At 44.3% G+C, this 144179-nt stretch overlaps 2 protein-coding genes across 3 annotated transcripts; one reads left to right on the forward strand and one right to left on the reverse strand.

Annotated features, from left to right (window-relative positions):
* Nucleotides 1-20129: 20129 nt before the first annotated feature.
* NCALD (neurocalcin delta) lies at nucleotides 20130-32311 on the forward strand (the record flags this gene model as incomplete). Of its 2 annotated transcripts, XM_082326834.1 has the most annotated exons (4): nucleotides 20130-20507; nucleotides 27451-27556; nucleotides 27852-27971; nucleotides 32193-32311. In XM_082326834.1, 3 exons carry the CDS (start codon nucleotides 20130-20132, stop codon nucleotides 27947-27949), a joined length of 582 nt encoding a protein of 193 aa, XP_082182960.1. In that variant the 3' UTR covers nucleotides 27950-27971; nucleotides 32193-32311. The 2 variants fall into 2 exon arrangements, with proteins under 2 accessions (XP_082182960.1, XP_082182959.1); XM_082326833.1 differs by lacking the exon at nucleotides 32193-32311 and having other exon boundaries at nucleotides 27852-27991.
* Nucleotides 32312-45765: 13454 nt separating this feature from the next.
* On the reverse strand, nucleotides 45766-99918 carry GRHL2 (grainyhead like transcription factor 2; the record flags this gene model as incomplete). The annotated part of the gene is made up of 16 exons (XM_082315801.1): nucleotides 45766-45880; nucleotides 47122-47186; nucleotides 53340-53425; nucleotides 59740-59834; nucleotides 60874-60905; nucleotides 63111-63250; nucleotides 63338-63425; nucleotides 69005-69163; nucleotides 78166-78260; nucleotides 83781-83892; nucleotides 86386-86542; nucleotides 90508-90560; nucleotides 94044-94428; nucleotides 96006-96073; nucleotides 99105-99294; nucleotides 99914-99918. The coding sequence occupies 16 exons, from the start codon at nucleotides 99916-99918 to the stop codon at nucleotides 45766-45768; spliced, it is 1845 nt and encodes a 614-aa protein (XP_082171927.1).
* Nucleotides 99919-144179: the final 44261 nt, after the last annotated feature.

Below are 144179 nucleotides of genomic sequence, written 5' to 3' on the forward strand. Positions count from 1 at the left end.
AACCAGGGCAAAGGACAGTGCTGTCTTTCCCTCAAAAGCAGAGCGCAGGCTATGGAGGGAAATCCAGCATGGGATTCTCACTGAAACCCCAAATGGAAACAGAGATGCCAAAAGAGGGAGTTTAGGTCAGGGTCAATGGCTGTAGAAAGTCCCACAGTGAGAGATGTGGTCAGCGTATAGCAGCTTCTCACAATCCCTGCTGCTATGTAATGCTTACAGCATCTCCACCGCGCAGCTGCCTCTGGGCAGGCAGAGCAATAGCTGACTGTCGATGGACGTGCCTCTCAGCCACGGTGGGGAGCAGGCTGGCTGCCCAACAGTCCCTTCTCCTTTGACCATGCGAAGGTTGGCTGTCATGTTTTTGCCTTTATTTTTGGCTATGCAATTATTTTTCTAAGTCGCAATCCATTTTGTTGCTGTAAAAGCTGCTTTTGTCTATGCAGTCTGTGTAACTAAATGAGTCCCCTCTCATTATTTCGTGCCTACAGTGCACTATCCACTACCCAAAACTCTGATTTTCCTACACTTTTTCCCATTCACCTGTTTCTCAGAGGTAGTGTCATTCCCCTGGTGGCACAGAGTCCAGCTGATAGAGGGCTTGAGCTTTGGGCTTTAGGAAATGATTCTTTCTACAACAGTAGTATAATGCTACGGCCTTATCCTAAATAACTTGGTGAAAGCTTCATACCATGCTACCTAGGCTGGCTGAGTTGGTGTAGGACAGAAATAATCTGTTACCTACATAGAGCAGAAACATCATCTCCCTGGAGCAGGAGAGGAAGTAGGAGAGGGTCCGTTCAGTGGGCAGCACGTTTTTAGGCAATCCCTTACTTAACGCACATTTTTAGTTTGCAGTCATGGAAGAGAAGCAAGTGCCCAGCTTCCAACATCTGTTTCACATTCCGTGCGTGTCTGATCACATCTCTGACGGCAGCAGCTCAACAGACCTGCAGCGCCAAGGTCACGCGGAGGTGCGGTCAGTTCTGTGCAAAGCAGCTCTGACGGCTGACCTCAGACCTGTCCCGTCTAGCAGATCTGAAGGGCCCGTTTGGTTCTCTCCTCAAGGCATTCACAGTTCAGCCTGGCATTCTGCCTCTGCAGCCTGCTCCCCGCTCTGGTTTGTACTAACCTCTCTGGTAACGTAATCAGGGCGTCTCTTGTTTTCTCCTCTTGAAAGTGTGTCCGTCTTTCTATATTATTTAATCTAATGTGATATATATACACATATGCACACACATATATATACATATATACAGTGTATATATATAATTCATACATGTACATATACATATATTACATGAAAAGATAAAGGTGAATTTTCAAAGTCAAGTAGTTGGAAAAGTTGAAATTTGGGTGATCTGTGCTTTCATCTCTCAACTCTTCTAGCTTGCACCTATTTTCATATAATTAGAGCATATATATTAATGCAGTGAGATGTACCTTTCCCTTATGCTTCATTTTTGTGACACTTCTTGGAAACTAGTTGCAGAAGTTCAAGAGTGGGATCTCTGTGAGTGGGGAAGATCGCTTTGGAGAGGGGGAATTTACTTATGATTCAAAAGCTGTGCACTCCTGAGCCTTTTATTCAGTGTTTCCTCAAATGTAGAGAAAGTCTTTACTTGCAAATTGCTGGAACCTCCCCTGTATTGTACTACAAGTCTTCCCCCACCGAATAGTTTGAGTGTTTCTGTGTGTGAGTGTACAAGGGGACTTACACACATTACTGTCCCATCAAGGGCAACTTTGCCCATGTACTTGAGCATGGGTCTGTGAATATCTCAAGAAATATCTGGAGAGCTTCCTATTTCGAACAATCCGATCTATATGTCTTTCTCAGAAATAATAAGATGCATCCAGACATCCTTGTTCCATGGTGATTACAGTGCACCTTTCAGTAGGGTCACAGTGTGTTTCTAGAAGATCATCTCACTGAGGAGCCATAGTTTCCTCTGTGAATGAGATATTCTAGAGACTTTTCAGTCAAATTTTAATTAAATATGCTTTTGTTATCAGCTAGTCTTGTAAATGAAGGGGTTTGGAATATACAAGAGCTGCAGAACTCCCAGATGAAAAATGTGATTTCCCAAGTGCTCATTCAATAGAGACAAGAGTGGTAATCTGCTGAGATAGACTTCTAGAGAAAAAAATCAACAGAATAATGCTTTTTTGTTTGAGACTACTTTCAAAGTTGCATGTTTTAAGAAACAACATACTGTTGAGTTCAGTGATGATATTTTTGTCCCTCTTTGCATCAATTATTTGCTTTGCTTAAATTTATGTTTTAGATCTGGCAACAGTATTGGAAAAAACAGTCTGTGTTTTGTGTATAATGTGTGTATATGTAATACAGTAAGATTATACAAATTTAAACAAACTGTTCATTCACCTCTGTGACCATTATTAAGTTGGTAATTCAGCAGATACATATAGAATGACTCAGAAATGAGAGACAGAGTTATCCTCGCTAGGTATTGTATCAAACCCCTGTTGAATGCGGGATTTTTTGTCCTCCAAAATGTAACTTCTTTCATCTTTTCTCCAGTCCAGCTACTACATACAGAGCATCTCATGCATATTCTGAAGAACAAATAATTTAATAATAAGCCTGAGCTGCCTCATCTTTCCTGAGCATCCTTGTATACTTTGGGCACGCTTAAAGCTGTGCCTAAAATGACGGGTATTTATTTAATAAATGTGAAACTGGATTCTAGATGAAATGTGTATAACACTAGGATGTTCATGCTCATGATTCCAAGGGGAGCTGGACAGCCCATGCTCTGCTCAGTGTAAGGCCCCACGCGCTGCCTGGTGCCGAGGGCGTTGGAGGTATGTCCTCGAGTTGTTACTACGTTTTTAGCCTAGGCAGTCTAGTTCTGCCTTCTACCTTGGGGCAGAAGGAAAAAAATGCCGTGCATGTGTGCATAGATGAACAACTCGAAGCTCTTAGCTGATAAGATTTTGGCAAAACTGAGCATCTGCTTGGCTGTGAGGTGTCTGTGTTTAGACCTGTTATAGCATTCAGGAGTTGCCTTCTCTATTTCTTCATTCTTTATTGTCACCCATCAAGAACTAGACAAGTGAATACATGTGTGCATGGATATACCTGCCCATATAGTGTGAAACAGGTGTTGTCACCATGATGGTTTAAGAGTGTAAGAGATTTGTAAGAGAAAGAATATTTTTATTAGATTACTTTACATAGTGTGAAAAAGCAGAATGCACCTTTGATGTATACTGGTGAGTGTTACAGGCTGGAATCTACATGGAGAAATCTTTGAAGAATTACAGCCTGGGCTCGAATGAGGTCACACCTGGAAATAATTTTTTTCCTGAGGTCTCCCACTTGGTTTCAAGTGCCCTCCAACCTCACCCAGTTCATCAGCAGAAGTCAATTATCCCAAGAACCAAGAAGCATCAGGTGAAATCAGGCCTTGCCAAAGCCCCCCAGGGTCTTCAAAATCAGTGGGTTCCAGACATGTTTGTCACCAGATATGATGCAGATCTTCTAATGCATCATCTGCCTCCTTTAAAATGAAGAAGATGAGACTGCATAAGGTCTGCAAGTCAGAATGAGCTCACACAGACAACTGAGAAGTAGAGAGACGTATAATCATGATTAGGAAAATGTTCTTTTGTAAAATGGCCACTCTAATGCTGGCCTCACAGTCCTGTTCCTGAAGAGAAGGCCTATATAAAATCTTTAAAATGAGGCTCAGGTGTCCAATACAGACCATCATCTCAGGTTTGGCACAGTTTGTGGCCCACTGCAATACACCTCTCACTACACTTTTGCTAATCTGCTGCTTTTCAGGTGCTAACTGCCTGTCATCCGCTCCACAGAGGTTAATGACCACCTCCCCCTCCACTAATATCCGTCTCTGCTTCAAATGTCCTAATTACCCTTTTCTGTCATGTTTCTAGTGCATTAGCAATGATTAATTTACAGGCAACCTGTTTCTCTCCTGTGTTTAGCTTGGGGCTCACTGCTTTGTCTGACCCGCCAAGGTACCTGTGAGAGTCCATTTATTCTTACCTCATCAGGTAGTCAAATAAAAGATTTGTGAAGACCTTTATTCACAAATACAGCTTTGTAGCAGTGTTTTTTAACTGTTCTCATGCAGTTCTGCAGTACTTATTCTTTTCTATGCATTTCATGTGTAAAAGGGGTGAAGACACACAAGCTACATGCTGTTGAGGACTACCTGCTGGTACCCTGCTAAGGTGCAGCATGGAGGAGCGCTAATGTAGACTTCCAGTCAGAAAGCAAACCCACTGTTGGATTTCCAGATGCATATCTAAGCAGTGGGTGGAGAAGGGTACACAAAAATTGTCAGAAAGACCTTTTCTTTTCCTGCATGAGCAACAGGGAAAATCTAAGTGATGAGACTTGCATTATTTCACAGTAGCTGCTCAACTTTCAGCTTTGTGCTTGAGGTGGCTACAACTGTTGTGCCAGGACTCCAGCAGACCACGTCACTGCCAGCGTGGATCCTCACCTCTTGGCAAATACAGGGTTTTTTACCACTTGCTAGCCACATACAAAACTTCATTATGGCTGAGCCAGCATCATGGGGCATGGAGTCTCCTCCATGCACTCACATTCCTGGTCCCCGGTAGTCCCTGTTAGAGGCCCTAGTATGTCCATGTCCTTCACTCCTTTGGAAGAATATATAGATACATGGGCAAGAAGACTGCTCCCAGGTCTCTGTGAGATAAATCAGGATGTATTCAGGGACTGGGAATTGGAGGCTCACCATAGGATGCCCCCCACCCACATAGCACTGATGCACACTTGTTTCTGTACACATAAAACTCAGAGCACAGATATCCCATCACTGAAGTGAAATACACGTAGTTGAACTTTGACCTCTACTGCTTTGACTACAGCAGAAAACAAGGGTCTAAAAATAAGGAAATGTTTGCCTCTTGGAAATTTTCTAAACAATTAATCTAAGAATTATTGATGTTTCTAATTTTGTCAGCACAGGGAGGACCATCAGTCACGCTCAGAAATGCCAACTCTTTGCTGATAACTCATAAAGTGGAATGGCTTTTTAATGAAGTTGCCAGAAGAAAGGTTTGCTGCCAAAATCAAGGAGATTGCTCTATTCCACTCCTACTCCTTCATCAAGGAAACTTCCAAGAAAATTCTGGCTTTCTCCCAAAGTTGCTGTGTGGGGGTTTTCTTTTTTTTTTTTTTTGAGTGCCTGAAAACCAACTCCAAAGCCAACTTTACTGCCAACCTTTTAAAAATCAGAGGAATGACAAGATATGGTGATAGGAGGTTTCACAAATTAGTATGAGATCACTGAAACCAGTTCCCATCTGATCACAAATGAATGAACGACGTGTGGGTTTGAACTGTGTTCATGATATGATGATAGCTGTATCTTTCATTTAGATTGAGATCAAATGAATCTTACCAAATGCTGGGTGGTAAACTGTTGATAAGTGACTGTTTTATCATCCTGTGGAGACTAATGTGAAAACATCCTTATTTTAATTTAACTGAGTGATAGATTTTAGAGCACCTTGCAATGAAGTATATATTGTTTCTTCACGAATGGCTCCCTTTCCTAGAACATTCATTAAAAAAACAGTAAGTCTCCTGGGGAACGTCCTCCTTTTAATAAAGAAAAAGCAAGTAGAAAATCAGTTTTATATATATAGTTGCATGGTTATCAGTTTCTTAATCGTTCTTGGAGGATTCCTTTGGCAATTCACAAGAGGATCCCTGTGTTGCTCACTGATTTAAGTGACTTTCCAGTGAAGTCATTAGAACATTAAGACATGAGACATGTTTGGTGGAACAGGATGTACTTTTATTATTGAATAAGTGATTTGTATGGTGATTTTATATGGCACTTTACAAACAGTGGGCTGATTCTTCAGTGTTCATCCTGTTTCTAAGCAGTGGAGCTTCACTGGTTTTCATAACATTGGTAGCAGAGGAGAGAATTAGGAAATATTTGATGCATTAAGTGAGAGGAAGTGTGGAGTGTCCAGGAGTGGGTTGGGACTGAACTTATTGGTCAAGATGATGTGGAAGAGAGAATTGTCAGCTAAAGATATTTTAAGGACATCTTAGAAGCTATATGTAGCAAGCAGTGAGAGGGAGACAGTTAAAGTACAAGGCCTTTATTTTTATAAGGCATGATACTGAGAATGCAAGAGGTTAAGGTTACTGTAGAAAGAACGGGGCATATGGAGCATACAGAGCAAGAAAAGAAACTGGAACAAATAATGCCAGAGATAGAGATCTCTATCGGTCTGATTATGATTACAGAAAAGCATATGTCACTGAATGGATCTGAAGTATTGGCCATCATGTAGCTGGTGAATCTTCCATTAGCCACAGGCAAAAAATTCTGATTAGAGTCAGCATCTCGCACACTCACATACGTTTCCACTCCTTTCCATGTCTGAAAAGTATTGTTTCCCAGCAAAAGGAAGCAGAGCATCAAAATCTGAAATTCTAATCAGATGTTGGTGATGATGCTGTTCAGAGTTCAGAAACCGCTCTTAATAACAGCAGCACTGGTACTCTACCATTAAGGTAAAAGCAGCAAGGCAAAAGTATGGTGGATGAAATGGTAATAATTTGCTAGGAACTAGATATGGAATGAATAAGTCTTTCCTAGCTATTTCTTTTGGATGATTTAATTAGAGAAAGTGACACAGAGATTAATCCATAGATGGTCTCCTTCCAAGGTTTCCAAACCCTGCTGCTTTGGTCATAATGTATTTCATTGTTAGGATACTATTTCAACATAATGTATGGTATAGGAAATGCCACTTCTTGGAAACGCTAATAGTAGGAACAGAAATACAGAGGAAATAATAGAGAAAAATTTAAGAGAAATTATATGACATGGACTTTTTCAAAGATAACAGACAAAGTAAGAAAGATGGTGTTTGTCCAAGGGAGCTAAGAAATAGTAGTGAAAAGTAAGAGATAAGGGGAAAAAAGAAATAAAACATCAAAGAAAGAATAAAGTTTTATACAATAACACAATAAATAAAAGTCCTAGGAAGTGAAAAATGCAGAGAGGAACTAAAAGTCACGTACAAGAAATTTCAGAGAAGCTGACATCTGGAGAACAGCAAAGAGGCAAAAGTAAACTGGCCTAAAAATGTAATAGGATCAGTGTTTCTATTTATTTACAGTCACTAGGAAGTGGTGAAAAGTGGCATTTTATTCAATGTTGGATAAAATCTGGTTTTCCTAAAGTTAAACTTTGGAAAGAAGTTTTCTGATTCTGCCACTTCTACTTTTCTACAACAATAATACAAATTGTTTGTTGTTCACATGAGAAAAAGCTAGTTTGTTTGTCTGAAAACCGTTATCTGATGAACTTTGTTTACTTCCTCAGAGGATGTTAATAGTGAAGGCAGAAATGCTGTTAACCCGTTAATTTGTGAAGGAGTTCATTTTAGTTGAATTTATAGAAAATTTTCAGTGATGGCAGAAAAGTTTTCAAACCGATAATTCAGATTTTTCAGTCTAGATTCAGTCCTAGTTTTTATACAGTATTCCTCACTGCAGTTTATGTAATGCTATGAACATGTAAATAATTTTTGCTGACTTCTTGCAATTTATTTTTTTTTACTACAGTTTGTATTATGACTATACGATAGATGCCATTACAACATGTTTCTATGAGTGGCTACTACCTACACTTAATATTGAGAAATGCTAGGGTTTTGCATATTGATAACAAGTAATAGTAAGAACATAAAGATTATACAAGCATTTGTTTATATGTGTGTGTGAGAGCTGGACAGAGAAGCACAGCAAATTATTTTTGCACTTAATTTGTAAAATGTTTTTCTATGCCTCTTAAGGGAGTTTGCTTACCGACCTTTATCATGTTGTTCAAACTCTCAAATTCATTCCAGTTGAGTAATTTCTAAAATCAGGCAGCACACTGTGTTATGCATGAAACGGCAGTCGGGTAAGACACGGGTCTGTGTTTTTCACGGTGGGCTGTCAGGACTGGATGTCATTCTGACTTTCAAAGCGAATACAAACCAAAATCTTCTTCCAGTAACCTTATAGATCATATCCAAGCTAAGTTTCCCATCAGGTTAGAACATAAATGGTGCTCAGAGGGAACAGAGAGCAGTTATCTCCACATTAAATGCCCGTTGTACACCCCAAGATCCAGCCGTCCCAGGCCAGTAGAGTGGAGAGAAACAGGTACCCTGAGGTGGCTTGAGTAATCATCAAATTGTTATGAAAAAGAGGAGATGCTGTCATCACCAAAGGTAACTGCATTCTTGTCCACAGGGAACTTTTCAGGGTGCACAGCAAAGTGCCTGAACTGGGGTCCATGGCTGAGCTTAGCAAGCAGACTGGATTGCTGGACCAGCTTGGGGGCCATTATGTCGTTTTCCTGTACCTTCTCTGCAGCATGAAGAATGTATCTGTGAAGACAGAGAAAAGCTTTTAGCAAAAATAACAAAGACATTGTCTTAAACAAGAATTAAAATCTTATTTTATTTTGTTGGTGCTGAAGTCCTTCATGTCACTATGACTTCTCAAATAGAATTCAAATTATGACTCATCTGGGTGAAGTTATTTTTTGAAAACAAATAGATTTATCTTCCTATTAATGTTTAAAAATAGGCATTTATCATGGAACAAATATTTTATTTAAATTATCAATTTAAAACCTTTGTAAACTGAAAGTAGCTTTCTGCACTGTAATTTGGGAATTGTGAGTTCCCTTCAGATGTAGGGGCTGTAGGCTGTGCCATATGTCACTGGGAGGATGTTTTCTCATACATTCGCAGGAAAATCTTGGGTTTGAATGATGAATTCTGTGAATTTGGCAAGACAGCATGAAGAATAAAATAAAAGTGGCTAGCCTCAAACTTCCCTAGACAACTAGGAGCAAGAAACTTGCCATATGTCATTGCCTTCCATAAGCAATGTTGAACAGTAGAATATCACCCTGTTCTGCAGCATTACATGCTGCCCTAAGTCATTAATACAAAGCAGATGGCTTTGTTGTTGATTAGAGCTGGTTAGAATCTGAAATTCCCATTCCAAAGGAAATTTTGACATTTATATTTATTTTCACTGCAAATTGGAACAAAACATCAAAATTTCCTGGTGGGATGGACGTTAAAAATGATCTGGAAACACCGAGTTATTTCACTTCATTGGCAATGAATTGTTTTCTCAATAATGTCAAAACCACTGTAATGCTAAAATTAACATCTAATATAAATGCCAAAACAAATTTAATAAAAAGGTAAAGTCAAGCTGAAACTTTTTGCTTTACTAAAAGGAAAAGATAAAGTTGAAATTATCAATTCTGACATTTTCCCAGAATTTGTTTTCCTGAATGTGACACATTTCCACAAAACATTTTGATTTCAGCTAAGCTGCATTATCTGATGGAAACGGGTTCTGCTGAAAAAATGTTCACCCAGTGCTGTTCTTCCAGGGCCAGTAATTCACAGCCTCATCTTGCAAGTTCAAGGATGTAAAAATTCTGAAAAAGAAGACATGCACAAAGAGTAAATTAACACTTTATCTGCAGTTCAGAAACTTCTTTGAAAACTGCTTTAAAAAATTCCTACAACTCCCACAAAATTCCTTTAGTCATCCGTATCACCTCTTATATTAGGTCCCTTGTGTTCAGGCACGCTTGACAGTGCTAGGTGCTGGACAAATCATCCCTGGCGTGGATCTTCATATTTATGAACTTGTAAACTCTGACATTATCTTAGTGCATCTTGTTTCCATCTCCTTAGCAAGATTCTGGTCCTGGCTGCCAGAACCTCCCACTCCCGCTCTCTTGTTGCCGACTTTTCCAGAGAAAGTTCCACTAAATTTCTTCAATATGGAACAAAAACTCACAGTTACTCTCCAGGTAGGAACCTCCGCCATCATTCCTTTCCCCATCATAAGAACATCTTTAAAAATATATAGTTTGCCAGTTAATGGCTCCATTTTTTCCAATATCATGCTTTCATTTTATCTGTCAACACCAAGTCTCTGCTGTGGGATAGAAGACCATCTGTTAACAGTTTTTTTAAGGGTAGAGTAAGCACAAATGTCACTCTTTGGGAGTCACATGCTGTTTATTTACGAAGATAAAAAAATCAAGATCATGAATTCACATCAGCTTCTTATGTTACTTCTTATGTTACTTGTGCAACAGTAGCTTTCTGCTTTAGTTTCCACTACCTTCCACCAAGCTATTGCATATACGGTTACATAAAAGGACCAAACGAGATGTAGGACAGATTAGAAACCCGATAAAGTTGCTGCTAGATGAGTTTGATGACTGGTGCACTTGGGTGCATTGGGGAAGATTATGTTACTACTGGTGAGTGCTGTACACAAAGGAGAGAAGCACTTCAGAAGAGAGGAGAATGAACGGCATTTGAGGTAGCTGGAGATGTATCAGGATAAAGACAAATTGCAGTGACGCAGACAGGTAGGAAGGCTGGCTTTTCTAAAGCACTCAGGCCCTCATTAGGTACCAAAATAAGTGGTGTGGTTTTCTGGGAGATCTCAGTTTACTGGGTGCAGCTGCTTTTTGAGAAGCTGCCTATTACATGTGTGCCCAAATGGAAGATGTGTTTCTTTTGAGAAGCCCAAGTTTAATTGTGGGTGCTGAGCACTTGAAAAATGTGACCTTGAGCATTTTAGGAAACGTGGTACAGGAAGGGATTGTTAAACAGAGAAACGTTAGGCTGCCGAGTTTCTCTCATAATAGGAGACAAAGTAACTGCAGAAAATGTCATTTGGATCTTGATATATGGTCTCCTTTTGAAAGGACGCCACTAGATAAAGTCACCTCCAGCTGGAACAGGCTGAGAGATTTTGCCAGCTCCCCTGCTGTTAGCTTAACACCTATGTTTATAAATACTGCAAATGTCCTGTGCTTAGTGAAACAGTTGAATGCAGTAAAATCTGGAAAAGCAGCCTCCTGAGGGTGGATGTCCTAACGTACTGTGTTAGCAAAGTCTCTCTTGCCCTTTATCATACAAAATTAGGCAAAGGCAAACATACTTTTACAAAAATACAATTTCCGTAGAATCTGAAGAAATCAAATATGTAAATATATATCTAATTCCCAAAAGAGTCATCTGAAGTCTGCCAAGACAAAGAGTTAGTTAAAGACCTTAGATGGTTCTACCCAGCATTAATGAGCAAATCACTGTTTTTTTCTTACAAAGCCTATGGTAAACTGTTGTTCCTCAACTCTTCACAAATGAATGATTATGAACCAAAAGAGTGTGTGAATACTGGCATGACTTTTATTGTTGTGAGCTCTTAAAGAATGAGGAAGAAATGAAATGAAATCGTGAGACCCTTTGGGAGCCTGGGAAGAGGGCTTAACCAAATCTGTGTGAGCTTCCCCCCTCCTGTCTGGTTTCTGTTTTCTTTTTTATTTCCTTATTTCTCACTAAGCAGGGAAAATTTTATTTTCAAACTGTTCTGGGTGGGTGAAGCCTTTGCTGGTCAGCCCTGGGGAATGGCTGACCAACACTTACAGCATTATTTCTCACCCTGCTTGTGGGGCGGTGGTCCTCTGCATCACCTCCCAAAGCACTCGGGACAAAGCCCAGGTTGCTGAGCAAGGCTGGAGGTCCAGACTCGCCTCCATGTGCACAGGGGAGCACAGGGCCCCCATTTACACCCACTTACACCTTGGAGGGTCACTGCAGGATTTGGGAACATTGGTTGCTTTATGTGTAATTCCAGTAGTCCCTTTTCCAGCCATCTTCACTGCCTGTCTACCCCTACGTGGAGGCAGAGGTTATACCTTAATTGACCAGAAAATCTTCCTGAAGATGCTTATGTGCACTCTGTCTGAAATGGCAGAGATTTTGTTCTAAGGTGAGTGACCTCCACCTCCCCTGTGTAACAGCCGCGCTCTCAATGCAGCAGCAAGTAGCTGATCACCAGTAGCTTAAGAACAGACCTGGTAATGCCCCACCGCAATCAAAATCTGGTGGCGGAGGTGGAGCAAACGGAGTCCATTACATAAGCAAATACAGAGACACTCCTCTTCGATGGACAGAGGTACACCACGTTTCAGTTAGGAGCAGTTTCACAGACAAGCGCTGAGTCCTAAATGCAAGGCTTTAAGGTGGAAAGAGTGACCGACTGTGAATGCGAGAGGAGTCACTGCACAATATGCCATGTTGAGCAAATCTGCATCATGTGCTCTTTTCCCCCAACTCCCAATATTAGAAATACTCACGCCTAGTTGTTTTTCCCGTATCACGCACTCAGCCTTACAGGAAGCGCTTTGGAAACAGAGACCTTCTCTGGAGGCCCCAATGATGCTGAAGCTGATGCAGAGGTGAGGGGGTGTGAGGGCATCATCCCTTTTTCTGCTCGAGGCCGAAACACCGCTTACAGGTCTCAAAACAATTCCAGCCAAGACCGTGGGCATTGCTGAGAGTAACGTGATAAGCACTAGGCTTACCTAGTTAACCCACTGATGCTGAAGACCCTGGTAGTAATGTACTAGCATTTATTGACAGCGGCACTGCCTTTCTGCTGCTTCTCCCTCCTCCACGCCCATGCCAGCCCTCATTGCTAAAATGCGCAAAGGAATTATGATAAAGAGAAACAGGAGACAACGTGGAGCAGCTGTAACGTTTCTCTGCCAGAGTAAATCTGAAGGGATAAGAGTCTGGGCTTTTGATGTTCGATATCCATAAGCGTCTCCAAGTTTGAAACACATGAACTCTGTGCAGCTGCTCCTGTTTGGACTGCCCACCTCAAGTAAAGCACAGAGCTACAAAGGTTTTGCTTTTAGTTCTTGTCTTGAGTTTCTCCTGGGGGCTGTAGCAGGAAGGCACGGAACAAGTTCTGTCAAAGGAGCACTTAGGGACACCTTTCGTAGGGGAAAGATCCCCAGTAAGGGGGCTGGAGGAGCAGGAAGGTGACACAAAACAAAACCGTAACTTGCAGCAGTGAAAACATCAGGATCCTGGAATCAGAGTAAAAGCCTAATACAAAATGAGTGAAATTTATTGTGACAGACACGTTATGAAGTACCAATGGGTAACTGGGCAGCACATGTCCCCTGTTCCTTCTGTTGACAAACAAAGCATAAATACTGAATGATGATCCCATCCACACCTTTTCCTCTGATTTTTTTCCCCTTCATTTCTGCATTATTCTTCCTTCCTGTTCTTCAGTGTCTGCTATACTTTTAACCAGAAGTTTTACTCTGTAGTATGTGTTTCAGGCCTTGAGTACTTGTTACACCGCACTGCAAATCTGTTTACTGCTGTTCCTTGTGAATATTCATAAGAGAGTGTCAGATTTTTTTAATGAATCTTGCTCATGAATTTTATCCACTTTTTTGCTGTTTGCCAATATAAGCAGATAAATTGAGGATGGCAAGGCTCAGAATTTTACTCTGCATGTATTTATTTTTTTGCTAAGTCCCTCTGTGATTTTTAATAAGTTTGGTTTTCTTTCAAAAATATGTTCCAAGGCACTGTTTTTAAAAAAAATTAACCAAAAGCCTTTCTTGGCAAGCATTGTCACACTGGTTACTCAAATGAACGTGTGAAAACAAACTAGAAACGGCCAGAAGGAAACAAAGTGACTGCTTCCAAGAGCCTGCAGGGTAGCTTTCTGTAGAACCAAGAAGAAAAATCTCCTGGCCAGGTAGCACTTGCACTTCATGGCGAGAGGCTAAAACCTGAGAAGCTATTCTTTCCAGTGCTGCTGCTGCTCTAACAAAAGGCACGATGTCCCACGAGTGGGATCCTGAACTGGCACTGAAATTTCCAACTGGAAGGTGAAGAGCAGCGCTGGAAGTGGCTCTGAGGTCGTGAACATCAGAAGGGCAAAATGAGAGCAGTGCGAAAGAAGAGCGCTCTGCCCTACCTGCTCATTGGGAGCTCAGTGAATGATTACAGAGTTTCCCGGTGCAGTGGCACGGCAGAGATCACCGAACACACGCTCCTGCCTTGCTCACCTGAGTCCCACTGGAGAGCTACAAGATGACAAATAGTGCGTTGCCCACATTTACTGTCGGGTTTGCATTCATGATCAGGCCATGGCAAAGTTGATGTTCCAGCCACAGGGAAACAGTATACACAGATGGCAAGAAAATGTGTCATTTGACAGAGCTGCTGCTTTGAACCATTTCATTACATAGCTTGTACAGCAGTTAGCAGTATTACAGCCTGAAGGGATAACTGACCTTAGGAAGGAAACTTGGCTTTTATACCAGAAAGTGTTCACCAAGGCCTTGACTTTTGTAAATGCACATATCTTCCCCCATTCTGCAAGGGCGCGGACAAAGAGGAACCAGAGATGCATCTGGAAACGTGTGTACATTGGATCACAAATTACAGCAGGATTTTCAGAGACTGACACGTGCTGTAACTGGTGAACTGGCTTTTGGTATCTGAAGCTTTACCAAGCAATGACAGCAGCTGGCAGAGAAGGAAGACAGTAGCTCTTACTGTGAAGAGTGTTGAGAACAGGGCAAAATTTTGGCCTGGAAGCTCTGGGGACACATTCCCAGCCAAGTCCCATGCTCTGAGTTGCACTGTAGTCTCCCCCTGGCATCCCCCCTAATTGCAGGGTAAGGCGATGCCGTGCTGCAAGGTTCGGTCAACCAGAGGTTTGGTCAACCAGAACAGAGCAGCACCCCTTCTTTGGACTTGTGACAGAGCAGAGTTGCACAGTGATGGGCAGAAATGTAACTGGAAGGAGTGGCAGAAAGTGATGGCAGGAGAATTTAGCTTGCGAGAGCCCTAAATGTTGTACCGTGGAGGCTGATATGTAGTGACAGCTGATGACTATTGGTGAGTAAGACATGAAAGAAGGTGAGATCCCGGCCACATCCAGATGTGTAGACAGCTTGAGAGATAGATGATGTATATGAGTCCACTTGTCACATGTCCAGGTTTTTGGAACTGTCAGCAGTTACTCTGGAGGAAAAACAGCAGCGGTGACGGTGAGTGGAGAACCACAGGGGCTGCAGAAAGCACTCCTACCGCAGACAAGCCATTAAGCATTGCCACAGGGGACTGACTCATCCCAGAGCACTGCTTTCTCCTGGCTGGCAGGTAGCAGCGCTGGCTCCTGTTGTCCCGCTCAGCCTTTGGCTCATTCCAGCAGTCGTCAGGAGCTTCTTCAGCTGCTCGGCAGAGATTGAAGTCCCACAATTGCTATTCTCGGGGAAATTCTCAAATTGTGTGACAGAAATTTTAAAGAAAGCGTTGCCCCTATAAGCGGGTTATTTCTTGGAAACAGGTCAGACCATGTGTGTAAGAAACAAGAAACAGCACTTCCTGAAGACAAACAATAATGAGGTGGTTCATCCCTGTTTTCTGTAATATTACAGAGCCATATTACTAGTCAAGTAAGCTGGTACTGGTATATACATCATCCAGCTGTCTCTCAGCTATGCTGGAGAAGTGTCCTGCTCCCTTCAGTGGTGTGTTACCAAAACTTTCTCCATCCATGCCCCAGAATTACCTCTGTGTGCATCCTGTGGCTTTAGGACTGTATGAACCAACCGTGTAAAAGGCTTCCTGCGTTGTCCAGTGTTATGTCTCTGCAACTGAAAGACTGTTCCCTAAAGTGCATGATTTGTTATCTAGTGGTTTCTAATTTTAAATTGTGGAATAGCACTGAAATCACAAAATGGAGCTTTCGTTGCTTCTTTCTGAAAGTCTTCTGCCTTCATTTTTACACAGTTGGTCTCTGTAGCCAAGCCTATGGTGTGATTTGTCTTGCTATCCCCACTGGAAATATATCAGGCAGGACTTGCCTTCAGACTGATTCTTTACACCTTTCAGGTGCTTTGTACCCTGTTAGCTATGAAGTACCCAATATTCTAAATTCTCCATTTTTAGAACAACGCTTTCCCCTGGACAAGTGCCCCTTTCTCATTTTACTTTTTCTCAGTAGTGGCTTTTTTCCAGGTTTAAGCCTAAATCAAAATTAAGATGTCTTGCTGTCTTTGGTGGACTGAGCTCAACCAAAAAAAAAAAAAAAAAAAAAAGGTTGTCTTTATATGAAGATTGTCAAGTTTGAAGAGCAAGAGCATTGAGCATTGTTAGAAATGTGTTGCTAGCACTTGCTGATTATAGCAAACCCCCAACAGAAGAAATAAATTTGATTTCTTTTAAGGAAATATGTTTAGATGTTAGCATTGCATTCACACAGCAAAGGGTCGGCTGCATGCTCTTGGCTGCTGCAGCTTCCCAGCTCCCAGAAGCGAGGCTGTTGCTTCAGCAGGCAGTATGTTTGCCTTACCCCGAGGTTTCAGATGGAGGCAACAACTGTATGTGAGCAGCAGCAAACTGCTGACAAGAGACATGTGATAGAGTAAGTGTTCATTGCCTTTCTGTCCAGTCAGCTCTCCCTGTTTGAGGAGAAGTCTATAACAGCATTGATGTCCTGTCTGCACACAATATACTGCACTGCAGGGAAAGTCAGTTGCTGTGGTGCCAGTCACCACTTCACTTATTTATTCTCTTAGATGCTGAATTGTCACAGCCTGTTGTCTGTCAAAAAGCTTTGTCCTCAATCTCGTCTTAAAAACTCCGCACCTAGACCTGATTAGAGCAAGCTCAAAGTATTTACTTTATGGAGCAACGCCTATGACATTTCCTACAATAATCAGTGAACAGAGATTCTTTCCATAGCAACCACACAGCAGTGATGCTTTCCTTTCCGATCTTCTGTAGTTGTTGGCTGAAATGGTATCAACCCTTCAAGCCACAAACACATCACAACCTTTTACCAAACAATATTGCCTCCAGAATTAAGACCTTAATATTTTTGTATGTCACGTTGTTCCATATAGGAAGTCATTCATATATATTATGTCTAACACCATTGTATCAAAGGAAGGAAATGTAGAAATGCAATTAAACATAATCATTAAACACTTTTAATTGGTCTTTGTTTTGCATACCTGCAACATCCATTTCTCAGTGTTGTCAATATTTTACTTTGCCACTGCGATTGCCGTTCACTATTTACTTGCTCTATTTTTAGCATTTAATCATTTATTAGAAATTTGAAAGATCTACAGAGGTCATAAAGTGTGAAAAAATGCCTAAAATCAGAGCCAATTTTATTTAATTCTGTGCGTTTATTGCTGTCATTGTTAGCTGACATTCTCCTAGCTCGCTGTACTCTACCCATAATCTAATCTATCCTGAAGAGGCAGGCAGCAGTGTATGAAGTGATTATAAGGATCTTCAAGTGTCTTCAAGGATTTTCTGTACTTGGACTGCAAAAGCATTTTGATCTGTTGTTGATAGAACAGGCACGATAAATCCCATCGTTACGGTTCCAGAACACCACCTATTAATGAGGAACAATCTGGAGGGCAAAGAACATGATACAAATTCACCACAAGTGGACTCAGAAATAATCCTACCAGTTTTGACTGCGGTGCCTGGCATCACAAGGGCTGTGGATTTCAGCCCCTTACTGCAAGTCACATATGGTTAGCTCTCCCTCTGTGCCTGGAGAACACAGATTTTTCTGATTGTGATGTTTTGCTCCTACCAATGCAACACAGCGCGTTCTGCTATTCTGTATTTTTTATTATGTGGTAAAAATATGTTGCACATGCAGCCATGTTCAGCTATGAAGGCATAATTTTTTGGACTGAAACACATTCTTATTAGCTACCTCTTGAAGGTCACTGCCTGCATGTTACCTCACTATTTTATTTTTCAAAAGACTCTGGACTGGAAGTGTGCAAGCTGAGTTTTGCATTTTCAAATGCTTGAGGTATTAAAAAGCAGCAAGAGATTATATGGCTAATGCCAGCTCACTCCTACCGCAGCTGGCTTGCACATTACTCAGAGACCTTCCCTTTCTACTCTGATGGTCTGAAAAGTGTGCAGCCCCTGGGGCTGCAGAATAGCCGACCGGGGGTGTGGGTAGCTGCTACCTGCTTTGGGGATTTTACTGGTTTGTTTTTTATTAAACTGGTGCGGCTCTAAAGTAAGCCTGGCCACTTCACTTGTCCAGTTGCTTTTCCATCCTGCTGACAGCCCCTGCTCGTGTTGTTTTGCCTGACGTAAACCCGTCTGGCTGCTCTAATGTAATCCGTTCACTCAGCTAATTCCCAGGTTGTTTATTATGGACCCCGTCCAACACCCACTGAAGGCAACGCAACCTTCAGCTGCCTCGGCAGCTGTTGGACTGGGCCTATAAAACAGGGACTTTTTTTCTATTTTCAGGGTATTAAGAGCTTGGATTACTTAAAAACTGTACAGTATGTTTTGATCAGGATGAAAGGAGGAAAGGCAATAGAAAAAATTACCTTTGAGGTGGCGTCTTCCACTTTCCAAGTGTTTTGGAGACACTTTGGAGGAAAAGACATCTTTTGGATCAAGGTAGCAACCCAGGCCCCTGAAATGGTCAGGAGGTGGAGAGGTTCCCATCGGGCAGGACTCCTCACCCCTTTCAGCCTCCTCTCTGTGAACAGGGGAGCCTATTCTCCACCAGCTGTGTAGGCAAGGAGTTTAGACTAGACATCTAGTTGCCAGACAGCCATCAGTGGATCCTGTGGAGACACAGATAGATCTAGAATGGGTCCCACCATTTTACCCTTGAGAAAGAAAGCTTTTTGGTCATTCTGGTCCAAGAATACAGGAGATTAAGGTGTCAGTCCTCTAGCTGCCTTGAGGAGTTCAAATTCACTGTGGGGAGAAGGGAAGATTTTCACCACAGGAAACAATTAGCATCAACCCAGGGGAGCCTCAATTTCTTCTTCCCAGTGCCAAATAGAAGACACAGTAGATTAGCTTCAAATGGTGGTACATTTCTCAATAGCTGCTTCTGACATGTAACAATACTGTATTATTCTTAATTTTTTAAAAGTATTACCTTGATCTAGAAAGACTTTTTCTTGAATGCTCATTAGCCACTCCAGACATGGTTCATAAATCATCTTTGTGGCCCAGAGACTCCGTTCTGACAGCAGCGTGGGAGTCCTGTATAAATTATTTTGCAATTCTACTTAAGTTATCCATACATCAGATTTTAGTTGTGACTGTCATTCGCATGACAAATTCTCAGGCAGGTTTCTGTCGATAGAGGATAGCTTCCCACAATTCAGGTATAATGCTAAGCTTCCAGTAAAACTGATGATGTTGCTGTTTGGAGCCAACACACTCAGGCTCCAAAACTTAAAACCCAAAGGGCATCAGTCGTTAGTAAATCTGCTGCACAATGTGATATGTAGCAACTTGCCTTAAATAAAATATAATTAAGGTGATTAAACAGAAGCTGTATCCAATAATATTTCTTAATGGTTAATTTAAGGGAAACAAATTTCCAATTTTGTTGTCTGAGTGCTTTTTTTTCTCCTCCTTTTTTTTTTAAAAGAGGTTTTTTTCAAAGAGCTGTGACCACCCAGATTATGATTACTTAGTAATAGATCCAGTTTCTGGCTACAAGGAGAATTAAAAAACACAGTAATAGTTTGGAGTGGGGGAATCCACCATTGATAAAATCTTTTCAGATTTTATCTGCATTCTGAACTAAAATGGGAATTGGTCCACGCCAAACAAGAGAGGCAACTTCTGGGTTGCTCTGTTTGATTCTGGCTATAAAGATATATCTGGAAAGGCTTTGGAGCTCCTGGTTTCAGCGTACACTGCCAATGCACCTTGATCCCATTTTTGAACACAGCCCTGTGTAGCAACCTGGTTTCCACCAGAGGTACAAAAAAATGTACCGCATTCAGGTCAGGTCCTTGGGACAGTTGGGTGGCTGGGATGGAGGGTGTGCTGCAACACACAGCTACCGGTCAGCTACACCTTGCAACATCCATTGCTTGCCTCATGATTTCAAAGGCAAAGTAGGATGGCAGTAAATTCAGGATAGTTACAGTTCTCCAGACTGTGAAAAGACAATGTAATCAACATGCAGATTAGGCTTGTTAATTTTTTCAGAGTATACTTGTAGTAGTGCACACTGCCCAAAGTTTCAGTTGATTCCCGGGAGTGACCTATCATCAGAACACTCAAAATCCAGCACACTGTCCTTCTACAGCCCCCAAGCTAATAGTTATTAAGTAATAATAATAGTAATAGTAATAATTCATATGTGTTTGTTTTTCCTCTGCAGTTAATATTTTGACACCAATATGGGAAAGCAAAACAGCAAACTACGCCCTGAAGTCATGCAAGATTTACTAGAAAGTACAGACTTTACAGAACATGAGATCCAGGAGTGGTACAAAGGCTTCTTGAGAGACTGTCCAAGTGGACATTTATCTATGGAGGAGTTTAAAAAAATATATGGGAACTTTTTCCCTTATGGGGACGCTTCTAAGTTTGCGGAACATGTATTCCGCACTTTTGACGCCAATGGAGATGGAACAATAGATTTCAGAGAATTCATCATAGCCTTGAGTGTAACGTCAAGAGGTAAACTGGAGCAAAAGCTGAAGTGGGCATTCAGCATGTATGACCTCGACGGGAACGGCTACATCAGTAAGTCAGAGATGCTGGAAATCGTGCAGGTATGTGCTGCTCAGAGGCACCCCTTGGCCTCCCTCCTTCCAAGCAAATTGTGAAGCAATGTTGCAATGAGACACTGAATTAAAAACTCTGGCAGCATTTGAGGGTTTATGTTCTTGGTTCTCTGTATAACTGTTTGAATACAAAATGTTATTTCATTTGGCAAAGAGCGTGTCACAATTCAAACTGCAGCATTTGATATCCATTGCAAATTCTTCCTGAGCAACACGCTGCGTGGGAAGTTCTCCTTTGGGAGTTCTGTTGGGCAGAAGCACAGCAGCTAACTTCCTGATAAATGTGATTCTGTCCTCTGGGAAATCACTGTCAATTGATTACAATTAATTACAGTTGGACCAAGTAGGTATCTTAGATCAACCAGGTAGTGTACTTTTAAGGAAGGCAGGCTCCCTCCACAGTAAGAAACAAATCTACTTTGAAATCACGTTGTTATGGAGAACCAGCTCACATATTTTAAAAGATGTCTGTCTGCCTAATTCCAGCAAGGTCGCATACTTAATATCATACTAGCTGTCTTCATATGAAGTTGCCAGTATAGATAAACCTTGTCTGGGTAGACGCTGATTCCATACGCAGCTACTTTGGATGCATTTTCTTGTGGTGTTAGTAGGAGTCCCACCTCACTCGGGCTTCCTCTAACATGTTTTCACCCTTGAGGCACATCACTCTACGAAAGCTTTGAAACATTTTTGATATGGTAGTATATTTACACAGCTTGAGCCTGTATAATACAGCACTGTTTAAAAAAAAAAAAAAAAAAAAAAAAAGCCTGTTATCAAGATCTTTTCTTTCCCTGGAAATTTTGAAATGCTGTGTACTATTCAGATTTATATTTGTGCTGGAAATCAAGGGAAAGGAATGCAGACAAATTACAGGCTGTGATGGCAAACTGCATGTACGGAGTCTGCCTCAGCCTAACGCGTGGTGCCCTTGTCTTTCTACCAGGGCTCTTCTCATGTCCTCCGAGCAGTAACGAACACCAGAACTTGCACTGCTTCAGCAAGACCAGATAGAAAGCCCAGCTGCAAACGTAGGGTGTTTGTGGTGTTTTTCATTTGTTCTGTTTTGTGTTCCTGAGTCTGAGTTAAAGAGCAGGATTGCATTCAGACGCGGAGACCTCCCTGTCTCCGTGCCATGACAAACCCCATGGAATATTTGCATTAGAAGATACTCTGTTCCTTACACATCTTCCTCTCCCCCGGGTAGGGCAAACAGGCCATCATTTATTGTTTTCCTAGCTGTATTTCTCCTCATGAGAAAACAAAGAGAATCCCAAAAGAACTAACGAAGTACAAAGCCAACCCGAGCCAGTGCCTGCCCCTCAGGAGGAGGAGACGCCCCAGGGACCACAGGACCCCTTGCCTCTGTCCAGTAGCCCGGGAAGGCCTCAGTGCCGAACGGCAGCACAACCCCCCCAGACCAAAAGATTCACAAACATGGAGAACAATGACACAAATATGTTCATGTCAAATTTAATGAAAACATCAGTGGCTGGATTCTCTGTAGTGATCCAAGCAAGGACCAGCAAAACCAGCAGCTTTTTCCAGTCACCCCAGATCTGCTCACCAGCCTGATTAGAGGCAGAAATGCTCTGCCTCCCCTTCACAGTTGTGTTGGTACCAAATTGTGGCATTTTGTCCTTTATCACCACGACGCTATCATCAAATGAAACTGCAGCTTAGGGATCAGTGTAGGGCGACATTTTGTCAATTTGTACATCCAACCCAGAGCAACACTTTGACTGCATACAGCCCTCAGCCTGGCACTCCAGCCCTCCCACTGCACTTCTTGGGAGGTTTGGCTCTCTCCTCCTTTCAGATCGCACCTGAAACTCAACTGAGTGACGCTTTCTTTCATTTACTCTCACCCCACATTTTGAGGGACCACACAAAAATCGATTATGGAAGTAAACAGCCTAACAAGCCTGAGCGACAGTCATTTCTGCACCATAGCCCATCAGTGGTTTTACAGTCGGGAAAGCTGCCCTTTCTGTGATGGAGCTTCCCACGAGGCAATGTGTTTGTAGATCTCACCCTGTTCTCTTCTTCCAGGTTTTTATGGTCATAGTGATCTCCCTGTATTGCACTGGTCACCTGTAGCTCTGCTCGGGGGAGCAGGATTTGTTGCATAGTCTCTGCAAGCGTGTTCGGCTGATGTGTGAAACTGAAGCAGATGAGCACGTTTTCTTGCTTTATTGAGAGGTTCCTTTGATGTAGAGTGATTAGACTTACAAAAAAACAGCTCACAACTATCACTTTCATTTACAAAAGATGATTATTTTTTAATATGGAAAGACAGGATTCTGTAGCAAATGTCTTCCTGGGGGCCCTCAGCTGTCACAATCTTTCTGATAGCGAAAAACAGAACTCTGTTATATCTCTGATATATGTCTCAGAGGAACCTATTACAAGTCCCTTACCTAGCATATATTTGCATACTGATATAGCAGGATTTATTAGGTTTTCATCAGGATTTTTGCATGAGACAATACATCAAAATGAACACTAAAAGAAACACCATCAACCTAAAAGTCTTAGTTTCACAGAAAAATACCCTGTTACTGTGGGATTACTGTATCTTAAATAACATAGGGGCAAGGCATGCTTTTCTTCTTTTTCAGTCTGCTTCTCTTTGTGCTTTGAAAATCCTCTCTCTGTAGTGATTTTCGCTGTTATGCTGACGGTTACTTGCATTTCCTTTCTCATGCTCTGGCCTAATCTAACACCACTGCAGGCAAGGCGGGCATTGCGCTCTTGCTCAGCATTGCAAGAAGGTGCTTGCGGTGACGGTGGTAGAAGCAGCAGCGCTGGAACAGCAGAGCTACTGGTTAAGATGGCTCATGTCCCACAGAGGCCCTAGTAACTAGCCAGCTGCCAAGGAGATGAATGGGAATGGTCCATAACAGCTTTTTGAAGCCTGTTTTCTCTGCAAAGCAACGGGCTGGAGGGCAAAGCACCTGCATTCCTTTAAGCTCCGTTTACCATAGTGCTGTTAACCACATACACATAGCCTATCGCAGGCTCACCACGCCTGCCCAAGAGCTTTCCCTAGACAAGCCTTCAAAAAGCCCTGCTTAGTGACAGACATGAGCCATCCTCATGGAGCTCGTGCACAGTTTGGAGGATCACAGAACTTGAACTTGGAGGATCACAGAACTTGAAGGAATTCAGTGGTGGGCTGATGATTGCAGAGCCTAATGGAAGGTCCAAGGGATACTGCTACACCTACCAGGCGCAGCACATCTGCAGAGTACTGTGGGAAGATGCTTCATAGCCTGCCCTCTTGACACACCTCGCCACAGATCCTCTCAGATTTTCCTGCTCTAGAAATACTTTTCATGTCTCCCATATATTTACCTATAATCTAAAAAGCCCAGTCCACTCAAAAATAGCTGCAAACCAGCTAGAAGATTTGTGTTTGTTCCCCTTGCTGAAATGGGATATATTTGGTGAGCCTCTCTTAAAATAAGAGTTCAAATAAGAGATGGAAACCTTGTTCTAAGGGTACATTTTTTCACCGTATGGAGTCATAAGGCATCTTAAGAATACTGAGCTGAGAGACAAGAATAACACTTTCAGTTTAATACAAACAGAGCACACACATTTCACTTGCTGGGCTAGCTTACAAATAAGCCAGGAAGAAACAGAAGCTGATAAGGGAAGAAGCAGAAGCTGATATGGCTCTCAGTAAAGACGGCGTCAAAAGTCCTCATGAGATTGAGAGGAAAGCAATTTTTTCAGGTCAATTACTCACTTCATGAGACTTTTAGCTGTCAAAATTTATTTCAACAGAGTAAAAAGTATTGACTGAAAATTTGCGCTGTCATTGCTGCCATCACCGTCAGGAGCTCTTTGATACTTTGCCAAGTACAGCAGGGAAGTGCAGCCCCAACCAAGGTTTCTGGCCCGAGTGCAGCCAGAGACTGGGAGCAAAACCTGTGCAAATGGGCAAAGGGGTGAGATTTGCCCTAAATCACCCATCACCGCTCATCCACATGCAGGTGGAAAATCAAAGGGGAGACCTCAGGAGGGAACCGGCCAGTTCAGATGAAGCTGGGGCCTGTGCTCCCTCCAGTGATGCACACAGGGCTCTGGAGGCACAAGTTCTTGGTGGCACTCAGGGGTGCCAGGGAGCTGTAAGGAGCCCTCCTGACAGAAGTCCACCTGAGAAAGCTGCCCTGACCCAGGTGGCTGCTGGTAGATAACCACCTCCAAACCTTCTCCTGCTGAAGGCCACCGACAGCTTTCAGCCCAAGCGCTGCGAGGCCGAGGAGTCGTACTCCATGTGGAGTGGAGCCCCTGCAGCCTTTCGGTCCCAGGTTACGGGCCAGGGTTAGCACAGCCCAGCTCCACGTAATTATCGCATGAAACCGGCTTCCTTTGAAAGCTTGCTCTTTCAAACATGCAATAAAGAGCTCTGTGTAGCAGCGCTGAATTAATATGGGACAAGTCTCAAGATTCTTAATCAGCTTTAGCTGGCTTTTACTTTGGGAAATCTTCCCACTGAACTTCTGAGTAAGGACATAAGAATTTGTCCAGAGTAACCATTTTCAGCATGAAAGGAACGCTTACTATGTTATTCCCATCTGGCTTTCCTAGAATATCTCATCTGTTATTCCCTTCACATGCCTCTGTGAAAAGGACCCTGTAGGATGAAGTCATCTTGAAGTGCCTTTTTTTTTGTCCTAAAAATCTGCATATTCTTACTATGGTTACTTTGATCAGAGTAAACACGCCTGCACTCCCGGTCCGGGGCATTCCTCCCACACTTTCAATACAGATTCTCTGCTTTGCCGTCCTCTCACCCAGAGTGAGGGAATGACCCCTCCACCTCTCTTCCTACCCCAGACAAAAGCCAGACAGCTTAAGATGCTTAAACAGTGGCAGATTTATAAGCCTCATCTCTGCTCTGACCTCTGAGAGTCTTGCATGCTGATGAGGATGAGGAAGGTGTAAATTCTTACTGTCCACCCTCTCCTCTCCTTTTTTTTCTCCCCCTATTCCCTCTTTCCCCCAGCTCCCTCATCCCTATATTCATGTGCTTGCATGTTCATCCCTTCTTATGTTCTCCTGGTTATCAGATGATCATGTTTGTGTGGACAGCATCCCTGCCTGTACTGAGGCTCTGCCCAATACTCTGGCACCCAAATTCATTTGGGAGCCTTTGGGCATTCCTGCAGTGCAAATCATGGTGACGATGATGATGATTAAAAGGGTACCCACCACTTTTCCAATCAGCCAGCAGCTGTTCATGTTGAAATGTTCTCCTCTGTTCCCCTGCCAGGGTCCATAGCCAGCATTACAGACTTACCGGAGGGCAGACGGGGAAATCCACGGCCACGGTGTTGGTGACATAACTGAGGGAGCAGATGTTTGACTGCACAGGGCATAAGCGATGGCTAATTAATTAAACAGAAAAATGCCTTTCTCAGGGTGTAACTCTTTAAGTTATTTGAAGTCCAGGAGATGTGAAAGGTGAGCTGCCAACAGAGGAGAAGTCAGCAAGATGGCCGAGGAAGTGGGTGCTCCCTAGTCTGAGTGTAAAATGTCTGTGCTGCTTAGCGGCATCCTCCAGCTGGTGAATCTGTGCTGTCACGTTCCTGGAGCCATCCCCTGGGGACCCTGGGCCAGAGGATGGGAGCGTGCTAGGCAGAGTGCCTTCATGAATGGGAAAAGGGGAAAGAGGAGATGCAGTGAGCGATCTTGGGCTTGCGCCAAGGACCCCCCCTCCCAGAGCAGGAGGAAGCAGAGAACAAATAGCTAAAGCAATCATGTCTGCACTAAGTTATCAACTGACCGCTGCGGACACTGTGTTGTGGAGGAAACAAGAATTTGAATCTGTGGAAGAAAGCAATCCACACCTACAGACCAGGGCTGCAGGGCAAAGTGACTGCCCAGTGCAGTGCCCATCAGCCAGAGGCCAACGAGCTGCCACCGGGAGCAGAAGGAGCTGGTCAGACCAGGGCAACGCTGCCTCGGGCTGGGATGTGCTGCCTCTCCAAATGGGAGGCCGGGAGGCTCCCCTGCGGCCATCGCCCTGCAGCCCTCTGGCTGCTGCTGTTCTCCCAGCTCTGCAAAGATATCTAACACACAAAACACTTGTTTACTGGTACTGCATGCTTGCATTTGCAGGCAACGTTTGGATAAGCAGTTCAGAGACAACTACTCATCCTTATTTTAAAACTACCATTACCTCTCTTTTAGGTGTGGCTAATACCATATGTGACTAGTGGATCTGTCTGTGCAGAGAATAGCTATGGGTGGCACCAATGCCGTGTGGGACCAGAACATCTGCTCTCTGTGGAACAAATTGTGAATGGGGTTTTTTAGCTGTGTATGTGCACCAGTCCCCAAGGAAAAGGCCACCTCCTTGCTGGTCAGGTCTTCATTATCTGTGAGACACGGCAAATGCAGGGAGCGAGTGACTGCCCTCCCTGCGGGAAGGATGCTGACCAAGGCGGGAGAGAAAGAAGATGCGGGGGGAGCAAAGGCGGGATGAGGGGACAGGGGTGGTGAGGACGGAGACTGGGTGGCTGAAGCACGGAGACACACCACAGCGTGGGACAAGACCTTGGTGGTCTTACCATTCCCCCAGGCACAGGGAGCTGCCAGTGCCTAATGTGCTGTACAAGTGATCGATTCATCCAAAGACTGTTTTAATAAGGAAAAAATGTAACCTCGGTCCAAACCCAGATTGTGTTCGACCGTGACTAAATAAGGAAACACAGTATTTCATAAATGAGTGTCCCACTGAAGAGGGCGGCTGCATGTACTGGTGCCACCCAACTCCCTTCAGAATCCAGAAAGCAGGTCCCAGACGATGTTCCCGGGATATTTTCTGCCTATTTCTGTCACCAGGCGATAACCATACCTCTGCATTAAGATAATGTATTTCTTACCAGCTCTTTGCTCCTGTCATATCACACAGGCAATCTATAAGATGGTTTCTTCTGTAATGAAGATGCCGGAAGATGAGTCAACACCAGAGAAGAGGACAGAGAAGATCTTCCGCCAGATGGACACCAACCGTGATGGTAGGCACCCTCCAGATGCTGGGGCGGCCGCCTCTGCCCCCGTGCTGGGTGGCTAGGGTGTCCTGCCCACACAGGACGATCCCTCAAACCCACCACTCCTCCTTCAGCCGCCCAGGCAAAGCGACCACCATCCACAGCCAGCGGGGTGCCGGCAGGCAGGGCTTTGCCTTGTGGGATCACTTTTCCAGGGATTTTCCATGGGGTCCCCCAGCTGCCTTCCACCATGCTTGTCCAGAGGCTTGGCTGGTGTTCTGCGACCCACCACGTGCTCTAAGCAAACGTGTTTCTTTTCTAGGAAAGCTCTCTCTGGAAGAGTTCATCCGAGGCGCCAAGAGCGATCCATCCATAGTCCGTCTCCTGCAGTGTGACCCCAGCAGCGCCGGGCAGTTCTGAACCCATTCTTTGGATGAATTATGTATCTGCTTTTTTTTTTTTCCTTGCCAAACAACATTCATGGTAGTGTTGCCTCTGTATGGCCAATTATGCCTTCTTTTGTGGCATCTTATAGCTTCTTTTGTTGTGGATTAATTATAAGAATGCTGAATTGCTCTTAACAATGTGTCCAGAGCACGAGCAGTACTGTTTTAAACAGATATTGTGGTGTTATCATTGTTTTAAAGATTTCATTTTGTTTTTTGTTTTAATGTGTCTGTTTTGGAAAGTACGCATTGAGAAGGAGGAAACCAGCAACAAAACCCTTGGCAGCAAGACACACTGACAGATTTTTAGATTGCTGCTTTAGTAGCTGAGTATTCACCTGCAGGACCTGAAAGTGTAGTAGAGGTTGAACCAAAGGGGTTGCGATGGGTGGGGTAGGATTCACCTGGAACCTCCTCTCCTGTCCAGGAGGCACCAGTTAAGGTCAAAGACAGGATCGAGAAGAAGTACAAAAGTGCAAAGTGGGTGCAGGGTGTGTCGTCCGCACCCCTGCTCCTACGCCTCATTGTTTCAATGCTGTGAACATTTTCCAGGTTGTGAAGGAGACGGGGAAAAAACTAAGATGGACAGTTTTTCCTAGGTTTACAGTGTTTGATTTCACATGGCTTTATCTGAAAATTCAGCAATTTGCAATCCTGATCCCCAAATCCACAACTGACGATACCTCTTGCTGTTTGGGATCAGCAAAGGCAGACACAGATACGGAAAACTGGGTCTTGACAATGAATTTAAGGGAGATACACATGTTGAATGTGAAATTTTCAGGTTAGTAATAAAGCAGTTTCTACTAAGGAGAGTGGGCATTCATGTGAGGAACTCACGGGCACGCAGCTCCAGCTGAGGCACGTCTGCTGTTCTGAATGCTCTTGCGTAGTGTGAAGGTTTGAGGGTGTTTTTGTCTCTCTCCACGTAGCTAACAGAGTTTCTGGGCCTGCCCTTAGGGGGAGGCTGTCATCAAAACTTGTTTTAAACATAAAATTGTAGCATTTATATTTCACTTATTTTAGTAAAGTTCGAAAAATCTGTACTGAAATGAGGAAATGGTACGCTTTATGGTATATTTATATATATAAAAATTAAAACAAAAAAAAGATCAGCTCTTGAGAGAAATGTTGAATGTTTATCTTTTCGCCTAGATGCAGGAGTTCTGAAATTTGCTGCTGCAAAACTTTATCCTTTGGTCAAAGTTGCTGTATGCAAAGCTAGTACACATACGTGGGATTTCTTAGGGACTTTACAAGCGCTGCCGCAACGGAAAAGCTTTAGTGACAGGAGGCATTATGCTGACTAAATTGGCATTAATCTGTCATTAGCTAAAGTCTGCTCTGTGATCCTGTTGCAGAGGGTACCCATGTAGGCAGTGCGCAGCGTTGGGAATTCGTGAGCTCGTTAGAGTAACCTTTGCCTGACAGGCAAGGTTGGCGTTTTGTCAAGTGACCTTGTAGACGCTAATCCCCAGTAGCCTTAATTTAAAATAAACTAAGTAAAATAAGTCTGCTTTGCAGATGATGATTAGCTAAGGACTAATTAGAAGTCATGAACAAGCAGCCGAGTATGAAAAATTTTTTGTTGAACACTAGCTAGCATGTACAATAACTGAGCGAAAAAATCCTAGACTTAATTTTTCCACACCATTTGCTTTGCCAGGTGTGAAGTGCAGAGCATATTAAAATAAAATAAAAATAAATGGAAAATAACATCGCTAATCAGTTGTACTAAAATTATTATGAGTGGCTAATTACACTTGATAAATATCTTCAGGCACACACCTTTGTCTCAAATCATCACAGAAATCCAGTTGATGATATATTCCCATTATATTAATCAAAATATCAAGCAGAAGTGTGTGGGAAAATGAGAAAGCAAAAGAGGCCCAGCCACGGACACAAACAGATTTCAATGCCTAGCACTTTTAGCTGTTACAAGCATCACTGGCAAATTTTGCACCAGTTCTTCCAGCTGATGGAAATGTTCCCTATCTCTTTCTCCCTAACCTTAGCTAGGGATCTGACCCTTCAAAGGAGATCTTTGCCTGCCTTCTTCAAGGTAATTTTCTGCTTTACCTGGAGAGGTTCTGGCCCTCTCTCCTGTATCCATCACCTCATGCAAAGCCATGTTCCCTCCTGAGCGCTCTGAGGGTTGTTTTTCGGCAGGACAAGCCTGGCCAGGCTGCTGGGGATTGCTGCAGGAAGGTCAGTGGACGTGCACTCATCAACACCCCCCCGTCAGAGGGGAACGACCAGCCCCGCTGCCCCAGCCGCTGCCGGGGGGCTCCGTCACCACCACTGCCCGGGCAGGACTGGGTGACGCTAGAGGAACCCTGCTGAACCTCTAACCTCCCGGCTCAGGGCAGGCACCCAGACCCAAAGCGGCCCAGACCTACAGAAGCTGGCATTTACTGAAGGTGAACCTGGATACCTTCTACAGTTCCATCTTCATAATATTGTGACAGCAGTTGCATGTGACTGAAACTTTTAAAACATTGCCTTTTATTTAAGCAGCTGCATACCATCTCTTTTTAGTTTTGTAAGATATTTCTGGCCCAGAACCTAATCTCTCAGTTTGTTTTTGCTCAGTAGTTTTGGGGCTTTGGGGCCAGGCTTGTTTCACGTGTTAATACTGTACAACACGTGTTTGAAAACAGAACCTGATAGGATCCCAGGCCAGCAGAGATTTAATTCTTCCCACAGCTCACAAAATCTGGAAGAGTAAGAATTAACCTACAGCTGCAGAGGACGTAGCTGGAGATAAGACTATTGTATAAACATTTACAGAGTGAACTAAGGTTATTCTTTTACCTGACTAGCACTGATGATTGTTATTGTTTTAAATTATTAACTATCCCTTTCTTTCTCTGCCTCTGCATGTACTTTAAAAGTGATCCGTAGCTGGAGTTGTGATAGGAGCATCCGCAGACCTCAGATCAGCAGGACAGCAGTGGTGTGCTGTGCCTCAGATTGGAATTTTCTGCTTTGCTGCCATTCGCATTTGCCATCATAACTACCTTCATGAACCTTTTGAAGACAAAATGACCTATCCTGTATAACATAGCACAGCAAGTCAGACACTTTCAAGCTATCAATTAGCAATATTTCCATACAGGAAGGGTGGCAGACAGCATATACTACTTCACATCACCTCTTAATTTTGTAGATGCATTCTCCAGTATTAGTTGCATGTGAAAGAGGTAACCTTCACTCACGTGTTGTCCAAATGAATTAACGAGTAAATCCTGCATGTAAACTGAATCCGTGGAAAATGCCAGTCCCATTTATCCGACATTCCCAGTCAGCTTGTCAAACTCTAGGCCAGAAGACGTGAAGTGAGGACTATGGCTTGTGTGATCTGCAGCAGCCTGTCTTTGGTTTAGGGTGCTTTGGGAAGGGAAAAGGGAACACAACCCTTGTACAACCAGCATGCATGTGTTTTTGTGAGCACTTACAGTTTGAGAGGGACTGAAGAAAGATCAATGTTTCAACATTATTTGAAGCCCTGTGAGTTCACAGCAGTGGATGTTCCTGAGGTACACGGAGCTATGCTGTTCCTCTTGCTGTTCTTAGGAGCTTGTAGGCTTTTCATCTTATTATTGAAGCATTTTGTCCTTTGTTGTTCTCTGTTATAAAGCATGACCTCCACATTTTCTAGACACTGATGCTTAAAACAGTAAGCCTGAAGTGTGTAACTTCTGTAGCTGGATGAGGTCTATGTGCTGAAGTTATTGCACACCAGCACAAGAAATGGTCACACATGAGCAAGTCCCCATGGTTTAATAACTGTCCCTGGGGGCTGAGGCCCAGGACTTTACAGCGTGTGCTCTCTTCACTGATGGCAAATGTGCAGTAATGCGGCTTAGCTTAATTTTCTTTCGCTGTAGACCAGGCTAAGTCACATTACTTTGCATTTGCTGCAGGCTGCAAGCGCATGCATGGGCAGAAACCTCGGCTCAGCTGACTCATGGAAACTTGGTGAACTGTGGTAACTTGATGTTGAGCCCTAATCCGCAGACTAAGCTGAGATGAGAAAGTAGCCATGGCTGTACGTCTCTCAGTGAGAGACATGTGAACCGGGGAACACGGTGACAACTGGCAGGTCCCTGGGGACACGTGGCAGTAGGGAGGGAATCTCCTGCCTCAGAACGAATGCCCTCAGCTCAGCTGTCTCCCTTCTTTTAAAACTCTCTCTTTTTTTTTTTTTTTAGCAACGCTGGTGAAGATGCAACATGATAGCAATATAGCACGGTCAGGATAAAGGAGGCATCCTTCAAAAGAGTTGCCTTTTGAAGCCTAGCGTACAAGCGCCAAGGGAAACAAGCGGAGGGGAGGGCTGGACAAGACCTCCTGAACACCCGCTGCGCCAGCACCTCCTTCTGTCTTTCTCATGGTGCTCCCTCGCTTTCCTGGCGAGGTGGTCCTTGGGCTCGGGAGTTAGGTGTCAGGTAACTGGTGCAAGACCAGTGGAGAAGAATATTTCACCTGCCCTTTGCACAAGCATGTGGATGCATTCTTTGCTCTGTGTCTTACTGGGTGGGATCTCACGGAGGAGTCAAAGTGGGGGAAGTCGGTTTCCTTGGTATCGTGGGCAGGACTTGTGCTTAGAAATGCAGAGAAACTTGGCAAGCGTCAGACAGCCGAGCAACGCTCAGAGCTGCATGTGGAGTTTTCCATTGACTGTGCAGTAGGCAGATAAGATACAAAGCAGTGATATGTCAGACTCGTGGTGTGATGTGCTCTGAGATAGGGCTAGACCAGAAATGGCACCTTCTAGCTGAGCAGCTCTGTCTGTTGCGTATTCAGTTAGAGAGGCTGACAAAATACACTTTTAAATACCTTCAGCAGCTGCAGGAGTAGAATAACTCTGCTCTTTCTTGCGTATAAGCAGCAGAGCTGTTCGCCGTGCCCCAGTTAGGAGTCGAACAAACAGCTCCCAGGAGGAGCATAAGGCATTTCCTAAGTGAAACTGAGGGCAAAACGCTGCCTGCAGGAGCTTTCTTCCCTGCCGCGGTAGACAAGAAGGGAAAGCTCCGTTTGACTCCCAAAGCCCAGGTGCCATTTTGCAGGCTGGGCAAGGTGAGAAGAACAGCTGCGTTTTAAGCACATGGAGGGAAAAAGCAGCAGGGTTTGTAAATTGGCGTGGAAAGCAGTGACACTAGAAATAAGGACCATCGTTGAGGGGCTGCAGAAGCTGTTAGGTGCCTCTGGCATTGAGAGAGGTAGAACGATCGGTCAGATGCAAAGTCAGTCTCCTTGTCCCTCGCAGAAACCGTCCCTGGCTACCTTGAGTGTCTCAGTTAGCAGCACCCTTTATTCCAGCCTGGCTTTTGCTGCTGTTGCTTCCAAATCATCCATACTGAGAAGTTGTTTCAGGGGTGGGGATTTTCACAGGATATAAAGCCTTTCAGATATACTCTCCACATCTCAACAAGTAACAGCTGGAAAGGCCAGATGTTAGGGGCTTCTTGCAATATACAGATTTGATTTCCTTATTGCTCCCACAGGTCGTAAGTGTTATTTTAATATGTTTAGTTGGGATTAAGCTATAATGTGTAAAATGCTGACTAATGCACAACAAACAAGGCTAAAAAGAGCTTGGGTTGTAGTGAACAATGTGAAAAGACTAGAGAAACGAAAAACTGTAAGAGACATCACTGCCTTTAGATGAGGGTCTGAATTCGCAAGGTGAAACCCCCTTAGCAATAGTCAGCACAGAATGGCTCCTCTGTGCCAGCCCAGTCCGCGGGACCTCCTGGGCTGCTTCGTCCCCACGTCACCGTGTGCTGAGGCTGGGGACCCTGGGTGCTGCCACAGAGATGGTCATCGGAGCTGAGCCTGCTGTCTGCTTCCCAGAGCTCGAAGCACACAACAGCCACCCTCTCTATAGTGTTCACTTACTGTGCAGCTGAGACATGTCTTAGATCTTCCCCTCTTGCCCTGACCTTATACCAAAGATGTTCTCGCCTTCCCAGGGCAGGTGCTCAGGGTGTCCAGCTCTCTGAGGTTTTGCGCCCACCTCCCGGCTGCCATCCCTACCCTCTGTGTGAATGAATAACTAACACCAGCCCTTGACATCTGGAGGAGCCAGGATTGATGCACGTAGATGGAACAGCTTCTGATTTGGTTCCCAGCCTGTGTGTACCTTGCCACTATTTATTTCCTATTATTAAGTAATGGCAGTATTAAACATTTCAAGAACACACTGAACCTCTAGAACAATGTGGTTTTCATTACCATGCATGTTTTTGTCGATGCACTGCAGACTGAACCTGACCGGTGCTTGCTCTCCGCTCCCCTGGTTTATTCCACAGAGACCTTCTTCCAGGCAGGAGCAGCATCTTCCTATGCGTCACCATGCGGCGTGCGGTGCCCCAATGCTGCCTGGAGTGCTCAGATGCAGTGGACCAAGAGATAATTTTGGCGCAGTAATGTCAGGCAGAAACTCTTCCTGCCATCTGTCAAAAACACGTGTCGAGGGTGCGACCTCTGGTTTTCTCCTCCCTGGGGACAGGGGTTTCAGCGGTATTCAGGGTTGCCCTCACGTTGCCCCACCGAACGGGATGATGGTGATTAGTAAACCCACCTGAGAAAATCCTCTTAAATTCTAAGCTTCGTTTGTGCTGTTAATGGGCTGCGCTCAGAGGGAAGATTAATGGGTCCTATGCGGTTGTTTGGGGGAGAACTCGCAATTCCTTGCCAGCACCACCTTTTTATTTCCTGTCATTACCTTATTCCCATTTCCAGGGCAACCAACTAGTTTTATTAGTATCTGGCAGAAAAAGAAAAAAACAAAACCAGAGTTTCAATCTGATAAGGGTCTAAGGAAGCTTACTAAAGACATTGTGCTCCATGTTAGTCATATCAATGCTCTACAAGATCATGTTTCTTTGGTATTTTGTGTTTAATTTCTTTACTCGTGTTTTAGTTGTGTTTGTGATTTATTTATTTATTTTGGATCCTCTTAGATTCAGCCCTGCTGGTTGTTTAGCTCATATGCTAGCAAAAGTCCCAATGATCCCAAGAGCAGAGCTGCCTGAGCAATTACTAGCGAGGCGGGCTCACTGTGCCTAGTAAAAATGAAGTGCTTAATTACGTTAGGGATTATTTTTGTCCACACATTTGCTGCAAGGACACAGATTGAGCTGCATTTCAATATGCTTATCTCTTCCACTTGCTCACTTCAATTCCGTCTGAGCAGTCTCGTAGTTAATATTTGTATATTCAGTTCTATTTCGCTCTTGAACCCGAGGTGACCAATATTGGTCTCTTCTGACAGAAGTACTTGATACCTTGTGATTTTTAAATATTGCTGAGTGAATGGCGTGATGGATGCAAAAGTAAATAGTTATACATTTGTTTGTGTAAATTTGGGCAGATATGACTGATGCTGTAGAGACTAATAAATTGAGATAAACCATGGCCAAAAGCTGAATGGATCCAAGTGCCCAGTTCCCATTTAAGTCCATGACCATTCCACAAGGGAGAGCTTTCTCATCTCTGTTCCCTCAGGCTGTTTCTACATTGCAGCGTAGAGTAGAGGTACCAAATCTAACTTTAAATAAGCTACCACGGGCAGACTAACTGCAGCAGCATGGAGTTCAGCATATCCTGTGTCTTGGCAAAATTAGATACCTCTCTAGATGAATGCTTTGTAAGCAAACCTATATATCCTAAGGAAGACTTTTACAACTCAGAAAGGAGGGACAACTATGAATTAAATTCATTTGGTCTGCATAGTTTTCTTATGGCTGTCTAGAATAGCTAATGTCCTGCGTGTAGTTGCCTATAGCTATTGTGTTGTGTTATTTTTTCCCCCTGATTCTGTTGTAAGCTCATCTGGTGATATTCTGAGTCTCCAGCCAGTTCTCAGCCAGGCAAAGCCCATGGAAAGGACATCTAGAGGTGAGCTGCCTTCAGCAAGACTGAGGGCAGCTCTCGGGATTTGTCCCTGTGCTGTTGCATGCTTTGGGAGCATGTACCCGCAGAGCAACGCGTTAAACCTACCCGGTAAAACGGAAATAGATGATCAGGCTGTCGGAGGAGATGGAGAATTTGGCGGAGGGTTGTGTATGTGTTTTATGCCCCCCAGCACGCACACCGCTCCCCCTGCTATTAACTTCCAGCTAGGACCTTTCTTGAACTCTTAGTGTTGGAGTAAAGTTTTCTTATGCTGATAATGTATTTGTATTATGCAATGTACTGAGAAAAAAAACAGATTATCTCTCTACGACTGTCCTCTCCTCTCGAGAAGCTGTTCTCTTCTGTACATATGATATGCAGAATGTATGGGAGTCTTGCATTTTTAAGACTGTACTAATTAATGTGTGATACTATTGTGTTTTCGTAGTGGCATCTTTGATGTAAGATGTAAAAACTATTTAAAATATTTTTTTTTTGTTATTGTTCAGCTTTTAGAGATAGCACCAAGGACTGCATGTTCAGTAGAATCAGCCTTTTTCAAGGCCCGTCATAGCTGCACGCAGGCACCGGTGGTTCACCCGGAGCATAGTACCTGCATTCTCGTTTTAATAGGGGTCAGTTTTGAGCGGAAACTTAATTCTTCCTGAAAAGTCTAGTTTTCTGTCTTTCCCTCTCTCAGACTCAAGCTTCCCGCTCCCATGCTGTGTGCCGGTCCCGGCCCCAGGAGGAGACCCGGGGGGGTCCCGCTTGCAGCACCCCGCTGGCCCCAGCGTCAGGCTTCCTCACCCCTTTGCTCACCCATGTGCGTGCTCGATGTTCCCTGGGACTGCTGGCTATACCAGGACAAAAACCATGGGGTCACATTTTAAGACCACTTGTGCAAGTGATTTTAAATTAATTAACTAAAATTTTGAGGAATTAAGCAATTAAGGAAAAGAAGAGCCTGAGCGGCAAGTTTGGGGTCAGAATCTTATTGGGGTGCTTAATACAGCAAGAACTTGGGGTCAGTCCCTAAAAGATGGGACCATTTGTGGGGGCATAGCTCTACATTTCTTGTCGGGTTTGGAGAGGGAAGACAGGCTCGGTTCCAGCCTTTTGGGCAGGGCTGATTTACTCAACGGATTGAGTCTGAGAGAGGTGCTTCTCCAGATCCTGTCCTGGGCCAAAAGACAAGACATGCTGCAGCTTAGGAGGTTTTTTTCTTTTAGTTTTTTTCTTTTTAATGGAGAAAGCAGTTCAAACTGCACCTGGCAAAATGACTGACTTCAAAAGCATGTTTTTCCTTGTTATATAGACACTCACAAAACAGCATTGTGTGGTTAAAAAGGCACGTTTGTGATAGTTTCTTTTTCAGTGCCAAAATATATAAGCAGTATTGTTTGAAGGGAAATAAGAATTTTTTTACTGTATTGTTATTACTGTTGAGCAAATATTGTTTTTAAATGTTAGATTTTGAAGACTTTTGTATTGTAAACTGTTTTGTGACATGGTGCTTTTTCATACTGGAATTACTGATTGCACCTAAATATGAATTATTTTGTTTTCTTACATAAATATGTAACCTTGAACAATCTTGATGAAAAACAATGTATGGTGGATACCGACGGTTCAAACAAATTCTCCTACTGAAGTCCCCTAAATGTTCTTTCCTACTAATAAATATTCTGCTGCAGCTAGCTATGATGTGCCATGTGCTGTTACTCCCTTCACACCGGAGCCTTGTAGCCCTACGTAGCCCCAAGCCTCATGTAGCCCCATGGTCTGGTGAGCAAACCTCGGAGAAGCCTTTGCCTGCTGTCCTCACAGCCCCCGGCCCGCTCACCGCCACGGGCAAAGGGGCAGCAGCCAGGCAAGCCAATTTGGAGGGCTTCGCAAGGGCTAAGGGCGCCCAAGTGCACGGCCGCTGTGCCGGCACGGCGCAGCCGGCTGGGCGCTCTGCTGCTAATACAGTTTTTCATCCAGCAGCTAAAGCCGGCAGCTGGGCATGGAGTGAGATGACACGGAGTGGTTTATAAAAGGCAAGGAAGGACAGCACAAGGCTGAGAGCCCTGGTCCTCTGGAGCTGGAAAGGCCAGCTTAGCTGGTTGATGGAAGCTTTCCCTGCCATAGAAAAATCCCTCTCCAGGTTTAGGGCATTTTTTTATCCCCAAGTGACTAGCACACCATCAAGGGGGCAGGATGTGGGGAGGGACTGTGGGTTGGTAGGGTGGTAGCCGTGGCTAGTCGCTCTGAGACGTGGCTTGGGGGGCAGCAGCAGAGCCCGTTGCAGCAGGGGCTCCTGCCAGCCTCAGCTGGGCTCTGGAGGGGCTGACTCGCGCTCCTGGTGCTCCTTAATCTCCTCAAACTTTTACCTGGGTTAAATTTGGAGCTAGGATTAGCACCAGGGTGCTAAAAGTAGTTTAAATCCCTCTGGAAGGTAACTGAAACCAATGCCTATTTCCTCTTGAGATTAAAAAAAACCCAGACTATTTGTGGAACTGCACATTAATATGGGCTTGAAACAGGCTGGAGCCTGGATGGAGCACCAGTTACACCGCCCAGGTACCCTGCGTGCTCAGCGCACCTTCAAACCGGCTTTATTACATGAGCTTCCAGTGTGCCAGAGCCCCTGTGACATACGTTCCTCTCACTCTCCCATTAGGGCTATAATACGATGTAGCATTAAGGCATAAAAAAGGCAGAAGTGTAAGGAGGTGTTTATTTCCATCGGGATGCTAAAATCCTCCACTTACCACCTCTGCTGGCCCGTGCATCTTGCTGTGTAAAGCCCAAGGCTTCTGTCCCAGGACAGGGATGCGGACGTGCTCCCAGCGCAGAGCCTGTCTTCAGGTGATGGCCACCACCAGGCACTCGAGCACACGTTGCACCTCGGCAGCCTGGGACCGTCCCTCCCACCGCGTCGGGAGGAAGGGACCTGAGACCCTGCGGCTCACTGGCTTGTGAGCCCTGGGTCTGGCCCCATCTAGAAAAGAGCACGCTCTGGAGTCAATCACTGGTTTTGGCAGCACGAATTGAGCTGAGAGCTTGGAGAGGTGCTGAAAAACACAGCTTTGCTGCCCCATTGAGTCCCCTAAAGATTCGGTCAAGAGCTGGAGGAGGGGTGTTTTGCTCCCCTCTCCTAGGAGAGGGTCAGTTTTATTGAAGACCTTGTCAGCCACCTTGCTAAACCCTCGCTCCGCCACGCCAGAAACGGCCCGGCCTTTGAGCACGCTGTGGGTGCAGCGGTTCCCGTCAGCTAACACACCTCTCACTCCTCCGTGGCCTCGCAGACAGAGCACTTCCAACCACTCAGCCCTTAAAGCATTCGCATTTTAAGAGCCACTCAGTAAAATGACTTCCTATAGAACATGATTAAACCTCTATTGCAGGCAGTGCCCAGGAAAGGCAATTACTTTAAAGAGCCCCATGGGAGCTGGTCCTGGCTCACCCCACGCTGCTTGTCCAGGCAAAGCCAAGAAACTCCCCAAAACCTGCCGGACTGAGGAGTCGCAGTGGCGGGGATGGCACATGGAGCTGTGAGCTTGTCTGTGGCGGCTACCAGCACCAGCAAACTGCAGCCAGTCCCACAGCTGCCATCATAGATGTATGTATCTCTATATGTACGGCATTACATATACATGGCTTTTGGTTTCTACCGTAGCTCAGGTGCTGACTGCAGACGGGCTGGTGGGGGAACACGGGCTGCACTGTTACCAGGGCAAAGAGCGTGTGGTGGGGGGGAAGGAGTCTCTGTGGTTTCGGGTGCATCTGGGAAGACCTCTTCTGCTCTTGGTCAGTCATATTCACCAAGCTACAGAGTGCTTAGTGCCTAGCTCTCCTGCTGTATCACAAACAAACAGCCAGCATACTTTTCAAAATGATTAGAAAATGCCAAGCATACAGGGAAAGCCTTTTCTTAAAACCTCTGGTGGCTGTGACAAGGCCTTTAGAGCTGGACACAAGTGGATGAGTTTTGCTTGGATGGGGATGGGGAAGGGCTGGAGGAAGCTGGGTTCTTGGAGCCAACACTCTGCTGGCCAGGAGAGTTCAGGTGAATTAACTTCTTTCCTCATTGCCCAGGTGTGGTCTCTGCCTGACACAAGAGAGATCTCGGGCTGGTTCTCACATGGCAGCTTGTCCCGCTCAGGACCTGCCCTTAACAGGAGCACTGAACTTCTCCACCCCGTGGTAAACCTCCCTTTGTCAAGGCAAATGCTTTCCCAAGCAATGTCCCACTTACTTAGATGTTCTCACCTCCTGGATTCTTGTTTGAAAAGACAAAGTCAACTGGTGGAGAATAAAATGGTTGATGCAAATGTTTTACTGCAAGACGCATGGCCAGGTTTGCTTCGGTGCTTTGGGCACACAGGGCACAGCAGGAGCAGATGCGGCTAAGGATCTCATCCCGGGTGCCCTGGACTCAGAGAGATGTCAGTGCCGGGGTCCCAGGACGCTCCAACGTGTCACAGAATCACGGAATGGTTGAGGTTGGAAGGGACCTTACTGAAGTGCAGGTAGACAATATCCACTGGTCTCCCGTCATCTACCAGGCCAGTCATTGAACCCGTGTTTTGGATCTTGTTTTCTCAGTAGAATGAATTTCTATTTTCTTCTTTTTGAAAAGTTTTCTGGGCTCAGAAGTAGGAACCCAATCTCCAGTATGCACCAGCAATACACACCACAGCAACAGAAATATTATTTCATACATAGGAATATTTATTTTTTCCTTCTTAAAAATGTACAAAAAATAAAATAACTGTATTTACAGTTTATCAAACCCCTCTCCCAGTTGCAACACTATTAAGTTACATGAGCTATTTTCTTAATATAAAAGCACACTATTTATACATAAAGTTTCCTTGTTTGCCAGAAAGAAGGCTTGTCACAAACTTTGGCACAAACATTCCTGTTTGTATCTTGTCTCAATTCATAGGAAATGGAAGAGCATATAAACATTTCATAAGCTTTACATTTTTAAAGTCCTAAGATACTCCTTTCCAGTTCCATATCAATCAATATACAGCATCTCTGACCGCTGGAGAGTTTAGTTTTTACTAATTGTTTGAATTAATTTACAACATTTAAACAATCCATAGACTGAAAGAGGAAAATATACAAGAAAGACACTTGATCTCTGAATTCCATTGACCAAAAACTTCACGAGAGAGGGCACACAGGAAAAAAAAAAGTTGTTTTCTTTGTAGTTTACATTTAGTGGTAAAAATCCTCCAAAATGTCTTGACGGGGATGTCACCATACATTAACAAAGCTTCACTGCAAGGTTGCGCTTTATTTTGGGGATATCAGCACCTGACTGTGTAGAAAGAAACTAAAATTTGAGATTTGGGGGTTTCATAATAAAACATCAAATGGACAGACATAGTGCCAAACCTGTAGCAGGAACCAAAATTAGAGCTTAGAAGACTATTCTCCTCTTGCGCGTCTCTATCAGAGTCTTTCAAAACACAACATCTACAGACACCACACTGCTCTAATTCATAGAATCACAGAATCGTCTAGGTTAGAAAAGACCTTTAAGATCATCAAGTCCAACCATTAACCTAGCACTGCCAAGTCCACCACTAAACCATGTCCTCAAGCACCACATCTACCCGTCTTTTAAATACTTCCAGGGATGGAGACTCAACCACTGCCCTGGGCAGCCTGTTCCAGTGCCTGACTGCCCTTTCCGTGAAGTTTTTCCTAATATCCAACCTAAACTTCCCCTGGTGCAGCTTGAGGCCGTTTCCTCTCATCCTATCACTTGTTACTGGGGACAAGAGACCGACCCCCACCTTGCTACAACCTCCTTTCAGGTAGCTGTAGAGAACAATAAGGCTTTGCTGAAGTCCAGGTAGACAACATCCACAGCCTTCCCCTCATCTGCTAAGCAGGTCATCGTGTCACAGAAGATCAGCTTAGTTAAGCAGGACCTGCCTTTCATAAATCCATGCTGACTGGGCCCGATTCCCTGGTTGTCCCACACGTGCCACGTGATGGCACTCAAGATGACCTGCTCCATAACCTTCCCTGGCACCGAGGTCAGGCTGACAGGCCTGTAGTTTCCTGGATCCTCCTTCCAGCCCTTCTTGTAGATGGGCATCACGTTTGCTAACCTCCAGTCAGCTGGGACCTCCCCAGTTAGCCAGGACTGCTGACAGATGATGGAAAGTGGCTTGGTGAGCACTTCTGCCAGCTCCCTCAGTACCCTTGGGTGGATCCCATCTGGCCCCATGGACTTGTGTGTGTCTACGTGAGTTGAGCAGCAAGCCACCCTTCAGGCTGCACTAGTTAAGATTCAAGACTGCTGTCTTGAAGATGGAAAGGAAATTAGAGTTTTGTTCCTTTACATAAACAACCACAGCAGTGCCACAGAGACAAAGAAGGCAAGGCAGATATTCCTGTCCCCTGCTGAACAGTAGCCAAATCTTACTTCCATTTAACTCATAATATTTGGAAGATCCAGTGTTAATCAATATTTTTCATTAAACAAAAGCAACATGTATATTTTAAACAATATACATTGAAGAACTTTTTGTACTCCTCAAGACCTTTTAATCAAGCAGGACAGGAGGCAGGCCACTGCTTCAGAAGTTTGCATTACTCGTACTAGCCCTTCCCCATCACTTTGATAGCCTGATTTTGACCAACAAGGTGAACTCTAAGAGCCTGTAGCTGGCCATGACCAGCACCCAAGGTTCAGTGCTCCTCCAGCAGCTGATGCTGTAACTACAACTGAAGGGGTGCAGGGTGATGTGCTCTTTGTAACGTCTTTCGTGCTTGCAATGCATCTGCATCTGGAGCAGAAAAACAAAGCCCTCAGACCCTTATCTGGCAGATGAAGTTAAGGGAGATCATCCTTGACTAGTTCTAGTTGTTGTTATAAAATAATCTTACCATCAGGGTAAATCCTACTATCTTCCTCAACCCTGCTACCTTCATTGAGACTGTAAGAAGGAACTAAAGGCGGGAGTATCAGCTCTCTTGTATCAGGAATTTGCATACTTTAAGATGTATTTAGAAAAGCTTTCAGTTAGTCTTGGAAGCAACTTTCCTTCCCTGGATAGTGCCTGACCAAAAGCTCCTAAAATGGCAATGGAAAGATAGCTCCTTAAGGCCCAGTATTTCCTGGAGCGTTGCACCTCTCACTGATCCTACACTGCTCCTTGGAGCGGGATGCTGCAGCATCCAACAGATCCCAGCTCATGTCCACCCATGTGTAAGACAAGAATGTCACATTAACCTGAGCGCTGGTGCTGCCAGCGTAGCCCTGTCCTTCTCTGTGAACCCCAAATTCTCACTGTCCTCTCTTACTGCAGCACATCCCAAGCCGGGCCAGCCCCAGGCGCCACAGGCGTTCCTTATAAGTAAGAAAGCTTGGATGGCAGGTTTGTTGGGGTCAGCACCATGGCGCAGAGTTGAGACTCCTGCATACATTTACTCCTACGCTTCTGCAGCTTCTGCCCAGACATCACGACCAACTGAGAGATCCCAGCTAATACCCTTAGGATCCCAAACACCATCACACAACAGAGAAATACAAGAACTAACACCACTGCTCACCAGTCCTGTGTGCTGGTCCCAGTTCCTAATGCCACCTGCCAAAACTGTCCTCTTTTTTTCTTTAGGAAAAAAGTATCTGGGCTAAGTCAGCATAGACTTTTTATCTGAGCCCGAGCCAAGTAGAAACAAACTGAACCACCACACATCGCCCGTACTCCCAGGCTGTCTGCTCTTAGCAGGGTAGCAAGAGCATCTTTGCTCGAGTACATCTTTTAAAAAGATAATGGAATTACTACAAAACGCTGCATCAGAAGAAGAAAGAGCACATGACAAAGAAAGAGGGACGGAGGGAGGGAGGAAGACAGAACAGACCCTTTGCTTTGCAGACATATGTGGATTCTGGGTATGTTAGCCCTGACGCTAATGGCCTGAACTTTTTATAGGTTCTGGTCCCACAGAAACTTTGACAGGTACCTAATATTTCTATTTGAAGTACAGATTTTAATGGGATGTTGTTGCTAATGAAGTAAAGAAAGTGTGCAAGAGCTTGCAGGACAATTCATGCACAAACATGACCCAGTCACGCTGGTCAGCTATTCCAGCTACTTTGCTTGAATGTAAATAGCTCCCCACAGCCCAAAACACTACAGAATGAGCCCTGTTTAACTAGGCAGTGTTTCTTTACACCATTAACCACCTAATAAAAACAGATTCTGTGACTAAATGAAAAAAAGATTTCAGAAGGAAAAAAAATAAAGAAACTCTAAAGGCTGCATGTAGGAAAGCACCCACATTTCTGTCTGTCGCATGGGATCTACATACAGTGCATAGAGAATAAAATGCTTGCAGCTGAAACTCACAGGATTGTATGCTGAAGGAGGAGCTCTCTACGAGAGCCAGAGGAGCTGGAAAGGAGAGAGAGAGGTGCTGGGTCTGGATGCGCTAGGGACATGCAGGCCTTGAACCCCTTTCCTGGTATGATTTTAGCCTGCAACTTTCTCTCTTCACAGAATTCATGAGACAGGGGTGGAATTTGATGGGATAACCTCATAGTTCAACTTCGGTTCGGATCCAGCCCTTGTGAGAGAGACCTATCTCCACACCTCAGTTGTGGGATACTCAGTCTCCACTGGTAAAATTGTTCCAGTTTCAATAAAATATTTACATCAAGTCCAGGTTTATACCTCACCCAGCTGTGCTAGGAATAAAAAAAAAAATCATTCAATGGAGATACAACAGCAAGTACCCTTAAGAAGAAGAGTCTGAAGTCCTGTTTCTTACAGTCTAGAGGAATCCTTTAATGAGCAGGCTGCTGCCGAAACCACCTTTACCTCCACAGGCTTGAGAAAAGCCCACTTTGAGAGCCTCCGCTTCATCAACAGAACAGGCAGAAGTCCCTTCTGTACCTCTAGGCACACCAGGCAGCAGACACGTGGTGCCTCTTAGATTTGGTGACAGCTGGATGGGACACTCAGGGATCTACAGCTGGGACCTGGGCACCTAAGGTGGGTCCCATTGTGCCAGAGCACTCCAGACCCTGTAGCATGGTTTGCTCCAATATTTCAGTATAAAACTGGGTGGGCAAGGGTGGAGCATATGAGTGCAGATGCAGTTATCAGCTTCTCAGTACACACTCCGTAACAGATTGCAGCAATCTAATCCTCTAGGAAAGATTCTGTTAAACCCTAAACCCAATACATACAAAAACATAGTGGCAGTAAACATGCCCACATACAGTAGTTAAAATATATTATTGCATATTATAAACATTATATACAAGGTTAAAATGGTTTCTTTACCATTTACTTACAAGTGACATTTGTAGCTGAATGCCTTACTTACAAGTCCTCATTGCTACGTGCTGAGAACTACCAGAGGTATTTGGCAAGACTATACACTATAGAGAGATATGGATCAGTCTGAGCAAATGAACTCTGTCAGCCACTTTCCCCATCTTTAGCACTGCACCAGTTTTTTAGCAATGACGGAGAGAACTACTGGTAAAGTGATTTACACCAGATTTCTGAAACTAGACCAGCATGGTTCCTTAACATGTTCTAGAATGAGCTTATCCACACTAAAGCATGGATTAAAATGCCGCATTTCACATTTGCAGTGGGTCATCTGGTTACAAATCTGGGGGCCGGTAACTGCTTGTACACTAGAGAGTGGGGAACAATAAATAAGGGACCAGGTTAACATGAGTGGCCTTGTGCTTGACAAACCCAAGTCTATATGCAGTGGGTGTGCATCTGCAGAATGGACAAAGCAGTCTTGTAACAGTTTCTCTGATCAATGTCTGTCAAGTTCCTGGGGAATCTTCTGCTTTCCAAGAAGGATGAAATGCTGTGGTTCCTTACAAAAAGGCTCTGCCTGAGGCTAGATCTCTGTCAGTGTGATCTTGAAGCCTTCAACCATGCTCTCCATGTGCAGGATGAACGTGTCCTCGTTGGAGTAGTGCTCAATAATGTTGTCATCCATGTTTACCAAGATACTGGTGACAAAGGCAAAAATCAATATTTTTATGTACCAGGACACTGAAAAGGAAAGCCATGCACTCCACCACGTGTGCTCGCTTCACTACAATGCAAAAACAGACTCCAGCACATGCCAGTACGGCGACAATAGTGGGAATCATCATCAAGATCTGCCCCATCTGTCCCTCATAGTCTTTGGATTAGAGGCTGCTCCTTGCCAAAGTAGTTAATGTAAGAGACTTGACAGTGCTGGGATGTTAACCCACTTAAGCTGCCTACCAGGTGAGCTGCACTGCAGGTCCCTGGCAGACCCAGCTAGCTGGTGTTTCCCATGCCTGGTGTTGGCTTCTCCAGGTACACCACCATGTTACTCCTCAGCCACGCCACGTGAGCTGCTGCATGTCTGTGGTGGGAGTCGCTAACACGGGGAAGCAGTGTAATTTGTCCTTTGCACACAGCTCACAGGCTTAGAACTCAGCTTGGATGTGAGAATATTGACAACTATTAGAAGTGTATATGAGTGTTTTCCTCACTCCTTACCGTCAAAGTGTTTCTTCCAACAAACATATCACTTGGAAACAGTGTTAGAAAGAAGCAAAACATGAGAAGTTTCACCTGTCTTCTCAAAAGCTGAAGAAATCCCCAGACAAAACAATGCCCTAAGCTAGAGTTACAGCTGAAAATAAATGACCAATTTAAAATTATAGCACTACAATATTGTGGTTATTTAGAAGTAAAAAGAGTTAAAGTGGAGACATTTAGAATTAGGGCAAGGAGTAGTAGCCTAGCTATTCTAAACTTACAGCTGTGATGCTCATGTCTAAATTTACTCAGCTGAAACCCCTGCAGCAAGCATTGCCTGCCTGCCTTTCAGATAGGGACAGTGGCCTACTTCTTCCTAACACTGCAGGGGAACTCCACACTGCATTCACAGCAAAGGCTGCACCTCTCCCATGCTGGCGCTCCACGATGTTATTAAGCATATAGTCTACAAAACAGACTTTATCCAAATACATTTTCCAAACACAAACTCTAGTTTCTTCACAGTAAGCCTATGAATACTGGTCAGACACAGACTGGAGATTCATCTTTCCTCCTCTGCCACCCCTTGCTGTCTCCACAGACATTAAGATTTCAAGCATATGGGCATGTCTCCTAAAAGTGTTTATACTGCCCAGCATCATGAGGCCCCAAGCATAGCTGAGATCTCTAAGTACTCCTAAAGGATCCTGCAATAGCCCCTAGTTAGTTTACTTACCCCTTTTTGCTCTTCTTATAAAGTTTTGCAATCTTTTCAACTGGCAGCCCATATTTCTCAGAGATCTGAAATCATAAAAATAAAAGAAATATCATTAGAGACTAATGAGAAATATGAAATTATCACCTCTCACTTTACATAAGGCACTAAAACACTATCTCTGCAAACTTTGATGGGATAGCTATACAGAAAAGTCACTCACAACCATATCATAGCTTCATTTAAGGATGATTTGGGGAGGAATAATCCTAAACATCTTGATCAAAAAAACACAACTGTTTCCATCCAAATACTTGGAGACTATAGTTCTCATAGGGTGTGACTCATCGAAACTGCCTCAGCATCTCCTACTGCTCTGCTCAAGGAGTCAACACTTTCCAGCTTCAGATTTTAGCAGGGAATTTCAATCTGATCAAGCTGTCTTTCTGTCATTTCTTATTCTGATTTTCTGGGCTCATGGAAGCAAAAGGCTTCTTCCACCAGGCAGAAGGCAGATGAGCAGCAACAAAACAGGAGCTGATGGACTGATGGATCAACAAAAAAAATGTGCACATTTCTATTTCTCAATGGCATTTCAAGGTTTGTTAAGCTAACAGGACCCTCCATGGTACTCCTTTTGTCTGAAAAGTATCTTCAAGGTACCTCTTATCGTGAGAGGGCTACAAACATGCTACACACAGGATTAGGAAGCTTCTGTATTGTTTGGGAGGTGACTCAGTCTAGTTACCAGGGTGGCAAAATGAGAATACTATTTGGCTCACAAAACATCACCTGAGTGTACAGATAACAAGACGAGATGCTGCAGAGAAGTGTGTTAACAAGGTAAAGGACTTCTAAAATAAAACTCTTGCCAGCTACTCAAATGATAAAACAGAAAATATAGGAGAACTTTTGAAGGAAGAGCTACTCAGCTGACAAATTACCAACACTAACAAGCACTTCACTGTGGTGCTTCAGCATTGCTTTACAGCAGTGTATTAGTAACTTTTTTGGATATCCATTCTGCAATGAGCCTGTGGTGTGCTCGGGGAGACGGTGTCCCTGAGCCCTCTGCCTGAGCCAGGTTTCCTTTCCAAATTATGACTCTTCTTTGAGGGAACAGGTCTCACAGCTCATACTTTAGAAGAGGATTGTCCCAAGAGGCAAAATAATTATGGAAAGTGATTTTTTGTCAGTGATTAATATTCTGTGGTACTCTACTGCCAACCAAAGTAAGTTTTCTACCCTTCCCAGGTGAAATGAAGTTGCAGCTAAATAGCTGACTATTTATCTTCTGCATTGGAGAACTGAAACGCACAATTAAAAATCCATTTAAAGACTGCCAAACATCAGTCACTGTAAAATCCTTTCTTTGTGGTTGCGTTCAGACTTCCGTTGAGAAAAAGCATTATTTTAGAGAGGTAAATTAAAGCAATTATCATGAAATACAAAATGGAAAGAAAGCAATGGATGAACTCAGCACCAAGGACAGATTCCAACAGCCACAGGTTGAACCCCAAGCCCAGCTCCCATACAGAGAGCCAGGATTCTCTAAGAGAGCATTAATTAGCCAACACTTGCCTACACCACCTATACTTGTATAATCGTCATCTTACTTAAGATAGAATTTTGTACAGCGTAACTCCGAGATTTTGAAGAACTAATAAAGCTTCTTTTACACTGCAAACAGTTTACTCTGACCACAGAGTACATCTGTGGCTAACAGGAAGAGGAGGATGTAAATAAGGAGTAACTGATAAGGTACACTAAACCCATCCACTCCCTAAGTTTTGCACCTAGCAGAGAACAAAATACAAATTAAATTGTGGGTTGTATTTGCTACTTCAGTTTTACTCGCACCAGAATGTTTCACTGCCTTTTCGGATATGGTGCTGGAAATGCTGATGGTAGTCCTCGTTCCATGTTCTTGCCTGCCTTGGGAGAGGCCTAATTCAGCATCAAGGCTGCGCAAGCTCATATGCTGTATGGTCACACTCTCCCTGCTGTGGGGAGCAGTCCACTTTGTACATTTATGAGAAGGGGGGCTTCACCCCATTTGTCTTATAGCTCACACAAGCATCCTCACTACTGGACTATAAAACCAATCTTTTTCACTCTGAGCTTTATGTAGCCTATGCCAAAGGGTCTGTATAGCCTACGGAAAAGCTATGTAACCACATGCACAGGGTGGAAATGCATCCTACCAAGAAGTTCCATAACAGCTTATCTGGAGCCAGTTCAAGCCTTTGCTCCAAACAGGGCAGAACAAGGGTGATTCGAATCCAGGGTTTGCCATAACCCTGTGTGGAATGTCCTAACCTAGTCCAGCTACTCTCCATCACCGATGGGACACGCTGCCCCACCTAGCCTTCGCTGAACACCTGTCCCAGCCTGTGCACATGAATCCAAGGGAGAATCCATGGGCAGGATCCCCAGTAGAAGGAATCACCTACCTCTGGCCAGAAGCACTGGTGTAGGTATCCACACCTTGACCCTCACTCACACTCTACCCCCGTCTACCACCATCTTTCCAAGCCTCCCTTCCTTCGATGCCCGTGGAGGGCAGCTGCCTGACCTGAGGCTGGTGACTCCTCTGGGGTACCCAGGTGCCACGCTGTGAGGGCAGATCTTGACTGTCCTAGAGAAGTTCTCAGTGGAACTTTCATGTTCTCCTTTTATTCTTTCTTACCCTCTAGCTTTGCTTACCATAAATAGAATGACATCAGATGAGCAATCTCGTGCTGAACTTTCGTATCTGTGGTTTTCTTGTACCCCTAAATTTAAGCTTTTATGTAAAGCAATAATAAAAATGGTTCCATTTCATCAGATTGTTGAAAAAATCCTTCATAACAGGCATCAGAGAAAAACTGCAACCTGAAACTGCAGAAAATGTCACAACTGTGCAAACATGAGGAAACAATGTATCTTCCTCTCTGGGTTGTTAACTCTGAAGCCTAGTGATATTGTAAAGGTCAGTACTTGAAGAGAGTTTTCACTGACTCCACGCAAATAAACAAGCAGAGACAAACATTCCTGTGCCAAGGAGGTTTAATAGCAGCTAATATACAGCATTCTGCACATTCCAGCATAAAACTTCCCTAGAATATTTGGGATACCTAACACTCACACATTCCAAATGTTGCTCAAAGTGGTTTGGGACTCTGGGACACCACTTCCAACATAAGCTATGAGAGGTAGGGCTGAGAAAGCCTTGCCCGTCACACTGCCTGCGACAGGTGTAGGATTTATATAACATGCAGGGATTAGTGAGCTTTGCAAAAGACTTCCAGCTGGCTGAATAAGCACATTTCTCAGGAACCCCTAAGGATTCAACCAATTATACCAAGCGGCAAGCTGTAGAAGCAAGGCTCAAAGTGGGGGTATGGGAGAGCCTCCCCCTCACAGGCTCAGAAAACAAGCCTCCAGTGCAAATGTGCTAAGTCCTGCTGCAGAATCTGAGAAAGCAGAGAGCTAGCATCTGCTAGGGCATCTCACTTAACACCCGCTTCTGAAACACGTTTGTTGCCAACTCAGGGGAAACACCGCTACTGCCAACTTCCATACAAAACAATGGGATTTCTCACCTGACTCCAAGCAGGCTACAATAAATTTTTAAAATATATCTTTATTTGGAGGAATGTTTTCCTTTATCATCTCCACTGTCCATTTTTCAACCATCTGAGCAGAGAATTCTTTCCTTCCCTTAGGATGCCTGAAACAGTGGGACAGCCTTCAGAGTGGCACTGAAATAACAGTCTGGGTGTCCCTTTGGGCTGCAGTCCCCTGGCATGGCAAGTTTGTCTGTAGCACATATCCGATGGCACAAGCCACCAGAAATGCTTTCTCTGCTGGAGTCAGGAAGACAGAAAGGGCGACATCTGGGCTTGTCGAGGCACGTAGGAAAACATCTTTGCCAACTTATTTCTGTGGAATGGTCCAGTCTGTTGCCCTACATTGGCTGGAAGGACACATACATACACAGGTATCTAACAAACTTTGGTCTAAGCAAGCTCTGTTGAGTTCAGCTGTTAGCTTTTAATTTTAGAAAGACTTTGGGAGATGCCTGAATTTCCCAATTTAGATTGCCTTCCACAACTTGAATGAACATGTGATTCTGATAATGTAAGACTGGGGTACCTACTGAGATCCACAGAGGTAACCTGACTTTGGATCAGGCTGAGAGCAGGATTTAGACCTGGTCAGTTGCCATATATTTGCGATGTTTTGTGATGGGCACTTGTTTCACTATTTTCTGTTGATCAAGACTGACTAATAAAGGACGAAAACATCTCAAAAACAAAACATTTGCATCACTTTCTGAGATGTACTGTATCTCTGAAACCTGAGACCTTTAGATATTTGCCAGAAGAAAGAAATCTGAGAAGGAATCTAATTGTTCACTTGGAATGGGGGTATATGAGAGAATAAAATAAACATAGTATCTAAGAAAACAATATCATTAATCATGGAAAATTAAGAGAAAGCCACAGACCAGGAATAGTGATTAACAAAAAGAAAAGTGAAATCCATAAACAGAGAAGGAGGGTATGATTCAGGATCATTGGTGCTGTCTTTCAGATCTGGGGCTCTATAACATTCAGAGCCTCAGTTTCTAAGTTCTTAGTACTGAGTTTAGAATTGAGCATTTAGGATGTGCACAATTACAAAATTACAGGATTTGCTGAAACAACTGTAGAGAGGAGTATTGAAGAATATGCAGTTTGACAGCTTTTTGGCATTGATTTATCCACAATACCCTACCAAAGAGAATTAAAATTTTCTGAATGTGTTCCTTCCAGTGAACTGGGACATTTTACAACAGATCAGATTTCTCTGGTGCCGAAAACATGCCACTGAGTCAGCAGCTGTGCTGACAGAGGTATGCAGAAACCTTTCCTGCTTCTGCACCAGCTTTGTTTTTATGTTACACAGTGACTGGAGAACAGGCATGGAGAGGCACAGACTACTGGAGATAAAATATTCATGCTAGCTTGAAGGGTTATAGAAGGATTATAATATACTTTTAACTTCCATACAAAGACAGATGAAATTGTGTTGCAGCTTATCATGAATCAGACTGCAGCCTCTTCAAGCGAAGCCTGGCTTTTATTATACACATGTGTTCTGCCTAACAACTGAGCTGCAGTCACAGCTAACAAACAGTATCAGCAAAAGCACAGTTAGGACATCCTTAGAATGCAGGTGACTCTCCTCAGAGATACCCTGATCTGAATAGGTGCTTTAAACAACTTCACTAACGCACAAATCTTTTTTTGCCTTCTGCTACTGGCCAAATATTGACTAAATAACTCAGTCTTTACTGCATTTGAAGTGTCTGGTACATGCAACGAGACACTGCGACAGTTTTATGAGAGTATGAATATACACACTTCTAGCACTCAGCTGAGCTCTCTAGGGACACTTTCATCCATTCCCATCTTCTCTCCTACATGTAACCAAGGCTGGAAATCAACTCAGCATCCCACCTGTCAATCTCACATTAGTCCCCTCACCAAAGCATTGAGACACGTGGTTGCTTCTTAACTATTCCCTCACCAAATTTCACACACCTACCAGCCATCAGCTCATATAAACAGAATTAAATGCGGAAATAGCCACTTATGACCACAGCTAACAGGTAACAAGCAAAAACTCAAGTCAAAGAAGCAGCAAAGAGGCAGGCTGGTAGGTAGGTCACTCCGGGAGTGAGGGCTAGAGAAGGAATTTTGAGACAGGAGGTATAATGACTAGTCTGCATTGGCTCAGCAACTGCCTCTTACAGGCTGGAACAGCAATTGCACAAAAGCCTTACGAAATTCATGCAGAAACAGTGCATCCTTGGGCCTCTTCTTTAAAAGATGGCTGTGAACACACCGATGGGCATTACAGGAGAAGATTCAACAGGCTCTGAATCATCAGTTCAGAAAGAAGCATTTCAGAAAATGGAGCCTGCACCCCTCTGCTTCCCTGACACTGGTTAATTACTGCCATTCCTCAAGGTTCAGGTCTCCAACAAATCAGCTCTGTGACACTATTTAATCCCAGTGACCTGCTGACAGCACTGAATTCAGAACATGCCAGCATTTCAGAGGCGTGCTCCAGAAAGCCTTTATGAAATCCTTTAAATGTATCTGAGAATAACTTCATCTTTATATGATGTTTTATCTCAATAATACATTGAAAGCCTCAAGATTTTCTTGCCAAGAAAGACAAACAATGTGAGGACATCGGATACTTACCGCTTCCATTAGCCCTTTTACTGTGGGTGATTTCAGCATCAAAGCATCAAACACCTCATCTGTCTCCTTCCTCACATACAAAAGCACTGAAACAGAAAAAAAGTCAAACTTGGAGCAGGTTCAGTCAATTGAAGAGATGAAACACCCCACACTGAGCAGAAAAACAAATATTAATCCATGACAGATAAAATGAAGTGCTGAAGATGGTTTTCACTTAAAAAAAATAAAGTACTCTCATATCATCAGTGATCTAAACACGGAAGACACATCATAGTTGCTTTGAAAACACAAAACCAAAATTCAGCAAATTTAATTTAACGTGATTAATCTAAATCTTCAAGAATTTAAACCTCCATTTACTGAAATAAGAGAAGCTAAAAAGCACTGGGGCCCTGTCCCTGGGTCACAGGACATAACACACAAGCTACGTCTTCCTCAACCTGTGTCTCGGCTTGCACCTCTCCGGGCTTCATCCAAAAGGCTGGGAAAGAACATTCAGAAAAGGCAAGTCTGCTCTGCCTTTAGCTGAGCCTTTGAGAGCAAAATCAACAAAAAGGAAAAGAAATACTTCTCTCTCACATTACCACGTGGATGACTGTAAATGGACCTGGCCAGCCTGAAAATACACACTGGAAAGAATGAGTCCAAAGTCATTTGAGACTTTACAAAGGAGACATTCAAAAGCACAGCTGGCAGGCAGGCATTTACCTGTGTGCCCACCCCTGCTCAGGTACCCAAATGCTGTTTGTACTCTTGAAAATCTCCTCTTCCTCCCTCAGATGTCCTGCTGGGTCTTACTGCTTCACAGGTACCGTGCCCTGCCCTCTCTAGCTCTTGTTCTCCCCTCTCCGAGTCGTACAGGTAAAAGGAGGAAACTTGCTGTTAAATGGCAAAAGCAAAGCAGACAGCTACAGAGCAAATAAACATAAACGCTAGAGAAGTGTTTTACGTGTAATCCCACATGACTCTGATAAAGCAGCAGGTTAAATAAGATGTTCCGCAATTTATTTTGTTCCCTAAATAAACTGCCTTTTCGAATAGCAGTGCTGCATGTTAGGAACAAATACACACGCACTGTCAGGCATTTTATGTCTGTGTGACAAACTACATTGGTAATCATCTTTTTTTTTTTTTTTTTGGTAGACAGAAAAAGGTATCTTTTGAAACTGCTAATCCTTGTGATCCCAAAGATATCTCCACCAGGTAACTCAATAGATGACTCACAGATGAACCAGAGATGATGGTATTTTTCAGACAGAAGCAATTGTTTGGAAGCTAATTCTCTGGTCAAGACTGTAGCAGGATGGACTCAGGCCCATTTGCAGAGAATTGTAGCGTCATGGTTTAACCTCAGCCAGCAACTAAGCACCGCACAGCCGCTCGCTCGCTCCCCTGCCCCCGGTGGGATGGGGGAGAGAACTGGAAGGATGAAAGTGAGAAAACTCGTGGGTTCAGATAAGAACAGTTTAATAGGTAAAGCAAAAGCTGCACATGCAAGCAAAGCAAAACAAGGAATTCATTCACTGCTTCCCATGGGCAGGCAGGTGTTCAGCCATCCCCAGGAAAGCAGGGCTCCATCACGCGTAACGGTTACTTGGGAAGACAAATGCCATCACTCTGAATGTGTCCCCTCCCCTCCTTCTTCCCCCAGCTTATATACTGAGCATGACGCCATACGGTATGGAGTAGCCCTTTGGCCAGTCTGGGTCAGCCCCCCTGGCTGTGCCCCCTCCCAGCTGCTTGTGCACCTGGCAGAGCATGGGAAGCTGAAAAGTCCTTGACCAGTGTAAGCACTACTCAGCAACAACCAAAACATCAGTGTGTTATCAACATTATTCTCATCCTAAATACAAAACACAGCACTATACCAGCTACTAGGAAGAAAATTAACTCTATCCCAGCTAAAAACAGGACATGTAGCTTCTTTGCCCAAGGTTTGAAATGACTGAAAAAAGATTTAAAACATGGGCAGATCAGTCCCCCATCTTGGTCTACAAACCAGACACGCAGGACAATGGTGGTTTTTTTTCAATTCAGAAGTATGAGCCACAAAACTGCTACCACAGGCACACAGAGCCACATCGTTTTCACCTACATCTTGGCAATTCTTTGGGACCTGCCTGAGAGTGCCCTTTTAAAGGACTTAGAAGCTGAGATAACTTCAGAACTGTCAGAATATAAGAGAACAAAAAAAAAATCCACATCAGTAGTTAAATTTTATTGGGTCTGATACATTTACCTGCATGAACAAGCACTCGCTCCAAGTGCTAATTTTACCTGTACTAACACTTTTATTAATTCAGTAATTCTTTTCTTGTGACTAGAGAGCTGTCCTGTAACTCACGGCTTTTCAAACATCTGGACTTCTGCCAGCCTTAATAATTACAAACGTATCTGAAAGGAGCAAAAAAATCACTCGGTCCAGTGTTAAAGTTGGGGACATTATACAATGCAAGTGCTGAGCTTTAAATCTGCTGTGCTTGGCGTGTCAGGCAACGTCATGCTGAATGAAGGATCCATTACAAGGATAAGGGGGAACTTGAATCACTATTATACACACAGAGAGCCAGGATTAGAAAACATATGGGGAATTGTTGGTTTTTTCTTTACCCCGACAGGTGCGAAAACCCCAGCTTTGATTCACTAGGGCACTTTTCTATAAATGACTTCTGGTGACGGTGATGCCTTAAGAAGTCCCTGTCTCATCCTTGCCCTTATGCTCTGTTACTCCAGCCCATCTCAATGAATTTTCCTGGATGGTGATCTCTCTCAAACAGCAGATGTGAGTGAAAAAAGGAGAAGGCCGGCTGGCCCACAGCAGGAGGCACAGCCAAGGCGTAGGTAATGGGGCTGCAAAGGCTCCACGGGCTCAGCAGCATTGCCACTGAATGCCAAGCCGCGACTGTGACGATGTGACACACTCGTACTTATGCCCTCTGATCCTACTGTCACCATGTTCATGGCATCTGGATGGGCTCACTTTAATAGTACACATTGCAATATTTTGGCCGGGAGGGGAATCTTGTACCAGGCAATGAGCTATTTTTGACTGAAAGTTAGGAGATAAATTCAAGTTTGTCTGACCTCTACACTACCTGGCTTCAGATCTTAACCTTCTTACCAGCACTAAAAAACACTGTAGACCCTAATGTTTTTTAGATGTTAAAAAGAACTGCAAAAGATGGAGATGATAAATTTATCTTTAGTTACTTAAGAAATAGCCCTGATTCGCAAAATTGCAGAGGGGCAACCAGCCTTTGCTGAAGGCAAGGGAGGTTGTTGCACCTGGGAGATTTTTGGAAGCCAGGCCACTGAACTGAGGATTTAAGTGTGAATGCAGAAGAACGATGTTAGATACCTCTTTTAGAAATGTTAACAGCTTGGCTCTGCATTGGCAAATCTGCCAAGGCAGAAGACAAGCAACAGACATGTGGCAAAAATCAAACTAAAGACATGACTTGTCTTGTAAGATTTGGGCCACTACGAAGGTCTGAGCCCAGGCATTACCGATGCTCCGACTGACACCCTATGAGCAACAGAATCATAGAATCGTTTAGGTTGGGAAAGACCTTTAAAATCATCAAGTCCAACCGTTAATCATCAAGTCCAACAATGACTACAGTCTTTGTAAAGTGGTCTCTGGATGGTGATGTGGCACATTTCAGTCAAGGGAACTAGGGCTGGTAGCTGGGACCTGGCTTGCCTTTCCCACATTTGGAGTTTTCACTAATTGCCCAGGCACAAATTCCCTCAGTGACAGAGCGAATGCTGTCCTCCACAGGGATGGTTCACAAAACCCCGACTGTTATGAATTCAAAGTATTTCAGAGTAGTTTAACACAACTTTCCTGAGAGACAAAAGCTAGACAAAAATATGACTTTCTTCAAGCTGAGAACTACAGGACTGGAAATCTCCCTGATCTGTAACACAGCTGCTGGATTTATAATTAACAGGAAACTCCCTATGAAATCTGAAAGGGAAAGTGATTTGAAAACTCCTACTGAGAACTCAAAACAGGAAAAGGCCATAAGTCTAGCCAAGTAACTAGCTGCGCTCCACACTTGGTACAGATTAACATACTTTACATTTCTGTGTTGGGCACTTGCACCTTGGAGGTCAAGGAGATGAAAGGATAATTCACAAAGTTGCAGCTACCTGTGTGAGAATATGAACCTCGTCTTACCGATGATTTGCAAACCCCTTCAGACCTGTTCTCTGGAAGGCTGCCCCTTAATACTTTTGCTTCCACCGGACGGTATTACAATTAAGCCCATCAGGCAGAGGTGAGGCCACACACTGTCACTTCAGTTCTTCAGCTGGGCTTGGACCCGTTGCTGGGTGTTACTTACCTGCACTGCTCTGACAATGAGCCACCCTGGGATTACATTGCTTGTAATGCATATTTTCACATAACAGGCCTGCTCTCTCTCAAACACTACACCAGTGCCCCATCTATGCCTGCTGTCTAGGGGTTATTGATTCTGCTGTACCAAATAAATCTGGGAGAAAAAAGGCTTCTAGTATGGCTAAGCCTGGGAAAAAAGGCAGGACATTTTAATACCCAGTGACTCCTGCGGCAAAGACAGTATTGTCAAATGGGCAGATTCAGCTGAGCTGTGCTCCATCAGCACAATCCCAGATGCAGGATTCCCGACGGCAGGAAGTTCACCAGAGCAACGCCACGCTGGGAGAGGCTTGGTCTCCAGCCAGCACAGTCCAAGTTGCAAGAAACACCGAACAGGAAGGGGATGTGAAGAGAGCATCCTCCAGCTTCTCTGGTTCCATGCTTCTCCTGGATTTAATTATTTAACATAGTTTTGCCACCAGTTGAAAAACATTTCTTTTCTTTCAAATCTTCCCCTTGAAATGGTTGCAAGTCCTGGACGATATTAAAACAACTTACCACAGCAAAGGACAGGAATAATCAAAGCAAACCAATACCTCCTTGCAGGCAACTCTCCAGGCTTCCACCTGGGAAACCCAGGTGAAACTGCAGGAAATGACAGTTCTTTATGTAGCCCTTGTGGCATTCCCCTTCTGCTTGAAGGAGCCCTGATAATGCAAATTTGGTGAAGGCCTTGAGTCAACCAGATGCAAATCTGTGGTCAGTGCTGTCCCCTTCTGCTTGAAGGAGCCCTGATAATGCGAATTTGGTGAAGGCCTTGAGTCAACCAGACGCAAGTCCGTGGTCAGTGCTGAACTCACATAATTAATTGAAGATTTAATTAAAAGAAGAATATGCTCACATTTATTCCAGGACAATACCGGTCTCCATCCTGTAATCTTGTATGCTTCCCATGGTTGAAGCACACCACCCTAACCAACAGAGAAACTTTGCAAATGCAGGCTCATGGGAAGTTGTTTCTATAAAGCTCAAATGAGTCTTACAAATGGTGCAACTAAGAACAACTGAGCTCACTTCTGTACCTTGTTGCTTTGTTGTCTCACAAACTGACGGGCGAACCTCAAAACATTTGCAAGTTTGAGTTATATAAGTTGGTCAAACTCCTGGAGCCTCCAATAAACTTACATGACAGAACTCATGAGACTGAAGAAATGGCAAATGTTCTCCAGGGTGTCTAACTGCGGCAGTGTAGGAAGTTACCACCTATAGCGCTGCACTGGAAGTGACTGTACACAAAGCAGATTTTGTGGACAAAACCACCATCTGCTCATCCTTACCTTCAGTGCAAAGTTTAACAGCTCTACCTCAACCATTGTTTCAATGTCACTCAATTTCAGCTTCGCTGTAGTAGACTGGAAAACAGGAGTTGGACCGGTATAGCACATGAAACGCAACTGTAATAATATTCACTCAGGGCAGTAAAAAACAGTTAAGGGAAACAAACTCTTAAACAATTCGGTTAGGTCTGCTGGAAAATGTCTCTCCATGCGTTATATTTCTAATTGGGTAGGAAATTTCTGAGATTTTATTCAGGCTAATCTCACTCTGCAGTCAGCAGGAGCTTGCCTGTGTAAGGCCTCTGTATTTGACCCAGTGCATCTTGTGTATTTGCCTGTGATCCCAGTCAGAAGAGAAAAGATGAGCAAAAGTTAAAAACAGACAACCACAGATTTACTACTGGAACATTTATGAACCATGTAGCTTGGCCAAGGATCAAGAAACTTTCTAGCTTTTTTATGCTTTATATACACTTGTGTCCTGATCCCTTCTTGAGATAGCACAGTCCTTTTTTTTCTTCTTTTTGGCTTTTAAATCATTACTAGCATTTGTTAAAATGTCTCCTTGTGTACTGGCAGGTGTAATGATCTCTTCTCCCATCTACCGCATGTGCACTAGCATCAAACAACTGACTTGGTCCGAGCCACACCTGCCCTTCCCAGCTTGAGGGTATGAGTCCCACAGCACTATTTTTAACTGCTAAGAATTGACTGTTACCTCTTTTCAGGCCTTCTTCTTTCATTTGTTTCAAAGGGGATGGACCAAACTCCTCCTCCACAGGCCGGAACATCCTTTTGACCAGGACACTGCTACTAGAAAACACACAAACAGGCACCATGTCACAGTAAAACTGTGCTCCCAGCAGGAGAGGAGAGAACAGCAGCAGTCGTGACTCACTTTATACTCTGGCAAAAACCTCACTAGCTACTCAAGCAGCACCAAACCAGAAACTGCAAGGATTTAGCTTTTGATGCTTATCTGAACTCTCCAGGCCTCTCAAATTGCTCAGACTGACTGGCTGGGACAGGTGACAGGAAAATACACTCCAATGTTACGTACTATTTTGAAAACCCCAAAGGCCTTTAACTGTTTAAATATTGAGGGAAGGGGGGTGGGGAGGAAGAAACAGCCAAGTAAGGAGCTGAACCCACATTTACACATTGATTCACCTCCTCTTTGGGGTCAAGGAGACAGCCTCAGGAAACACCAGCAGTATTTCATTCTAAAATCCAAGACCATACAAGCCAGCGAGTTCAAAAGGAGTAACATGCTGGGCCAGATCCCTCGGCGTAGCTCTGGCAGGACTCGGCATCTCCTTTTACTCTTGGAGGAGAGAACCAAAGCCAGTGTGCTTGCTGCAATAAACCCCTTCGTTTCTCGAATTCTACTGGGAGCCTTATGAAGAACATCAGCTTCATAAAAGAAACAAAAAGGGCCTCGTGTTTTCAAGTCAATGTTAGCTGCAGGTGCCCGGCCACCCCCTACCACAGGCCACTTTTTGCAGGCTTATGTGAGTACAGTTGTCTTATACAAACTCTCAGATTTGATGGTGCTCACTTGGGATTGAAGCATTTCTATTGAACCTTATGGCTCTTTAAACTGTTTTACTTGGAAATGTAACAAAAAATAGATACAAAATGCAGCCAGTTCACATGAAGGAAAAGAAAGTTACCGTAAAATAAACCTCTCTCTACCAGTTCTACATATTATTCACCTACTGTTAGTGATGGCAGAACATGGGGGAAGGGGGAGAAAGGGGATCAGTTTTATCTGATTTCGTGTTTTGTGCCTGCTTTCTATGAGTTTGAACTGCTAACTGCAAAGCTTGTGAAACAATAAATGTCTTCTTACCCTTCTCTTTCATCATCTGTGTTATAGTAAACCTGGAAGGGTGGAAAAAAAAAATTATTCCCAAAACTCAGACACCTGCTTAACAGAATAACTTCAAAAGGGAGAAAAGACAACAAGTGGTTCGCAGTTTTTCATCTGTTAAAAATCCTTTTCCTTCTGTAAAACACAAACATCTCTAGCTCTAATTGTGATCTGGAAAAATTGTGGCTTAGAAAAACTGCTGTTGAATATCATCTAGGGGAAATATATCAAAGCATTTTGACAGACCTCTCCCCTGGTTTATATCATTTTCCCAATTATTTTACAATCCTCTAAATCAGATCACTACTCACCCAAATTACCCCTAATACGATTTAAGCCACAACACTCACAAGCTTTTGTATGTATTTAATACTGTCTGAAAATCTAATTAAACTATAAAGACCAACATTAATCTACAGGCCTAATGGAAATATAATTATTAATGGTACAGCTGAACTTTTTTGCACAGGCTGTGGGCAGCAGCACGAGTCCAGACTGTTGTTTTGTGTAGATCAGTATAGCTCAGAGTCACTGGGACCAAATTTACAACAGCAACAAATGCGGCTAACAGTAGCAGGGGAGGTATAAAATCACAGTCTGTTGTCAAAGGCTTTACAGAACAGTCAGCCAAATTCCTCGCAATGTGCCTCCACCGCGGGTGCACCAGCACTCCAGCTGCCGAGTGACTGTGCAAGCGTGGGGCGAAGGCAGGGCACCGGCGCCCAGCCTTCTGCTGGGGCAGAGCAAGGCATCTCGGGCAGGCTTCCAGCGCTTGTGCTGGCAAGGCTCAGAGCACACTCGGCTCTCAAGGGGAGCCTTCACTTCTGAACCTGTACAATGAAAATCACTCAGGCGTGTGTGTGCAAAGCTGAGGTCTGCAACTCACTCTGTGACCAGGACCTGAAAGTGGCTACACTTTCATAATAAAACATTCATAAATAATAAATTATTATCATAATATATCATTCTGATATTAAGTAATACACAAAACAATTGAAAAGTTCAGGACAGCAAGAATGCTGATACTGCAAGGATATAGGCAAGGATTCCTGCCTATACAGCAGGAAAAGACAGGGCTGAACACTGCCTAAGAGCTAGCAAACTGGGGATCTTCCAGCTAGTTTAGAAAATTATTTACAGGATTACATATACCAAGGAACGCTTCCACCTTCTCCTGTTTTGAGACAAATCCACATTCTGGCTTGAAAGCCATGAGGACAGAAGGTACCCAGCACTGATATGTGTGTGGGCGTTTTTCCAATTTTGGAGAGTAAGTCAGTGACAGCTGTGATTGCAATGTCTGTGCTCTTTGTGCTTTGCTCTACCACAATTCTCACTGCTTTAAAATAAATGACAATTCCAACACTCAGTGTCATTTAATCTTCATTACCTTAATATTTCGCAGCAACATGCATATAAAATTTCCTCATCTACTATTTGTCTTTATAAACACATGCATAAAGGTCTCATTCTACTCCCTGAGATGTTAATAAATAACAGATTCATATTCAAAAAATTGTCAGAGCTGACCCTCCAATTCAGGTTTGCAGTTTCCCAGCAAGCAATAAAGTAGGTCTTAAAAGAGTCAACTCAGGAAAGACTTCCTCACACTTAATGGTCATAATGACTCCATGACTTCTGCACTAAGCCAATACTGAATATTAACATTAGCATGATAGATTTGTACTTTGTAGAGTGAAGATATTTTCTTCTAAGGAATTCCCAGATCTCTAGGTGATGCCGACAGAAAACGGGCAGCGGTGTTTAGCGAGCCTACTCTTGACTTCCTCACACGTCTTTGTTTTCAATTGTCACAGGAAGGGGATCTCTGCTACCACAAGGTGGCACTTCATTTCACCAGCCAAATGGCACATTCAAAACCAGACCTTCTTTCAGTCACAAATCAACCTCCTATTTCAAAATTCTTGACTATTTGTCCCATTCTTTCTTCCTAGCAAAAGAATGACAAAACCATAACAAACACAAACCAGTCAGTTGTTAACGAAGTATAGACTCCTTTTTCGCACCCAGAACTTGGAGAGGCGCTCGTCTCTTGTAAGGTCTTTTTTAAGTGACTCACCAAAAGCTGCAGTTACCAAAACAAGAGCTGAAACAAGCGGCCCCCAGAACAGTGATTTATTTTCCTAGAACCAGCCTTGGAGCACACGTGGCCGGTCGGCAGGTGGGCACCAGCTCGTCTCATTATCATTTCCTACCTGTCCAGTTCTTTGTAGGTTTCCAAAGTGAACATCCGGTATGAAGAGAACTGGCTGGGAATCCAGGTCAGCCATTGTTTTGAAGAAGGTGATATCGCTCTTTTTTTGCAGAGGCAGTGCACTCAACTTCCCTTCAGCTGCTAGGAGGATCACAAAGCAACATGGTTATGAGATAAGGCATGCTAAGCGTGACTTAGCCCCAAACCAGAAAGGCCTGCCTTACTCACAGTTATTACATGAGGCTTGGGATGCCTGGCCTTTGCCTTTCTTTCTGTTCTGCTTCCTCTCTTCGTCTCGGATTTTCCTTTCCGCTCCCTGATGCAAAAAAGACAATCCACAGATATTATCCAAAGAGGAACCACTGTGAGCATCGTACCCTGCGATGCCTGGAACTACAGCAACGGACACATCAGAAATGCTGAAACTGAGACTGGTTATCACATTACAGATAAATCTGTGCAGATTGTTGGGAACGTGCCAGCTTCGGATTGATCACCTGTGCCCAAACGCAGGCTGGCACATCCAGCAGCCCCCAGGGCGGGAGGCAGCAAGAGGAACATATCCACATGCTGGCTTGGAGGAGATGGGATGGACGGCTCAGGCAGTGTTCAGTCTGTAGCAGGGCTGTTGCCACCACAACTTGTGCAAAGGGCATCCCGAGCCTAGCGCCTCTGCGATGGATGGAGTGCTCAGGCCAAATATTTTGCGTAGGTACTGACGTAAAACACCTGTAGGATTGCTATCGTCTTAGATCATGTCTGTGCTAAGCTCCTCCCTAAACCCTCCTTCACCCACCTTGTCTGGGGGTGGCATTGCTCCACTGTGGCCAGCTTTGTAGAAGCCTTTGAGATTTGCCAGTGCAAGAAGGCTACACTGACAGCTTGCCAACAGCGCAAGGGCTCTTACAGAAAAATACAGGCATTTCAAACAGGGAGAAGCCCTCCAGAAACTGGAAAGCAATGTAGCACTGCCCTATTAGGCCTCAGGAACTCCTGGGAAGTTGCAGGCTTCTGTTATGTAAATACACTCTCAACAAGTTTAGAAAATAAAACTTGTTATTGACATAAAAAGCAGCAACACCACCTTTGAAGTTCTCCTAATTTACTTTATAAATGTGAATAGTCATGTTGTGAAGAGTATTAAAGATCCATATGCTCCCAGACAGTCAGCATACAAAATTAAAGATTTTTTCCAAATTAAAATTAGATGTTTCTTTAAAAGAGGAAAGGGGGAGGGAGGCAAAGAAAACCAAAAATATCCACTCAAGATGGCAAAATTCACACATGAGCCAATGAACCAAGCTTGAAAATAATGCAAGGAAAGATGTACTCCTGGCTGTGATCTATCAATGGATTTCCAGAGGTTGAAAGAGGTAGAAGAAGAAACAGCTCTTTAAAAAACGTGAAGGTGTCTAACAGAAACATTGCCTCCAGACCCAGGTCTCAATCCAGTTGTCACTGACCTCAACCACAGAAGCAAAGGGATTCAGAGTCCTGCCCTTATCAAAACTGTTTCTAGGGGTACATTTGTATCTTTAAAGGCCACCTGTTCTTTGGCAGAAAGGAGCAAAAATACGCCTCACAGCCACTGCCCTGCAGAAGGCACTTCCCTGAGAGCCCCGGGCTGCACAAAGCGGCTCTGCCAGGCAGCCACAGCCCTACCCACCACTCAGTGCTGCTGCTCTGCTGCTCGCAGGTAGCAGGATGAACCTTGAAAATCATTTTGTACATCGCAGCAAGCACGAGTTTCCTCTCAGGAAAGCAGAAACTGAGGAGGACTCAGCTTTTTATACACAATATATGTTTTGCTGATTTTTCTTTGATATTCTCTGTAACTATGAACTTGGTAAAGCTTCACAGCTTTGTCTTCCTTCATTCATGGCAAGACACCCCCAAGTCCTCTGGGGTGTAGGCGATCTCTGAGCAGGGCAGCCACTCCCACCCACCAGTGCTTATTTGTGCCACAGCCACTTTACAAATGTGGCAACTGCAATACCCACAAAACTACCTACCAGCCCTTCTGAGCCAGGAGCACCCCACATGGCACAGTGCAGGGGCCAGCCAAGCCTGTACATCATTGCTGTCGGTGCTGAGACAACAGACCACAATAAGATTTTTGCATACCAGAGCATTTCTGCCAGACAGTTTTCACAGCTGAGCCATCTGACACATATCTAATAAATCAGACTTTGCATATCTCTTCAGGGCAGAAGAAATAATCCTCACATAGGGTACTACAAATTAGGCTCTGACCAGTCAAATAATTGAATGAGTTTTTCACTTTTTCATTGATGCCTGGACTTTGTATAAATGCAACTTCTGCTACTAAACATTAGCAAAATGCAGCCTATGAATTTCAACTGATTCAAAATATTTTTTTCCCAAGTCTTCAGCTCATTTAAGCTTATGTCTGGCATTCTAGCTCCAGCCTAGCAAAGCCCTTACCATCATAAGGACCACTCCCATCACCATTATGAAGCTCATGTGTACACCTGTTTCTAGTTCAAGGCCAAAGCGTTCCACATCTGGTAGGACAGGCCCATAGACTCCAGCCTTCTTCTCTCTAAAGCTGAAGATTAATAAGCAATTAGAGTTGCTCAATACCCTATGATAATCCATTTTCTCTATGACGATCCATACTGAAGACAAGAGGGCAGGGACTGCATATATTCCAAACAACACATAATTTTTCAGAATAAAGAAAATGGGATTAATTTATTTGATTTTGGAACAATGTTATGGTAACTGCCAAGTCAAATGCTTCTGCTTATTTTCGGCAAGGCTAATCACATACAGAAAATCAAAATATCTCTGAATCCCCAGTTCCTTCATACACAGTGGCTAAAGCATCTTGCGATATATAAATATAAATAGGCCTGGTAGCAAGTTACCCTGACAACCTACTTAAGGAATAAAAATTATATTCTCTTATCATAATGCAGCATCAGTGATCTGCACATGATAAAAAGACTGCAAGAGCAGAGAGAATTAGCACTGAGAAAACAAGATGTGCACTGTGACACTTGCTTTGAAGATTGCCTACTGGAAAATAAACAGGGACAAAAGACTGGAGAATGAATAGGGAGCAAGCACACGATTACAACCTCTGCAGCCTTTATCTCCATACATTTATGTCACAAAGCGCACGTTGGATCTGAGTTGGTGTTGCTCTCTAGTTTATATGTAAATGAATACTAAATTTAAGCAACTGCCTGAGTAAATACTAAACTACACATAATATGTGCCAGTTAGCTAAATGCAGTTTTATTTCTTCAGGGATAGTCTTTCCACAACAGCTATGCTGTGTTTCAGCTGGAGGACATTGATTTATCAGCAAATGTTTTCTTAAAAACTGGACATCTGTACCTATGATTTATCTAAGTTAACACACCAACACATCTAGTGGTCCTAAAGAGGCACCATTGCTTCAGAAAAACCATTTGTAAGAACGCTGTCAGGCACAGAAACATTTTTCCTTCAATGTTTCAAACTAAGATACATTTCAGTACTTAGGCGGGAGGAACTTACTGTGCAGTTCCTCTGATCCAGACGATTGTAATAAATGAGGCACTTTTCTCATCAGCTGCTCTTTGGGGTTGTCAGATTGGGGCATAACGGTGCCATTCACATTTTTAAAATGTATAACAATTATTATATGTTTGCTGTTTTTTTTAAATGACCCTGTAATACTTCTTTAACTGATCATGGCAAAGAGGTGGGCGATTATTGCCTGAGCTTCAGGGCCTTTCCCAAACAGGCAGCAAACCCTGTCCTTGTCACTAGAGGGCGAGTCGCAGCCTGGGCAGAGAAACCGAGCCAGGGACCCTCCATTTAGCACCACCTCAAGCGGAGCCAGGGTTCATTTTGGCATCTTGGAAAGATGAGGGTACCCAGCCCCACCAGCTACCTTCCTCTGAGCGCGACGAATCCTCCCAGTGCCACCAGCAAGTGGAAATTCTCCAACCATTTATGTACTTACAAAAACACCATGACAAACAGAAGTTGGTAAAGATACAGCAGCGTAAGTGAGGGGAGAAGCACGCCTCGGTCTCTTTTCAAGCGTCAATTAGCACAAACTGTCATGTGAATTGACCTTGATAATTTTTATTCATTCAACTCATTTTGAGCCCTGCATTAAGTTAAAAAGCTCTGTGTGCGTGTATGCATGTATACGTTTACATTATACAGAGATATATCCCATTATCGATACCCTTGAGCCCTCCAGTTCCCACTTTCAATATAGTTTTGATGTGGATAATGCTTTAACTACCCCTGTGATCTTTTCTTCTACTTTGAGACACTTTTGATTAAAAGACTCAACATCCATTTCCTGCTTTTTAGTCTGGATATTTGAAGTACCAATTAAGCCAATAGATGCAATGAACATGTATTATTCAAAATCTCCACCAGTTGTGTCTTCAGGTCACCCTTGATGAGTTTGTGCTCTGAATTCCCTTCCTTTTTTCAAATAATTCAGGTTTTTCTAATTGCTTTTCAGAAACAGGTAGATGAAAACAACTTGTTACTTTGATATTTACTGAGCTTTTTAACATCCAGCTGTAGCTTCAAATCTCTAAATATTTGACATTCAAAGTTACAATTAAAAGCGTAACATTTTGACTGCAAAAAGACCTCAATGCATACATTTACATTCATTACTTTCAAAGTTTTTGCTCCACTAACACAACTCACTGATTAGCTCTCAAGATCCCGTTGTCAAGACAGCAACAAGGGAACGAACTGAAAAAGGGGAAGGAGCAGCAGCACAGAGACCTGGAACAGTTGAACTCTTACCCTTCCATTAAAAAGTTAATGCTACGTATTGCCTGGGGCATGGCCTTTTGCCTTTCTGTTCCCACCTGTGAGATGGCAAGACTAATTTGGATAAATTTCCGAGTCACTTAAATAGATGTAGGCTCCTGAATCCCTGAACCTTGACTAGAATCCAGGCATCAGCTCCCCCCTGGAAGATCTCTCCCAGCAGGGTTAAAGTCATTGGCCGGCAGGTGTTAAACACAACGGAAACATGGTCACTCACATCTAAGAATCATCACTGAGATAACATTTCTGAGCAACTGTTTCTACTCAGTGATTACCACAGCTGACCATGACTCTGTCAGACTCGTTAAGTCATGATCTATGTTTTGGTGCTGAAAAAACTTACCAATTCTCACAAAGGAGTAGGGAAATCCATTGTAAACCAACCACATTTTGCAAAAGGAGGAGTGAGCAAAAAAAAAAGGAAAAAAATAGTTCCTGAACTACAAAATGGGAATGGCTAATGTATTTTTCCAGTTTACTTTTTATAAGAAAAGCCTAGCAACATAAAAGTCTCATTGAAGCTTCCGAAATAACGGTTTGTAATCAAGCAAGGGAAAAAAAACATCAGCTGCATCATTGGGACTCAGTGTTTTCCACTGCATCATAAAAGAGAGCTTAGCAGGCCTTTCTGAAAGGTGCATTTCTCTATCAGAGACCCCTCCACAAAGTTTACATGTTACCCATCCTGGCTGTTAGAGCCAGAAGGGATACCATCATCAGACTGGCACTTGCGTGAGCCTGTGGTCAGCACTGACCTTCCAAGTAGAGATCTTTACGTTTGTCCTTTCTATGACTTTTTTAATATTCCTGTATCATGACCTGTAACATGCTATTCTTAAACAGTCCAACTATTGCTCACAAGCTGAGGAATCACGGCCAAAAAGGCTACAAAGCAGTAAAATAATTATATGATAACCTGTTAGATTTATGATATAGCTGGTCCAAATTCTACCATGAAACGCTTTCCCTTTCTTTAGGGAAAGAAAAAACATTTAATTAGGTCTAAAATACAACAATAATAAGCTGTCTAACAATGTTCCTCCTCTATCTATGGTAATTGTGCTTTCCGCTTACCTTGTCACAAAAAACCTTGATCTGGCAGTAGGCTCGGTGGATGGGTTTATTGCTGCGGTTGTTGTAGCTGTATGTATCGATCTGAATCATCAAAGGAAGTCCTTTTACTCCTTTTTGTGAGGAGAAGTCTGTGCTCAAACAATTCACTGTGATGAAAATCTGTGTGCCAGAGAGATTACGTTTTAAATGTGGTACAAACTATTAAACTTCTGGAAACACATGACAAGTAGGAAAATAAAAGCAGATACTCCCCCCCTACAAAAAAAAAAAATTTTAATTCAACTACGATCCACGCTCTGGCAATTCACGCATTTATTCTCCACTTCTGTCCTAACTACAGCAAAGATGCTCCCACACTGGGAAGAAGGACAAACTTTCAAGGCGTGTATCGATGTTGCAGTTTGGATCGGGAGCTCACATTTTTAAGTAAATCATTTGGTTGTCCGAACTTACCGTGCTTTGGTTCACACCAGAGAGCTCAGAGTGCGTGAGCTGGATTCTTTTTGGAAGAGCCAGACCAGAAGATGTGTCCTAGGAACACACCTCACATGCTCCAGCTGCTAATAGTTGCTCAGTCTGTGGGAACTAGAATTAAAGATAATCTGAGATAAAACCTCCTAAAATGTGTCTCACGTGGATGTCAGGTCTTTAGCCCTGACTTGTTTCGCTCTACAAACCTGCTCTGTATGTTTGCACTATTTGTTAATATAGACATAGCAAGATCATCTTGCTTCGTCCCTTTCCAGCTGTCTTTTGGTCTGGCTTGTTCTTCTGACAGCTCACAAATTAAATCCAGTGTGGCCAAAGATACGTCCTACCCTTTTTTTTTATTTTACAAATTCTCTTTACACTCTCATCAGCAGTACTCCTTCCTCCATCCCATCAACAGATACTCCTGATCTTCACTTTAAGGGTCCTTCACTGTCTGTCTGCAATTTCAAAAATGCATCTCATCCTGTCTTTCAAACTAGGAAGGAGTTTCTCAGACATTTATAAAACTACACCCTTCCTCTTCTCAAAAGTCCCCTTTGCCAGGTAGCATCCACGGAACTTGACGCTGCCCTTGCTTCTGGGCAAGCCCTGCCTGCGTTTGCTTCAGAAACCCATCTCGTGCCTTCCTTCTACACCCACTTCCATCTGTTGATAGCCGCTAGTCACGTCCTGCCCTCTAACCTCCATCGGTACTAGGGAACAAGGCGTGCCTCCTCTGCCATGCGTTTGTACAGCCCCTGGCAGATGGGTCTCCCACCACCAAGTCTCCCAAGGGCTATTTTGATGCAAAGCAAGATGTAATCATGAACTGAAATATCACTGGTATCTTTCCGTCAGGATAGTGTGCATGAAACTTGAGAGATGAAACTGGATTAAAAATCCAATTGTTCTTCCCAGTGATGAGTATGTGCATTGCATAGTAATTTGGGCCAATTATTTATTGACCTGATTCTAATTTTCACTCTTCCTCAGTTTAAAAAAAAAAAAAAAAAAAACAAAAAACACAACAACAAAACCCCAAAACTGTGAACTAAGGAAAAGGACAGTGTGTATCTCCTGAACCAGGAGGATGTGAAACCCACTCCAGCAGAATGAGCACGCTCGGGAAGGAAGAGATCTGCGGGGTCTCTCAAACAGACCTGAAGCACACCTGGCCAGGCAGAGGAGAGGTCAGCAGGCCCCCGGGATCTGCGAGGATTCAGGAAGGGAGAGCATGAAGGAATCCCTGCCAGATCCACAAGCAGGGGAAAAAAACAAAACAAAAAAAAACCCAAACCATTTGAGTGACCAGAATACTAACATTCCTAAGAGAAAGGCAGCTGAGAAGAAGGGCTCCGGTATGGTACAGCTGGTGGGGGGATACTTTACCCTAATGGCAGAAGTTAACATTACAGTCAGGTTTTTTTACGATGGAGCCAGAGCAGCTTGTTTGCCTGACTGAGCTAATGGCACCTCCGCATTTCTGCTTCTGATTGTATCACAGGGCTGCATTTACAAATGAAATAGTTGAACTTTAACTGCAGGGAGAGGAGGGAGGCGGGGAAGGGCCCTAGGTGAAACTCTGATTTTGAAGCTGATAGTGTTATTTCTGTTTCAAATTACAACTTGGTCTCCTCCAGCTCCAAAGGTAAGCTGGATACGGGTGCACATGCCTTTGAAATATGACGGCCTGAATTTTCATTTGCCTTCAGACTCCTACAGTGTGTGTGTGAACGGAGAGCAGCAGAACGAGGTCTCGCATAAACCAGAATCTGGCCTTGCTGTATTTTAGCCCACACTTCTGCACAGGCATTTTCCAAACTGTACATTAAAATGTGAGAGGGGACGTGGAGGCTTTGCACCTACCTAGCAGCTTGTGCATCTACCACCTTTGCTGCACACTCAGCTGAGAAGTAAAAAAAGGCCTAGTCCCACCTCGATTAACTACATGTGACACTGTGTGTCATCTCTTCTGCTGCCTCCACAAACAGAGCAGAGTAGGAGCAGCTGGGGAAGACAGACTTTATCGTTTCAAGAGTCCCCATACAGCAATAACAGATTATTCAGCGTGAATAATAGATTGATGCCGTAAGATTCAATACTCTTGTCCTGACACTGCACTACATCAGGATTCTCTGAGGAGCTATGACTGTACGTTCATGCGCATGAAGTGTACTACGCTTTCCGTCATATCATTTGCACCTTGCAGACAGATGGATTTAAATGAACACAGATCATTTATTTTTGGGAAAATTTTCTGTCTCCACACAATCTTCTATTAGCTTTCCTGTAAAGCACAACACTGACTTTGGATTTGGAAAACATGGGGTGGGGGTGTGCAGAGAGAAGGGGAAGAGGGCATAAGTTGTGGTACTTGAGTTGATTTTAGTGTTTTTTGGTTTTGTTTTTTTTTTTTTCCTTTGCATGACTGAAGACTTGCACCAGTTTTAACACAGTGGTGCAGCAGGCTGCTGTCATGAACAGGACCTGGGGAACCATCTGGACAGTCCCCTTCTCTCTGCTCCTGCTCTGACCAGAAACCTTCGCCTCCCTGAGGCAGTGGCCAAGGAATGCCGCCAGCTCTGAGCAGCAATGATTTCATGTGTGCCTGTCCAAGCACAGCCTGCTTTGCCCTTTACAACCCTCATCCTTCCCTCCTTTGCAGCCCCTGTCCGCAATGCAGGCACTCCCCCTCTCAATGAGACAAGGAGCAAAACAACCCCACGGACAGCCATGGAAAGATGAAGTCCCGCTCTACCTCTCTTGGAAGACACCCAGGTTTAAGATCCTCCTTGCTCTGGTCTCTTGCGTAGCAGAGTTACATGGTTAGAAGATGTAAAGTAGAAATGACAGTAGCAGCAGTAGAAAGCACTGCTTTTATTTCCCGGGGCCCTGTCTACACTTGACTTAGAACTATTTTAATGGATGTGACTATGGCTGTACCTGAATTCATTTACAAACTTTTTTTTTTTTCCTGTGCAAACTGGATTTTAGCAATATTTTGCTATCAGGAACAAGTTTGAGTTGTCGTTATAGTGATGTCTTTTTTTTTTAATGTCAGCATATCTTAGATTAGAGCAATTAATGATAGAGTTCCACCCATCTAGTCTCCAGCTCAGGCATGCCACTGGCAATGAAAAACTGATTTGGAGAAACATTTGGTGCCTGAGAAAGTTTCAAAAGTGGCCTAAGATAACGACAGCTCTTCTGTTTGTTATAGGCCATGTCTAGAAAAAGCACTCTCTCTTTCGGCAAAGGCGCTCCTCCACAGTGTAGCTGTTATTATGTGAATTACTGACTGTTTGTTAAACACTGCAGCATAATTAGTGATGTACAAGACACAAACACAGTAACCTGCCTTAAGAGAAAGCAAGACTCAAAAATACATTTCCCCTTTTATCATTTAATCCAGCCAACATGACTCCTGCTGCAGTCTCTCAGCTTATACGCTTTAAAGGTCTACAGTTATGAAACCTCCGATATAAGCCTTTTATTACTATTTACATTTCTGGCTCCCATAGTCTCAGAAAGAGCCAAGAGCAGAAGGGAGGGCAGAGTGTGTTATAGCACAAAATCAGAAACTTAAGCAATTTCTCTGCTGAATACTGGCAATACACAGAATCTATGCCAGGGTCATGGGTCTTTACAAAACCCTGTTTTAAAGGGATTCATCCCTCTGGACTGTAACAACAAAGAGTTAAATGCCTTGTCTCTTAAATGACTAACATCAATCCCATCATTCCTCGTATACACAGAAAGTGTGGGTTTATAGTTTCTCCTGCCAGCCGTTACCTTATAAATCCCATACAAAGGTAAGACCTTTGTTTTATTTCAATACAAATGTCTCCAGCAAATGTTTACACTACTCTTTTGAAGCTTCCTCAACCCACACCACACCCCAGCAACTACATAAAAATGCCATTTGCCTTGAATCCCAAATGCATACTTACTGAACCATTTGTATACACTGAAATTTCAACATTGTTTGCTACCACAGGTTAACTCTTCTTTAATAGATACACGTGTGTGTCCGTGCATGACATATATATGTGAAAAAATATATATGCAAACATACACACACAGACATGGTTTATTAAACCAGTTGCCAAGTCTAATCCTACATAGTTTCTGGTACTAATTCCCCCAAATGAAGTATCTTCCTCCAACCTTTAAATTTTGAGAGTAGAGAAAATACTAATTTCCTCCCTAATTAAATGAAATTTGATCTAAGTTAGGAAGGAAATTATAATTAAGAACAAAATAATTCTTATACTAGTCAAAGCTTGTCCTAAGCACTGCTAGCAATGTTAAAGAAATATGGATCGTCACAATACAAATCACTGATAGACTGTGCTGCTCTATCAGCTTGATTTTACAGTTGTGCCCACTGGAATCATAGCTCACTTCAGCCCACAATGTCTAAGAACCTAATCCTGCAAATCAAATCACTCACTCATTGAAAACACAGCTTATTACTGTATGGGCTATGCCAAAACTCATTAAGTAACTGGAAAGGTTCCCAGAAGCTTCAGCATGCTTTGGATTAAAGATCTACATTTCAGTTAAATATAGCAGGACAATGATTGCATGCAAGCATACACAACAACTGCACAGCACACAACTACTGTACACACCAAAAAACATGTGCCAGCACCCGCCTGAATAACATATCCGCCAACATGTCTGTTTACCACACGTCCAAGTTGCAGCGCTTTGCAGAAATCAGTAATTTCTTGGTATCACTGAATAGCATTTTTTGTCTGCTTTAAGATGACATTTTTCTTTAGCAATGGTTAAAAAGTACTTTCCATAAAAATATACAATTAATGTATTGTTTCAGAGCTAACATAATCCTAACAATTTTAAATTAGCAAAGTATTAATCAAAGAGAAGGCATATCTCAAAGAGTTGTTATGATTTACGACAAAGACACTCTCCTTTGAACAGGACAGTTCTGGTTCTTAATTACCTTTCTTGCAAACTAACTTCTGTCAGCAATAAGACTGCAAGCAGGTAGATGTGTGTCTATCAAAAATGAAGCTGAGCTCTCTGTTCAAAAGCCTCCACTAGAACTTTGTCAACCAGCCAGATGCTGCAGCAAAATCTTCTGTAGGGCAACAGCAAGGCTACTACCTACCTTCTAGCATATCATAAAAAGACTTTTAAAAGACGGTTAAAAAGTCAGACAGTTCTTGTTAATTATTGTTTGTTTCCTCACCTTTTTTTTCAAGAACACCTTTAAAAATACCAGACATAGCATTCAGGCTCAACTAAAGGGAGCCACCAAATCACCTTGCCCATAAATGTTGCATATTTATATATACAGAAGTAAATACAGGAGTGAAATGAAGATGGACTGTACAAAAAGCATTCTTCGCTTCCAAACTCTGCTTCCTTACTGCACAGTATTTTTGCCTCAAGGAAGCATAAGGAAGAGTTTGACATGGCTGTAGACCCTTCCCCTTATTTCCCTGTATCCTGCTCTGAACCACAAGCCCCATGGTGACCTCTAGACAATGGCCCCAGCAGATAAGGATGTTGTTCTAGAAAAAGGTAAGGATGTGCTGGGCCCAACTCTGCTCTGCCAGAAGGCACGGGGACTGCTGCTGTCAACCAGATAGAGCAGAGGAAACGCTAGCGGAGTGGTGTTTCTGACATTGGTGCTGTTCCCTCAGTCCACAGAAAGCAATGGTGAGATTATTCCACAGCTCAACACGTGCTGTCCAAGATTCCCTCTTCCGTTGACTTGTTCTGCCGAGCAGCAGTCTGAAGACAAGGGACCGAGCACAAGCAGCTGAAGCCAACACCCCAGTTCCCTCCACGTTACTGATGTGACAGAGGCCTCTGCCTGTACTCTCTGAACGCCTGTTTCTTCCACGTAAGATCCAACTGAGATGCTCCCTTACAGACCCTTAGCAGACTCACTGTCAACAGGCAGATCCTGGCTGTCACACCTGCGCTGTTACACCCTCATCCTAAAGGGCTTCCAGGAGGAGGGTACTGCTCTGCTTGCGTGTGGGAGGAGAAATCTGGCTTTAAATCAGCTGCCCTCCAGGTGGAGTAGGAAAGGGAGAAATCTGATGCTCCAGATAAGTCTTCCTAGATGCAGGTTCAGTCTCCCAGGAGAGACAGGGATATTTGGTTAGGTGATTGCTGCTGCTTCTGTTTGATTTTTCAAGATCGCTCCCCTGTGCACTTCCAATGACTGGTCTGTTTTCTTTATTTCTTCCCAGGCCAGTAGAGCGCTTCATCACATCACATCTCAGAGGCCCTGGAAAGAACTGCTCTGTGCTGCTTTTGTCTGACTCAGATATCTGAGAAAGGTCTTTGTGCCTGTGAGGTTAGTTTTAATCTTGAAATTGTGGTGAAAAGGGAGAACAACACTGAGCAGAAACAATGGAGCCAGTTTAAAGATCATCGTTCAAAAAGCTTAAGAAAGGAGAGTCTGTAATTAGGCCTTGAAATTCTTCATCTCTCTTGGATGAGGTAATTACTGGAGAAAAAGCAGCCTTCAGTGACGTGCCTTGGAGTCCACAGCCTTCAAACACCGCAGGGGCATCCTATGGGAATCCCCAGACCCAGCGCAACGGGTTATTGTATTAGACTCTCCAACAAGAGCAAGCGTGTGGGTACGTATACACGTGTGCGGGGAGGGAGACACTTTCGTGCACGGTGATAAGCTTTCAGGTACAACCTGATTTATGCTTGATAGCCCAATACCAAATCGTGTTATGAATTGCTGTTCAAGCTCCTAAAAGATCATATATTTGATAACTACCACCCAAAATAAATACGCATAAGCCAATGTGCATTTTAGTGACTACTTCCTGCAGAAATACAAGTGGCTTTCTTAAATTTCACTCCTGACGCTTTTTTAATCCAACACCAATAAGAGAGTCATTATTTTAAAATCTTACTATGTTATATTTCCAGGGATCATTGTGAGAGTTGTGTTCTTAATGTTCTGGCACCCAAGGCAGGAGCAAGGTGACTGGTGTGAGATTAGAATAAAACGGCCAAGGACAACACCTGAGACTAGTGGATGTGACTTTCTTGCTCCTAGATCAACATGGTGTCTTGCTAAGTCTGGCCTGCAGCTGCAAATGCAAGTGTGTTAAAGAACTGCCAGCCCTGGCAATGGGGATGGTAGTTGCCAGTGGGAGGAAGAGACAAGACTGCCATGCTCTAGCCCTGGCGGTGCTTCCGTAAAGGTCCTTGGGAAAGTCCGTCGTGTTGGAGATCCCAAACCTGTATTTGCTTGCATAATGATCACATGCACACAACGGTCATCTGTTGTGACTGCAGAGGACAACATCACTGTATTTTGAAATGGAATCACATAATAGGGGAATATCTGGGGCGGTGAGAATGTAATCATTACATGAGTAAATACAGCACCATTAGCAACTGGGCCAAGTACAACCCTGTTTACCAAGGCCAGCTTTTGAAAGAGCCAGGTGGTTTTCAGAACTATTGTCTTTTCTTTAGTGCTCTATTCTTTTAAAACATGCATCAGAGATGAAAATTCCTGTTACTACAAACCTCAGCACCTTCAGTCAGCAAGTCAGGACAGCGAGTGTTAATGCTGCCACTCCGTGCTTGATGCAATCTCTCACAGAACTCACTCGCTCGATGCAATCTCTCTAACGCTCTGTTAGAAACGCAGTGGGGAATCGTGCATGAAGATGTCTCTGTATTTGAAACATCCTTAGCATTACTTGAACATTGGGCATTTTGTATTCAACATGAAAAGAGCATCAGGAGTTTGCTAAGCTCAACAATGTTTGCTGTTTATTATTTCTACATCCCCGAGAGTCCTGCATTACCCCCACTCATTTTACACAGCCTATTTCCCTTGTCGTTTGCTTTCCAGGGGCCAACTTCTTATAATTACTGGCAGCTTTTCATTGCTCCTACACTAGTCCATGCAGCTGAAACAGTCTGCCACCCTTTGGATAACCTTATCTGTAAGAAACTTGTTAAGGTGTTCTGCTGTCCTGGCTTATAGGTCCACTGGAGCAGTCACATCCTGAATGCAAAACCGCATGTCTGAGAGTACTTGACAAGAAAGACAGACAGAAGAGACAGACATACAAGACAGACAGAAAGCATCAGTCCCAAAAACAGTCCTCAAAAATACATTAATTCCCAATTGCAAGGACAGTCTGTGAAACACTATAAAAAAATAATGGCACAAACACAAGGGAAGGCATAGTTTAGCTTTCGGAACACTGATTATTGGAGATGTTAATAGTGTAGAAAGGAAGTTGATAATTTAGAGAAAGAAAACATTCACCTTGTGTCCTACACTGACTTTGCAAGTAGGAAAAAAACTTTTACTGTTTCTGAGGCTGGGCATATTTTAAATGGAAAATCACCAAGAGGCCACAAGTAAGAAACTACACTGTGAGAGCCCTGCAGGTTTTCCTCAGAACTACATTTCTATTTGTCAGTGATACAGGTGTGAACGCGATATCATCCCGACAGCTGTTACATACCGTCTTGCCTTTTACGCATGGCCAGAACCCCTGGGGTCAGTGAAAGACCACAGTTTACCTGGCTTTGCAGAGATTGAGCTCGCTCACCTTCACCTACCCTTCTTCTTATTTGTTAAAAAGGAGAGAAGTGGAACAGTGACTAAGGATGGATGGTACTTATAAAGAGATACCATCTGCATGGCTTTTCCTCACCTTTGCCTCCTCATTGACATCCCAAGTAAAGGACACAGCATTGAATGCAATTTCTTCAATATTCCCAATGGTATTAAAACTCTCCTTGTAATCAGCTGTAAGAAATAAAAAACAAACAAAAGACTCATGAAAAAGGTTTGAACTTTCTCTTTTACAGTTTGTAGTACATCTTTGCTTTTTCAGCTGGGTTGTCTAATGCATCAAAACTACCTCTTGTTTACATTTAATTATTAATAAGCTTAATTGCAAAGAGGTAATATACTGCAGCTTGAGTCTTACGCATAGTACATCACTAGCTAATGTTCTTGCCAAATATTGGTTGCTCTCAAAAAGGAAGCAGTGTGACTGTAGTGGGAATGAGTGGGTGCATTTGTTAGCTTGACCAAGGAATGGCCAAAATTGGAAAATTAACTAAAAGCTATTGAAAGATTTAAAGGGACTGTTCAAACCTTGACATAAATAAACGACATTATGTTAATCCTAAAGAAGCTTTCTAAAAGGCTAAGAGCTATCATTGGAGGAAATAATCAGTACTGTACACTTCTCACCCAGCCATTTCAACTTTCCCAGGAATTACTGCACTGGGTGCTGATCTATATTTAAAAAAAAAAAAAAACCAAAAAAAACACACACACACAAAAAAACACCAAACCAAAAAAAAAAAAAAAAAAAACCAAACCAAAAAAAACCCAACCACAAAACAAAAGAACCCAAAACACAAAGATCCTCTCTCCAAAGCGTGTATGATACTAAAATAGCAAACAAACAATCATAAAGTATTTTTAAATTGTCTGACTACAAAATCCGCACCCTCTTCTCACTTCTTTCCAAAGGGCTGTTAATATTATCAATAAGCTAGTATTTCAGAAGGAATGCAGAGCAAGAGGGAGAAAGTCCAAATTTCAAAGATGACCTAACCCCCCTCCAACAACAGTAAGGGCAGAAAACCGCATAAGACAGACAACTTCCAGGGCTTCTTTATAATCAAAAAGAAGAACAAGCCCCCTTTTTCTTTCCCTTTGCCAGCCAGTTTAACACACTTTCTTCTTTTTGATGACAGATTAAGAGAAAGACCAGGTTTGTAAGGAGGTAATATCTGCTTGATTAAAGGAACTTCCAGATTCTTCACGCAAATACATCAACCCTCTCTGGGACATATACATTTCCTCAGAATCCCTCCAGGGCTGTTAATGGCTGTAATTGGACTCGGTGCCAGAGGGCTGAAATTACGTCATGCAGCAATCTTGATCTAGTGTTTGCCCAAATCTGCACTTCAGAAGCACGCTGATTCTTAGCTTTGTAATCAGTTATAGAAAGAGGATGTTTTTGTATTCTATAAATGAGACACCCAAATGGTTTCAATATTCATCTCCTTTGCCCTTCTAAAAATAAACCGTTGCTCTTTAAAAAATAACTTCTAGGTAATAACTGTTATAAAATCATTTATAACAAAACCATTGCTGCAAGGAAAGTTATTTAACATTTGAGACATGCAGTCAAATTTGAGACTTTTCTCTCATCTGAAATGCAGGGATGCTGGCATTTCACTGGGCAAGTGAAACTGTGTGCCTGGGATACATGAATGATTTTGGATACAGTAAAAATTCACTGTTCTGACCATAGGAACAGCACAAGATATTTGGTGATGCAGCAAGTGAACATGGCGTTGGAGAGGGCAGGCAGGCTTTTCATTCCCATCATGAACTCAGATCTCCTTTCAAACTGAAGTCATTGGCTTCACTATCTAAATTCAGTGTAGGAATGCAAATGAGAGGAATTAGAAGACACGTAAGTAGTTTAATATGCATGTGCACACATCCACCCACCCCTTAAATTTATGATTCACCAGAAAGTGCCTCACGCAACTGACTGTTGCATATGGGCGTGCTGTGTAGGTGCACTTTGGAAAGACATGAACAAGATGTCTTGGAAAGACACATGTTTTCTTCTCCTAAAAGGCTGTCAGAACCTCGCATCCCACCAACCCTTCCCTTCCCCCAGCACATGCCTCTGCTTCCTTAATTGCCATACACAAATCTCATGGAGTGTCTATGTGACGTGCTGTTTAAAAGCAGAAGTGCATCCTATTTCCCTCAATGTACAGATAATTAAAGAAGGATCCTCAGTAGAGTAAGAAAGCATTTACATCCAAGGATATTTGAAAGTTGTTAGTGTGACTACGGTTTTTCCTATTCTGCTGCTGTGAGTTACCAGAAATAGAAAATAGGGGTTCTTCGATATGCAAGAAAATGGCTCTACAGGAATTATTTTCTCTTTTGTTGGGTAAACTGCATATTAAACAATGGCAAATTTCAACATTAAACACTAATAATTTGCATGCATTACATACCATTGTAGTAGTCTGTGTATTGTGCACATAAATAATACAAAATAGCCTGAAAAAAAATATGGGCAAGACTCTGGAGCACAAATAACCCCAATCTAAAGCTTCCACACCCACTCTTTATGTCCATGTTTGAACCTGTTCCAGTGTTTTATCAAATTACAGTACTGATTCTAAATAATCAATATTTGCTGCAATCTAGTACTGTATTCTTTATTTGACATTATATTAAAAGAAAAAGCTAGTGATCCAATGTCACAGCACAGCATTGTGGAAAAGTCAGCCTCCCCCAGCCCCTCCTGTTCAAAACAGTGAAAGTGCCTCCCTCCTTCTTCAGAAAAATCCACAACAGCACATAGCCTAAATTCTGGAAAACACCTTTCCTTCTTGCTTAATAAGTGCCAAGTCCTCAGGTTTATTCCTCAAGCACTAAGGACTTGCTTACATGTAAGTACATGCTATCTTATTAATATCAATGCATCTTCTGACCCAGCACTGCATCTAATCCATTCAACCACCCTTCCTCCCAGGAGGTGCACCAGCCAGTACACAAAACAAATTAAAGCAGTGACCCCTGCCCGCCTGGAGTGAGGGAACAAGTCACACTATTTCCTCTGATCTCCAGAATATAACTGAAGGCCAGAAGGCAGACAGACAGACCTGCGCCACCAGGGAAAGCAGCGCAAGCAGAGTCGTCACCCCCATCTGAGGGCTGAATAGCTGGACCCCAGAACTAGAACATCCCAAATTCATTTGATTCTCTGCCTGCTAAGCACAAAGTCATGCTCTAGATTAAAAGTGCATTCATAAACAATTAAAAAGGATTCACAGATGTTAAACATATGCTACAAATATTAAGTTAAAATAATATTAAGGATTATAAACATCTATGGACAGGTTACACAGATTTATGGCTACTCACAGATAGTTTTAAAGAAGCCTAATACATGATTAACCCTTTATATACTGTTGATAGTTGGAGTGAAATCCAAAATAAAAGAGAACTGGGGCTACCGGCAGATTGCCAGACCATCCCCTGAAGATGGAACAAATCTGATACACACCCCTGTCCTTAGCAAGCTTCTCTCACTGCCTGTTTAAATGGTTCTCCATGGTATATCCTGGCATTTGCTGATCTCCCTCATAAACACCTAATTCCCTCTGTTAACTACACAGGACCTGGACACTAACTCAGCATTCCTTTACAGGAAGGAGCCCTTCAAGGATCTGAATTTTTAACGTAAAGGGAAATCTTCATAGAGCCACACAATAATTTAGCTTGGAAGAGACCCCTGGAGGTTATCTGGTTCAACTCCTGCCCTACTCCCACTCAAAGCAGGGCCAACTTCAAATTTGGATGAAGTTGCTCATTTAGATCATCTGATGATAAAACTGGAAGATTTTGCTAAATGCAGCTTGATGCATGTATTGGAAATATAGTTGGGAGCCATTCTGCCCTAATAAGCCCAATATCCACAATGCAAGTCCCAAAGAAAATGGAATGTACTTCAGAAACACTGTACTTGGTAAAAGCTAAGGCCGTATTTCAGTTGTTCTCAAGAAAACACTACTGACCAACACCTAGGTCTTTCTTCTGAAAATGCTGAGGTGAACTGTGCTCTTACAGTTCTTACGTCTGACAGGGAGTGCTATATCAGTAAGTCTTACTACACCAGGCTTGCTCATGTTTGCAGTCCAAATAAAGAATACGCGCCAGAGTGCCTCAGAAGTCAGCACAGACCTATTTCATCTCAAACTAATGGAAACATAAAAGACATTCACTTTAACACAGATAAACACACAGCTCTTGCACAGCACTTGTTTTGCAGAGCGCTATTTTACAGAATATGCATCATAAGCTGACTCGTTCAGGTAAGGGGACTGAAATGTGCTGGTACAGCACGAGCGCCGTGGAGTCGGAGGGTGTTGGCACTACAGTGGAACGAGCTCCTCAGCACATACCTTCAAAAGTATGAGCATTAGCACTGCAAGCTTGTAGGGACTAGCACAAAAAAAACAGGCAGCCTTCAGAAATAGCTGTGACGTGGCATACTTGCTCTTTTAAAGTGTCATGATAGGAGTCATTTGGTCTGGGGTGGATGTGTTACTGCCTTAACTACCCCAAAGGACAAAAGCCAAAAAAAAAAAAAAAAAGCTGGGGAAACAGTTCAGCCAGAACTATGATGATAAGACAAGAGGAAGAGAGGAGATTCAGGAAGAGCTGCTTTGGTCAAATATACTTGACTTTAAATAATGCCAGCCTCAGTGGAGGCTGCAGCATTTGAAAGTTGAAAAGGACTGCAGGAGTAGAAAGGCACTGCATGAGCAGGACCACTTGGGGACTGATTCCCTGATCACCCTGTTCAATCACCCCTGAAGTCTTGCAGTGCTCTCTCCAAGCAACCCTGCTTTTTTATCCCCCTCCTCTCTGCCCCCTCTCATTCCTGCCATTCAATGGTTTGGTTCCCTCAGGCGGTCAAAACAAGATAGACTTTGTCTGCTTTGGTCTTGCCGACTCCTTTGACTGCAATCGGCTGCAGATGGCTGCGTGTGTAAACTGCATGTGGGAGGGGAGAAGTGCTTGATGTCTAGACACTCCCACAGATTTCAACTTCAGGCTCCTTGGCAGCAGGTACGTGTTCTTCCTCTGCTAAAATCTCCCAAGCATGTGGATAGGGCAGTTGTGGCTGAAATGGGCTTGTAAATACCTTAGATGGGACGAAGGGTAAACAGGTCTCTCAGGATAGCACACCAGAGCTTGCTTCTCCTTCACTTCTCTCTGACACCAAGACTCAAAAACTGGGGGTGTAGGAGTCCTGCGCGCTCCTCTGCAGTCACCATAATGATGGCATCTTCACTCTCAGGCTGCACTTACACATCAGATTAGCTAACATAACTGTTATGTGGGCTGCTACTCTTACCGGATCAAAGAGTGGCTCAGCCTTTGAAAAACTAAAGGAAACAAACACTCTGCCACTCCTGAGGAGGTGCAGACCTCGATTTCCCAGCAACAGGAGGTAGAACACCATTAAATAGTCATGCAAGGAGCAGCTCTTCTTTGTGACTACTGAGGACCATTCCTTCTGCATGGTCTCCATCCTGCATCATAGACCTCATAGCCCAGTCCTAGCAGGGATGAGCCATTGCTAAAAACTGTGTACAAGCCTTGCAGCCATTGCCAATATATCCCACCACACCCCTGTACAAGGTACCAGAGCCCTCCACATTCTGCAGTCTTCCCTGAAACATCTGGAGAACCTCTTACACTCACCAATGTCGAGGACCCTCTGTTTAGCTGTATGCTGCCGAGAATGCCAGTATTTCCAGTATTTCAGCTGTTCGTCTCTGTTTTTATCTTCACTGAAAACAACCATGACCACGCTCTAAGAAAATCAACAGCAGAAGTTGCGTTAGTTAATATAATTAACAGCCAGAAACACAAAAATTAAAATTTCCCATATGCCTCTAATGCTGATCCAGTCACCACCCTCCCTGAGTACTTTAGTTGTCAAAGATTGCTGGGTTTTATTCCAGTCCAATATTGCAATGCACTTAAAGACTCAGGGTAGAAGAATTGTAGTTTTAAAATAATGCAGAGCTTAGGATTATCTTCTTGATAGTCCAAATAAAATATAATCGCCATCTTAGATTTAAGAAGTCTAAGTTCCCTTAAGTAAAAAGTGGTCATTTCAAAGTCAGAGGATCCCCAATTCCAATTCTGATCCAAGTCCAGTCCAAGTGTTGGAGTTCAGCTTCCTCATCACTCTAGAAGACGACATGACACTGTAAAGGCATGTGTTGTTATGGAGCTCAGGCTCGCTGGCTAAAGGCAGGACATTTTTAGTTTTACCATACATAGTCCAAATACCCTTCTCAGTAGTAGGACTCTTGCATACATGTATTTAATGACAAACTCAGTGTGACTATTTACTGAGTTTTGCTGAGCTTTTCAGTTCAAGTTCTGAATTTCCTTTGTTAAACTGTGTGACGCAAAGGGAACAGATTGAAACTTTATGCAAAACTTCACATGAGTAATAAAGGCTTTTTAAAAAAAGCCCTGCTGTAGGCAAGCAAAACAAAAAACACAAAACAATGAAAGAATGCTCGTACTAGGTAAACTGAAGTGAAAAGAAATCACAGAGAACAAAAAATTCACTTTTAAATATCCTCTTTTGTTCCTGGTCTTCCTTTAACCTTGAGTCACCAAGCTCATAATACCATCAAGCTGTTTCATAAGCCGAGGAGCTGGATCACCATTGATTCATGATCTACGTCCTTCCACACAGTCACCCTTCATGTGCTCTGTGACCTTCTCTGTTCCACCCATAAAAGCCGGAGGTCATCACTGCATCTTCCATGTCTACTGCGTAGGCACAAGGCAGTATGTGCCGTGGATGAGTCCCGAGTTATGCGTATGCATACTGGCAGGCCATCAGGTATGTGCTGGCTGGCCAGCTGATGCACTAACCAGAATTGGCAGTGCAGACTGTAGCTTTTCCACCAAGGACAGCATTACTCTTTTTCCTCTATGAACCACTTACACGGAACTTGTAGAGGTTTAATACCTTCAAAACCTCTTGCCCCTCTGTCAGGCCTGGATGGAATTGGCAATAAATTCAACAGTCGCTTGGCTGGGGGCCTGGCAAACAGAACACGATCGTGAAGTTGCGTGTGGTTTCACAATCTTCTGTAAACTGTACATCCTCCAAAAGAAATGGTCTCATCTCTCCTTTACAGTTTCCACCCTTCTGCTGCCACAGCTTCAAAACTCAGGTGGCTGTGCAGTGAACGAGACTTATGAGGACTGCTTTTCAGCCAGACCAGTGAGCTCCTGACTCCTGTTTCAGCTGTACAAGTGCCAGAGCTGGCACCACAAAGGGGGAAGGAACGGGTGGCTGGCAGGGAGACTTTTCAGCAGCAGAGAAGTCTTCCATCAGCTTCAGCCAACAACAAAACGCCATCATCGGCCTCATGTCCTTAGGAAACCAGGCTAAAAATTAACTGCTATTCAGGTTTACAAATCATTGCCTTTCTTCAGGAAGAGTCTCTCGACACTTCATATATGATAGAAACATACAGGTTGTTGCCTGCTTCACTGCTCACGTTGACTTTCATGGGTTCCTTCAACTAAAGTCACAACATTTTTACAATACTTCATTTATTTGGATGGAAACACTTTTGCAGCCTCATGCATATGCAGCCCTTCCAGCTTCAGGGTGAAATCTGCAGGGCAGCAACTCTGAGGCTCATTGTTCATTCCAAGGTTACTGGGTTAGGATTTGCTTACTCAAAAACATTACCAGGGAAATCAGGAGGCCTGTTCACCAGGCAGATGTTGCCGAATACCCAAGCTCCAGTTCCACCTGTGGAATCTAAGATGCAAATCATCCATTTTGTCATATTTCTGGGTGAGTATCAAGTGAAAGCTCACACTTATACAATGTAAATGATTTTAAATTTATGTCACAAAGGATGGCTTCAACTCTTCACATTTTATCTGAAATGCACTGGAAAGCAGCTGCTGAAGGGCACAACTGAGTGAAGACGGACTTACACAGTAGATGTAGCAGTACTCCGATTCTTTAATCCTGGCAATGATAAGTTCACCAATGTCAAGTGCAATATCTGTGCAATTACCATTCTGCCAAACCATAAACGGAGGCAGATATGTATATAATTAACTCCTAAGATCACACTTTGAAAAAAATGGACCCCAAAATATTTGAGACCACCACCTCTCCCACCTTTGCATTGGGCATAAGAGTAAGCTTCCTCTGTCCTCTCCCACAAGAAAAAAAATTATTAGAAAACAACCAGCCACAACGACATTTATCTGCAGAGCTCCATTCCCATCTAGGAAAGAAATTGGACTATACCCTGACTTTGCTGATGGGATGCCGGAAACATTTGTTGTCACCGGTCTCGCTCAGGGTGATGGCGTAGAACTGTCCTTTGTTCAAGTAGGTCATGGGCCCCTCCCCTTGCTTCTGACGCAGAGATTTGGTAGCTTCTAGCGTATACTGAAAAGTGCTGCTGAAAAGACAGGGAGAGAAACACCAACAAAATCCATATCACTTTCTCCTTTTCTTTTTGTCCCCATTTATTATGTATTTCATGCATTGTATAAGCAAGGCATAAGAAGCTAATAATAAAATTCCAGGAAAAGGTCACACAGGTATTTAAAAATGCAATTTTCTTTTTTCAAGTTCATCAGATCTGACAATCAAGCGTAAAACTTTCTGGACTGTAAGTCTCTTGGAGCAAAGACTACATCTTTACTTCGTCTGAAAAGAACCATCATGAAGTACAAGACTACGTACCTCACAGTGAGAGTGTCAAATACCAGAGGGAATTCAGTATGATTTGCAGGAAATCTGCTACCTCCAGAGGCATTTAAACTTAGAAGTGTCACAGAAAGAAAAATTAAAAGAACAAACAAACAAACAAGGAAAAAAAAACCAACCAAACAAACCAAAAAAAAACAAACCAAAAAACCCCAGAATAAAACGTGTTGCAAAAGATGGACATGGAGAATGGGAAGTCCAACTGCTACTTTCAGCACAGGGCAGAGAAGGAATACAACCAGAAGGGACCGTAGGTTCATTTGTTTAAAGACAACGTGCAATCAAGGTTTTTACAAGCCTTCTTTTCGAAATTAATCAGACAGAACGAAGTACCTACATTTAGTTGTATCTGCAATCAAGTAACCTCCCTTACAAAAAGACAAAAATTAGAGAAAAAGAGAGTTTGCTCTTGTCTTGGAAGTCAGATTTTAGAAAAGATCCTCCTTCACAGCAGAACTTTCCACCTTTAAAGCAGCTCTCAAACCATGAAAAGTTAAAGCTCAATTAACTATTGAACTGTTAGCTGAACACAATTCTCACAGAGCCTCTTCCAGACGCCTCCTCCAATAACAAGCTTGAACAATAACCCAATAAAAACTATGCCTGCAGCTCCTCACATTCTCTTAAATGAAAAATAATGTTAACCTTGCAGAATAAATCTTCTCTTCAAACTGCATTTGGTCACCACAGGAAGCTTAATGCAAGGAGTCACTTGCAGGATGTCCTCACAAATTGGAGATGGGGGGGAAGCATTTTCACAAAGGTCCTAATTCAGCAAAGTCTTTAAGCAGTGCTGGAGTAGAACCAAAAGGACGAATACGTTGATCCAAAACAACAGTGTATCCTTAACTATCTAGGTCACGCAAATACTCTGGATCATCATAACACTGCCATAGCAATATGGAAATAAGGGGAAGACAAAAATATTTTAACTATCCAATGGGGGGAAAAAAAATTCACTTAAATACATGAATAATAATAACATTTCAATCCCCACTTGAAGGTAGAAGAAAAAAAATAATCTAATCCACTGTCTTTCCATCCAAAGGAAGGAGTTTCAAACAATTTATTATCAATTATTTAGTTTAGTATCAATCATTCAATCAAATAAAGACAATTTCTAAGTGTTTCTTAGCTTATAAATGGAAATCTAGTCATTTTTCTAGTTGCTTAAAAGTTACAAATCGAAGCAAAACTAAGGTAAAAAGCAAACACTAACCTATACCCATCCGACCCACTGATGGCAGTACCAGCACTTCCCAACAATGCAGTTGCTGCCGACACGAAGGCTCTTGGGGACAGTGGAACGGCACCATGAAGGGGACTGCGGTCCCCTCTGCTGCTGCCCACCGTGGCGTGTGCTGCCGCAGTCCCTCTGTCCCGTGTGCAAGGGGAACAGAGGCTCTGTCGACACCGGCAAGCGGAATGGCTCCGTCCGAGCAGACTGGAGGAACAGAACCACTGGTGCTGCGGACCCAGCATCCATCCCGCTGCATCTGCTTGTCCTGCGGATTGACTGCCCATTAGCAGTGGGGGCACATCCACTGATGTAGCATCACACAAAGCGACTGCAGGTTGCGCGCTGAGAGACTGCTGCACAACGTGCACTGAAGCACGCTGAGTGCCCTGGGAGATGCACCTCAAAACCTCCCACCAGACAGAAGGACTAATGAGGATGTGTGCTGAGAAGGGCTTAGGACAAACCAAAGTCAGACAGACAGTGTCTTAACAGAGCTGCCTACAGTCTGCCACAGTCTGGTCTTCTGTTTCCTGGCATTCTGCATGTTTCAGAAAGACGTCAAAAAATGTAAATCCCAGGCACACTGCACCTGGCCAATTTTGCAGTCTCTGTGTGGTACCACTTAGGAATTTTCTTCTTGTTCCCAGCTGGCAATCAAAGTGTGCCCCATAGCAGGAGGATTACTACTACCCTTAAAACTTATGGCAGTCACTCAAATGATTATAGTACTATTCTGAATCTCACCATTAGTCTTAACTAAAGCCCCGTGTAGTCATTAAGGGATCTTCTATCAGGCTTCCAATTAGTTTCATATTCACCGCTTCTTTTTTTCAATCTGATGCTTTCATTTCTGAGCACTTATCGCTTTCAGGTAACTCCCTGGAAAGATGTATTTCATTTTTCTTAATGTGCATTTAGAGGTTTTGTTCCAACATGGACCTGGGCCATAGCATGAAAGACTTAATGTCTGAGAATTGTTAACAATGCCAATGCTTCAGGATTCAATTTTATAAATATCCAGGTGTAGTAAGTGAGCAGTCTTTGCTAATTAGCTGTTTCATACGTACTGCCTATATAATGACTCTGTTCTGAGCTCACTGCAGTTAATGATTGTTTTAACATACCTCAGAAAAGAGATCAAGCTGTAAGGAACCTCCACTACAGAAGCAGTCATATGCCTACTCCAGGAAAAATATGTAGGCATGTTCCTGTTTCTAAAGTGAGAGTAATCTCTTGGATATAAACAGAACTACTCACAAGCATGAAATGAAGCATCAGCTTATAAATTTTACTGATCACAGTCTTTACTAGTTAAGTGACTCTGCAGTGTTTGCTCATTCTATGCATGCATTTTTCTCTGCTTAGCAGGGAGGACACTATTCCTTTCAAATGCCAGTTTTTGAAACTTTTTAATTTTTTTTTTAATTCTTAGGGTTTTTTACATTGTTTGTAATAGATACTTCGTTTATATTATTTTATAGGTAAACATGAAGTACAACAACAAGCGGTGTAAAAAGACAGAGGGTTTCCCAGAAAACCCACTAAGAGTAACTAGAGAAAACAGAAGGGAAAAATAAAGATGGGGATTCCATAAGGTTGGGGGAGCCAGTTCAACTGTCCTGGACATCTGACTTGTGCTTCCTGCCATCCTGAAAGGTGGGGAAGACTTTCCACTACCTGGCTGACAAAGCTGTGCCCTGTTACCTGGGGGACTTCTCTTAACGCTTTTAATCCCACATATCTCTGGAGGCTTCAGAGGAGTTACTAACTTAAAACAATGCTGGGGGAAGATAATATATGAAGATATAAACTGGTCAGGGTCTAGAGAACAAGTCTTATGAGGAGCAGCTGAGGGAGCTGGGGCTGTTTAGTCTGGAGAAGAGGAAGCTGAGGGGAGACCTGATTGCTCTCTACAACTGCCTGAAAGGAGGCTGTAGCGAGGTGGGGGTCGGTCTCTTCTCCCTAGTAACAAGTGATAGGACGAGAGGAAACGGCCTCAAGCTGCACCAGGGGAAGTTTAGGTTGGATATTAGAAAAAAACTTCTTCACGGAAAGGGCAGTCAGGCACTGGAACAGGCTGCCCAGGGCAGTGGTTGAGTCTCCATCCCTGGAGGTACTTAAAAGACGGGTAGACGTGGTGCTCGAGGACATGGTTTAGTGGTGGACTTGGCAGTGTTAGGTTAACGGTTGGACTTGATGATCTTAAGGGTCTTTTCCAACCTTAACGAGTCTATGATTCTATGAAAGGTAACACATGCAGCAGAAGAAGGGGAGAGTGCTGCTGGGCAGTCTCAAGGGAGCCCTTCAGGTGCCCCAGGGTGATGAAAGAGAGGGTGGGAAGTGGACACAGGCAGACTCTCCTCAACACTTTCCTTCATGATGCCAGTCAACACATTTCAAAGCTTATGCCATACCTTGTTTGTTCGTAAATATATTCTTCAGCCCCCACTGACACACTGCGATACTTCTGAAAAATAAAAACAACAATTAAATATACTTTGATACAATCAAAATGCAAATACCAACAAAAGTAGAATTATGTTTATTTAAGGACCTCTCAGAAGAAACCATCAACCATTTAAAACTCAAAATCCCTAAAAACTGGAGTGGACCCTACATGGTCTTTACACTAGAATTAACAGGGATAATTAATTTATGTCAAGCTCTTAGAGTTTTTCATAACCTAACTGCTACAGGAATGTAGCTGAAAAACATCTTTTGCCTTATTAAACTCCTTGCCTACACATTAATATATTCTAAAACAAGCCTGTAAAAATGTACCCCATCTCAAAGACAAGTAGATTTTCAAATGAAATCATAGTTTTCCTAGAGACTTCACTTTTTGTTTTGTTTTGTTTTATTTAAAAATACACGTGTGGTCAGCTGACCTTAAGGCCTACAATGAAATGCTGACAAAAATTTAGACTGCTATACTGTCTATTTTCAATAGGAGTGGTAACTCAGGCTAAGAAAGTATTTTACCTTCAATATAAGATTCTGTCTGAGCGAAATGCATGCTTTACCAGAAGAAAGGACACCTACAGTCACTCTTTGAAAAATGAAAATACATCTATCAAAAAAAAAAAAAAAAAATCACATCAAGAGGTGGAATTCTGAAAAAATGAAATCTTTTTGCACAGACTAAGCATGGATTTGTACTCTGTCTTCCTGAGCAAACATGCCCGTTCATACTCTACTCTGTAAGCCTTGCTGCTTCTTATTGGCTTGCCTTTTGCCTGAAACATGTTTTTGCTGATGTCTCTCTTATTCACTGATGATCGGATCATTACATTTAATCTCCAGGATTTCTTTTGTGATTACCAGTTAGCAACTAAAAGCTGTTTTCTTTCCAAAAGTGTCAAGTCAGGCAATTTTGAAAACAGTTTTTAATTCTACCTTATGCATAACTGTGCCACAACAAATTCCAGTCAGATACTAGTTAAGTCAAGGATCTGTAAGCAGTAGAATGGATAAGCTAAATACTCTAAGAAATCTAACATCTGAGAGGGATTACAATAAAGATGGTCCCATATTAACATGTTAGTCACATTTTATATGAAGGCTAGAGGTTGACATTGTCAAAAACATTCAATTTACTTACTTATCCTCAAAAATTTTGTCTATACTATAAAGGACTAATAAATTAATCACAGCTAAATAGAATATGAAAGGGATAAGACAGGTATATTTATATAATTGTTAAAATTGTATCCGAAGAACATAGCAAATGATTGATGGAAGTGTCCACTACTACAGGGATCTATGAAAACTCGGCACTCCTTCAGTATAACAGAACTAAGTCACTCAATAAATGTTTTGAAACAATTTCTAAATATGTATTCATAATGTGTTTAAAAATTGAGCAGGTATCGGAACAAACCTACTGCAGCCAAATCCAGCCATTCTCACCAAGTGACTAGGAAAACTAGTAAGAACAACTGTATTTCTACTTTAAACACTAATTTAGCACAAGTTTCTCTTTTGGTATGTTTTGACATTTTACCTTATGGTCTCCCCACACCTGCTTCATACAGCTGTCCCTACACAACACAGGGCTGGAGGAGCCATCAGAGCACCACAGGGGTGAAGCACATCCCGGGATTTGGGTAGTTGAGAAAAAAACGAAGGGACAGGTTAAGTGTTGAGTGAGGCTGCAGCAGGGTGGGAAAGCTCTTCTTGCTCCCTTGCCACAAGCATGTGAGCGTTTGGGGCTGGAAGGCCACTAACAGTGGCACACACCTCACCTAACAGCTACAGATGGGGACCTGAAGTTAGTTCTTCAGTCTCCCTGTACAGTTAATAGGGGAGGTGAAGACGGAGAGGACTGAGTGCACCTGGCAAACCATCCCACCCACTTTTGGCAATTGGATTTGAACTGCCTCTTTCTCCACAGACTGCAGAGAAAGCCTAGATGACAAGTATCATACCCTGTTATTAACCAATCATTTTAAAAAACACGTAACAAAATATTACCTTTGTAACAAAATTACCATAACATGGGAGTTTGGGATGCAAATTATTACCATTCTAACAAAAATTACCATAACATGGGATGCAAGGCCAACGTACAGATGTAAATTCCCTTTTTACCTTCAAGTTAAACAACTTTGCACATTCGACAGTGCTTTGCACAGCACAGACCAGCTGTTCGGGTAGCTCTCAGCAGCACGTCCCAGAACAAACCAACGTAATGGAATCACTCAGCTAGAGCACTCCAGGGAAAGCCCTGGGTATGGTACCACTGGACTCACATAAAGAGCCATTTACCAGTGACAATGAAAAAATAGCTGAAATGATGTGATTTGATAATGCAGAGCAGTCTTTCTAATCCAAGGTTTGATCTTACTGATTTTTCAATGGCAAGCTAGATTTCTTCATTAATTATTCATTTAGTTGACCTAAACGTGTTCTGTATCTGAAAATGGATTTCACCTCCAGACGTCCTGATCTATGATGTTTGTGTGGAGACAATTTACTTTTCTATAAACACATACACAAAAACACAGCAAAATTCTTACATATTCAGTCAGAGTAACTCAGCCTTAACATAGCTTGCCTTGTACTTTTGTTAAATTTACAATTTCATAAAGTTGGAGGAGAAAGATCCGAGGAGAAAAATTCGAGGAGAGTTTTACCATCTAATATCTCTAACTATTTGCAGAGGTACTGTCACCTTTAAATATTTTTTACCTCTCTACATTTCTGGTTTGTTTGCACTGTTCTGCAGAAGGCAAAAGCAGCCAGAGGGTAATCACCATATTAAAGCTGATTGTGCAATTACTTTGCCTCAGCATAACTGTAAAATAGTTAGAAGGTGGCTCCTTGTTTCTCTTCTCCTCCTCATTCCCTGCATATGCATGCACCCAAGTCTTTCCCTGCCTGCTAACTTCTCCATTCCCCTCTAGTCACCTAATTCTGCTACTTTTTCTCACTTGCCCATGTTGCAGAGCAGAGCTTAGTGCAACAGACAGCTTCTGAATAAATCACTTAATCACTTGGGTTTATCTAGCAGCAGAGGCTGACACTGCTCATTTGCACTTTCAGAAGAGCATTAAGAATTTCCCAGTTACAAAGTGGCTGCTATTTCTTACTGTTATGAATAGGTCTGAAGGCAGATCTTGTTAACGGAAAATAGATCTTCTTTCAGAATGGCAACTGTCCTCTACTTGACACAATATCCCAGAAGACAAAAGATCAGTATCTATTATTCTCAGAGTTTCCAATAAACAACTTTAAAACTGTCTTCTGAAATGCCTCATGATGCTCCCCTATAATCAGAGCACAGGCTGACAGCAATGCAGCAAGGAGCAGTGATGAACTTGTTGAAACAAGCATCACTGTTCTTCTGACAGCTCAAATCTCCTTATCTTGTTTACAAGCTCAAATCTCCTTATCTTGTTTACAGCTTTTTATTGAGTTCTTAGATGCTAATTTGAGGTGAAAAACTTACTTCTGTTCCTCCATCTTTGAAGGTGTCGCTGTACGTACTGTCAGGAGTACTGCGCTGGTCATCTTTGAGATAATTTGTGTGGGGAGCAATGTTGGACACTTCGTATGGTTCAAAGATAACCCCTCGGTGCTCCTCATTTTCTCCTCTTGCATAGTGTGCTTGTGGGGTCATAAAAACAGGGGTGAACTCCTCTGCTTTAACCACAGTCACTCCAGTCCCTGTGATGGGCGTCGAGCTCCCAGACACATTTGTGTTGTATTCCCTTTTGGACGACTCCAAAGGATCTTGGTTCAAGGAAAGGTTAACTGGCACCGTCTTCAGGACTTGCACGCGGTTCTCTCCCCCACTTAAATTACTCTGAGCTTCCGTGGTATTAAGACAATTTCTGTGAGACAAAACCAAAAAATGTTATGAACTGTCCTGATAGAGTAAATCTCCTCCTTAAATAGCTTAATGTTCTTAGATGGCAGGGAAGGAGATTTTTCAACTCTGATAAACCACTGCCGTAAGAAGTAGTACATTAACAAATACCAGGCAAAAGACAACATGAGGCAAGCAGAGAGGTCCAGAGCTCTTTAACAGCTAGGGAAAGATAGTACATTTGATTTGACCTATAATCGGTATGACTTGTTACAATAAATTCTGGGTATCCGGGGCTGCTTTTGCCTTGGCTTATAATTTGGATGCAAAATCAATCCACCAGTGCAACAGCCCTTAGGCACAAAATAAGCATAAAGAGTAAGGCAAGGTATGGATTACTCACAGTGAGTAATTTGCATGTGAAACAGGCAGAATATCAACAGCAAAATTCATACATCGATGCGTGCTCTTTCAGGCTGTTGACAGGCCACGACTGTTTGTGTAACTCTGGTACCAATGCTCTTCTGAAAGAGCAAGCCCAGGAATCCCATTGTATCAGAGTAGATCAGTAACTCTAGCGGTTGCAAGGTTAACCTCCAGCAGCATTCCCACATCTACCCACAGCTGCTGTTGAAAGCAATCTGATTGCCGACAGTAGTTGCACTGACATAAAATTGTGAACTCATAAAACTTTTAGTAGGTGTAACACACTGCTTTGTTTTCAACCCAGGAGATACGTTCTGACATTACAGTTCCTCTCTCTTGGCTTTCCACTGAAGGCCAGTTTTGTCAATCACACTCAACTTAGGAATTTCTCTGGTGTTTGCAGCAGAAAAACTGGCCCTCAAGAGAATTTTCATATTCTGTTTTGAAACAGTGAATTTATACTACTACCCATTTAAATTTCCACCTTACATAGCTAGTGGAGACCATCTAAGGCTGTCCCGAATTAGCTACATTGAAATAAACCTTGTGTAGCTTCCCTCCACTGTAATTTTACATGAAGATAGCTTCCTATATGTAAAAACTTAGTTCTTTCTACATAAATATACAGTCTCTCTTGTCCACAAGTCTCAATAAAGGCCGGAGTCAGCTTTCTCTGACTCTTCAAGTCACTTTCAGCCTACAGAGGAGGGCTGAAAACTGCAAGGAGTGACAAAGCCATTTTGAGTGAATGATTTTAAGAGAGTTACTTTATTTTCTTCTGGGCAGACCCTAAGTTATGTTAAATAAAACTCTATAAATCAAGTTACTGAGGCCAAACTACCTTTTTGCTCTAGAAGAAGAAAATTGAAAGAAAAGCAGCCAATAGCCAACTGTCAATATAATCTGGTTTTACTAATCTCAGCAGCAGTAAAACAACAAAACTAAACACAAACAAATCATTAAACTTTCTGCTACTTTGCAAATTGCATGTTTAATAATATTCAATTTTTCTAATAAATTAAAAGTAAAAAGGAGTAAAGTTTGCTTCCCAAAACAGTCTTCATTCTTTTATCTTTTGGAAGAAAACCATAAACCCTCAGGCTATCATAGTTCCTTCAGTTCACAACTGATCAACACTGTTAGTAGCTGGGTGTATGATTTTGAATAATACTGTACCTTTTATCTTGGTCTTCTTGATTATCACTCACTTTGTTAACAGACAACAGCCTTTTATCTCTGGGAACCTGAGAACAACACCAGGCATGGGGTCAGGTAAATGCAACTGTCAGGTATTTGCAGCTTCAGACTGCTCTACTGCAACAACTAGAAAAATGTAACCCTATCAGTGTTGTCTAGTTCACAGATGCCAGGAGCTGTTTTTCTTTGGGAGACTGATTGTGAACAGAAGGATAATTTCCAAAGGGTAAAAACGTAGGGACTGTTTTCTTTTCTAGGTCTTGGGCACACAAATCTGGAGCAAAGCACTCTTCTATATGTCCTTATCTTTGGAATATCAAGCCAGGTCAAGCTATCTCAAAATCAAAGCTTCTATTCCCAAACACACACACACACACACGCTTTTCACTAAATAATAAAAGATGAGAAGGAAGACATGATGCTTTGATGAGCACTGCATGGAGACCTTTTCAGCTCAGAGGAAAAAGGGGTTTCAGTTAAACCACCAGCACCAGCTAAATCCTCCTGTTATAGAGCAGTCTAGAGAGTGCAGGACTCATACCCAGGGGAAGGCTGTGGATCCTTCCCTTTCCTAGCATGGGGACAAGTCAGGGCATGCTGGCATGTCATCAGAGGACATCAACTTCTGCTTTGCTGAGTGCATCAACAGCCATGAGAAGTAAAAATCCAGTCAAATCTGGCTCCTCGATAGACTCAAAATGGATACCAAAAGTGACTTAATAGATTTGTCTTCCCACCAACCGGCTTCCTGACACCAGCACAGATATGAAATCACCAAGGGCAAAGTCGCTGCCATGACTGTATTTTTCTTTTCTTGCTGAGCCAGCAATTTGGGAGCTAAAACTTTTAATCTATCTTTTACAAAAGAAGGTATATCCAACTCTGTCACAGCAGTTTACTCAGGATTAAAGAGCAAAAAATAGACCTAAGAATGGGCTAAAGCTGTGCCTTTTATCTTTAAATACTTCAAAGAAACATCAGGAAAATATCCGAATTTAGAGGAAAAACAATACCACAGTGCGCTACAGTAGCCAAGGTTAATATCAGCTATATCTGCAAGACAGCAGCAGAGTCACAGAGTGCTAGCGAGAGCCTTTCCTTCTCTTAGGGACATCCTCTCTCCCTATTAAGCGTCCTGTTCGTTAAAAAACCTCTTTTATAAATTTTAGAAGTGGGATCCAGTTAGCACATGTTGATGCCCCTGTTAAGATCATGTATTTATCCCTGAAGGAGGGTTTACGTTTAGGTAAACATCACTACAAGAAAAAGGAGAAGGAAAAAATAAAAAAAAAACAAACCCAAACAGTTAAGTTCAAATAATTCCTATTGACTGGAAAAGTACTTCAAAAAAATTACCCAGCATGTCAGAACAAATGAGCCAGATGATAAATAAGGGCAATTCGAGAGAGTCTTGTGCACTGGAAGTCCTCCTTTACACTTCCACATTACAGCACAGAGGTTTAAGTTAGGTTTTAAGTTCCTGTTTGAGAGCCATCAACAAGAGTTATCCTTTTCTCCCAGTTTAAGACAGAAATAGTTATGACTGAGTGCTGGAAATGGCTTTGAGATTAACACAGCTTATTCCATCTGAACCCCAAGTCTTTCGCAACTGCCTGGAACAAGGAACAGACATGCCTCTTAGAACATAGTTTTGAGAAGGAAAAGGGCTGTTCTCTGGTTTTATTTAAAAAACCCAGCAGATTAATGAACTGCTACATGCAAAGTTATACTAAGACAGAAGCCAACACTGCAGATGCTCATACACATCCCGAATTTTACAAATCCGCATTAACTTCCCAGACTCTGGCACTGTGGTAACTCTGTCAAGTAGAGAAAAGGATCTTTCTTCTTTCTCATCAGGAAAAGCTTTTCTCTGCTGACAACACCACACAAAAGCAAGGAACATCTCTTGAAATATAATCAGTAAAGAAATTAAAACAATATTTAACCATAAGGTTAGTATATGGCAACTTGCCTACAACCCTTTCTCCTGAACACTCATTTAATGATTGTAGCAGAGACTAAAAAGAGCAGCCCATTCTCTAAAAGTATTTATACTAATAAATACTAAAAGCGAAGGGTTTTAATTTTAAATTTCCATTCCTGCTGCTTCTTCATGAATTACAAGAGGAACTGGCATTGTTCTGCTGGCTTTCACGGAAGATCATCTGTCCAATGCAGGCACAGGTGGCTTCAAGAGTACTGAGACAGTTTAAGTGAAATGAACAATTTCATACTTCAGTGCTTGGTAGGCAACACTGATTCCATTTGCAGAGTACAAAGGGGTCAGCCTGGGTTTCAGAGTGAAATTTCTGCATTACACAGAGGTGCACCCTGTAGGACTCTCCTCTGATTTCAGCAGAAATCTCGAACATAGCTCTACTTAAACACTACGAAATATGAAAAGGAAAGGTGGTATCAAAATGGTAGGTAAAGCCCTGGGCATAGAACCTGACATAAACTGAAACTGTGTGTCAGTGCTTCCCCTGTTAATTGACTTAGATCTCTGTCTCTGTGTCCAGCTCCATTTCTGTCCTCCACCTTTCTATTTACACTGCAAACTTCCAGTGCAAGGGCTAGACCTCACTGTATGTTTGTATACAGCCTACTGCAATCATTATACAAATAAAAATAACATGGGAAACTGTCAGATGAGAGATACTCCAGTTAAAGAGAAAACTAAAACGTGTGCAAGGAAACAGAAAAGCAGACAATCCTACAGATAGACAAGGCCTCCTCTTTTCTACTTTTAAAAGACTACTGCAAGTATCTGGGCACAAATAAGGGGGCTTATTCATCCAATGCTCTTGCAAGGGAAGAGGAAGAACACTATGCTCAAAAAGAAATCATGGTTGCAAATTTAATATAGGAATACCGATTTTGTTTTTTCTCTCTAGAACTAAACACATCAAAGCAGCCTCAGACAGGCTTCCCCTAAAACGAAAAGGGTGCTTCATGCAAGTATCAGAGAGAAAACAAGATGCAGTAACTTCTGCCTTTGAAAACTGGCTCTTTTGATGCCTCTTAGAGCGGTCCCCTGCTAGTGCAGCAGGGAGGAATAACGATGGAGTTACCTACTTTATAATAGTCATACAATAGGCCAAGAGCAGCAGCACTGTCCTCATCACCATTTATGCTCATCATAGCCTTGGTAGCTGCTGTTAGGGGATTCTCCAAATACGACTTCCAGGCTTCATCTTCGCTGGTGTAGGCTCGTCTGGTGTTGAATGAAGTGTCATTTGGCACTAAGGCCACAAGTCGCTTGTTACTGCATAGACAGGAAGAATAAAATGGTGATCCAGAAGGGATTACTTTATTCACAAGGCATGTTAAAGAACATCACACAGCTCAATGAAAGTGATATTATGACATCAAGCAAGCATCTCTGTATTAAACTTGGTGACATAAATATTTACCAGTATTAGGTATCTTCAGTACTTAACAAAAAAAAATTAAATGTGTGCAGATCTTGTGATAATAATGCAAATGTATTTTTCCTAATATACAGATAGAGCTATCAAAATACTTTAAAACTATTTGGGAAAAAGGAAGAAACAATATAAGAACATTTTGCCCCAGTGTTTTTCCTAGATGTACATTTGATTAGGGAAAAATACATTTAACTGAAATCAGTTATAACAAGAAGACATGAATGAAAAAAAAGTATCTAATACTAATCTAGTGTTCACCTAAACCGAGTGTAGTTCAGTATTTAACAGCAGTATTTAATAAGGGTACACCTTATAATTGAGCTATTCTCTGCTTTTGGAATGCCATTTGTCCATAATTTCAGAGATGTTTTCTGTAACAGGACATGAGCAATGGGTCCAGCGGATAGAGCAGAAGTTGTCAAGATATTTGGTCTCAATTCCCACTTTATCACTCACCACATCTAGTTACAGACCCATGGCAATGCACACAAGACCATTAGTAAGGGGGATTTGCAGCAGAGCAGTTTCCTCCAGCCTGAAAGTGGTACAAACTGCCCAGTGCCTGTGTATATCACGGGAGAGGCTGCTGTACCACAGCTACGGCTGAAATTTCCAGTATAATGGAAACATAAATGAAGATAATAGTACCTGCTTTTGTAAAATGTTCAATAAACTCATGGATAAAAGAGCTAGGGGGAAAAAAAAAAAGCAGCATTCCTATTACACAAGATAGTAGGCAAACAGATTAGGCAGGGAAATAGTGGAGCGAGGGGTGTGCTGCTTACTGTTTGTTGCAAGACCACTGTCAAGAATTATGGCTCAAGTTACAAGGATCATGATAAAAATTTTAACACATTACACCTTACAAATTTGAAAGCTGCAAAGATAGTGGAATAACTGAATATACCAACTTAACTGATGAAACTAGCAGTTATTCCCAGTGACCTTCATAAAACATTTCTTGCTAACTTCTACATAAAAACTGTTCATAATTCAGTCTCCTCTTTTTGCTCTCCCCTACCTGCAGCGGTGCCAGCTCCACAGACCTAACCCAACCAACTGCCGCTGTTGCACAGAGAGCGGCATTCAAACACTGTGCAACCGAGCCTTTTATTTGATTTCAGAAACAGGATTTGATAAAAGCACAACTGAACCCACGCAGTAAATGCTCTCGCTCTCGGACGCCAGGAGCGTGTCTTGCCTGCAGCCCCCAAGCCGCAGTGACCGGCAGGCTGGGGCTTCGCCCGGGGCTCCGCTGCTGCCTGAGCGCAACCTGCAAAATTCATGCTCCGGTGTTTAAGGAAGAGAAGGGGGATGGTGGAGATTATCATCTCTATGGTACAGAGCACTGTTTACAGATTTCTTTATTTAATGAAAAACAAAATAATCCATCTGGTACACAGAGCACAGTTTTATGAGCTCTGTGGGGGAAGAAAGCATTTCGTAGCTTTGTATCACAATTACAGTTCAGATTATATTTTCCTTTCATCTAAAATATCAGCCAACAATTGCAGTTCAGATTATATTTTCCCGTCATCTAAAATATCTGGATTTTTAGACGCTTGCTTTCTTTTCCGAGGGCCTTTCTTTCTGCCTGGCCTTTTGTTGTCTCTTCTAAAGACTTCTGTCCTTCTTGTTACCACATACATATTTGTGTTGTTACAGGTTTGCTTCAGCAAGCAAAGCTGAAGCATGAATTAGGAGCCCAAGGAAAGACAGAGAGAACTGCTAGCTCCGCTTGCCTTTTCAATACCTTATTGTTAGCGACTCAAATCAGATCTGCAGCAGCCCCGCTGTTCGTGCCAGAGGTAGCTGAGGGCCTGTTCCCACCCTGGAGTAGCCAATTCTCCCTGGCTCAGAGGCAATTATTCCAGGCAAGGATTCTCCTTTCCTCAACAAAGCTCCCCTTCAGCTAAACCCGGGCTGTTTCACTGCATGGGCGGCTGCCCATTGCAACGCACAAAATACTGCTCGCTCTCCTTCCCGCAGCAATCTTCCCTTACAATCAATAACTGCCTTTTGTTCCTCGGAGCGCTCATAGCCAGGCGATAGTCATAATTGATTTATGAGCACTACAGGCAGACTGCAAGATGCCCTTTAAAAACACGCCTTTGAAGAGTTGGGCTGTGCTTGCCTGCAGAAACTCTGCTGCTCTAACTTAGTCAAGACAATCTTAAAGCAATGAAGAGAGTGCTGTCCCTCAGAGGTGGTATATACGATTGTGTTGGGGAGAAGCTAAAGTAAAGGGGATGAATGCTCTAGAACAGCCGCTCAGTAAGTAAACAGTTGGGATGCCTGGAAAGGCACAGGTGCATAGACCTAGAGCCTCCTCAACATCTCCCCAGAGCACATTTTCTCTAAAACCCAGGTTTTCACATTTAAAAACTAAATATCCACCTCCTCTGGCTCGAGACATGGTCTGCAGCATAATCAACCGACACACTCATTGCGTTTACTCTGCAAACAGACTGAAACAATAGCACTAAGAAAAATAAAAAACTTCCTCATCACCCCCATCCCTGTAATCAGCTCTGTGGGAGGTTAATGGTCAGACCTAATTATCATGATTTAACATAGTCACTCATTTCAAAGATTATATCCAAAGCAGTCAGCCAAAACAACTGCGCTCCCTTTAAGAAAACTTCTCTACTAATTAAGGTCGTTTGCATGGGAGGGAGGGTTCCTCTTAAGAAACGAGACTTGTGTGTGCACACACATTCCCTTTCCTTTTCCATGACTGCTGAGCCTCCTGGACAATTTCAGCCAAATGTGACAGAGGGGTAGCCAAGTCCCCCATAACCAGAGGAGATAAGCACTTTACATTTTAATACATGCCAAGAAAACCCAACCCCCTGAGCAAGGCTCCACACAGGTAAGCTCCCCTGGTCCCACCAGGCACCCTTTCATGCCGGGGCACCCCCAGCTGTTCCAGCTGTGTAACGGATGACAGCAGGCAGCTGCTCGGAGGAGTGACTCTGGTGGCACCTGGGCCACGGGGAAGACAAAGGGTGACACCTACAAGAAACCTAAGAGCGTTCCCACAGGAGAGAGCTGCTCTGAACACCCCACCTGTGAGAAAAGCCTCAGTTGGAGCCTGCAATTAGCAACACATCTACAAATCTTATCAAAAGCTGCAAACCCATCAGCGACCACATTCACGGAGAACTACTCACTTAAGGAAGGAAGACAGTCAAGGTTGCAAGTGGAAGACTCCCATTCAACCCGGCCAGCAATATCAGCAAATATCCGCTGTAGCCCCAGGCACATCTTCTAAAACAGCCTGCCAAGGAGCAGAGAACAAGCCCAACCCTGACCGTGGCCCACTCCTCACTCGGGCTAGCCCACGGCCCCTCTACCACCGAACACAGCTAGAAGGGACGTGCCCCTACAAGCTGAAAGCACACCATTATTTTACCATGGAGATACAGCTTAACAATTGAGGATGCTTTGTGCCTAAAAAAAGTACGTTTCCTTTCAAGCTATCAGTTGATCTTCTAATGAATGCAAAATGTTTCAATTGTTTTATGTTAAATAGTAGTAGGTGGTTATGTATCTTAATTTATAGGTGTGTGAGGATGAAAGGTATTTTCTGAGGAATGGTCTAGCTTAGGAGCTAGATTCCCCTGACACTTGAGTGTTTATGTCAAGACTAAACTTCAGATGGCCTTTATTTTGCAAAATCTTTTCCCACCCCCAACTGTTTAGTTGAGATTTTCTTGTTTGTACCATCTTACATGATTTGTGTGCTTTCCTCTAAGAAGAGATATACATAACTTTTCCAGATTTATAGTTACGGTGATTTCTGCATCTGGTGAACTAATATTTTTGAACTTATTTAAAATTAAGATTATGGAATTTTATAAAACCCTATACAAGTGTAGTCTATAAAGAGAGATGTCCAAAACAGTGCTTATTTCGTTTCATTTCAGTTACTGCAGTACAACGACGTAAGTTGGAGAGGTACATTGTACTTAATGTCAATAAATTAGCTGAATGGAAAGGGCTGGCCTTTCAAGCTCTTCAGATTAGAGATAATGAACTTTCAACAGCCAGCACTTGAGGCTATAAAATCCTACTACAGGCAAATTCTCACCCGACTTGATGCAATTTGTGAATTAGCTTACACAGAATCAGAAATGCCCAGTAACACATGCATGAACAATGGTGAAAGGCCGCAGCTTTGTGACCAGAGCTTGCTTTTTATTCAGAAACAAGATGTTCTGCCTGCCACTGTCTCTCAGCCAACTCTGATGCTCAAGAACTTTCTGTTGAATTTGCAAAGTTCATGCAGTCCTCAACCTCTTTGCTAAATTTGCCATCGAACATAAAGCAGACCAATGCAGCCATGCTGCATCAAGTACAGCTGCATCCTACGCCATCATATGCTCAGCATTACATCCTAATCCGGTTGGCACTAGTGGGGAAGAAAGTCTCATCCTGCTTGCCCCTCAATTTTTGCTTTGCCCAGGAAACTCACCCCTGAAACAGACTGTTAAAAACACCAAGGTGGGCACCCAGCCCAATTATTTCCCAAGTTTTTTTTTAATTGCTTTTTTGGACATTATATTTGTTCTTTCAACAAACTTAAAAGAAAACCAAATAAATTGTAAGAATCGAGGTGCTCCATGCGTATCCCTGCAGACTTCTTTGCCCCCTGATGATGCATTAGGACTCCCCCTCCCTGCAAAGGCTAGGTGCCAGATGAGAACACAGCAAGCAATGTGCATGAGGCAGCAGGAAAATGGGAGGAATCCCTGTTCCCAGGTTTCAGCCCAGGCCTGAGCCTGCCTGTTCTTATGCCTGTGAGACAGGAGCGCCAAGCACATCTACACAGCATCCTCTGCAAACTGTCCCTTGAGGAGAGGAGATAGGAGGCTTTGGTCCATACAGTTGTTATAAAGCACACAGAAATTTTAGCACTAAATGACTGGAAAAGGCAAGGCAGACTCACATCATCCTGGCTCCCAGCCCAGGACATCAAGGCCACAGGATATTTATCATGAGCTCCTTTTTTGTCAGATGATAAGAAAGTGCGCAGGGCAACTGTCTGCAATTGGGAAACCCTGGGAGAAACACAAACCCTCAACCAAGATGCTAGCCAAAGGGACTACTTTTTATGTTGCATGCAGACATGCACCACACACCACGTTGCATCCTGGGTTTCTGATCCCTTAACTGTCCAGATCAGAGAGCTGGCTGAAGTATGCTGTGACTCAGTGTGCTATGGGAAGAACACCTGCCTGCTTAGTCTTTCCTCCAGTGCAAAGTAAGAAATGGGGAATTTCAAGAACGCCCATCTGGTATGACAGAACGTATAGGAGCACACTCCAGCCACATCCAAGAGCTGGAAAAAGAGCTGAAGCTCCCACTTCAGTTTTGACATAGCTAAGGAGGGCAGAGTGTGATCATTTACAAGCGTTTCAGTAGCTCTAAAGCCCTTTCTAAATTTAGTTTACACTTACGCAAGTCTCAGTTCAGCTATAAGGCTACTATAAAACAGATTTAGAACAGATGTGCATACAATTTGTCTTACAACCAATGTACGTACATATGAATTGTATTAAATTGATCACTGGTTGGACTTGATGATCTTAAGGGTCTTTTCTAGCCTTAACGATTCTATGAATTCACAGGCACAAACTGAACTACTATGACCATTTAAAAGGCAGTTAAGGACAGATCCCACAGAAGCTTGGTAAGTTAACAAACTTTAGATTGCAGATCATAAATTTTTGTGCTCGTTATACAAAGAAGTATAAATCAAAGCTGGCTCTAGTGCTTGAAACTATTTGTTTTAAAGATTCTAAGGTTAGCCCAAATTTACTACCCTCAGCATACTGCTTTGCCTAGACATCAAATAAAAAAAAAAATAAAACAACCAAAAAAAACCCACATGGGTGACTCACTGCAAGTTTTGATTTATTTAGTTAAAAAAAAAAGTTTAGACTGCTCAGGATTTATTGCCAAAAGTATAATTAAAAAGTCAGCAACATTGTTGTTTCAATTAGATAATAGTGTTCCGTTAAAACTACAAAGGAGCATAAATGTTTAACGAACAGGAAAATTATGGCCCATGTGTCTTGGTATTTTGTCTTTCATAGCCGACAATCAAATCGTTCCCAGAAGCATGAACAGGTCTCCAAAATGCACTTAGCCCAATCCAGTGAGCATATAAATATACAAATGACTTGAGTGTGAAGGAAAATCAAAGCATTTAGACCACCAGGAAAGCAGAAGATAAGATGCCCTCTGGCCCAGCCAGCAGTCCATACTATGGAAAAAACTCCCTGAGTAATTTTGCCTACTAATGAATGCAGGTTTGGGACTCTTGCAATTTTGGGACAATTATTCTTTTTGAGCACAAGACAAATCTGAACAAGACTGAACATGTTAAATGAGTAAAAGATTATTTTACCTTTACAAAACACTCTGAGAGGAAGTAAAATAATATATTGACAGCAGAAACAGAAAACAGCAAAACAGACTAGTTCAACAATCAGATGCCTGCTAGAAGTTTTGTTTTTACTCTGAACCAAAATAACTTGAGCATGTAATAGTGATTAAAAAGATTAGAACAAATAGGTGATTCATTAACATTGACAAAAAAATATTGTTAAGTATGTCAAAGTGGAGGTACAAAAAAGAAATCTGACACAAGGATTAAATGCATATAGCAAATGCCTACCGAGGACTAGTTCAAGTAGGCAATTACTCACTTTTCATACCTAAGATTTCGGAGACTTTTTTTGCTTCGCTTTTAATTAAATATTATTTCTACCAGACAATCTTTTTTTATTAGTGCACTAAGTAGCCTGTTGCCTTTTTTTTTAAACCAAGCAGAAAACAGTCTCAAAAAAAGGCAGGTTTCAGCATATTTGTAAAAAAAAAAAAAAAAAAAAAAAAACACTGACATCTCAAAAAATGAGGATACTCTGGAGCTCACGTTACTGCAGTAGCTAACAGTTGTTCAGAATTAGCTATTACTTGGCAGCTTTGGATCAGGACATGGTGTTTTGCTAGTAAGTGTACTTGCAGCATGCGTAGCACCCAAGGTTGTTCTAGCTGACTTGAAGCAGCCAGCAGTAGGCTTTAAAATTAAAAACAGGTCATGACAAGGCTTCCCAGACCTGCTGCAGTTTAACCTGACCCTTGACCCTGCGGCCCTTGTCATTCATTGCTTCCACGGAGTTAATGGAAATAGAATAGTTACTGCACTGATAGCACTGATGGCTGTTTTTTCAGAATATGAAATCTTTTACGCAGTCAGAAAGAAAACATTAATTCAACAACTGAGCAATCCTGGGAGTCAAGATTTCCCACAAATATTAAAAAAAAAAAGCACACAAAACTAAAAATATACTCTAAAGAACAACTAAAACACAGAATTATGGAAGGTGCCATTATCTCCCACTATTAGGAAAAGTAATGAATCTACAGATATACGTAATCTTCGAGGCTGGAGACATATTCTTAAGCTACAGGTATGTTGCAATATTTGACTTCTCCACAGTTCACATGCACTTAATATGGTTTCCTTGGTTAAATATTTCCTAAGCAACAGTTCTCTTTTTCATGAAGTTGGTACTATCAAATAACTGTCCTGTAGTGTACACTGTCCTATAATACTGTCCTATAGTGTATACTATCCTATAATAGGACAGTATACCGGTATACTAGGATGTCTGAACTAATTACTTATCGTGTTTTAATTAGCTACTACTGTCGTAATCACTGATTAAAAAGCTAACGAAGATCCATCCCAGGATGAATTCCTAGATCAGCATTCGAAAGTACTAGAGAGAGAGTGAGTGAGTGTGTGTGTGTGTACAAAAACGGGCAGCTTAATTGGCTGCTCCATAATCATGGAAAAAAAACATTTAAGGTAACCATCAATGGTCTGCACTGAATTAATATTTGTGAAAATATTTGACAACCAATGTCAACCAATGTAATATCATTTCCCCTTCAGATGTCCCTACCAGAACGAGAATGATGATGTCCCCGATTACCCTTCCACAGGGAAGAGGTTGTGTGATCATTACAATCAAGTAAGTGACCTGGGAAAATCCCGTCCCTCCTGTTGTGCTTTGATCTTCAGTCTGGTCTCAGACTTCAGCACCAGAGAGACAGCAGTGTCACAGCAAGACGTAACCATTTGATACCCTTACTCCTCTCAGTTAAGCTTATGGTTGCAAGTTCTATGAGGGTCTGCACACTGACTTTCCACCTTCCTTGCACAAAGATGGTTTTCTGGGGAACATCCACGACAGCGTGTCTGACATTTGAAAAGTGCAAGCACTAAACACCTCTAATTCCTGTTTCTCCATTCATTCCCAGATGAGTAACACTTTGGAAAATTAATCTCAATGGATGCCCTATCCAGACACTCAGCAGTGGGGGAAAAAAATAATTGAGTAGTCTGTGACCTAATTGCCACTCAACATCTGCTGATGGGAAGCATGTTTGGCCCTCAAAGAAAAAATTAAGAACAATTCACAGAATCACATTGTAAACCATAAATGCCCTTTGTTGTTATAGTACTAGATGCTTAAGTTAAATATTATGAAGGCACATACATCTACATCTACATACTGAGGAAGAAATAGGAAACCAGGGCAAAATTACTCTGTGCAGAATCCAAGATCAACTTCTGCCACAGACACTACCAAGTAGCAAGCTGGACGTGAACACGCCTCCACTGAAACACGGGAGCAGGTCTGAACCCATTCCCACCTCCAGGCTCGCTCTCCCCTCGGTTATTTACCCACAAGCACATGCTCAGCTGCAGACCCAAGCTGCCCCAAGTCCTCCTTAATGTGGTCAGTCCGAGCATGCCCCAGCCCTGCCTACCTGGTGTCCCAAGTAGCTCTTGCACATACTGGGGGTGTTGGGAGCCTGACCAGCCTGACTGACCGGCAGTCATGCGGCTGGCCAGCTAGCAAGAGAGCCACAGCGAGCAGCACACTCGGGCCTGCTATCAAGCCTGCTCTTCGTGCAACTGCAGTCCCAGCCTAAGTGGGACTCACAACTTTACACAATGCGAGGAGCAGCGGGGACACAACTGTGGCATTTACCAGGCAGATCCCACGTGGTTGTGCAATTGCTGCTCCTCATTCACAGGAGCACTGGCAATCTCTAAAACCCTGTTAAGTCTCACAAGTATCGAGGTGACCAATCAGCTTCACTAATCCACTAGAGCCATTAATCTGGAGTTCTGTGGTGACAATTTTTTTCTGTATACTACAGTAACAACAACTTTTTGGCCTATAAATACAGAAGTGAACCCTGGAATCATCTTTACTTCCTGCAAAGGGGATGCTCCCTCCTCCCTGCCCTATGCCCCCCGGCCTCCGTTCAATCCCCAGGGTCCCCTCGTTATGGCTCTGGAAATTGGATGGTAACAGAAGCAGCTGCATGGACCTCCAAAACGTTCACAGAGAGGCAGCGACACACATGACCTTCTGCAGAGGTTCTAGTTTGAGCAGTTCTGTCTTTAACACCTGCCATTTGCTTGCACCCCCTCTGCATATGAAGAACCCAGACTGATGAAAAATGGATGTTAAAAATAACCTCCAAGAGGAGATCAGGGTACTCTCAACCCAACACTCCCCTGAGCCAGTTCTCTAGCTGCACAAACAGCTCTACTGAGACAGCTGAGAGGGTGGAATGGAGGCAGGAACAAGTGGCCACAGCCTGCTTAAGTCAGTACTACCTCTGAAAAATGCATGTGAAATCATGCCTTATCTCTTCTGAGGATAGGAGTTTGTGGAAGCAAGCAGACAAGACCCAGCTTCGGCAGAAAGACTAAAGGGAAAGACAGGGAGATATGCACACTATCTTAAGGATAATCTCCCCTTCCAAGCTCCTCAGTTAGCATTAGAATCAAACGACTTGTTCTTTAGCATTTTCACCTGACTGTCCACCTTCCTCCCTTAAAGCTGATGGGGCAGGTAGCACTACAGCCCTCCTGTCCCTGCTCCTCCCTCCAAAGCCGGACACTGCAGGCAGCCCTGCGGAGCCGTTGTGCGGCAGGATGTACCACCTCTCCAGAAAACCTGGCAAATCCCACTGAAGGATGAGACAGGAACGTATTTTTCCACGCTTTCTATATCCCCTCAGCTGCTTAGTCCTCTACATCAGCACTTTACTAGCACAAACCCCACAAAAACATGTCCAATGACACTGACAAATTAACTGACCTCAAAATAATGAGCTTCCCTCTCCAGTCTTGCCTGTAGGGAAGATCTGTTTTTAAGTAAAAGAAAGGCCATGTGCAGGAGAATGATGTTGTACTCTTTGGATTAGGTTTTAATTGGATATAATTAGAGCCTAAAAAAAGAAACAAAAAAAACAAAAAACCAAAAAAACCCTTCCCATGCAAACTCCCCCCACCAGTCTAATATCTCATTCCACCTGGTCATCTCTTCTGAAAACAAATGTATTTGTCTTCTCATGTTACACTTGTGTGTAGAGAGCCCAGGGGATTTCTTTACTTTTTTATTTCCTTTTCAAACCCTTACCTACTACCTATGAATTTTCTAAACACCTTAACCAGAAACAGATCACAGGCATACCTGCAATGGGGGAAGTGCTGTTACTTGAGGGTACGTGCTCTGCAGTGCTCTTATGTTCCTCACAGTGGTAACAGCAGCAGCACTACACAGAGCAGGGGATGAAGGGCATTAATGCTCCAGTCTCAGTAGTTTACACCTATGCCATACTGTTCCTGTTAGGAAGGAAGGATAGTCCTGTAGCTTAGTAGCACCCTAGACCCAGAGGGGAACCACTTTTGCCTTACTTTCTATAGTCTTACCAGTTAGGTTTCCACTGCACTTCAGTTTCAAAGCTGACTGTGGTACAAAGTTGCTCCTTCTCCCCCGCTCCCATATTCCCCTCCCACTCCCGTTAACTGCGCTTGATCTGCTGCACCCTGGTTTCTGACCCTTTGCTGAAACTACCGGCAACTAGGCTGGGCCAGGGAGTAATGCAGTTCTGGAACTGCCCACCCACTGCTTTGGGATGCCCTCGATCACTGCTTCTTGTCAGCTCTCAGCTCTTTTGCAGTTCATCTGGTTACCCTCCCAACCCAATGACCGCTCTTCCAGCTGCTCCTCCCTGCCTCACCGGCATCCCTCAGGGCTCTGTCCTTATTCCCCTCTTTGCACTTAAAATATTTACTGCTCTTATCTGACCACCTAAGGCATTAGTTCCCATCCCCGCTCAGATGAACTCCCAAACTCCACTGTTCCCAACTCCTACCACAACCAGTTCAATTTCACATCAGTAACTACCTTCGCACTATCCCACTGTCAGCTGATGTTTGACAAGGCCAGGACTGAAATTATTTTTTTAATCGTTCTCCTCTGAACCGTCCCATCTCTTCCCTATCAGGGCAGCCAACCCTGCTGTTTTCTTTTGTCGGATAATCTCTTTCTTTCGCTCCTTGACAGGCAGGCTGTCACCGAGCCTCTCTCAGACCCATGTCTCCAACACCAGGCTCCTCCTCTCCACCTCCTTTGCCACAAAGGCTCCTGGGGAGCCCAACAAGGGCTTGCATCTGAGCAGCACCAAGCCTAGCCGAGATTACACTTGTGACTGGGGCGCTCCTGCCTGCGCCAGAGCAGCACTAAAACAAAACTGCCGTCTCCTGCTCGGCCTCGGCCATCTCCCGCCCTCCATCTTCCCTGCCCCGTTACTCTCCCCAGCCGCCTCCTGCAGAAACACTAATAACCCGACCAGGTAAAATGGCCTTCCCGCCTGGCTGCCTCACGGCGGCTCCTGGGCGCCGCACAGCAGCAGGCCGCCGCCGCCACGCTCCCAGCCAGGCCCCGGCCCTCACGCCAAGCCGCCTGGCCGCCATGGCGGTTAGACGGACACCGGCGGCAGCCCGCGGCGCACCGGGGCGGGCGGGGAAGGGGGGAAATGAGAACGAGCCCCGGGTTTGGGGCGATCGGCAGGAAGCGCTGATGGAGCCGGACACACGCTGGGGTGGCAGGCGGAGAGCAAGCCGCGGCCTGCGCGCCGCACGACAGCTCCCGGCGCCTCTCCCCGCCCCGGGACAGGCCCCGCTCCCGCCGCTGGCTCCGTCTCGGTCCTGCTGCGTGCCCCGGCGGGGACCGGCACCGCGGCCGGCGCCTCCGGAAGGCACGGGGGGCTCTCCGCCGCCGCTCTTCCCCGGCCTCGCCCGCCTCGGGGCCGGCTGCTCCGCACGCCTCGCTGCCGCCAGGCCCGGGCCGGGCCGCCGCGGCCTGCGGCCCCCGCCGCCGTGCGCCCGCCCGGGCGGGAGAAGGGCTGCGGCGGGCCCGGGACCGGCGGGAGCGGGCGGCTTCCACCTCCTCCTCCTCCTCCTCCGGCGCCGTTACTGGAAAAGTTACTTTTTAACCCCGGGCGGAGGCACCGGTCCCCGGGCAGCCGCGGGCCCGCCGGGAAAACAAGGTCAGGGCGGCGAGGCTGAAGGCGCCGCACGCAGCGGCTGGGGAGCAGCGGGGCAGGGCCGGGGCCCTTCCTCCCGCCGGACGGGCCCGGGGCGCCGCCGGCCCCCTGCCCTGCCCGCCCGCAGCGACGGGAGGAAGATGGCCGGGGCCGGCCCGGGATAAAAGCCCTTTGTTGCGCTAACACAAAAGCCAAGAAGCACTTTTCGTCCGGGGCCTTCGGCGGGCGGAGGCCGCTCCGCTCTTCTAGGGCGAGGAGAGCTCCCTACCGAAAAGCGACCCTCGAGGTGAGGGGTGAAAAAAAAAAAAAAAGAGAAAAAAAAAAACTGAACTAAAAGGGGAATTAAAAAAAAAAAATCGCGAAGCCCCACAACCAGATGGGAAGGAGGCGGGGGGCGGCGAGCCGCAGCCTTGTCCTCGGGCGCTCTGGGAGTTCTCTGCCGCCCGGTCCGGCGTGGCTTTCGGAGGGAGAAGCGCCGTCCCGGGCAGGCCGGCCTCCGCCACCGGAGCGGGGGGCAGAACCGGCCAGACGGGCCGGCCGGCCCCGCGCAGCGGGAGCAGCGGCGTGCCTGCGATCACTTACTTGTCCGTCTCTTGTGACATGTTTGATCCAATGAACTCTCTCCCCTTTTCCCGGTGCCTCCGTCTCCCTGGCGGAACTGGACTTTCAGGTCTGTGCAGGTGAAGGTGTGTGTGAACGCCCGGGACGGCAGAACCAGAGCTACTGGTAATTCTGCTTTCCTTCCCCCCCTCTCCCGGCTCCGCAGCCAGCCGCCGAGGTAGGACAGGTAGAGCCCCCTCCCCCTGGCATGTGGGGAGCGGCGGGGCTGGGGCCGGGGCGCCGGCAGGCGAGGCTCGGCGGGCTCGGCGCGGCGCGGAGAGCGGCCGGGCCGGGCGCGCAGGTAACTTTCCCGAGCGGCGCTGGATTCTTTCACTAAAGGAGCGGGGCAGAGGGACGAGCCGCCCGCTGATTGGGCGGCGCGCGCCGGCAGGTGCGCTGCCATTGGAAGAGGCGCGCACAGGTAAGGCCGCCGCCGAGCCCCAGGTAACGCACCGAGCTCCCGCGCCGCGCCGGCGGGCAGCCGCCGGGGCCGCCGCCGAGGGGAAGGGGGGAGCCGGCGCTGAGGCGGCGGGCGGCTCCACCGTGAAACAGCCTCTCCCTTCCCCCGCCGCGGAGGGAGCGGGCCGGCCGCACCGAGGAGGCGAGGCGCGGCGAGGCGCAGCGAGGCGCAGGGCCGTTGGTGCCTCGCGCGGCGGCGGTTGGCCGTTGGCCGCCGCCGAGGCTGAGGAGAGGCCCCTGGCCTGTGGCGGGGCGCGACGGAGCGGGGCGCCGCCGGGCTGCTCCTCAGCGAGCCGGCCGCGCTGCGGTCTGCCTGCCGCATGCCCCGGGCCGGCGGCGGGAAGGAGTAGCCGTGCCCGCAGTCCCGGGGCTGCCGCCGCTGGCCTGTGGCAGTCGTTGGATGGTGCCCAGACGAGGCGTCGGCCTTCGCAGGACAGTTTCGTAGTTAGGCTTTTTGTTGGGTTTCAGGGCTTTTTTTTTACCTTTTTTTTTTTTTTTTTGGACCTTACCCACGGTTCGGACCGGCCAGGTTTGACGCTGGTGAATGTCTTGGTGCAGAAGGCAACTCACAGCAGAGGGATGAAGAGGTGCCAGGAGATGACAGCCACTGGATCTGAGAGCGTGGATCTGAGCGCTAACAGTCGAGCTGGGGGGCTGAAGGGTCTGTTTTGTCAGCGGGGGGAAGCTGGAGAGAAAATGGGAAAGCTGGAATGGGGTGTTTATTGAGGAAGGCCCTGTTATGCAGGGGCAAAGTGGATAAGAGAGGGCTGCACCATCAAACTGTCAGTCACCCTTCCGTCCAGTACACCCTACTGTGTACTTTGCCCGAAGACCTAAGTGGGCTTACAAGGGACAGGATGGGGCTGTGTGGGCAGCAGCTTTGCCCCCAATGGGGAAGGGAAGGAAGAGGGCCTCTCCCCGTGTTGGGTCAGTTTGAGAAGAGGTAGCAGGGAGACTTCCATCTGCTCTCACCCATTCTCAGTCCCCATTCCTCCACCAGAGACAGGTCAGGACCCCACTAATTCTGCCTGCTACCACCTGTCCTGGAGACATCTTCTTATACTAGGCATCCGACTTGACTGCTGATAACCTTTGCTGTACAAATAGTGCTGTATGTGTAAAGAATGCACCGTTACGTGGGGTAGACCATTATATTACTTAGTGATCTTTGCAAGGAGATTAGCTGAATGATGCCAAAACCATCAAATTTATACTGTCTTAGGTGAAGGTATTTTCCATTTTCTACCTTTGATTTCACCTGACAGGGAAATGTAGTAGAAGGGATATTCACAGAAATACATATTTGTATAACCAATTATATATGTTTACACATATATATATTAAAAAGCCATGTAGTATTGCGATCTAGGGCCTGATCGTCTTCTTTCACCTACTCCTGCAGTTGAAATCAAACTTGACTCTCTAAAGTCTTTGGTATTATGGGATCGCAATCAGGCACAAATATCTATTACTGTGTCTCAGGCCTTATCTGTATTCATAATAACTAACCAAATTAAGCCAATTCAGTATAGATCAGATTTAAGTCAGCTTAAACGTAGCCCCATGAAGATTTCTGTCACTTCAACTAAACCGAATTAGAAAAATACTTCAGCTAGATTAATGACTCTTTGATTGAGCACAAGATATTAGCCGTTCTCTTCCTCCATTCACCAGGCACAGGAAATAAACATTATTATACAATCTGTAAATCCAATCAGAAACTGCTAATGTGGCCTGGATTTTGAATAACAAATACTGGTATTGAACTTGTAGGCTGTTATTCATAACAATGCTTGTATGAATGATTTTGTATAATACATTTTGAGGAAGCCATAAGGCTTCGTAAAACGCAGAAGAGAAACGAGTAATTTATTCATTACAAATAATGCAGTCGTTTTGAATACAGAATTACTGTGTAATCTTAAAACAAGTTGAGCCTCTCAGGCACATTCCTGTGAGATACCGTGACTTGTTTTGGAGAAATAGTGGTAGAATGCTGTAACAGTTTAAGTTAGTGAAGCCCCCCTGTTAACTGCAGAAATGATAAGGTTTCTTTCCCAAATATTTGTTATGCTGAAAGAAACTTTGTGGCCTGAAAAGGTTACCTGTTTGAGCACCATCAATAGGATTAACGCCAATTTGGGTATCCTCTTTCTCTTTTTTAATTTTTCAATTATGAGAAACATTTGGATGTCGTTTTTTCCCCCGTTTTTTCCTGTATGAATCGTATAGGAAGAAGGAGCGTAAGATCAATGATGAGCTCTTTTGAAAATGCCACCTTCCCCAAGGTAGAAATGCTGCTGATGTGTGATTTCACAAGAAAGAAAACTGCATTTGATGCCATCTGCAGTCCTGGACCAAACCCAAACTGTAACTCAAACTGAAATGGAGTTTGTTGTTCTAGTACTGGGTCAAATACAAAACTGCCTTTAGCAGCCTGTTCTCAGGAGAGATTCTCTTAGAATGAAGTAGTCGGAGACTGAATTACTGCTCACTGTCTTAGGTGGTGTTCCAAGGTCAAAGTCAGGAATATAAGTGGAAAATGCAGTAATGAACTCTTGATTTGAGGTTGTTGGAGATGACAACTGTTATTTAGTTGGGACTTGCTTAGATGGAAAAATACGCCCTGAAAATTATTTTAACTAGGTAGGTAGGCATAGGGCTCATCATTTTCCGGATGAGCCTTTTGCTTCAGATTGCAGACTGGAATCAAATTGAAAGCGTTGGAGTCCACCTCTAGCTGAGCAGGTCAAACAGGTCCTACCTAATCCAGCCTGATGCTCATTCTTCATGATCTACAAAATTATTATAAACTAATCTGTTAGTCATTGAAAAATCAGCTAATGTTATTTCTGGCCAGACCAGTCTCGCTTCCTGTAGAATAAAGGCTGTGTGGAGCAAAAATGAAATAGTCGTGCAATATGTTATTGAAAAATCTAGGACTTGTCTTTGGAGTGTACAGGAAAAATTCAAAATAGTAAACTGCTGTTTTTCATACTGTGCTTGCTTCTTTGTGCCATAGCTGATGTTTTTTTGTGGCGTTGTAAGAATTCAGTGTAGAATTCAACTGTCTAAAGCTTTACCTCATGTTTACACTGTGTACTCCATAGCAGCTAGCATCAGTGTTGTTTGGACTTGCCAGCACTGGGTAAAGGAAATAGAGTGTACAAATAAGGCTTAACTAGGCTTACTAATTGCACTAAGTACCTAAAATATCTTTCAGAAAACTATTAAAAGAAGTCTATGCGATAAAAGATGTTAGAGACATGTTATTTATGTCAAAACAGTGTTGTAAAGCAGTGCAGTGAGAGAGCAGATGTTTGAAAACAACTGTTTTCAGTAGGCAAGGATTACCACATATTTTTATTTGTGTCTTTCTATGTCATTGATGGCTGTTGATATAAACTGTACTCTCTCACAGTAAGTTCAAAGACAACCACCTACTTACTAATTTTGTGATATGCAACATTTACTGTTAATCCTCCCCATAGCCTTTCCTTTGTAGTTGTCTTCTGTATGAAACTATATTTATTGGAATTTGTGCAGACCTTGATCCTCAACTGACTTCAATGAAGCAGTCACGTACATCAAAATAAGCTTAACAGACTTCAGTGCAGCCCTCCTATACCCCAAACAGATCATTCTTATGCTTTAAGAATGCATTACTCTGCACTGTTAAATTCAAGAAAATAATTCTAAATAACCAAGACCCTGGTAACAGTTTACTTCTAATGCTTCACAGTGAAACTACGAAAGTCCTATCAGAATAGAAGATTTTGTGATTAATGGCAAGTACTCGTGGATTTCTGTCATGCTGCCTGGGAGCTGCAGTTTGTGCTCCCCAAACAGGTCTGCTGGGATACCTTTAGAAACCTCGAGCTCTGGGGTGCCTCCGCATCGTGTATGACAGCAGCAGTTCAGCAGTGTGGAGCGCCGTGGAATATCGAGCATTTCCTGGCCACAGGGTAAGGCGTGGAGCCGAGCGTGGCACTTTCTATTTGAAATGCTGATTTACATTTCTTTTAGATTCATCAAAGCAGTATGGAAACATGTAAGAAAAAAAGGAGGGGCTTTATTTATTTTTGTTTTGCTCATTATGAGTGTAGAATTCATGGTTCTGAAAGATGTCAAAGTTATGACTATCCTGTATATCTGCAATGCTGAACTTAGGCAGTGTAGCACACGCAATGTTGTTTCAGCTTAAAACAGAAGTCATTTTTAGTGATGAAAATAGCTCACAGCATGGAAATCCTTTCAGGATTGAGACAGCTAAGAAGGCAGCAAAGTCTGACAATAGATTGGAATATTAGGTTCATATTTGATTAGCAGACATTAAAGTACCAATCCATTTCATAAAGATTACTCACAGTTTTGGAACCAATTCAATAGAATTTAATATAGAATGATAGCTTTTCTGCAGATGCTTTGATCTACCTGATAGCGGTTTTTAGTGATTCACTCAAGCATTTTGAAACATTGGGAAAATACAGTTAGGTCACCTAATGACAGTAATTTTGCTCTTAGTGTAAAACCATAGTGTGAAGAAGGCGGCATCTCTGAAAGACAATTTAACGTGATGTGGGATCCGGGACTCTGGAAATATGTTAATTAAGCTGACATTAAAATTGTGTGATGTCATTATGGGGCAGAGCTAGAGAACGTAAATAACCTGACCTCTGAGAAAAATGTTGAGAGCGCATCTTCCTGAAGCTTTGTCCAGTTTCCTGTGTTAATCGACAGGATCTTTGCATCATCATAGAACAAAACTGCAAAATCATAGACATATTTTGAGTACTCCTAATTTGAACTCTTTTGGGATGAAGGTAAAATGCTGTCAGTTTGTTTAGGTTGCAAACAGTTCTTGGGGAATGTAAGAAGAAAATTGTCCTAATACCTATATATCCTTTTTTTTCCCTTTAATTACTAGAACTTTTTTTTAATTGCCAGTAGTAGTTTAAAACCAACTTTTTCTCAAAAGTAAAGTTTTCCCTCTTTTTCTTTTCTTCCTTTTTCTTTCTTTTTTTCCTTTTTCTTTCTTCCTTTTTCTTTCTTTCCTTCCTTTTCCTCTTTCTTTCCTTCCTTTTCCTTTTTCTTTCCTTCCTTTTCCTTTTTCTTTCCTTCCTTTTCCTTTTTCTTTTCTTCCTTTTCCTTTCTTTTCTTCCTTTTCTTCTCAATAACACAGAATTCCCTCAGTTGTACAAAATGAGCCCACAGTTTTTCTTGGTACCGCAGCGGGTGCCTGCAGGAGGTGGGCTGGCCTTCTCTAAGGTCCACGGAGGCCCCGACTGAAGGGCTCTCACTGGGGAGTGGGAATGGCCAAGTCTGTGTTTGCCACTGGGGCTGCTGCTCCCAGCTCTCATCAGTCAGTTCTTCAACCATTATGACTTACAGAGCGTCATTTTAAAGGAATCTGAAATAGGGCTGTGATCAACATGTGGAAAACCTAAGAGCTTCAAATGTCTTTGCATTGGTTATAAGCATGTTCAGAGTTTAAAAAAATACAGAAGCTCCACAGGTCTCAAATATTGCACTGCAATAATAAGCATTTTAAAACCAATGACAAATGTGTCTTTTTTTTTTTTTTTTTGCTCTAACAGTCTGTCCTAAAATAGGTGTAAGTGTTCCAGCATGCAGGTGAAGGATGGCATATAAACAATTGCTTGTTTACTTTTCCCACACTCAGGAACTAGAGTAAATTCAGCTCAAAGAATCCACAGAAATACTTTCCAATCGGAGCAGCAGGAGTTGGGAAACAAAGCTGTGGACATATCATCCTGTTCGCTTAAAATCAATGGGGTTTTCCTTCAAAATAGGTCAATACTATAATCAAATAGCAAGGCACTTAAGAAATCACAGCAAAGGGAAAAAGCTGCTTTCAGAATCTGCTGAATAAGAGGTGGGGTTGATAGCCCCTGGGCTGTTGATCATTTATCCTTGTGGCTGCCCTGAGGAGCAGGCAAATGTTATTTTATTTGAAGGGCAGAGGATAAAGAGGATTGTCTGGTGGCACAAAAGGAACCAGTGTTGGAGCCAGGAGATCTCTGCAGTGCCTTGTTCTATGGAAAGGTCACTAGACCATGTGTCTCTGTGTTTCTGTTTAAGCTTTGTCAGCTCTGCTTTTAGTACCTTTACAGACAGGTGTAGCAGTGTCACTTTCTACTATTTGTTGTTATTCTCTTTTGAAATAGAGGAGTATTTCAGAAGAAAGCCTCCAGCTGGTTTCGTTCATAAACATAAAGGCAGTATATAATATTACTCTATCAGGCTTTTTGGGCAATGTAGGATCAGAGCTTGTTGACATGATCTTTGGCCTTTCTTATTGCCTTGGGTTTCGTTCTTCAGTGCTCAGGAGCTTCAAGATCATTTAGTCTGTGGCTTGGTGTCCTGGTTTCAGCTGGGATAGAGTTGATTTTTTCTTCCTAGTAGCTGGTATAGTGCTGTGTTTTGGATTTAGGATGAGAATAATGTTGATAACACACTGATGTTTGAGTTGTTGCTAAGTAGTTCTTACACCAGTAAAGGACTTTTCAGCTTCCCATGCTCTGCCCGGTGCACAAGCAGCTGGGAGGGGGCACAGCCAGGGGGGCTGACCCAGACTGGCCAAAGGGCTACTCCATACCGTATGACGTCATGGCCAGTATATAAACTGGGGGAGTTGGCCGGGGAGCAGCGATCACTGCTCAGGAACGGGCTGGGCATCGGTCAGCAGGTGGTGAGCAATTGTATCGTGTATCACTTGCTTTGTATGTTATTATTTTATTATATTATTAGTAGTAGTACTACTACTATTCTATTTCATTTTACTTCAGTTATTAAACTGTTCTTATCTCAACCCACAAGTTTTCTGACTTTCACCCTTCCAATTCTCTCCCCCATCCCGCCAGGGTGGGGGGAATGAGCGAGCGGCTGTGTGGGGCTTAGACGCCAGCCGGGGTTAAACCACGACACTTGGGGAAGACCCCAGTTCTAGATCCCCTGCAGCCGCTTTGTCAGCCTGTCCTATCAGGTTCACCATCTCAGTGATACCATGTTTATACAACGCACATGCCCTGCATGCACCTACAAGCCTGCTTTATCTCTACTCAGACTGCTGTGAAAGTAGATTTTTTTCTATTCCTCTGCTGCTGGAAGGACTTCCCTGACACCCAGGGAGATGTCATAACTACTCTGTCTCGTTCCGCCCCTGTGTTGTGGGATAGCCAGACCCAGAAATTGGACTCTCAGTGCGTCACTTTGACGCGCTCGTTCCAAGTTCCTTTACACATCATTTTTCTTCTGCAGTATCTCTGTTACTTGTGTGCATTATTACACTGCCTAATCCAGTATTGACTTTTTTCATTGTTTTTTTTTTAATGCAGATTGGAGTTACTAGGTAATTTCAACTCCTTTAGCTGTGTTCCATGGCTGTGGCATATGCTGCTTTATAACCCTACCTTTGTTTCTCTGAGTCCCTTGTTTAAGAGAAAGATCAGACAAAACATCCGTGTTTTCTCAATTCATTCAGGATGCAGAAACTTCTTACCTTGTTGTGCCCTAGACACTGCGTAAATAGGAGTTGCACTGCTGATTTTGCTTCCTTTATTTCAGTACAGAAAGCAAATCTCTCAGAATAAACAGATTTACAACATCTGTGCTTTTCCCTTACATTTTTGTCTCTTTTCCTTTTTCCCCAGTAAGTGGAAATCTTAGCTTCAGGAAGAAGCAAGGTGAAAGTATTCTGCAGTGAAGATGTTTAATGTGGCTCTAGGACAGAGATGCTGAGTATTTGCTTGTCTATGACTTGAAAACAGTACCTGGAGATGGCTGTTTGTTTATATGGAGTGTTTGGGTGTGAGGGGCAAAGCAGGCAGATTTACATTTACATTTCTTTACTGCTTTTTTCTCTAGCTCCCACACATGAGCAATAGCCCTGCAGGGAAGGGTGGGGGCGAGATGTGTGTGTGTTGCTTCTTATTTCACCATAAACTTTGCTCTGAGTACTAGGACTTCTCAGGGGAAGGCAAACCCTGCTTTACCATCATTGGGGGTGTAAATCGCTCCTCTGCATAATCAATACCACGGTTAAGGTGCTCGGGGAGGGAGGCAAAATCACATACTCGGGCTGTGTCATTCCAGAGTGCACTAGGTGCAGGAGCACACATTGAAAGGTTGAGGAAACCTGTGTGAGAGGGAGGCCAAACTGACACCCAGCAGTCTCCTAGCCCCAAGGCGAAGATGTTGTTTGGTATCAGGGTGCAGTTGCTCAAGCTCTCATAGCCCAGGCACCAACTGCCAGGGACAGTTCCTGACCTGTAAAGCTTTCAAAGAGGTGCGCGAGGCAGACGTGGGGAAGTAGGTTTAGCACCTCTCCATTTTATACGTGAGGTTTTTGAGTAACAGACTTGCCAAAGGTTATGTGGGGAATCTGTGCAGAGCCAGGAATTTATTACCCCTTGCCCAAATCTCAGGCTGGTGCCAGATGCAGGCAGGTAGTTTGCTGAATGCTCCAGCCTGACTCCTGGAAAGTACTCTTGCATTCCCAGTGAAACCAGTGAGTTCCCCAGTTTAGAATACATTTATTTTTAAACTGCACAGGCAGGGATTACATGTTTTGACAAACTCGTGCAGGAGTGTTGAGTGCCTTGTGGATTCTTAGCCCCTGAAACATCATCATGCCTAACTGCTCGTTAAACCTGCTGCCTAGCAGAATCCCTCAGCCCTCCTGTGGGCTCCCAGGCAGTGCCCGAGAGAGCACAAGATACCTTTCTCAGTCTAGCCTTGCCCTTTTTTTGTTAAATCACTAGCAAAGGTAAAGGTAGAGTTTACAGGGGGAAAACAATTCAGGCTGAATTGCACTTACAAAATAGACAAACTGCATTTGAAATGTGGGATTTTAAACTCAAATGTCTTTATCTTATTTTAGCAGAGCTAATTGGTTCAGCCTATGTGCAGCATAGGTTGAATTTTAAATGTTGCACTGATAACTATAAGCTGACGTCAGTATCTACACAGGACAACTGATGATGCAGTATCATAGTTGACTTCAAGGACAGGTCTTACCTTGAGCAGAGTGGAGTCCTTTCTCACCAGAGTTGTGTAACTCTTGATAAAATCTTTCTCAGTCTTATGTATGTATGTATGAAGTGCAGGTGGTGGACACTGAGCTTGGTACCCCAAGGCAGCAAAGCAGGAAGTAATCCCATAGTGGGGATTCCTGTGGTATCCCCAAGGTCACAGCGATGAGCAGGCAACAACTTGAGTAAAAAGCAGGACATAAGAGAATGTCAGAAGGTCCTGTCACCCTGGCTCTCCTGGGATCTTGTTGGTAAGGCGGGGGGGAATAACTGCATGCCTCAACCCTCCTTCTTACAGTGCAGTTGAATAAAGCATATTTTACTGAGATTCCTAACAGATAAACACATTAGAGTCACCACTGGTTGGCTTAGCCCAGTGAAAGGGCATGTGGCTGCCCAAAGGGGCTTTCTCTCTTTCTTACTCTAGGTCATGCATTTCTGCCCTCTTGTGTCACAGCAGCAGCCTTGCTCTTTCATCTTCCTCAAAACTCTTTTGGTTTGGCTTTGGTTTTTTAATAGGGTTAGTTTTCAGGCAGGTTAGTAGGCTGGTTTGACCCTCTAAAACTCCATTCCCAAACTGGGAGTGCTGGAGCCAAGAAAAGGAAGGGGATGGTAGTTGTAGGGCAGGCCCACCTCTTTTGGCAGCAGCCTGGTTTTAGCTTTGAGTTAAAGTGATTGTGAAAGTGCATGCAAAGCAGTCTTCTGTTGGGGGTGACTGAAAGCCTTCCAGGTGTAAGCATGGGGAATTAATTACAGCATTTGCCCAGCCCAGTTCTCCTGGAGTCTCACACATGGCTGGCTCACATGACGTCTGGGCTTTAGAGGGACGTGGCATCACCAGCAGCTCTGGCAGCATCTGGTTCTTGAACCTTTCAGCCTCCTCCAGTGGCTGGAGTGGTGGTGAATTTCTGCAAGTGCAAGACAATCCACAGCATCAGCATCACTGTAGACCCAGTGAAGCTTGTGAATTCATAGAAGTGTATGGATGAGTGCAGCTATCTGATCAAGAAGGTATTTTGTAAGTGACAGGTGAAATGACCATCTTTTCTCAAAAGACGTACGTGTAGAAGGTGGTGTGCCTGTTCTTTATAGACAGAATTATGAAGAATGTCAATCATTCAGGTTGTCCTTTGCACTGCATCTCCATTCTTTGCTTTGGAAGTGACTTCACAGCTGGCTAGTGCTCAAATTCTGTTAGCTTTAGACCGTAGATGCCTGGGGTTAAATTTGATGCTTTGGCCCTCCAAACCCAGCCTTGCAGGATGGGGGGTGGGGAGGGGGGATTTCCCCTTGATCTGTGCTGTTCCCTTTGGGTTCCAGAGCTTCCATCAGGGCAGGGAGGAAGAAGGGAGACCAAGGATATCTGAAAATCTTCAGTGTAAACAAGGCCAATTATACACACACCAATTACCTCAGTGTAAACAACCAATCACACCATAATGGGGAGAACCTTTTGAGCCTGAGGAGGGTGCTTTGAAGTGCCTCTGCTCAGAGATTGCCTATTAATGCAGAGAATTGCACCAGCAGCAGCTGTTGGCTCCGGTGAGTAGAGTTTGGTGGCAATGACAATGGAGCTGGGGGGACTGGGAGCTGGATGCTCTGATATGACAATACAGTAGTTAAAATTCCAACAGCGATGAGCTAGTAGCCAGTGGCAACCTGGCTGTAGGCTTGCCTGTATCAGCCAACGCGTATCATTGATGGCAGTGTGAAGGAATTGGAGTTTTTTGTTGCCTCTGTGTGTAGTCATTGCCTTTGTGTCCAGGGAACTGCTCGACCTGACCTGCACTGTACTGACCGCTCACTTTCCCAGCAAGTCTGCAGCCTCCTCCGGCTTTAGGTCTCTCTAAGCCCCAAGTGTCATTTTCTCCTTCGAAGCACTACAGCGCTTGTTCAGCAGGCCTGATCCTGTGGTGGATGGAGTCCGCTGAGAATCCTTCTAATGTTGTGAGCTGCTGATCAGGCTCTATAGGGTTGAATTTAGTCTGTTTGCAGGTGAATGCTGCTGCCTGCCTAATGCCGAGGGCTGCAGCAGGTTCCTCAGCCCTGGTTTCCAGTCCTAGAAGAGGAATCAAACACAATGGTTTCTTCACAGGCTCTTCTCCCCACGCCACGTGCCTGCTCCTCTCTTAAAGCTCCCTTAACATTCACTGCATCCAGCCCCTGGTCAGTCTGGGGTCAGCTGCTGGGTTTGCCCTCCTACGCTCAGCAGAGCTGCGCCATCTACCTCTAGGCATGACACATCAGTGCTAGAAGGGCAGATACTTCTCCTGTACGTGCAGAAGTGAATTCCATTTTTTTAGCAGTACCTACATGATTTCTCGCATTTTCTGTGAAAGAATGCAAGTAAATTGTACCCAGGTTAACATAAATGTGTCTAACTCTCAGCAGGAGAGGATTATGTCAATTTAGGCTAATAGCTGCCAAATAATAGACACGCAGATACTCTTAAATTGGTTTAATTTATGTCTGCTGGCCCTGACAATTGGAAGAAAAGAGAAATATACACAAAGCATTCAAAGCTTGGGGTGTTGTGATGCTAATTGAAAAGTCACCAAAGGAAGCCCGAGTGGTGTGTGGGAATCTTAGCGCATGAGATTAGTGGCTAATTAGTGGCTGGGAGCTGGAGTGCGCTCCTCCCGGCTGTCTCACACTGGCAACAGGCAGCTTGGCCCATGCAGTCAATTCTTGCCCGATACCGGCGATAAAGCACCTATTGTGGGCAACAGGCAGTGTGATGATGGGAAGATACAAATAGTGCCAGCGCTGTAGCAGGCTCTCCTTAGGTGCACAGAAGCAGTGTCAGAGATAACTGCTGTCTAGGTGGCTTGCTGTGTCCTGAGCCACAGCAAAGATACAGGCATTTGAGAACTGAGCTCTTTTTTTCTTTCTAACAGATGCACAAATCTTGTTATCTTACTTTCTACCTCTTTCATGCTATGTTTGCCGCAGATGACAGAACACGCTCTGCGGAGGCCCTGAGCTTCAAACCTTGCTTTAGACTCTGAAGTGAATGTGTACAGGTGGTGGCATCCCCTTCCTTGCACTGTGTTTTAGAATCGTGACATTTAAAAAATAGAGGTTTCATCTGTCTGCCAGTGTCCCGGTATCTCCCTCTCAAGCTTCTCCCTGGCGCACAAATGAAATATAAGAATCAGAGGTTTAAATAATACACTTCTGTCATGAATCTAAGAGGTTGGCCTTTAGAAAAAGAGAGACATGCAACACGGTAGGAATTGGTGTCACTGATGCATCACTGACACCACTGAACTAATCAGAGCTTTGTTTGATTAGGCACACATCCATTTTTCTCAATTGTTTTGCATTCATTTGGGAGAATCCCTTATTTATTTCTTCATTTAAGAAGGCTGTTTTGTAACTCTGAAGAGTTACGTGTTTCTTTTCCCCACATTTGCTTTTCCAAATCTTAAACAAGTGTAAACACAGCTTTAAAGTATTCCACACCCTCTCGATTAAACTAACCAGTATTAAACTTCACACTGGCATCAAGTAGCAGTAGCAGGATGGTTCACTTCTGAACATTACAGAAGCAAGAAAACTCTTCGCATGTCACCAGCTGAGTAACGCAGTTTTGCTCAAACTGGAATCAGAAGTGGGATAACCTAAGAAGCCCACGCTCACAGGCAGTGGCCTGGGACTGCGTGAGCTGGTGGTTGTAGAGTCAGCTTTTCGGGCAATCAGTGCATGGGCATTTCTAGTCCAGTTTCTTTAACCCTCCAGTCAACTAACCCTCTTCTCCCGCTGTTGAGAAAAAGCTAAATCATCCATGGTCTCCCCAGTAAGAGCTAATTACAAAGAGGACATCCTTCATACAGTAGCTATGTTGTAAAAGTATAAGGAGAGGTAAGGTTGGCCGACAGAGCTAATGTCTTGTTTGATCGTGTATGTAGTTGGGAAAAGTTAACAGACTTTCAGACATAGAAGTCCTTCTATAGGACTGAAAGAGAAAACTCGAACTTTGAGCTGTTCTGGCCCCCTCTCAAAAATCCCGCAGAGACAATAGACACGACAGCCCCAGACAGTCAGCTCTGCCATGGATAAAGCCAGCTTGCAGGGCAGCCCTGAGAGTGCAGGTGCTCCAGGAATCTTAATAGCCTATGTGGAGCAACAAATTCCTGAAACCTTGCTCTTCGTTCAGTAAATGTTTGTCAAAACAGGAATGAGAGATACAGGAGAAATCAGCATTTTCTGGCCAAATCATTTCCAACTGGTTCTAGGTGGGTATTAGTAATGCAGCTGTCAGTACTCATATCATGGTTTTTAAACAGACATCCTTTGTATTTGTCATTTTTTAAGATATCTTCTCTTTTGTCTTAAGCAAAATACCTGTGGCTACCATTATTGATGGTTTCAGATACCACTGGACAGTAACATTAAGATACCCAGCGGAAGCTGGTCAGCAGGGCGACCGATGCAGCACGGGCATTCGGTGGCAGTGCTACAGACTGAAAGATACTACATGCTGGAGCCTGGCTAGGGGCTAGGAGCAGATAAGACATCTGTTTAATCTCACTGAGAGGTGAAAAGGGGGAAGAATCCCCAATCAAGTATATTCAGCTGAACGGAGCTTGTGAAGGAACCGTTGTTTGCTTGAATGGCTTTTGAGAGGAATCTTGAGAGGACTCTGGCCTGGTGGGCAGGTTGCCTCTGCCAAGATGCTGCCTCCTTATAGGAGCTGCAAGAGAAAACAATTGCCCCTTCCCCTGGCCAAATTGAAACAGCCCCTCCTCCTTCTCTCCCGCTCCCTGCCGAGCTCGGGGTGTCTCTGGCTTCCAGGTCAGGGGCAGCAGGGCCAACACTGGCTACTTCTTCACAGCATCCATTTAAAGTCAAGGCTTGATGATGGCTGTTGGTCCATGGGCTCCCCCTCTTCACTTGGAAGAAGGGCCCTGTCACAAGGGCATCTCAGATAACGGAGGTGAGTGTCAGCAGGCCGCCAGCAGTCCAGCCATCTCCCCAGAGTGTGGAGGAGGCTCTGGCGGAGAGGATCAGCCACGTGATGACCTCCAGATCCTGTGTCTGATCAGTTCCTGCATTGCTGAGGAGTTTTGTGGGGGTCCAGTGGGCTGTGTGCGAGGGGAGAAGACCAGAGATTCTCCCCCGGCACAAGGACTCTTCTTGTGTACCTGTTCCTCCTATATGGAAGCTCAAGCCAAGTGTCCCACCACCTACCACTCACGCCTCTCAACACGCTGGGAGACAGGCAGGTCTGGAAAGGCCTGGCAACCTGCTGGAAGAAGTTCTCTCTTTCATCCCCTTGCAGGCCACCCTTTCTCTTTTAATGTTTTTTGCACAGTAAAGAGAAGAAAAAGGAGGAAGGAGCTAAAGAGAAGGAGTTGCAGAGGAGTTTCCAGTTCCTGTAGGAATCTGTGCACAGCACGTTGGGTCTGCAGGAGACCAAAGCTGTGCTCAGCCCCACGAAACCTGGTAGCTCAGCTGTAAATCCCAGGATCTCTTCTGGTTTCTGAGCCAATCCCTCAGCATTTAGATAAGGTACTGGACTGAGCTGAAGTTGTGCAAGCATATCTGATCTCATGTCAGCTAAAAACCAGCTTAAACCACTAGCCTGTTCCAAAGAAAAGTGCCAAACCTCAGTCTGGAGCTTCTGTTAAGTTAAAAACAGAAATGCTTTGTCAAATGAAGTATAAAAGCCAGTTTGCTTTGCAGATGATCTCTCTAACAACTGCTTTCTCCAGGTAACTTCCAAAATAAAATTCACCTATTAAAAAATTTAAAAATCATGTATTTATTCCAAAATAAAATTCAACGTCTAAGATGACATCTGGGAGATCTATAGAAGTCTGGTTTAGCTGGGGTAAAGCTAAGGTGAGAGACAGGTCAAAATCAAGCTTACCATGGAGGCTATCTGCAACCTTTGTGGAGAAAGATTACCATCTTGCTGGGGAGATCATGTTTCTGTTATTATCAATAACAATCTGGTTTATACCGTTTGCTCTTCCCCTCTTTGTTAGGTTATCACCTCTGACAGCTGGGAGACTCAGCACGGCACCTCGGGTGAAGCTGTGATGAGACCCAATCATGTTATTGATTGAATCAGAAGTGTCCTCCGATCATATCACCTGCTGTGAGAATGTGTAGGTACCACGGTCCTCGCCCCAAAGCGCCTACAGCCCAAGCCAGAGAGCTTGTAAGGGGGATTATAGTAAAACAGGGACATCTCTGCTATTTTGAATGTTGTGATGTATAGCTGTATTTTTTCAATAAAGCCCATTTTTTATTTTATTGCATTTTGACGTAGAAGCATATGCAATCTTACAGATGTTACAGTAAGAGCAGGCTGCCTTTCCATGTATGCTTCTGCGGGGGAGTGCCTTTCTGTGTAATTAGCCAGGAGGATCAAGTTTTACGATGGAGCGGTTTGGTCTGAGCCGCTTTCCCTCGCTGGCCTGTTGAGAAAGCGCTAAGGAGGGCAAAGCCAGCCGTCTTTACAGCCTTGCCGGGCGACAGTAACAGGCTGCTGCCTATGGCTGTGTGCAGAGACCCTCCTGCTCCACCGGAGCTGCTCCTGTTATGCTCTGCCGAGCAAGTCTGAACGGGGTGAAACGAAGAGGAAATGCCAGTTCCAGCCCTCCCAGATGGCTCCGGGCTACTTCGTACACTAACTTTTTCAGCCTCAGGAGGTTTTGCATATTAATTCCTCAGCATCCACAAACTGCTTTTGGATCAGCACTGCGCTGCTGAGATCTTGGAAAGCCACCCCACTCGTGTGATTCTGGAGACACAAGCTATGCTGCGTTTATTGGGCCGCCTGCTCTGCTCTCCTGTTTTGGTAATCCGCTGCTCTCCTGCAGGTATTAACACGTACAAGAAAGCTTCATCACAATAAACAATAGCCAAACATGCCACTGTTTTTTCCGTCCATCAAAGATACCATCATACTTGTCCCAACGAAAATCATGAGTGGGGCTGCAGAAAGGTCAAAGGTTTGCCGGTTTAGGATTTCGTGGGAATATACGCTTGTTTGGACTTGGCCCAAGAGCTTCGTTTACCTGTTTGACAGGTAACAATTAGCGAGTAATAGCTCTGCCGGCTGGAATGCGGCTGCGAGGGCCAGCGGGCGCTGGGTTACCTGGTGGGCAGGTGTGGGTGCAGCGCCCAGATAGGTATGTGCATGCACAGCATTCCTGGGAATCAGTTTTCCCTTAAAGATGCAGCGATGACTGCAGGGCACAAAAGGGCTGGGCTTAGCCCAGGCTCTGAGATGTTAAGCTGTTTGCAAGGTAAAGACGTAAAGTAAATAGTGGAAGAGAAGAGGGGCTGAGGAAAGGGCTGTGAGAAGCAGCTGCCCCTTTTTTCCCTTGCCTGGAGAAAGGAGAGTTTTGATTCTTCCCTGAGAATCTCAGCAACGGAGAATTCAGTGCGATTACAGTATCATGGGGGATAAAAAAGAAGGGAAAGGCTGAGAGAGGGTAGAGCTGATCTGAGGAGAAGTGCGTGTCTGCCTAAAAGATCTGCGGACGGGTGGCCGGCACGGCTCAGGAGCTGCCTGTAAGGATGCCGTGTGCGTTGCTCTCCAGCGGCAGCCCAGCACAGGCGCAGCGGCACATAGCAGAGCCGAGCAGCTCACTTGGCACAGTATAGATGTGAAGTGGGGAAACCCTGTTTCAATTCCTTTAGAAACGGTTAAAAAGCTTATGTGCTGTTACCCTCAACTCTGCCATTAGCAAGAATCCAAGCCTCGTGAGTTTATCGAATAAAATCACTCCATCTGTGGCAAACGGCTCCATTTCCAGCTCCAGCAGCCAGGGAAGATTCCTGCATCAGCCCCTCCCGACGTCGAGTCCCTAGAGGGAATCTGGTATAAATTATGTAGACAGTCAGGGACTTTGCAGGTGTTTTTAAGATGTTTGATGTTTTTGGTTTTTTTTTCCACAGCAGGCGACCCTTCTCTTTCAGGAACAGAAAGGTCTGCTCATTCTTTTCATATTTTATTCCCATTCGTGAACAGGCTTCTGTGTTTGTGTATTTCCAGTTACACGTTTCATACTTGACAATCGAGCTATTGTGTGACTGCGGAGAAGCCACATCCTCTTCCCTGGTCTCTGTATTTTCACCTGCAGAGTTGGAGTAGCGAGTCCCGTGTTATTAACTGCGAGAGACACAGATGGTAAATACTGCTAGTAATATACATGTATGTTCTTATATATTTATTTATATCACACAGTAATTCTTCCGAGCCTAATTTCACTAAGATGACAAAAGTATTTTGTATTTTTAATAAAAATAATGTCTTTTTTTACTTACAAATGCTTCCCTGTCTGAAGGGACTTTATCCTTGGTGTACTAATTGATGTCATTTGAGGAAGAAGAAATCCAAGTATAATTAGAGACTATTTCCCTTGATCTTAAAGGACCCAGCATCACTTTGAGTCATTAAGTATTATTTGTACACTGTTATTTAGTATGACCTTCATTAAGAGGGAGTCTCTTTGCTCAACAGTGTATGGGCCAATAAATGGTCATTAAGCCTGACTGCTAGCTGACACAATAGCGAGGTTTGCATTTATTCTCACAACCTCCTCACGAGCTACAAGCAAGCGCTACAGAAGCACAGAGTCACCTCTGCGCTGTGGACCAAACCGAAGCGAAAATATAACCCTTTCTGAGAAAGAGCTGAGAAATGCGTGGCAAGCCCCTTCCCCCAGCCCACAGCCACTGCGTAAGAAGATGCAGTTACCTGTCCTGGGTTGGACAAGAGGCTCATCCACTGCGCTGCGCACCTCCGAGAGCCCCCACCCCGGGCACTTTGGGAAGAAGTGAGCAGCACCCTTCCCCTTCCAAGCATCCTCCACTCTGCATCTCAGACTTCCTCAGCTGGAGCTTGCATCTACGTCTCCGCGTTTCGCACCTCTGAGTCAACACTTTGAATCTGTCAGACCACCATTTGAACCCCTGTATACTTCTGATCTCCATAATGTTATGCAGCCATGAGCTCCACAGGTTATGAGGTACTTAAATAATGGTTGGTTATAAACCACGTTTCTGATCATGGCACTTGGCATCTATGGTGAAACAGTGGGCAAACTGTTCTGTCTCCCATTTATTGCTGACCTCTACAACCTGCAGAGTCCTGCACGTTTTGGTGTGTCTTCCTACAATGGCTGTTGCAACCTTAACGTTTCTGATTGCCCCCTTTTGGGCACGGAGGACAGGAACTGCAGGCAGTGTTCAAGACCTGGGGCACCTTACATGTGCCCAGCGGTGTACCAATGCTTTCTTGTTTCTCACATTCCTGATGTTGCTTTGGCCCTGCTGAGCACGGGAGCAACCTTAGCATGCCTAGCAACACTTTCATCAGACTTCACTGTCATGATTGTGCTGCATAGTCATGCTGCACAAGAAGCACGAATGCCTCGGAGTCAAGTGAAGAACTCTCCTCCCTCCTGCAGCTTCCCGCCCACCTGTGGGTTTTGTGTCCCTCTGTGGGCTGGATCGCCCCGTCACTTGGAGTGAGTGGGAAGAGTTCCCCCCCATTTCGGCAAGAGTGGAAGTCCTGGGAGCATCTCTTGTTAATGTCAAGGGGAGCTGGATGGAGAAGCTGAGCTGTGGTTAGTGCTGAGCGATGTGCTCTTCTGGTCTTCGGGAACAGCAAATTTCATGCTCGCAGGGAGACCAGACTCATTAAGTCAGAGAGAAATGAAGTGCAGTACCAGTGGCGGCCCTACAAGAGAGTTTTGCCTCACCGTTCACTTTATTAAATGCTTTCCGTGAACACAAGGAATTCAGCCTTTCAGTTTGGTGACTGCTGCTCTCTGCTATATCAGCACTTTACCCGGAACAGTTGTAAACATTTAAAGAGTGACGTCAATTAAAGGTGACTTGGGAACGAATGTGATACGAAGAACTTGGAAAGACTGGAAGAATAGCTATTGTACCAAATGCTTTTCTAAATGGACACCTGATGGGATGAAGCTACGGAGGGGATGGTTTGGGAGGCAGCCTTCCCACTTCAGGAGTGCAGTCATGGTGATTAAACACACCCTTTGGAAGCACCCACTGTCTTGAAGGGGCTTCCAGCCATCACTGAATGAAGCTTACAATGAATGACCCACTGTGCCTTAAGAGGCAGGATGACTCCACCTGCTATTTGGGTTCTGTACAAAAGGCTGAATGTGGGGACTCTGGAAAGTACGACAAGGGCTCTGTTGTTCACTGGTAACTACCAATAAAGAGTCCACTAGATAAAGTGGATCATAAATGGCATCTGAAGTGGTCTTTTGCCCCAGCAAAGGATATTCCAGGACGGCAACATAGGAAAAGGACCAACTCAAAGGAATTCACCACCACAGGTTATTCCCAGGCAGCACCACACTGCGTAAGGAGGAATGGAAAACACGTGGCCTTATCCTCTGTGAAGTGTTTGTGGAGTTTTTGTCACCATAGTACCGAGTCACCAAACACAGAAAGGTCCCTCCCACGATTCATAACTGAACCCACAGTGGCCGTTGCTGTTTCTCGCAGTCCTTCTCGCTCTACCCAGCGTGTAATAGCTGAATGGAGCAATGCTGGACACTTACAGGCCTCTCCATCCTCCCAGCACATTGCAAACAGGTTACTACACCCAGCAGCTCGCTCTGAGCTTTTCTGGGCAGGTGAAAAGAGCAGGTAGTTCTGTGGACCGTTTCATACAACCGTAGGTGTGACTGGTGCCACCTGCTATTACCAGGGTACGGATTAATGAAACAATGCATTGTGAGCCCTGGGGTTCAGCTGTCCATCACCAGACATTTGGAATTTCCAAATCTTTCTATTTGGAAAGAAGTTTTCTGAAATAGTTATCAGCTTGAGGCTGATAACCTAGTATTAAGAAATTTTTAGCCGAAATAGTTCTGCTGCATGTGACAGTAAGGATAAAGAAAAATACACTATTTTGTCCAATTTTGTTTTTATATTTATGAGCAGTTCCGCCGTTTCTGTGCTTCAGAGAAAGATGCTGAAAGTTAGCATGGCATCAGGAGAGGTAGAAAGAAAAAAAAATACTGCTTTAGGAGTCTGCTTTGAGAATCCCTTTGAAATTCACATTTGCTCAGCAGTAGCGTTGCTACTGTCAGCAGCTGACTATATCTGGGTTTCCATCCACACCGAGCACACGCCAGGCTACGTGTGGCCTACGAGCAGACGCCTCTGCCTCTCCAGAACTCCCTTGCTGGGACGACCACCCTGGAGGCAGAAGTCCCCTGTGAAGACAAACTGCCCTGCCAGGGAGACTTTCTGGAGCCGGGGCAGAGGAGTGGACCACCACAAGGAGCACAGGAGGGGAAGACGGGGGCTGGAGGCTGGGAAGGTGGGCAGACAGACTGCGACTGGGAACCAGAGTGTGGGCAGCACTGGACTGCTTGGATGAGGCTGGAGCAAGGGGAGGGGACCTCCGGGCACAGCAATAACAGCAGGGCAGACAAGATGGACGTGGGGGCATGGGAAGGACTAGGACTGTTGGAACGAGAGAGAACAACTGCGAACTAACAGAGGTAGAGGGAAAAGCAGTGGGGCTGGTCTGCGAGGAATAAGGGCTACCGATGGCTGAGTGCTGCGGTGGGGACCCAGTCTGGACAAGACAAATGACTGTGGGTGGCCTCCTGGCTCAGCCACCACGTTTTCTGCCTGCCCCTGGTGCTGGATTGCCCGGAGATCTCCACGTTACTGACACTAATTACACTACCAGGAGCTGCGTCACTGCAGGAGAGTCACTTCCCAGATGCAAGCTAGACCACGGACGGATGCTGTTTTGAATGGCAGAATCACAGAATCATAGAACAGCCCAGGTTGGAAGGAACCGAGAAAGATCGTCTGGTCCAACCTTTCACAGGAAAGGGAGCCTAGATGAGATTATCTAGCACCCTGTCCAGTCGCTTATTGAAAACCTCTAGCGATGGGGACTCTACCGTATCACTGGGGAGGCTGTAGAACTAGACAGTTCATGTGGGACAAGAAGAAACTGGAGAACTGGAATAACAGTAAGTGGATGTCTTAGTGCTGTGTTAGTACAAGACGTGGAGGTCATCAGGTGGAGCAGGCAGACAAGCAGAGAGGCAAGCTAGCTTTCCTTGCCAAGCGCACGGCAATGAGCAAACCACCGCTGTACCGCTGCAGGAAGGCAACTCCAGCCAGTGAAAGCAGTGCTGAGGCCGCTGCGGAAGGGAGCGGTGGGACCCCACGGGCACGACCTGCCTCGTTCTGCCCTAGGAGGGGCGTCCCAGACTTGTTCAGCACAGAAGGCAAAGGCTGCACGGAGGTACTAATACCTCAAGGAAGTAACTACCAGGAAACAAACACGATTTAAAGAGCAGTGTTGGCACAAGGACAATAGGGTGCAAACGGACTTTAACATATTTCAGGTGGTAAAGAAAGGGTGGCATCTAACCAGGTGAGAAGTGAGTTACTGGGAAGAGATCCCCCTGGAGGAGCAGTGGGAACGAGGGCCCCGGGGGCTCGGGGATGCGGTTTGGGTGGGAGACCCTGCCAGGACCACCCAGCCGTGGGGCACGTGAGCCCTTCCAGACCACTTGCTTGGGCAACTTCCATTTTGGCATCTCCTGACTTTTGAGATATCACTGCTTTTCCAGAGCACTCAGGGAGCGTCATACTGGGTCTGCTGCAGCTTTCGCTATTTTATTTCAGTGAATAATGGGGCGCTCATATCAGCCTAATTATGTACTGGTAGTAGAAAAAGAGAAACAGAAAAAGGAAGCTATCTGTATTTAACAGAGCTCATCTGCTGCCACCAGGGATTAAGTCCTGACACAAAGAACTTGACTTACCCAGGACTGGTTGGGACAAAGCAAACAGTGCGCTGTGTGACTGCAGCCCAGCTAGTGATGGCAAGCCTCTGTGGAAAATAAACTGCGGCCATCACAGCTCAGGGGATTCTTTCCCTGCCAGGGATAACAAAAGTTATGAAGGATGAGAAGAAGTATCCCTTGGATAGTCACTGTAGTACAGTCTCTTCTTCAGGCTGGGGAAAGATCAACATGAAGCAGTAATGCCTTTCTAAGGGATATTTTATGATGGAAGAATTTAGATTGTAAAGGATTTGTTACCTTGAGTGACACACGTAGTTTATTAAATCTTTTCAAATCTGTGAAATAAAGAGCAAACACGAGTCCCCGCACCCAGGCAAACACACAGATAGGTTCTTACGCAACTCCACCCCCGTGGCTGCTTTTTGCCAACTTCCGCAATGACTTAACTTAAAATCCCAGGGCAGACACGCTCCAGAAGGCTTCAGCGTAACCTCAGCCTGAGCTTCCTTGCGAAGTGGCAGGTCCCTGGGTTCTCCTTCAAAGGCATGCGTGCTTATTAGCATCCCATGGAAGCTAATGAAACCCACCTTATTTTGAGATTTGTGTAGGTCATGGTAATAGCTGTAGTGCTTGGGACTGCTGTTGATGTTTCTTTCTTTGTAAGAATAAAGGGAAAGTCTTGGGGATTAGCACTGTCACCATACTCACTTCTTCCCTCCCCTCCCCACCGCAAGCTTTACACAAAGAGCACAGACAAACACAACCTTTGCATTGCACAAAAGAAATATTCAATCCAATATTTTGTAAGTAGAGCGGTAACTGAGAATTTTTATTATATCATTGTTAAACATAGTAATAATGCTTTCATAAATCTTCCTTCTATGAGCAGAGTATGTGACACTGTATGAGAGTTTAAACCTGGATCACAAATATCACAGATTAATACCTGTACCTTCCAGATGACCAAAATGGAAAGGCGAGTTCACAAGTGCTTCCAGTTCTGATAACTGCCACCCTACACTTTGCTTTTCCTTCCTATCACCTCTCCGGGGTCTTCCAAGCCTTCTTCGCTGTGGCTTCTCTAGCAGCTGTCATGACGCTTCCTACTCAACAAGTGCAGGCGGCAATGGGAGCCCCTCAGTGTTTATCAGCAAGATTTGGAGTCCTGCCCCCAAGAACGGTGGGGAGACTCCTCTTGCTTCAGGCCCGTGCCAGCGTGAGCTCGCTGGCAAACGGTGCTGGACGGAAGCCGTGGGAGAAATGCTTCCCCCCGTTAAGAGACCTGGTGGTTCTCATGAAACAACAGGTAACATCAGTTTCCTCCCTTTACTTCAGCTTTTGACTTTTATAAAGAGAGGACAATACGATCATTTACTACATAAAGAGACATACAGGAAAGTTTAATACAGTGCTGTCTTTGAATGCAAATACCAGATGCTGCAGAGTCTCAGCTGTATAGATTTAATGAAAAGACTCCCTTTGTCCTTGTCACAAAGGAAAAATAAATTATGTATGCATTTTTAAAAGATCTCACCACTTCACTCTTGGAATATGACATTAAAATGCAACCCGAAATTATCTTTCAAATATTAAGCTAAAAATATTAACCTAAAAACACATAAAGGTGGAGCTGACCCAAGAACTAGGGGTGTGAGTTTGGCCTATTCTTAGGCTACTGAAGTTGTGATCACTGAAGAAACTGAGCACAATTAAGCTTGGGCTGGCAGCAAGAGAGCTAGGTGACCCTGTCCAGAAGTCTGACTGTCCCTGTCCCACCCTGTCCCACTCCATCCCATCCTTAACGCTGGGAGAGGAGCAATAGAGCAGCCTGGCCTGCAGGAAGGCTCTTGGGACATGAAGGTGGATTTTTTTGTGAACCATTAGTAGCATAACAGTGTTTCTCTCTGGAAGTGGGGGGGTGAACTTCTTAGTGCTTTGCTGTTGGAGCCAGCAGAAAAAAATAATCACCAAGTGCTTTGGGTAATATTCAGGGCTTCTGTCAACACTACCGAAATTACCAGAGTACTTACCATAGAGGCAAACCTTGGGAAATCACGTTAAGTGTTTAGCAACCAGTGACCTCATAGTTTTTCTTATTTGAGCAGTGCAAGATGAAAGCCTCCTACGAAGCCTGAGCAGACAACTGACGTGTCCCAGCCTGCTTCCTTCAATGGCTAAAAGAAGTCATAGCAGACATTTAAATAAAATCTCCCTAGTGCAAATCTCTCCATATGTGCAATTATCTCTGAAACTACAGCGGGGGACGGTTGCCTCTATGGGCAGCCTTCACAGGTAGGAGTGATATTTGAGGTCCTATGCAGCACTTCGGATTTGGGGAGTAGTTTAATCTGGTCTTGGAATATCTCATTGCACTCTCTTTAATGAGAACACTTGCCCAGGACATCTAACTTCTGAGGATGAGTGGTTTTGCACAGGTTAGCCCGTGCAGGAGATGATGGCAAACACTTTGAAGAGGAAAATATGAGTGTCGGGTTAAGTCAAGGCTTTACAGAGCCTTGTTCTCCAAGCCCTTCTAAGCCTCCTTCTCTGTCACCCACCGAGCCCCGATGTCTGTGCCAAGGCAGGGGTTGCAAATGACACTTATGTGATGAGAGTTATTAGGAAATACACCAGGAGCATCTGATGTCACCAGACACCCCACAAAACACACAATACAGGATTATCAGGTTCGATCTCCGCTCCAAAGCCAATGGTAATGCGATGCTGGTGAACATCTCCATAGTCCACTCCTCCCCTTTCCCAGATGCTGCCGTGTAAATCTAGCCTGAGGACCTATGAACTAGAGAACATACTAACCCATTTCAATTCCATTTATCCCTAATATCTTATGAAAACTCTTGTCGTCTTTACAAACGCTCTCTGTGAAAGGCTGAATGAAGCAGGGAGTCAAAAGGAAATTCACCTTTCTACCCCAGAGAAATGTCCTGCTAAAAACTGAAATAAGCTAAGAAGGTCACTTCCAGAATATTTAATTTTTTTTTCCAAATTCACAGACTTTTTTTGAAAGGAATGTTTTTATTTCAGTGTGAGAAATTTCCCATTAGATTTTACTTCATGTTCTAGTGATTCAAAAATCCTTAGTGAAAAGTCAAATCTTTTCAGACAGGTTTTGTAAATAATCTGGAACTAAATCTTTTCAACCCTTCTTTCTCTTTCCCCAGGAGCACAGCCAGAATGCTGGGATACCCTGAAAGAAAGGACTGCAGTGCTGTAAGTTACAACTTTATGATGGTGTAAAAATAAAAAAAAAGCCCCAAACAATTAATGTTATACCTGACACTTATTTATGAGTGCACAGAAGCAATTTGAAAGCTGTAAAATCCCTCACCAGCCTCGTTTAGGCTCACCCTGTGAAAGACATGGGTACTAGTCACTTTTATTACCAGCAGTGCAGCAACCGAGTATTTTAGAGCTTGTTAAATAAGTTGGGTCAGATCCACAGATGGTGTAAATCAAACTTCTGTAGTTATTCCAACATATCTGTGGTCGCAGAGGGCTCTCTGGAGTCATTGCACAACTGGTGCCGCCCCAGGGAGCTCTTACATCAGGTACAACCTCCCTGAGCTGCAGGCACACCAGTCTCCTGCCGCCGACACAGCGGTTCCCTGCCCCATGTGCCCTGCGGAGGTGCTGGAAGAAGGGGCCGAGCTGTCGTGATCCCCATCGTCCGGCCAGGATGGCATTTCAGCCCTGCCTGGGGCTGGTCCGCAGCCCCATCTCGCTCTCCTGAAGCCTCTGCAGGAGCCCCTTGGTCCAACCTCATCCATTCCCGTCCCCTCACTGCTGTAGTGCTATGTTCACGATCACGAAAATGGCATCTCTGAATAGATTTAGCCAACAGTGGAGAAATGATCATTTTTAGGAGAATGTAAGGATAGAGACCAATGGCTGGAATGTGTTTCTCCCCACTGGGAAGGGGAGGAGGCGCTGGCTGCTGGCAGCAGGTTGTGTTAGCACAACGCTTCAGGATGACTAAATCGCTCAAGGTAAAAGGGTGGTGAAATTTGATTTGAATTGCTGTCAACTGAGAAAATGCAGTTATCGCAGACTTCTCCCACAGTCATGGAAAGAGCTCGCATCCGAGCTACCAGCAGCACCCGCTACGGCTGCTGGTCCGTCCAGCTCCCGGCCTCCGTGAGATGGGAGTGACGAGGATGTGACGCTCCAGCCGCCCTCTCCCCGGGCTGAGCTCGAGCCAGAGGCAGCCAGACGCAGTCTGCAGCTGGGTCCTTATCTCCCATGGAGCAATGCAAGTCATAAAAGCCACCTCACGAGACATTATAAAAAACACCTCTCGGCTTTTTCCCACAACTTCCAAGGTTTTATTCTCTCTTTGTGGATAGCTCTGCCCGTAACATCCTCACCCTTGAAGGGCTTTTGCCCATCAGCAGCTCCCAGCCCGGCTGCGCTCTCCTAGAGAGGCCACAGGGAGCGTTTGGTGTTGCAGTGGGACTCACTCACCAGCAGGCTAATGGGGAGGCCACTTCTTGCAGTCAAGAGAGAAGACCCAGAGGGTCTGCCCCTGCAAATCTGTAAATCCCCAGTGACTGCAACTTCAGCCTGCAGCAAGCTGAGCAGACTTGTTTTCAGTTTTCTCTTGAACAGCAACGTCACAGGTGAGAGCTCTTGCTCCGCCAGTGCCATCTAGTCATAAATTCAAATCAGGCTCTGACTCTGCATCTTCCCGCATGGATTTTATCTCTCAGGTCACTCTTTCCCAGCAGTTGAGGGATGAGCAGTTACATGTCTAAACTTGCGGTCATCATTCTGCGGCCAGTTATCAGACATGATACATCAAGTAGCTGCATCTGATTAAAGAGGACTGTGTACACATGCCTCCTTTTTAGCTGCAGTGTTCTTCAGTCATGCCGAATGTGTCAACTCATGAATGATGCTTATGTGAATAATCACCAAGAACAACTAGATGTTTTTCCCAGCTGGCTCACCCAGATCTGCCTCCGCCTTTGCTCCAGAAGCCTCACTTTCCCTTGTTCCCAGCGTGAGCTCTGTCACTCAGCTTTGCCTGTATTTTAGGTGCACGCTGCAAGTGTCACTGCTTTCTCCAGTGCTTCTGAATGTCACTAGCATTCAACTCGTATTTTTCAGTCCTGAAGTGACTTTCAAATGTCCTTTTTTTCCTTGCTTTCACACACTCCTACCTGGTACTGACGGTCCGGAGCATGCCGAGTTTCTGGGTTTAATTTGGTTTGAAATGCACTAACACCGTTCCGGCCTTTGCTCCCAACTGTTTGTCCAGGACACCGGAGGCTCCTTCACCCACCAGCCTCTCCCACGTCCGTGTCTGATTTTCAAATAATGCGTTAGTTGTTAGTGGTATCCTGGGAGGGCTGGTGTTTGTTTGCAAAGCTCCTCTTGGCAAGGGGACGGGGAGCTTGCAGTTGCTGCCAAATAACACAGGCCTCCCAACAATAAAAATACGTTCCTTTTTTCACCTCTGGACTCTGACGGAGGTGAGGAGGATGACTTGGGCTGCAGCACGTTACGTGAACAGGGTGAGCGTCAGCTACCCAGCTGCTGTGGGGTGTCTCCCCACGCCTTCTCCCGCGGGCGCAGCCTGATAGGCCACGGGGCCGTGGCATGTTTTGTGTCAAATTAATCACTGGTATTTGCATGTGGAGATGCACAAAGCCTGCCAGGATTTCAAGTCTTCAGACATATTTTCAGCACCGGGAAGCAAGGCGAGATCTCACATCCCACTACTGAAACCGCTTCTAGTGAGCAAAGCGTGAGACCTCCGCGGGTCCCCGTAACGTCGTGGGCGGCAGGGCGATCTCCGGGTGAAAGCTGGCAGCAGGCAGCTGCTGCCTGCCCCTCTCTCCGGGCATGCTGGACACCTTGCCCTGCACAATGCAGCAGGCAGCCCTTGCTCAGAGCCACAGCGTATGCTTTCCTAGGAAGCACCTCAGCAGCACATAGTGTGTCAGGGCTTCTCTGGAAATATTTTTGCATTGCTTCATGCCCCAAATAATTGCTTAAGCCCCCCTCCCTCCACCGCTCACATGCATTTTAACTCCTGCCCTATCCCGCTTGCCAATTTTCCTCGGGCCTCATTACGCAGAGCGGGATTTTGCGTGCTGCAGCATGGCGCGCGCTCCCTCCCGCCCCCCGGGAGACCTCTCCCCTTCCCCGGCCCCCCCGCACGCGGTGGCGGGGGCATTCGGGCCGCCATGCCCCTGATGGAGTGGCCGACCCCACGCCGCGCAGAGCGGCATGCACACGTGGCAGCGCTCTCTTTTGCTCCTGCTCACCTCCGGCAGCACTCGCTCCCCTTGTTTTTCCTCCCAATCTTTTGCACCAAAAGGGCGTAATTTTGGCACAAGACCTCGGGGGACAGATGGCCACAGCTGGGGTTCGTGACGTGGAGGAGGCACAGCATGGGTGTCCCCCTGGACCCCTCAGCTGCTGGCAAGCTGGAGAGAGCCAGGGCAAGGACTCAGCCACCGGCCACGCAGTTCCAATAGGGTCTTATTTCATACTGCACAGCCCCGGCACGGATCTGTCCTGGGCCAAGTAGCGCTCTCCCTGCCAGAGCCCAGACACGTGCAGGGGAGAGTGGGGTGGATGAGGCCACCCTTTTCTGGGGACGGGAGGGAACCTCACCATATGGACAGGAGCTGTGCTGAACCACCCGTCTCCAAGCCAGAAAGCAGACCCAGGCCTATTTTATTTGCTAGTAGCAACAGAGGCATCCTCAGCTTCCCACACGGTGCCTGTTTGTGTGTCCAGCGTGGGCGCAGTGCCCTGGGCAGGGCTGCCCCCTCCCAGTGCCAAGCTCCCTCCAAGCCACTGCTCCCAGAGCCCATTGCAGCACCGGCTCACGTTCAGGTTGTCTGATGGTCCCCAGTGTCACCTGCTCCCCTCTGCTCCTGATAACCATTGCCAAACTTCAACCATTTTAAGCTGAAATTGTCCTCTGCGTATCTACCTCTAGTATTCATTTGAGACTTAGCCAGTACTAGGGGAAAGGGTTAGCCGTTCCCAAGAGGAGGCTCGGGCCAGGTGCTGGAGTGCTCACCCTGGGAAGAGCACACGGTTTTAGCACCTTTCCCTTGAGATGTCCTCACATTGCTGCTGCAGCTTGGCATGAGAGGTGGCCCTCCCTGTGCCTGTGAAAATCCGCCAAAACCCAGCCAGGTTATAAGCTGTTTAAAAGCAGTCCCCGTCTACGCAGCGGACCTGATTTCCTGTGGGGTTTTGTGTTGTGAATGACCGGTCTGGCTTCCAGGAACAAGTAAATGCCAGCAGTGTGCTCAGGTGGCCAAGAGGGCCAATGGCATCCTGGCTTGTATCAGGAATAGTGTGGCCAGCAGGACCAGGGAGGTGATCGTGCCCCTGTACTCGGCATTGGTGAGGCCGCACCTCGAGTACTGTGTTCAGTTTTGGGCCCCTCACTACAAGAAGGACATCGAGGTGCTGGAGCGTGTCCAGAGGAGGGCAACGAGGCTGGTGAAGGGTCTGGAGCACAAGTCTTATGAGGAGCGGCTGAGGGAGCTGGGGGTGTTTAGCCTGGAGAAGAGGAGGCTGAGGGGAGACCTGATTGCTCTCTACAACTCCCTGAAAGGAGGCTGTAGCGAGGTGGGGGTCGGTCTCTTCTCCCTGGTAACAAGGGATAGGACGAGAAGAAACGGCCTCAAGCTGCGCCAGGGGAGGTTTAGGTTGGATATTAGGAAAAACTTCTTCACGGAAAGGGCAGTCAGGCACTGGAACAGGCTGCCCAGGGAAGTGGTTGAGTCCCCATCCCTGGAGGTATTTAAAAGACGGGTAGACGTGGTGCTCGAGGACATGGTTTAGTGGTGGACTTGGCAGTGATAGGTTAACAGTTGGACTCGATGATCTTAAGGGTCTTTTCCAACCTTAGCGATTCTATGATTCTAACAGGAGGCTTTTTTTTTTTGCGGCAGGAACATTTTGAAAACCGCTATTCCATGTATACCCTCTCGTGAGTGATAAATTGCAAGGTCCTGTGGCCACTTTTTGCACAGTTTGGGATTTTTTTGTGTCTCTTTCCTCCTTCTGCTCCCTTTTTTTTTGTGAAACTAATTGGGAGTTAACTATATGTGTGACATCTGACGGAGTGAGCCAGTGGCTTCACAGCTTAGCAGGGGATGACAGGCCGATAAGCAACCAGACACACAGACACACATGACCACGCACGTACGCGCACATGCACATTCACACAAGACTGCATAAGCCATTTCTCTTAGAAATCTGGATCCATAGCAATGATAGCCCGTGGTTTTGGCCAGTGGTGGACGTTAGTCCGAGGCAGTGACCCTCGGCCAGGCTGGTGAGATGCCACTCAAGGGAAATGGGGCTGGTTTTTCCTTTTACCCTTAAAAAAACCCAACAACTTGGAAATTGTTCTTCAAAGACTACTCAGGTGACAACACAAAGTACAACAGGACTCAAAAGTAAGGAAGCGGGGAAGCGACCTGGCTCAGCAGAGGAGGTGCCCACGCCGCGTGGACCCCGGCTCAGGCCACCCCAGGCTCTGCCCGGGCACCGCCTGCGAGGGTGCTTTTGGCCTGAGCCGAGACTGCCAACGCTGACCGCCTGTCTGTGCTTGGGCCCCGGTCCTGACGCTGCCGAGCGCTTTTTTGTGCCTCTGTTTCTAAAGCCCTAGCAATATTGTGGTTTTTTTACACAAGCGGTTATGAGAATAATTTCACTGATCACTGTGGGGCACATCTGTGCTCGGGGCCGGAGCACCACAGGAGAGCCCGGAGGAAGGGCAATCCTGAGTTCAGAGCAGGGTTTAATTAGGGAGTTATAAATCGAGCACAGGGCTACCCACGGGGGATAGATGGGTTATCAATGGCAGTATGTGCACATCCTCTGCTTTTCCTCTGGCTTCGGCTGGGTTTCTGTGCAAAGCGGATACGGAGGCATCATTGAAAAGGGACCCCAAAGGCATGCAACTGAGAGAAGCAGGGGAACTGACTTCCACAGCCGCCTACATTTTGGGAGGAGGTGACACACAAATAAGGAAAACTGATTTTTCTACCATGCTGATAATCTCATGCATAGCAGAAAAGGGACTGTTGCCTGCAGAGGTTGTGCTTCCAAACAGGCTGTTTGCTGCTACGGCATCCAGTCCCAGTGCAAAAGATGACAGCTTTAATCTCTTTAGGAAAGGCAAAGCCACAGAGGTTAACCAAGGCGGTCTTTGCAGCATCAAGATACTACACAGCAGTTATAAGATCCAGGTTTATTCTGATAGCTGCACTCCTGTAGGACTGATTGCGGGGAATAATCATGGTTTGGGACCCAAGGGAGAGCACAGATAGTGACACAACCCGCAGTTTGTAGGTACAAGAGGAGGTGACTTGGTCCTCAGTGGCTGCCTGCCTGCCT

The sequence above is a fragment of the Platalea leucorodia genome, assembly GCF_965183815.1.
Source record: "Platalea leucorodia genome assembly, chromosome: 1".
Lineage (NCBI taxonomy): Eukaryota > Metazoa > Chordata > Aves > Pelecaniformes > Threskiornithidae > Platalea > Platalea leucorodia.